Here is a 144,179-nt window from a genome sequence, read left to right as displayed (position 1 = left end):
AAGACAACACACATGGTCCCCTGATGCCTGGCACCAACTAACGCTCCTTAAATGGCAGCCAGTAGCTGTCGTGGTCCCTGCCTGCAGAGACCCCTGTATTAAAGTGGCAAATACGACAGCTGGCAGTTTGGCTCACCAGGCAACCGTCTACTCATCAGGCAGACCGGTGTGAAGAAACGAGCCCTTGGCCAGGAGTCCGACTCTGCTTCCCATCATCCCTCTGCCACTAATTAGCAACACCGTCCTGACAGGTCCCTCACTGGCTTTGAGCTCCCAGTTTCTCAGCTGAAAAACAACATCAACGCTGCCTGCCCTGGTGGCTGTGTCACTGGAAGTTGGGAGGAGCATATGAGATAACACATGGGAGCATTGTTTTTAAATGTTTCATGTTTTCTAATAACGTTAAAATCTTTTAAAATGATTCACATGTCATAAAATTCACCTGTTAAAGTACACAATCCAATCATTTTTATTATATTCACAAGATTGTGCAACCATCACCACTAATTCCAGAACATTTCATCGCACCCCTCCTGAAAGAAACCCTGTACGCATTGGCAGTCACTCCTCAGTCTTCCTTCCCCTCATCCCCTGAAAACCACGAATGTATTTGCTGTCTCTGTGGATTTGCCTGTTCTGGACATTTCATATAAATGGAATCATGCAGTATGTGGTCTTTTATGTCTGCTTCTTTCACTCAACATGTTTTCAAGTTTCATCTATGTTGGAGGACGTATCAATACTTCATTCCTTTTCATGGCTGAATAATATTCCTTTGAATGGATGTATCACATATTGTTTACCCATTCACGTAGGATTATTTTTTTAGCTCACACAGGCCCAGGGCTGGGGCTTCCAGTGTTCTCAGAGGGAGGGAGGCCAGTGCGGAACCAGGAGGAGAGGCCATGTCTGGATGGAGAGGTGTGTGCAGCCTGAGCAGATCAGTCTCTGGCCCTATATACTCTTAAAGTGCCTGAAGTCATTCCAGAAATTCCCTGGATTCTGAACATGAAGAATTATTGCTACCCAGGCTCTGAGCTTTCCATCACCTCTGCCTCAAACCCCAGGTTGTTGTGGGCACTACTGGGGACTTCCTGGGGAGGTAGCAGATGCAGTGCTGGACCAGGCACACGGTCAGTGCTCAACAAATACTTGGATGGACGAATGGATGGATAGAGATATATGGATGACTGAATGGAGGGAAGCAAAGGTAGGTGAATAGACAGAAAGATGGATGGATGGAAGGTTGGATTGATAAACAGATTGGTGGGTGGAGCTGGCTCCACATTCTTGCCAAGACCTACTTTATGCAAAGGAGAGAGAGAAACTTTTTACTTGGAGAGACATCCTAGCCCAAGGCATCCTTGACTTAAAGGACCTATCATTCATGTACTAACTCCTATTCAGGAAGGAATCTCAAATCTTTGGAATTTTGAATCAAAATGATCACATAGTAGGTGCTTAATACATGGTGAGTGAGTGGTTGAATGAGTGAATGGCTTAAACAGTTGAGCGACCCTCTTCCCCACCCATTGTATAAAGCAGGACAGTGACACTCATTTATAAACGAGAAAAGTGACACCTAAGGTCACCCAGCAGACCAGGGGCAGAGAGTGGTGTGGAATCCAGGCCAACTGGAAGTCCAGCATTCTTTTCCCCCCCCATACCTGGCAGTTTCCTGGTTCCTGATCCCAGTGGGGCATATCTCATGTAAACCAGACAAGTCATTCCGGGCTTTGGAGTTTGTATTCTCCTACCTGTGACAAGGAGGTCACTGAAATGACCACATGTCTATCTGATGTTTGAGAGTGGGGGGTGTGTGTGCACGTGCACGTGTGTGTGTGTGTGCAGACTCAAGAATGAAAAGGCAAATACGTCTTGTCAGCAGCTTCCACCTTCCAGCTCTCCAGCTGCAGCACATCAGGTGTATGGGGCGCTCAAGATAAGCTGGCTTTGACACATTGCAGATGCCTTCCTACCTCCCAGGGAGGTTGTGACGGACCCATGTGACAGAGACAATGACATTCAACATCTGGGTAGCAGCTTATATGAGCTAATGATTCTGCCTGGCACGTGGTAAGTGCTTAATGAATGGTGGCTGCTTTCATTAAATAACACTCCGCAGGGCCCGGGCCTTCTTATCAGGTGTCATACTTTTCAGCACCATTGGACTGGGAGTCAGGAGGTCTGGTTCTAACCTCAGCCCTGCTACACGCTCCCTGTGTGATCATGGATGTCTAACCTCCCAGGCCTCAGTCTTCCCATCTGCAGAATGGAGCTAATCATACCTTCCTCTTGGGGCTGCTGGGGAGACAACAAGAGAGACAGGCTGTCAGGGTCCTTTGCATGCTGTAGACTAAGCAAAGGGCAGCAAACTACTAAGGGCCAAATCTGGCCCACCACTTGCTCTTGTAAATAAAGTTTTATTGGAACACAGCCACACTCATTCACAGGTGTATTGTCTGTGGCTTCTTTTACACTACAACAGCAGAGCTGAGTAGTTGCAACAGAGATTGTAAGGTCTACAAAGTCTAAAACATTTATCATGTAATACATTTACAGAAGAGGTGGCTGACTCCTGCCATTGAGCAATTATTCCCAGGTCTTAGCTGCATAGACCCATGCTCCTTTCTTGGGAACTTGTTAAAAGTACCACTCCCAGGCCCACCCCAAGGTTGCAATTCAGTAGGTCTGGGGTCAGGCCTGGGTAACTCCTTTTTGACAAGTGTTCCTGGTGGTTCTGATAAAGGGAGATTCTTAGTCCAGATTTTGAAACAGCCTGGGATAGATAGAGCTGGGATCAAATCCCTACTTCTCTACATACTATCTGTGTGACTGCAGACAAATTACTTAACCTCTCTGAGTCTCAGCTTCCTCGTCTACAAAATGGGGACAACAATGCCTGTCCCTTAGGGCTACTGGGAAGGTTAAATGTGAATCTCTATAAAGTGCTCAGCTGGGTCTGGGTCCTCAGTAACTGACAGTTATCTTTCCTACCTGCATCCCTATACGTTCTCTTTTAGCACCTGGGTAAGCTTCTTCTCAGTTCTCCCAGGACCCTCCTAGTTGCTCCCCTCAGCCCCACTGCAGCTTCTTGGGGGGACCCACCCCCTATCTTTTCTGACATGTCTTACCTCCCCAGCATTTGCTAAGAGGCAACATCAGGGGGCCGGCCTGCTAGAGTCTGGAGTCCTCGGCCTATTTCTGACACTGAAACTGTTGCCAGCTCCATGTTTACACATTTACTCTCATAATATTTGCTTTCCGTGACCATTATTTGCCTGAAGTCAGATGAAGACGATCCACTCCCTACGAGGCTTTCAAAAAGCAAGGTCAGCACCTCCCCATCCCCCCTGCACTGTCCCATCCCTTCTCTCCTTGTCTGAGTTTTCTAAACTAACCACACTCCAGGCAGCAAGTAACTTAGCAAAACGTGTTGGCATGAGACCAGGAGAACAGGTGGATTCTGGTCCCAACCTGTCACTGACCTTGGGCTGCCTTGGGCAAGTCTGGGTCTCTCCCTGGGCTTCAGTGCCTCATCTCTGCCCTGAGAAGTCTAGCTTACCTGGTCTCTCAGGCTCCTCCCAGGACCACGATTCCATGACTCTGGGACCCTAAGAACCCTCCAGCTTGGAAGATGCCAGAGTTCACCTGGCTCTGCCCTCCACACTTCTCAAGTCGATGGAAGGATAGGAAGAAAGAGAACAGAAATTGTGAAAACGGAGTCACAGTTCTATATATCTACAACCATGCAAATAGCACAATCTTTCTCTCATCAAGACAGAAAATAAAAACTGAGAAAAACTACAAGCCCTTCTATTAGACCATCTCCTGGAGGCATGTTCTTCCACCACAGCAAATACCCTGCAACCCAAACATCTCGGGGAGACTGGGGATGGGCCATAAGGTGAGCTTCTTCCACCCATCTGCCACTTACTCATGCTGAGAGCTTGGTCAAGTTGCAGGTGAAGACACCTGCTCCCCGCCACCCCCCCAGGGCCAGCCCGGCTTCCCAGGGAGGAAGGAAGAGTCATGCACAAGTCCAAGGGAAGAGACAACTGCAAAATCAATTCAGGGTCCCTGACCCCACTGACATAGTGTTTCATGGGAAAGCCATGAGGAGGGGAGCACACACCTCCAAAGGACAGATAGAGGGCCATCATCTGAAACCTCAGCCGGAGGCACTTTAAGAAGACGTGCGGAACCCCGTCCTGCTGGGCACGAGGCAGGTGGGGTCGGGCAGTGCTTGAAGCTGGATAGACCTGCATTTGAGTTCCACTAAGGAGTCACTAAGGCCACCCCATGCAAGCTATGTTACCCCTCTGGGCCTGGGCTTTGCCAGCTGTGAAATAGAGAGGATTATAATTCGTCCCTCATGGGGCCGTTGTGAGAATTTAAGGGAGGTAGTCTAGGGGAAGGGCCCAAGCCAGTTCTAAGTTCATATAGGCCTTATTAAACGTTATTCTCCTCCCGTGAGAAGTGTTGTTGAACGATTTTTTGAGGGTAATAATGATAGATATTTACTCAGGCATAGAGAACATCCGAGTTCTGGGAAGCGCTCACACGTGCTCTCTCATCACAGCATGTCTTACAACAGGCCCATAAGGCAGACATCATTGTCCCCATTTTACAGCTGCTGAAACGGAGGCTCAAAGAGGTGAAGCAATTTGTGCAGAGCTCACCGTGAGTCAGCAGCCCAGGACCTGGTCAGTGCTCTGGCACATCCTCTCACAGGGCAGGTCCTACCAGCCCCATGTGACCTGAGTGGGCCCAGCTGTGCTCAGAGGGCCCCCAAGTACTAGCCCCAGGCCTCCCAAGTTCTCTCCAACCTCAAGTGGACCTTCTGGGCCATCGGAGGGAAGCTCATAGAGAACTGTGAGGACACAGCGCCCTCCAGTGGCTTCTGCGCAGCAGTGAGGGAAGCTGAAGTCAGGGAACCTCAATTTCACAAGGGCTGCAGCCCAGATCAGGGGCACAGTCCCATGCCTGCCCTCACCTGCCCAGTTGAGTGCCAGGGTCACTGGCTTCTTGACACCCAATATTCCCTCTGTCCCAAGGCTCTTAGAATTCCATCATTTTAATCTGGAAGAAACTTAAACACCACCTAAATGAACCCTTTCTTTGCACAGAGGAAATTATTGAACCCAGAGTGGAGACAGCACATCCAAGTTCACACAGGGAGTTGGGGCAGAGTGGAGACCAGAGCTTGGATCGCCTGTCCTCTCCTCCAGCCCCAGCAGGAAGCTCAGGGAGGCTGGATCCACCAACCCTGCACCTGCCCCCGCCCACCTCCTTTCTCCCCTTTGTCCGCCCAACCCCCCCAGGGCTGCCAGACACACCAGGTAGAATGGGACAGGTTGAAGAGGCAGAGTGCCAGCAATGAGCACTCAAACTCTTGATGGCTGTGTGACCTTGTGCAGGTTACTTAACCTCTCTGTGCCCCAGTTTCCTCCTCTGTGAAATGAGGAAATAATGGCACCTATGTCACAGGGTTACTGTGAGGAACAAATAAGGTGTCAAGTAGAAAAGGTCTGTGGCACAATACCTGGTAAGTAGTAATCAGCCCCAAACATGTAACCCCTGCTACAATTTTTATTATTATTTATCTGGTGCCCTTAACACACTGGCTCACTGCTGAGAGGCTACAAGCTCTCCCAAGCACATCTTTCTTCCTCCCTTCTCTCATCCATTTCTTCTCACCAAACCCCAAAGTGGCAAAGGAATCCCCAGTACCTCATGTCTCTCCCATGTGAGGCCCTACAGAGGAGGTGGCCTGGTCAGGAACTGGGGAGTGGGCACCCTGGACGCTGCCCCTAGCGGGTCAGCAGGCCACTCTGGCCTAGGATGAGCCTGGCTGAGTCTCAGAGAGGGGCTGAAACCCCAGAGGGTTTCTCTGGGGCCAAGAGGAGAACAGGTTAAGGAGCCCGAGCAATACCTTCCAGGGCTTCTGGAATGATTCTGAGGGCCCAGCTCTAACAATTGGACACCAGCAGGCTCCGGTTTCATGATGGAGCCTTGAAAATCCCTCCCCAATTTTTCCTTCCCAACGGACTTGGAGCCAGGCAGATGGGCATTCAAATCCCGGCCCTGCCACTCACGAGCTGTGTGATGTTGGGAAGAGACTTGACATCTCTGAGCCTCAGTTTCCTCATCTGTAAAGTGGGGATGATGACAGGATTGTACAGAGTTGTTTGGATTTGGAATAAAGTGCACAGTGCAGTACATGGAATGTGGTACTTCAACTTGCTTATTGAACAGCGACTTAGAATAAATTCATAATTCCCCCCACCCCCAAGTCTGCTCTTCCTCTTGGATTCCCTGTCCTGGGAGGTGGCAGCATCCACCCAGCGATCCAGGGAGATGGGGCCCATGTCCTCCTACTCTGTGTCAGCTCATCACGCCTTCCTTGCCGGGCTGACCCTGTCCACCCTCTTCGGCCACTGCTCTTGATCCAGGATTAGGTTATGGTCGTTCTTCCTTCCACCTCCTGCACTGCCGCCATGGTGGTTACATCGCCTCCTCTCCATTCCCACGCTCACTCTGTAACCCACATGCCCCTGCAGCGTGGAGTCCCCGCTCAGCAGAGCCGGGACACCCGAGGCCCCCCAGGATCGGAGAGGCCCCTACCCAGCTCCCCAACATCATTCCTCCCACCCACCCCCCACTCCCTTGCTCCAGCCATCCCAAAGCACTCAGGTCCCCTGAAAACATCCTGCTACTTTGTGCCTCTAAGCCTCTGCCCACTGCCCCAACCACGCAGAGCATCTCCCTCTAAAACCTCCTCTGCAAGCCCTCCAACTGCCCCCACCTCCCCAACTCTCCCCTCATGGACTTGAGCACTCCCTCCTCTGGGCCCCCCTTCCCTCTCTCAGACCTCTGTGATGGCCTTTCTCACCCGACCAGTCAATCCCAGAACACAGGAGAGAACACTGGTTGAGACCAAGGCCTCTAGGGTCATGTCATTTGACCTGGGCTTAAGTCCTGGGTCTTCGTGAGTCTTCACTGAAAGGATGGGTGTAAAGCCCTCCCATAGTGTCTGCTGCATAGTAGCTACTCAAGAAATGGAAGTGATTCCTTTTAATACCACCCCCAACAAGATGCAAGTTCCTAGAGGCCAAGACTCATGTCTTACTTATCTTTGTATCCCCAGCAACTAGCATGGGATCTGGCCCGTAGCAGAAGTTCAATAGATTTTTTTTAAATGGAAGGATGAATGGATGTGACTGAAAAAGGAGGAAAAAATATGTAAGAGCTGCCATTTATCTGGTAATTAGGCGGTGACAGAAACAGGCAGAGCACTTTAAAAAGTGATGTCATTTAATCCTCAACCCAACCATGGAGAGAGATTCTGTCTCTGCAGTTCATAGGAGGGGAAGATGGCTTAGAGAGGTAAAGACACATTCTGATGCTGGTGACATAGGCGATATTCCGAGTCACTTCTCTCTGGCTACAGACCCCATGCAATTTCCACTTCTCCACAATGCTTCCTAAAAGGGGGCAGGTCAGAATAACAGCCAGCACCCGAAGGAAATAATAACTGCATTTATTTAGAGTTTGCTAAAGTTGTCAGGTGCTTCAGTTATTATCTCATTTAATCCTCACAAGCAAGGAGGGAGGCTGCTATCTATCATTCCCATTATATAGATGAGGAAACTGAGGCATAGGGAGTTTGGGTAACTACCAGCAGATGTCCGGGTCTTTACTACTTCATGAGCCATTCTGTCCCCCAGATGCTGGTAGTACCTAATGCAGCCCAGATGGACAAACCCAAAAGGGGGAAACTTGGGTCTGAAAGTTGAAAGCAATAGAAGCAAGGAGGCACAAATGCCTCCAGGCGTTCAGAACCAGGGTATTAGGGTGCCCAGGAAATGTTGCTGTTATTACTGTTATTAATAACATACTCTATTATTATTAATGCTATGTAAGAATATACTATAAAATTACTTATATTGTCCTGCCATGTTACAGTTTTCAGAGCCCTTTTGCATGCACAACCAATTTTTCCTCACCAAAGTCCTTCAAGATATGAAAGGCAGGGGTTATTATCACAACCTTACAAAGCAAATAGCTTCGGAGGAGTTAGGCGAATACCCCCAAGGTCACACAGCTAGGAAGTGGTCCTGGGTCCCAACCTACCTTTTTCTGACTCCTGATCTGTGCTGTTTCTCACGTACCTGCAGCCTCTCTGAGACCCTGTGTTGTGTTGCAGGAGTATTGTTTAGTAGGTTGATGGGAGTGTCGGCAGAGGAGGTTGGGAGGAGAGAAAGTAGGATGATTAGGGAACTCAGAAGGGAGGCTCTGTCCTGCTCTGTGGCAACAGGACAAGACAGAACAGGACGAGACAGTCCAGGCCCCTCTGGGCCCCTCCCCGTGTCCCAGCCTCTGCTCAGAGCTGCATGCTAGGCTGGCAATCCAGATGTTGGCACAAGATGGCGCCCTTGGCTAGGGAGCTGACTGGCGTGGTGGCGGGGGCGGGGTGGGGGGCAGGCTGGGGACCGGCAGGACAGCAGACAAGGTGACGGGCAGTTTCCACCCAGCCTCTGGTGAGGAAGGGCTGTCTTTCAGAGAGGCTCTTCCAAGTCTCCTCTACTGAAATCTTAGGAAAGTCCACTCAAATCCACAGACAATCGTGCCACATGCTTGATCAGGGGTGCACACTTACGAGCAGTCCAGTGCATCCAAACATGGGTGAATGCAGATTCTAACCACAGCCCAGGCCTCCTAAATGAGGCCCCAGAAGTCCGAGGCAGTGGGTTTCAGCAGAGATCTTTTTAAAGTATACTGAGCACTTCCAAAGGGACAGGCACGACGCTAAGTGCTTCCTCTGCGCGTAAGGTTGTCAGATAAAATACAGGACACCCAGTTAAATTTGAATTCCAGATAAACAAGGAATAATTTATTAGGATAAGTATCTCCAATTTACTGTATGGGGCATACTTATACTAAAAAATTACTCCTTGCTTTCCTGGAATTCTGATTTAATTGAGCATCCTGTATTTCTATTTGTCAAATCTGGCAACCTAATCTGTATTATTTCATCCTTACAGCCCCTGAGGAGGAAGATTCTGCAACCATCTTCACTTTGACCTGCATTGTAACCAAGGTTCCAAGAGGTGAAGGAACTTGCCCACGTTGCACAGTAGGTGAGCAGTGGGGCTGTAATTCCAATCCAGCTTCTGCCCAGCGCCTGGATCTGCACCCTCACCAGTTTCCTCTCTAATCAACACAAGGGGCAGAGGAAAAAAAAGACTGAATTCCTCTGTTCTATCAGGGAAGTGGCCAGTTAAAATGGTCTCTAAGACGGGAATAAAGACACAGACCTACTAGAGAATGGACTTGAGGATATGGGGAGGGGGAAGGGTAAGCTGTGACAAAGTGAGAGAGTGGCATGGACATATATACACTACCAAACGTAAAATAGATAGCTAGTGGGAAGCAGCCGCATAGCACAGGGAGATCAGCTTGGTGGTTTGTGACCACCTAGAAGGGTGGGATAGGGAGGGTGGGAGGGAGGGAGATGCAAGAGGGAAGAGATATGGGAACATATGTATATGTATAACTGATTCACTTTGTTATACAGCAGAAACTAACACACCATTGTAAAGCAATTATACTCCAATAAAGATGTTAAAAAAAAAAAAAAAAACTACAAAAAAAAAAAAGGTCTCTGAAGGCACCAAATGTAAATATCCTCAATGTGAGAATAATAGAGGTTCCATTGTAAAAACGAGAAAGGGTCTAATAAATCATTCACCTGAGAGGCAGTTGAGCTTTGGGGCTAAAGTGTGTTCTTTGGAAACACACTGTTGGGTAAAAGCCCAGCTCCATTCGTCACTAGCTGGAAGACTTTGGGAAAATGATTTTTTTAAAAATAGATTTATTTATTTATTTATTTATTTTTGGCTGCATTTGGTCTTTGTTGCTGCGCGCGGGCTTTCTCTAGTTGCAGCGAGGGGGGGCTACTCTTTGTTGTGGTGCGCGGGCTTCTCATTGCAGTGGCTTCTCTTGTTGCAGAGCACAGGCTCTAGGCACGTGGGCTCCAATAGTTGTGGCACGTGGGCTCAGTAGTTGTGGCCCGCAGGGTCTAGAGTGTAGGCTCAGTAGTTGCAGCGCATGGGCTTACTTGCTCTGCAGCATGTGGGATCTTCCCTGACCAGGGCTTGAACCCGTGTTCCCTGCATTGGCAGGTGGATTCTTAACCACTGCGCTGCCAGCAAAGTCCCCACGGGTAAGTGATTTAACTTTTCTTTGCTTCGGTTTCCTCATTAAGAATATGAGGAAATACTAGGGTTGTTATAAGGATTAAATGAGGTAATACACGTACAGCACTTAGAACAGTGCCGGGCACTTGCAAGCAGCCAAAAAATATATATATCAGCTCTGTGTATGTAGTCCGCCCACTTTACTTCATGAAGGACACCACCAAAGCCCAGAGAGGAAGATCCCTTGCTCAGGGCCACACAGCAGGTGAGTGGCCAAGCTGAGCCTCAATGCCAGGTCTCCACACTGAAGGTGGTGATGTCTGCCTCAAAAGAAGGAAAGAGAGGAATCGGCATCAGGTGGTGGGGAAGAGCCCAGTTCTAGATCTTCCGATCCTAGTTTCTCCCATGACGGTCGGTACAAAGGAATCCTACTGCTTCTGAGGTCATTCACACAATTTAAATCTTCTGGTTCTTTTTCTCCAATACAATAGTGTAAATGCATTTCATTCCCTCCACAAACATTGACTGAGGGGCTGCCACGTGCCAGTCACTGTGTTAGGCACACAGGATAGAAAAGCAAATAGCTACCAAGAGACGCTGGTGTGATTAGCACCAGGAGTGGGGAGCCCAAGGCCTGTGGAGGCCAGAGGAGGGCCACCTGGCCAGCAGGTGGGAGTGACGGAGAGACAAGTGATAGTTGATCTGGGCCCTTCAGGACAGAGGTGGTTGGCCAGGTAAAGAAGGGGCAGGAAAGGCCTTCCAGGGTGAAGGAACAGCCTATGCCAAAGCCTAGAGGCCAGACCCCAAAACATGCCATCCTCTGCGTGACCCATGACAAGGAGACCGGAGTTAGATCCCAGTGAACCAAGTGCTCCCCACACTGGCCTGACCGGGCAGGGTAACAAGCTCCCTCCACTGGGATGGCTGCTCCGTGGTGAAGAAGCAGCCAAGCCAAAGATGTTCTCAGGTCATAAAGAAACCACTGCCACCCAAACTGCCAAGCAGGACCCAAATCAATGGCACTCAAGGAGAGACTCTGTCTTGGAGATGGGCTTGGGTTTGCCCTTTGTGCTGTTTTGAATATAAATTCATCCCCCCATTGGGTAAATGAACCTGGGATGGAGGCCAGGTATCACATCACATCCAAACAGTCATCAGAATAAAAGCTGGGTGTCAGCTGAAGGCAGATCTTCAGTAAATCTCTATTTGTTTCATCTTGACATGCTTGATGCAGAAGAAATATTCTAATTGCTATCGGGTCAGAGAAGTGGGCAGCTTGGTACTTTGAAGTCGGTGTGGCTACAGCCCCCGGGTCACAGAGTTTCCTCCAAATGGCTTTGTGCTCACTTGGACCTTCCTCTGAATGTCATTACCACCAAGATCATTGGCAGCACAGCATCCCTGAGGGGCCAGGGGTATTTGCTGGTTATTGGATGATATTTCTTCCAGGGTCCTAAGGGAGCCTCAATTGTGTGAATGCCAGGAAGTCTGAAATGCCTGCATTGCTAAAACCATTGACCATAATCTATGCCCAGCAGCTCCTTCCCCTGCAGGTGCTCTCCCCTCTGTTACTGGGGGTCATCCCCACCTCCTCTCCCTAGGAGAAAAGGAGGTGGATTTGAATATGAAATCAGTCTTTACTTAGTCAGTGTCTTCTGGAGTCACCAGGGCGACCCCAACATCATTCCAGTGGGCTTGAGGTTTCATCTGCGGCTGAAGGCGGGTTATAGCCACAAGCTGTAAACGGCACGACAGCCAGCCAGTTGTCCAAGTCAAAACTATGGGGGCCATCTTTGACTCCTACCTGCCCCTCAGCGCCCCCCTGGCCATCAAGTCTTGGAGCTACTTCCCTTTCAAACCTCTCTCTGCCCACTTTCTCCACCACCACTCACTACCACTCTGGTCAAAGCCACCATCGTCCCAAGCCTGTGCACCATCTTAGCCACCTAGCAGCCTGCCCGATGGCCTCCAGTCCTATCGCATAGTGATCTATTTGCAGTTCTACGACTAGAGTGATGATTCTGAAATTAGAATAGCATCCTCCTGCTTAAAACCCTCCCAGTCATTCATTCATTCACTCAGTCAGTTATTCACTTCTTCAGTAAATAATATTTGGTCCACCACATGCCAAACATTATTTATTATATCATTTGGAATGTGTCAAGGCAGACAAAGGCCCTGTCTTCATAGCATTTACCTTCTAGTGCAGTTATACCAAGAAATATACAAGTAAACATGTGATAGACGTCAAGTAGTGGTAAGTGCTAGGAAGAAAAATAAAGCAGAGAAGGAGATAAGAGATTGATGGAGAAAATGGCCATTTTCTCTAGGATGGTCAGGAAGGCATCTCTGAAGGATGTTTGAATAGAGACCTGAATGAAGTAGGGGCTCAGAGCTACATGAGATGTGTCCTGGGTAAAGTCTGGTTAAAAAGTGCAACAACTTGAGTGCAAAATATCATAGTTAATGAAAACAATATCTCATAGGAAAGAGTGTAACATTTTCTGAGTGTATAAAACTTAGCCAAAGAGAGTAGGTGGGTCATCCTTGCAAAAACCTAGGAGATGTTTAGAAAAGTTTTCGCTAGCTATATAACCTTCCTCAACTGACTTAGCCACACTGTTTCTGTTTTATCGTCTATAAAACGGAGATTCTATCATTAATACCTACTCATAAGGTTGTTGTAAAGATGAAATGAGTTAATGCATATAACATGCTTCAGCATGGCCCCTGGTGCATGTCAGCTATGCTTGGGATCATCATATCATCACTTTTTAATGGGGATCAGGATTCCTTTGAGATGGATGAAAATGTGCACATGTACACACACAATTCAGCCCACAATTTTGGATGTTCACAGATTCCCTGAAGCACATCCACAACTCTCCCCAGTGGACAGAGGTCGGAACCCCCAACTCCAGATTCAACTAGAGAAGCTCCATGTTCACCTGTTTTACATATTTGCATATTGTATTTCTACACGTGATTTCATTGGAAGAAAGGAACTTTGCTTTTTTTTTTTTAAATATGAAAAGTGCTCATCCTTCCCCTCTCATTTTGCAGATGAGGAAACTGAAGGTCAGTGAGGGGAAGACACACAGCCCAAGGTCACAGAGTAAATTAGGGGCAGAGTCAGAACTAGAATCTAGATCTCTTGTCTTCCAGGTTAGTGGGAAATATGAAAGGGAAACTGGCAGAGGCCTCATTGGGTAAAAACGGTCCCACTGGACTGGGCACAGTTCAGTGGATGAGAACATGCGTTTGGGAGACAGACGTGGGTATGAATCCTGAATTGATCACTTACTCACCTTGAATAAGTTTCTTAACCTCTCTGACCATCAATTTCCTTGTCTCTAAAATGATGTAAAAAATACTAAGGTGTCTCAAAAGTCCTTTCTCATGAAGGGGCAGTGCTGAGCATGGGATGGAAAAGGGAATTCATATAAACATGTTTGACATCACTTTCAAATATGTCTCCGAGCCCTCCTGACCATGCTTGTCTACGTTTCTTTTGGATAAAATCCTAGAGTGATAAGAGAGTCACTAAATAAATCTGTGAGGTTGAAGGGAACAAGTGCTCGATGTGCAAAGAGCATCAAGGGCCCCAGGGGGACAGGTCAGGGGACCAGAAGGGGGGGGTCTCTGCAGGGGCTCAGCACCTGTTCCTTGTAGTGGTGGCTTGTATGCCACTGTCTGGAAACTTCTACCTGGGGCAAGATAATTCTGTTGTTTCATTTATTGCTCATAAACTGCATGCTTAGGGGAAAGAAATTTTGAGACACACTAATAATATCAACTTCATAGGATTGTTGTGACATTTGAAAAAAATAATGGATGTAACGAAGTTCACTCTGTGCTTGGCATGGAGTAAACTTTTAATAAGTGAATGCTGATTGAGGTCACTGTCATCATTGAAAGCAAAACCCAAAAATGATGGGGCATAGTCTGTGTCTTATGCCACAGAATCCCTCAGCACCTGGCACAGTACCTGGCACATAGTAAGAGCTCAATAAATTTTGGAAGAATGACTATATAGACAGGGTGGAAAAATGAACACCAGAAGGGAAAAATGCTTATTGGATTCATTATAAAAAATATACTGGACTCAATAGGAGCATAATAGAGAAGTTTTTACAAAACTCTTGAGAAAATTCCTCATTTGTGCAGTCAGTGCACAATTAGTGAGGGGTCCCTCTGTTCCAGGCACTGTTCCCGGTGTGGGGTCAGAGCAATGAACAAAGGAGACAGGATCTCCTTTCTCATGGAGCTCACATTCAAGTGTGGGGAGACAGATAATAAATGAATAAACATATAATATGATATAGTGATAAGAGCTATGAAGAAAAATAAAGCAGAAGAAAGAATTTAGGGAGTAATGGAGATGCTGTTATAAATAGTGAAAGCCTCTCCAAAAAATGACATTTGAGCAGACACATGAGTGATGCCATGTGGATATCTGAGGGAAGAGCTTTCCACACTTGGAAATAGTTGAAAAGAGAACAAATGCATTTCATCCAGTACCTAGGCCTCATTTTCAATCTACTGAAACAAAATAAAGACTCTTTGTAGTGCATCGCCTGAAAGTTGAACAGAAATCTACCCCACATGAAAGGCAAACCTTTAGTTAATCTGTTTTCATTGTTATTGAAATCTTAAGTACCTCCGTTATCACAGATGGCTCAAAACTGCAGGGAAATAGATGCTTTAGAAACACAATTCCAAATGAAAAACAAAACAAAAAAACCCCAGCAATGATAATGGCCTCACAAGAAATAACTTGAAATTGTGGGTGTGCTGCTTGATGAGCTTAAACAGTTGGAGGCAAATGATGCAAGCTCCCAAAAGGAAGATATTCATATGAATCATTACACAAATCCCATGTTGTAGCACATCAGACTCAGCAATTTTCTGTTTGGGAAATAGTCATCCATTCACTCAAGAAACATTATGGAACATCCGATTATCTGTAAAACTGAGTGATGGTTTTGTGGCTTGAAAGATTAGTTGAACCCAGATCTAGCTCACGGAGCTTTAATCTTGCCCCAGGTTAGCCCATTTTTATTATTTATTTTCATTTTATTTATTACTATTTTTATTTTTCAATTTAATTTTTTCTTCCATTTCCAGTCCATTCCCATTTCCCCCATAGGCACTGTTCTCAGGTTCTCTGTCCATTTTATTTATACTTATAAATTCATTTATATAAACAAGATATGATATTGCTATGTGTGCATATTTAATGTACATAAGTGATATATTGCTATATATCTCATTATGCTTCTTTGAGATCTATTCATGTTGATTAATGTAGATCTAGTCCTCTACTTTTTGACTGTTGCATTATATTCCATCATTTACACATATTTTATTTAGTAATTCCTTATTTGGGAGTTTGAGATTAACATATAAACATATACACGCTGCTATATTTAACCATCAAGGACCTACGGTATAGCAGGGAACTCTGCTCAGTATTCTGTAATAACCTAAATGGGAAAAGAATTCAAAAAAGAATAGATACATATATATGTATAACTGAATCACTTTGCTGTATGCTTGAAACTAACACAACATTGTTAATCAATAATACTCCAATATAAAATAAAAATTTTTTTAAAGGCAAAAAAAGAAATTTATTTCTAATTCTGTTATTATAGACTAATGCTACAATAAACATCCTCGAACATATATAGCCCTTTGTGCACTTAATCAAGAATTTATCTGGGATTTATACACAGGACAGGATGTGCAGCATAAAGTAATATGCATTTTGTCCATATCACTAAATACCCCCAAATTGCTCTCCTAAATGACTGCACCAATTTTCACTCCCCCAACAATGCATAAAAGTTACATTTTCCCCACATCTTTGGCACTTTGATATTAGCCCATGTTTTTTTTCTTTGGCTGTAAAGTAGAATCTATTTCTAGCTTTATTTTGCATTTCTCTGATCATTAATAAGGTTAAACATCTCTTTATCTGTTTATTAGCCATTCTGTTCTCTGGTTTCCTCTTCTGTGAATTGCTTGCCCATACCCTCTCCTTTTCACATTTTTATATAAAATTCTCCTCCTCCTTTTTTTTCCCCTAGGTTGTACATTTCAGATATTAATGTCAGTCATATATGTTAAAAACATATTCTTCCAGTCTGTTAATTGCATTAACTCAGTCTCTGGTGCTCAACTTTCCTTTCTTAATTTAAACAAACAAACTCTGATTTTAACTGGACACAAGGCTTCCTGGCATAAAGACTACATTTCCCAGAATACCTTGGAGGTGTGGCCATATGACTAAATTCGGCCAATAGGATATAAGAGAAAGTATTATGGGAAATTTGCAGAAAATATTCTTAAAGAGTAAGAGCTTCATTCTTTCTCTTTCTCCTTCTCACCATTTGGAGTATTGGATCATGAGTTGGGAGCCATGTGCTAAGGATGGGAAAACCATGATAGAAGGACTGGGTCCCTGATGCCAGCCCTGGACTTCTTACTTCTAGACTGCTTACTTCTCTCAGAGCTAAACCTAAATCTAACTGATATAAGCAAAAGTCTCATTAGTCAAATCCATCTGTTTTCTCCTTTAAGAAATTCTTGCTGATTCCAAAGTCACAGTGATATTTGCGTACACTTTTCTTCTAATACTTTTTATAGGTTTGCTTTTTCACGTTGTTTTTAATCCACCAGGAGGTATTCTGACTTTTTTTAGGAGGCTACCTTCACTTTCTTTATATTATGAGTCAATTCTCTCACCACCACTTATTAAACAGTAATTCATTCTTTCCTCACTGTGTTGTGATACCATCTCCATTGTACACCAGGTTCCCAGCACTACATTGGACAATAGTGGTATTGGGACATATATGTGTAGTTTCCACATTAACTGCAAATCTATGGGTTTTTTTCATTAAATATAGTGTCTGCTATAAGTTTTTGATAGAGAATTTTTATCAGGTTAAGAAAGCTACTTTAATCACAAATAGATGCTTTTCCTGTATCTATTGAAATATTGATTTTTTTCCTTTAATCTGAAACACCTTGACAGACTCATCTGATGCTAAACCACCTCTACATTCCTAAACTAAATCCTACTTGGGGTTTTTTGAATTAGGAATTTTGCATCTATAATTATAAGTAAAACTGGTCTGTAATTATTTCTTCTCATAGTGTTCATATCTGGTTATAATATCAAGGTTTAACTAGATTCCTTAGCTGGTTGGGCAATTTTCCCTCCCCTCTTCTCTGGGAAAACTTGATATAATATAACTTAGTATAGAAACTAGCTGTTCTCTAAAAGTTTGATAGTATTTACCTGCAAAACCATCCTGGTCTGGTGATTTTTCTTATTGGATGTGGGAATTGGGGTGGGGGAGGGGGAGTGGTAATGGCGCTTACTATCACATTTTTCAACAGTGCCTAGCACTTAATAGGCACTCCATAATTATTAATTGGATAAATGAATATTTTATTTAAATATTTTTCTTCTTCTTATACCATTTTGGGCATTTCTTATTTTTCCAAGAATGAATATATTTCGCTTAGGTTTTCAATTTTTTGGCATAAAGTTGTTCATAAGAAGAGCAGACACTATTGACCACCTCCCCAGTAGTCATTTCCCTACTCCTCCATTTTTCTCCACTTGGTGATATACTTCAGGAAAGTACAGTCCATCTCAGCCTTAGAGAGTGATCTGGACATTGACCCAGGTTTAGCCTATGCCAAACATTGTGGTCCCCTTTTCTTTGTCAGTGATTTGCTTAGATATGAGATTATGATGTAATGGGGCAAAAGAGTACATAGAGGGGATGAAGGGATATGGGGAAATATTTTTTTTCTCTGACAAAATGGGAAGCACAGAAAGAAACATTCTGCCTATGAATGTAGTTGTGACAGTGTGAAGCCTGGAGCTGCTACAGCTGTCTTGTGTCCAGGAAGGGAGCTCATCTATGGATGAGTCTGATGCACTCAGGATGGAAAAGTAGAAAGATAGAAAGAAACTTGACTTTGATGACTTAATGAGGGTGCAGGTAACCCATCCCTGAATTATCCTACTTTGGGGCTTCTTGCTATATAAAGTAATAAATTTCTTATTCTTAAAATCAGTTTAGATAGATTTCTTTTTTATTAATTGCAGCCCAAAGCATCCTGATACAACAAAAATCATCAACAGTTTTTTGGGTAGTTCTTTGGTTTTATTTTAATAGCTTTAAAATTAAAGTTTCCATTGCTGCTGTGGCTATACTAATTTATTTTTTTTATTATGTATTTTGTTCATCTGCTCTGTCTTACCCAAGAATTTGTCTATCCTAGTTTTAGGGTTTTTTTCCCTCAAAAACCAACTTTTGGTTTTGTTAATTGCCCCTGTCCTCCCCTCATCACATTGATATTTGTCCTTATACATACTATTACCTTTATTCTTCAGGGAGATTTACTTTGCTGTTTTCATTTTTCAGCTTCTTTAATATTTACCTCATTTTATTGCACTTTTTTGTTTCCTAAGAAATGTATTCAAAGCTATAATTTTCTCTATAAGAAATGCTTTAGCATCAGCTCACTGATTTTATATATCTTTTTCTTTAATATTAAATATTTCTTAATTTTCCTTGTCATATCATCTTTACCCCAAGGGTTATTCAGAGATATGATTTTTAATTTTCAGAAATATTTCAGTTCTCCCTTTTGTTATTGATTTCTGCTTCTATTACATTTGGTTTAGATAACTGTTCAATATGATGTCCATCCTTAGGAATTTATTAATCATTGTAGCTTAGTATTATATATAATCCATTTTTCCACATTTCATGTGATTTTGAGAATAATTTGTATTCTGGCTTTGTGTGTGTGTGTGTATATATATATGTGTGTGTGTGTATATATATGTATATATATGTGTATATATACATATATATGTATATTAGCTTAAGCTCATTAATTGTTCAAAAGTACGTTTACATGACTCAAACTTGAAATGATGTGTAAAGGTATACAGTGAAAAGTTTTGCTCCTACCCAGTTTCCATCCACTGTATGCCAGTCATCAATTTATCGCCTCCCAGCTCTAAATTCATCCTCTTTATGTTGCTTTGTGATACTGGAACTAGACCCTGTCAACATTTCTCCTTTGACAGATGGTATAATACTAGACCTTGTCAAGTAGAGGGGGCTGAAGGAAGCTGCAAGAGGAAGGGGCTTATCTTCTGATCCTGGTGCTTTTCTTTCTGGCTTCTATAGTGTGGTTGCCAGCAGATGGCTTCTTTGCTAGCAGGTGGCTTCTCTTTCAAAGATGTGCAGGAAACCCAGTGGTACACACATTCCAGCATCCCACGGCCTATAGCCATACCTTCTCCAGTGAAGTGTGAATCTCAGCTTTGGGGTGAGGGACTCTTCAAAGTTTGTTCTTCCTTGAGTATACTTCCTCAGCCTTAGAGGTAGCAGCTACTCCTTACATCTGTGTCCTATGTGGTAGCCACTCTACGAATGAGGCTACTTAGATTCAAATATAAATCAATTAAAATAAAGTCAGTTTTAAAACTCAGTTCCTCAGTCATTCTAGCTACATTTCAAGTGTTCAATAGGCACATGTGGCTAGTGACTACTGCATTGGACAGTGCAGATGTAGAATGTGTCCATCATTGCAGAATGTTCTATTGGACAGTGCTGCTTTAGCAGCCTATTTCTCTTAGGAGTTAGTCTCCTTTATTAGTTAATAATTCTTTACATTGTATAAATTAATATACTAGTTACATTACTAGTTAATAATTCTTTATATTATTTCCTATTCTAATTTCCGTGGTTTCTGTCTCCTGATTGACCTGTGAATGATACACATTCCATTTTTCATATGTATCTTTCCAGTGTTTTTATGCAAGTATAAGCAAATACAAATATATATTCTTATCTCTATCCCCCTGTCCCCGCCACAACACACACACTCATTTACACAAAAATAGCAAACTATGTATACAGAGCAGAAGTTTGACTAACTACTGCTAGCAAGCCAAATCTAGCTAAATCTGTCCACACCCATATGTTGTCTGATTGCTTTCATGCTACAATGGCAAGGTGAAAGTCAGGCAGTTACAACAGAGACTGCATGGCTTGCAAAGCTGAAAATACTTACTGTCTGGTCCTTTACAAAAAAAGATTTGTTAATCCCTGTTTTATATCTTGCCTTTTAAATTTAGCAATATATAGGAGTTCTTTCCCTATAAGAATGTTAGTGCTTCCTCATTCTGCTTTTTTTTTTTTTTGAAGCTGTATAATATTCCATTGAATGGACACATCACAATATACTTAAGTTTGTTCCTTTGGTTTAAATTCCATTCTTTTTTTTCCTATTTCAAGGATTATTTCAGTGAATAACCTTGTATATGTACCATTTTGTATACCTGCAGGTATATATACAAAATAAATACCTGGAAGTGAAATTATTGATCCAAAGGGAAAATGCATTTTTAAATTTTGATAAAAGTTGTTAATCTACATAAGGAATGTACTAATTTACATTCCAATAAGCAATGGAGTGCCTGTTTACCATCTCATTGTCAAACTTCCAAAATTTTTCAAAATTTGATAGGTTGAAAAAATATTTCAGCGTAGTTTTAATTCACACTGCTCATATCATGAATGGATTGAGCATATTTTTGTGTTTATAGGCCATCTTCATGTCTTTTTTTTTTTTTTTAAGTTTCTGGCCACACCCCACGGCATGTGGGATCTTGGTTCCCCAACCAGGTATCGAACCCATGTCTCCTATATTGGAAGGCAGAGTTTTAACCACTGGACCGCCGGGGAAGTCCTTTCATGTCTTTTTATGTGTGTGTGAACTGCCTCTTCGTGTCTTTGCTCTTTTCTCTTTGATTTTCAGAAGACTTTTGGTCTTGTTCTTATTAATTTCTAGAAGCTTTTCATGTATTAGGGAAATTAGTCCTTTGTCTATAATATGTGTGGCAAATAAATCCTCCCAGGTTGCCATTTGTATTTAAACTTTGTTTATGGGTTTTTTTTTTAATATGGTTAAATTGATCAATCTTTTCTTTTTCAGTATTTAGATTTTGAGTCAATTAGAAAGTCCTTCACCACCTCAAGGTTATAAAGAAATTTGCTCATTTTTTCCTAGTACTTTAATGTCTACAATTTTTTAGCTTTAGATCTTTGATCTATTTTTAGTTTATCCCAGCATATCATGTGAGGTATAGATAAAACTCCTTTTTCAAATGATTACCCAGTTATCCCCAAACCATTAATTATAAAGTTTATCTTTACTCTCACACCTTTATAATTTATTAAATTTCTATATGAATTTTGGTCTATTCTTGGACTTTCTATTTTGTTCCATTGGTTTGTCTGTTTATGTGCTAATTACTCACTATTTTAATTTTTGAGGCTTTAGAATACAGTTTAATATCTGATAGGTCTGGTTCTCCATATTCTTTGTTGTTTATTTTTCCATTTGAACTTTACAAATCAGCTTCTCCAGTTGCAGAAAAAATTCTGTTAGTGTGTTTGCTGAGAATTAACATTTTTATGATGTTTAGTCTTCTTGATATTTAAGAAATGATATATCTTTCCACTCAAGTTTTCTGTTGTGTTCTTCACCAATGTTTTAAGTTTATACTTAAAATTTATTGATTATTTTTTGTTGCTATTGTATATATGGTCTCTTCTTCCATTATCTCCTCTACCCAGTTTCTGTATAAAGTTTATACATTGGTGTATTAGTCGAGTTCTCCAGAGAAACAGAACCAAAAGGATACATATAGCTACAAAAGAGAAGGTTTATTATGGGAATTTGTGCTTGCAATTATAGATACAGATCTGCCATGATCTGCCATCTGCAAGCTGAAGAACCAGGAAAGCCGATGGTATAATTCAGTCTGAATCCAAAGGCATGAGAACTGGGGGAGTTGAGTTGGATCTCCCAGCCCAAGGCCTGGGGCCTTTCTATTCTAACTGCTTCCTGTATATTTGTTTAATTCCCTGGCACCACCTTGCTCTACCACCTTCTCCTCCCTCTCCCCACCATCCTTCTCTCTCTTCTTTCTCTCCTAATAGGTTATGCAATCAAATCTTTAGGGTTTTCCAGGTATATAATTCTATTATCTCTCTCTTCTCTTATCTTATTGTGTTGAGTAATATATCTAATTTAATGTTAAAAAAAAATAGTGGTGAAGCGGCCATGATTGTGTTGTTCCTAACTTTTAGAAGGAAGGTATCAGGGTTTCCCTGTTTAATAGATGCACCATGCTAATAGTTTTCCTCTTAAAAACCAATAACTTGGATTTCATAATATTCAAAACTTCTGCTCTTTGAATGACACCACCAAGAAAACAAAAAGGCAAGCCACAGATTGGAATATTCCTAATACATATATCTGATACAGGACTTGTATCCAAAATACATTTAAAATTTTTTATAACTCAATAAGAAGAAGAAAAACAACTCAACCAAAAGCAATGGTAAAATATTTGGAAACTTCTCCCTCTCCCAAAATAATAATGGTCAATAAACATGCAAAGGGATATGCAAAAGAAAATCAAAATAAGATACCACTTCACACTCATTAAAATGACTACATTTAAAATAACTGACAATACCAAATGTTAATGAGAATGTAGAGCAACTAGAACTCTCATTCACTGACGTTGGGAGTGTAAATGGTACAACCACTTGGGAGAATTGTTTGGCAGTTTCTTATAAAGGTAAGTAAATAGCCACCATATGACCCAGCTGTTGCATTCCTAAGAGAAATGAAAGCATATGTCCACACAAAGACTTGCACACAAATATCTATAGCAGCATTATTCTTAATGTCCTAAAACTAAAAATATCCAAATTAACAGGTGAATTAATACACAAATTGTAGTATATCTATAACCGTGGGCCCAGCAATGAAAAGGGATAAAGTACTGATAAATGCAACAACATGGATGAAACTCTACTACATTATGCTAAGTGAAAGAAGCCAGGCACAAAATATCACCTATTACATAATTCCAATATATGAAATTCTAGAACAGATAAAAAGTCATCTATACTGACAGAAAGTAGATCAGTGGTTGCTGGGGGACTGGGAGGGGGAAAAGGGGAGTTGAACTGGGAAGGGGCACAAGGGAACTTTTTCAGGTGATGAACATGTTCTAGAACTTCTGGTTTCTAGTCTGCCACGTAAGAAACTTGGAGGTCACCACTCCATTCTAACAAGAAGTAAAAGGCTGAACAAACTGAAAGATCAATAACTCTTCTTAAATCCATCAGAAAAGTGAGGTCACAGGTCAAACTGCTGCTCCCAAAATTGAAGAGACAGATAGGCTCATCCAGAGAATCACAACTTATCTAAGTAGAAACCCACCAACAGAAACCTCCATGGGAACCAGTACCAGAATAGGAAAACTAAACTGAAATTGATGCATTGCTATAGGTTTAGTGTGGACAAGTCTGAGAGTTAAAAACTCCAGAGGGACCCAGTCATGGGGGGGGGGGGTGGTGAAGGGGGAAACACCACACTTTTGTGAGTTTTATCTCCTGGAACTCTAATAGGTTCTCACAGTGAATAACAGAGAAATAACAGAGAAAAATCCCCTAGTGCCTTGGGCAAGGAGAGGAGGAAAGGAACCTTGAATACTATTCAAGACAATCTATAGGTTCAATGTAACCCCTATAAAATCCCACTGGCATTTTTTTCAGAAACAGAAAAACAATCCTAAAATTCATGTGGAACCACAAAAGTCCTCAAAGACCCAAAGCAATTTTGAGCAAAAAGAACAAAACTGGAGGCATCACACTTCCTGATTTCAAAATATATTACAAAGTTACAGTAATCAAACAGTATGGTACTGGCATAAAAAAAGACATATAGACAAATGAAACAGAATTGAGAGCACAGAAATGAGGGTCTCTTCAATAAATGATTTTGGACAAACTGCATATTCACATGCAAAAGTATGAAATTGAATCCCATCTTACACCATGCACAAAAACCAACTCAAAGTGAATTCAAGACTTACATACAAGACCTGAAACCATGAAACTCCTAGAAAAAAAGAAAAACATAGGGAAAAAATCTACTTGAAATTGGTCTTAGCAATGATTTCTTGGATACAACGCCAAAAGCACAGACTACAAAAGTGAAAGTACACATGTGGGACTGCATCAAACTAAAAAGCTCTGCAGAGCAAAAGAAAAATTAACAGAGTGAAAGACAACCTACAGAATGGGAGAAAACATTTACAAACCATATACCTGATAAAGGGTTAATATCTAAAACATATAAGGAACTCCTACAACTCAATAGCAAAATAATAATAATAATAACCTGATTGTAAAATGAGAAAATATTTGCAAACTATATATCTGATAAGGGCTTAATATCTAAAATATGTAAGGAACTCTTACAACTCAATAGTAAAATAACAACAACAACAATAATAACAATAGTGGTGGTAGTAATAGTCATCATCATCATCTGATTTTAAAATGCACAAAGGAAATGAACAGACATTTCTCAAAAGAAGATATAAAAATGGCCAACTGATTCATGAAAAAGGTGCTCAACTCCACTAATCATAAGGGAAATGAAAATCTAAACCACAATGAAATATCACCTCACACCTCTTGAGATAGCTATTATAAACAAAAAACAAAACAAAACAAAACCAAGAGATAACAAGTGTTGGTAAGGATGTGGAGAAAATGGAACCCCTGTGCATTCTTGGGAGGAATGTAAATTGGTGCAGCCGCTATGGAAAACAGTATGGAGGTTCCTCAAAAAATTAAATAGAACCACCATATGATCCAGTAATCCCACTCTGGGTTTATATCCAAAGGAATTGAAATCAGGATTCTGAAGAGATACCTACATCCCTATGTACATTATATCATTATTCACAATAGCCAAGATGTGGAAGTAGTGCAAATGTCCATAAACAGGTAAATATTTGTATCAAACATTTAACTTGATACAAAATGTGGTATATACATACAATGAAATGTTATTCAGCCTTTAAAAAGAAAGAAATTCTGCCATTTTATTCAACATGGATGAACCTAGAGGATATAAGGTAAGCGAAATAAGCTAGATGCAAAGAGACAAATGACATATGATTGCACTTATATGGGGAATCTAAATAGCCAAACTCAGAAGCAGAGAGTAGAGTGGTGGTTGCCAGGGACTGCAGGAAAAGGAAATAAGGGAGGATTGGTCAAAGGGTACAAAATTTCAGTTAAGCAAGATTAATAAGTCCTAGAGATCTACTGTACAGCATAGTAGTTATACTATAGTTAACAATATTGTATTGTATTCTTAAAAATTCACTAAGAGGATAGCTCTTATGTTAAGTATTCTTATTACAAAATAATAATAACAACAAAAATAATAAAAGAGGGTAGGAGAAAACTTTTGTTAGTGATGAATGTGTGTATGGCATTGACTGTGGTGATGGTTTCACAGCTGTATACTTATCTCCAAACTCATCAAATTGTATACATTAAATATGCACAGTTTTTGTGTCAACCATACCTCAATAAAGTGGTTTTCCTTAAAAACAGATTCTCAGAGTGTATCAAAAGACAAGGCATGATTATGTTGTCTGCAAAAAACCCACTTTAAATACAGACACATATAAATCGAAGTAAGTGGATGGAGGAAGATATACCATGCTAACACTAGTTAAAAGTATGCAGAGGTAGCTATATTAATTTCAGACAAAGTAGACTTCAAAGTCAGGAAAATTATCAGTGAAAAAGAGAGGCATTACATAATGAAAAAAAGGTCAATACTCCAAGAAGACATAATCATCCTTAATGTGTGTGCACCAAACAAGAGAGCATCAAAATATGTAAGGCAAACTGAAAGAAATGCAAAGAGAAATAGATGAATTTATTATTATAGTTGGAGATTTTTAAGCACCCCTCTATCAGAAATGAACAGATCCAGCAGGCAGAAAATCAGTAAGGATATAGTTGAAATCAACAGCACCATCAGTCAACTGGATATAATGGACATCTATAGACTACTTCATCCAACAACAGCAGCTGACACATTCTTCTCAAGTTTACATGGAACATTCACCAAGATAGACCACATTTCTGGGCCATTAAACAGACCTTAACAAACTGAAAAGAATAGAAATCATACAATCTCTGCTCTCAGATAACAATGGAATCAAAAAAGAAATCAATGACAAAAAAAATAGATAGCTGGAGAATCCTCCAATACTAGGAGATTAAACAACACACTTCTAAATAACACATAGGCCAAGGAAGAGATCTCTAGAGAAATGTAAAGACGTTTTAAACGAAATGAAAATGTAAATACAACTTATCAAAAATTTGGGGATGCAGCAAAAGCAGGGCTTAGAAGGAAATTTATAGCATTGAATGCATATATTAGAAAAGAAGAATGAGCTAAAAACCAATAATATAATCTTCCACCTTGGAAAATTAGAAAAAGAAGAATAAATTAATTCCAAAGGAAGCAGAAGAAAAGAAATAATAAAAATTAGAGTAGTAACCAAGGAACCTGAAAAGAGGAAATCAATAGAGGAAATTAACAAAACCAAAAGCTGGTTCTTTGGGAAAAACTTCAATAAAATTGATAAGCTTCGAGCCAGGCTAAGACAGAGAGAGGACACAAATTTCTAATACCAAAAATGAAAGCGATCACTACAGGTCTCACGGACAATAAAAGGATAATAAAGGAATATTATGAACAACTCTATGCACACAAATTTGATAACTTAAGTGAAATGGATCAATTCCTTGAAAGACGCAATCTACCAAAACTCAAACAAGAAAAAATAGACAAAATGAATAGGTCTGTATCTATTAGAGAAATTGAATCAATACTTAGAAACCTTCCAAAACAGAAAGCACCAGACCCAGATGGTTTCACTCATGAATTCTACTGGACATCTAAGGAAGAAATTATACCAAGTATCTACAATCTCTTTCAAAGATAGAAACAGAGGGAATACTCCCTAATTTTTTTCTTTGAGGCCAGCATTACATTAATACCAAAAACAAAGACATTACAAGAAAAGAAAGCTACAGATCAATATCTCTCATGAACATAAATGCAAAAATCCTTACTAAAATATTAGCAAATGAAATCAAACAATGAATAAAAATAATTATACACCATAACCAAGGGGAATTTATCCCAGGTATGCAGGGCTGGTTCAATATTTGAAAATCAATCAATGTAATCCATCACATCAACAGGTTAAAGAAGAAAAATCACATGATCATATCAATAGATGCAGGAGGGCTTCCCTGGTGGCACAGTGGTTAAGAATCCGCCTGCCTATGTAGGGGACACGGGTTCGAGCCCTGGTCCGGGAAGATCCCACATGCTGCGGAGCAACTAAGCCCGTGCGCCACAACTACTGAAGCCCGTGCGCCTAAAGCCCGTGCTCTGCAACAACAGAAGCCACCACAAAGAGAAACCAGTGCACTGCAATGAAGAGTAGCCCCTGCTCGCTGCAACTAGAGAAAGCCCGCACGCAGCAACAAAGACCCAACACAGCCAAAGATAAATAAATTTAAAAAAAAAAGCTTATAAAAATAGATGCAGGAAAAGCATTTGACGAAATCTAACATCCATTTATGATAAAAACTCTCAGCAAACTAGGAACAGAGGGGAACTTCCTCAACTTGATAAAGAACATCAACAAAAATCCGACAGCTAACATCATAATTAATGGTGAGAAACTTGAAGCTTTCCCACTAAGATCAGGAACAAAGCAAGGATTTCCCCTCTCATCAATGCTTTTCAACATCATACTGGAAATTCTAGCTATGCAGTAAGACAAGAAAAGAGCATATAAGGTATAGTGATCAGGAAGGAAGAAATATAGCTGTCTTTGTTTACAGATGGCATGATTGTCTCTTCAGAAACTCTGAAAGAATCAACCAATAAAAACCTCCTAGAACTAATAAGCAATTATATTAAGGTTGCAGGATACAAAATTAATACAAAAATGTCAATACTTTTCAATATGCCATCAATGACAAGTAAATTTTGAAATTAAAAATGCAATATTATTTATCTTAACACCCCACAAAATGAAATACTTAAATATAAACCTAACAGAATATGTACAAGATCTATATGAAGAAAACTACAAGACTCTGGTAAAAGAAATCATAAAACTAAATAAATATAAGATCTTATTTACAAAGCAGAAATAGAGATGCAGATGTAAAGAACAAACGTATGGATATCAAGGGGGAAAGGGAGGGGTGGGATGAATTGGGAGATTGGGATTTACATATATAAACTATTGATACTATGTATAAAATAGATAACTAATGAGAACCTACTGTATAGCACAGGGAACTCTACTCAGTGCTCTATGGTGACCTAAATGGGAAGGAAATCCAAAAAAGAGGGGATATATGTATATGTATAGCTGATTCACTTTGCTATACAGTGGAAACTACACAACACTGTAAAGCAATTATACTCCAATAAAAATTAAAAAAAAATAAACTCACCCACTAATAGTGAATAAAAAAGTAAAAACTAAATAAATGGAGGGATATCCCATGTCCATGGATATGAAGCTTTAATATTGTCAAGATATCAGTTCTTCCCAACTTATCTATAGGTTCTATGCAATCCCAATGAAAATCCCAGCAAATAATTTTGTGGATTTTGACAAACTGATTCTAAAGTTTTTATGGAGAGGCAAAAGACCAAATAGCCAATGCAATATTGAAGGAGAAGAACAAAGTAGGAGGACTGATACTACCCAACTTCAAGACTTACCATAAAGCTACGGTAATTAAGACTATGGTATTGGCAAAAGAATAGATCAATAGAACAGAATAAAGAGCCCAGAAATAAACCCACATAAAGTCAACTGATATTTGACTAAAGTAGCAAAGGCAATACAATGGAGTAAAGATAGCTTCAACAAATAATGCTGGAACAACTGGACATTCACATGCAAATAAATGAATCTAGACACAGACCTTACTCTTCACAAAATTAATTCAAAATGGATCACAGACCCAAATGTAAAATGCAAAACATAGGAGAAAATCTAGATGCCCTTGGGCATGGTGATGAGTTTTTAGATACAACACCAAATGCAGAATCCCTGAAAGAAAGAATCAATAAGCTGGGCTCATTAAAATTAAACTTTTCTGCTCTGCAAAACACAATGTCAAGAGAATGAGAAGACAAGCCACAAACTGGGAGAAAATATTTGCACGAGACATACCTGATAAAGGACTATTATCCAAATTATACAACGAATTCTTAAAACTCAACAATAAGAAAACAACCTGATTTTAAAATGGGCCAAAGACCTTAACAGACACATCACCAAAGAGGATATACAGATGGCAAGTAAGCATACCAAAATATGCTCCACATCATATGTCATCAGGGAAATGCATATTAAAATAATAAGATACTGATATACACCTATTAGAATGGCCAAAATCCAGAACACTGGCAACACCAAATGCTGGTGAGGATGTGAAGCCACAGGAACTCTCTTGTGTTGCTGCTGGGAATGCAAAATGGTACAGCTACTTTGGAAAACAGTTTAGCAGTTTCTTACAAAACTAAACATACTCTTACCATATGCTCTAATAATTGTGCTCCTTGGTATTTACCCAAACAAATTGAAAAGCTATGCCTACACAAAAGCCTGCATACAGATGTTTATAACACCTCTATTCATAATTGCCAAAACTTGGAAGCAACTAAGATGTTTTTCAGTAAGTGAATGGATGAATAAACTGTGTATATTCAGAGGACGGAATATTATTCAGTGCTAAAAAGAAATGAGCTACCAAGCCATGAAAAGACAGGGAAGAAATAAATGCATGTTACTAAGTGAAATAAGCCAATCTCAAAAGGCTACATATTGTATGACTCCAACTATGTGACATTCTGGAAAAGGCAAAACTATGGAGACAGTCAAAAGGTCAGTGACCTCCAGAGATCTGGGTGTAGGGAAGATGAATAGGCAGAACACAGAGGATTTTTATGTATTTATTTTTTCAAGTGATTTTTTTTAGCTTTAATTTTAAATTATAAACATAGCATGTGAACACATTTGTTAGAAAAATTCAAACTTCACCAAATATATAGCAGAAAAGTGAACAGCCATCCCCAAATCTCATTCTCTGCCTTATATATAGCATTATTAAGCAGTTTGATGGGTTTATAATTTTTCATTTTTACAATAACTTTTGAATAGGAAATATATGCAAATAGTTCAAAGTTCAAAAGTTACCAAGTAGTTTATAGGAAAAATTGTCTCTTTCCTTCCCTGTTTCCAGCAATTAAATTCCCTTCCCTTGAAGAAAATCCTATTAACAGTACATATATTTGTGGGTTTTTAAACTTTTTATTTTACATTGGCGTATAGGTGATTAACAATGTTGTGTTAGTTTCAGGTGTACAGCAAAGGATTTTTAGAGCAGCGAAACTACTTTGTATAATGCTATAGTGGTGGATACATGTTACACATTTGACCAAACCCACAGAATATACAACACCAAGAGTGAACTCTAATATAAACTATGGACTTTGGGTGATAAGGATCTGTGAATGTAGGTATATCAATTGTAACAAATGTACCATTCTGGTGGGGACTGCTGGGGCAGGGGAACACAGGAAATCTATGTACCTTCCTCTCAATTTTGCTGTGAACCTAAAACTGCTCTAAAAAGTAAAAATATTCTGTATCTTGTTATAGTGGTGGTTACATGCGTGTATGTATTTGCCAAAATGCACTTTAAATGAGTACATTTTCTTTTATGTAAATTATATTTAATAAAGTTGATTCTAAACGAGATGAAAGATTACACTGGCCTGCTGTCTGCAGAACAAAGTAAAGGATAATAAAAGAGACTGCAGGAGGAGGATATACAGTAGGTGAGGGATAAAAGTCATTTGGACTTTGGCCGTGGAAATAGAGAGAGTCTATTTAGAGGTAAAATCAACAAGACTTGGTGACTAGTCGAGGGCAAGTGACAGAGTGTCAAGGACAACTCCCAGCTGTCTAACTGCAGCAATCAGGCAGAGTGGTGGGTGGGCTGTCCTCTCTGAACTGAGGAGCTGGAGGGGAGAAGCAGGTTTGGCTGGAAAATTACAGCTTCTGTTTTGGATTAGATGGATATGATGGGCTGTGAGCCATCTCCAAAGATGTTGATTTTGTCATTCTGAATGCAGCAGAGCCTTTTGTCTCAGGGGAAATTGGGGCAAGAGATTCATTCACAATACGAGATATTGGTAGGACCAGACCCCACGGAAGTACCCTAGACTCTCATTGGCTGGGAGCCCCTTTGGAACGAGGCAGTCTCTCCCTTCTCCTGGTCTTTTGCCATCTCAGATGGATGAGCAAGCTGACCTTTCTGAGTCTTTTGGCAAATTCCAACAGCATCCTCATCTGAGACTCTCTGGCCTCCACTGGGCAAGATCTGAAGACCAAACTTCATTTGGATTGGAGAAAAAGGTAGTGAAAGTCTAACACTTAGAAAGCTAGGAAAAAGAATGCTAAGGCCCAGATACCTACTCTAGCAGATGAAAAGCATATGCTGAGCCTCTAGCAAACTTCACTTCTACAAATAACACCACCGCCTTGGGGAACAGCAGAGACATTTGACCAGGCAGCAGCTGTGCAGAGAGTGCTATTTAAAGACTCAGCTTTTGCAGCCCAAGGACTCCAGGCTTAGGATTTGATTGGAAGGCACAGTGAAGACAGCAAAGACTGAGGAAAGAACCAGATTTGCGGAAAAACATCACCAGGTTGTTGGTCGCTGATATGAACACTGAATATGTTAAATGAGTTCATTTTAATAAAATTATGTCTAACCATCTCTCTCTGAGTAAATTAAATGTGTTAATTCATGGAAAGCGCTTGGAACGGTGTCCAGCTCATAGTGCTTACTGAAGGGAAACTGTCATTATTACCATCATTATCTCCCAATCTACCTACCTACATATATTTGCCCAGAGATGGAGAAATGCTCATCTATAATGATATGTTACTGCTAAGTGGTCGGATTTATAGTGAGTATGTTTTTAACTCTCTTCTTTGTATTTTTCTGTAATCCTTGAATTCTTTATAATGAACACAAATATTTTGTAAAAACCACAAGTCATTATTCTGGGGGGAAAAAATGAAGGCTCTGGAGTCAGACTTCCTAAGTTTCAACCCCAGCTCCACTGATTAATAGCTGTGTGACCCTGAGCAAATTATTTACCTCCTCTCAGTCTGTTTTCTCCTGTATAGAAAGGGATAATAATGTTACTTACCTCATTTGGTCGTTATGGGAATTAAATGAGATAATCTAGGTAGAGCTTGGCATGGTACCTGGCAGAGAGTAAGAGTGAGATAAATAATGACTGTTACTACTAGCAGTAGAAGTAGTCCTGGCTGTGTTATTTCCTTCTTGGGCAAGGATCACGTTCTATTTACTTCAGTGTTCTTGGCATGTAGTAGTCACTCTGGAAACAGTTGGTAGTTTAGTTGGGGCCACCTCAGGCATCAGCTTGGGAACATTCTTTGTCAAGGTAGAAAAAAGAGTGAAAAGACCTCAAGCACCTTCCCCCTCATGGTCAAGGGCTGGGTCCTTTTGGTGATTGGGAAGCACAAGTTATTTCTCCAAAACTCTTGAGACTCTCCCAAGAGATGAGGTCCTTAGAGAGTCCATCATTGGTTTCTTTTTTTTTTTAAACATCTTTATTGGAGTATAATTGCTTTACAATGGTGTGTTAGTTTCTGCTTTATAACAAAGTGAATCAGCTATACAAATATATATATCCCCATATCTCCTCCCTCTTGCATCTCACCATTGGTTTCTTACTCTTCCGTATGATGGCTAGCCAGAAGCCAGGGCCATTGCTCTCCATCACCTTATGCTGTTCTTCATGGACTGTAAGCAAGTCATTTCCATGAGAATTTCTAATAATGTAAAACCTCAGGTGAACAATTATAGGGGAACTGCAGCCATTTTCCACTGACTGTGTGTGAGTGTGTTGGGGAATGGCATTCTTTGTTATGTCTAAAACAATCCTTCAACATACAGATGACTAATAGGCGCATGAGAAGATGCTTGCTCATCATTGCTAATTATTAGAGAAAGGCAAATCAAAACTATAATGAGGTATCACCTCACACTGGTCAGAATGGCCATCATTAAAAAGTCTACAAATAATAAATGCTGGAGAGGGTGTGGAGAAAAGGGGACCCTCCTATACTGTTGGTGGGAATGTATTGAATAAATTGGTGCAGCCACTATGGAAAACAGTATGGAGATTCCTCAAAAAACTAAAAATAGAGTTGCCATATAATCCAGCAATCCCACTTATGGGCATATATCTGGAAAAAGCAATAATTTGAAAAGATACATGCACCCTTATGTTCATAGCAGCACTATTTACAATAGCCAGGACATGGAAGTAACCTAACTGTCCATCGACAGATGAATGGATAAAGAAGATGTGGCATGTATATATATATATATATGTGTATATATATATATATATATATATATATATATATATATATATATATATATATATAATGGAATACTACTCAGCCATAAAAAAGAATGAAATAATGCCATTTGCAGCAACATGGATGGACCTAGAGATTACCACACTAAGTGGAGTAAGTCAGAAAGAGAAAGACAAATACCATATGATATCACTTATATGTGGAATCTAAAATATGACACAAATGAAATTACGTACAAAACAGAAACAGACTCGCAGATGTAGAGAACAGATATGTGGTTGCCAAGGGGTAGGGTGGGGGTAGGGGAGGGACGGATTGGGAGGTTGGGATTAGCAGATGCAAACTATTATGTGTAGAATGGATAAACAACAAGGTCCTACTGTATAGCACAGGGAACTATATTCAATATTCTGTAGTAAACCATAATGGAAAAGAATATGAAAAAAATATATATATAACTGAATCTCTTTGCTGTACAGCAGAAATTAACACAACATTGTAAACCAACTATACTTCAATAAAATTTAAAAAAAAATAAAAACAATCCTTTAGAAGGAAAGAGTCCTTCCTATATTTTCTAAATACAACAAACATATATTCCTTTTAAAGTAAGAAATGAAAACTTTAAAAAACCATCCAATTCTTTATAACCATGGTCCCAGGAATTCAGCATATCCACATTTCGCCTGCTTTCTCCTTCTTGTCCCTATAAGATGCAGAGTCTTGTTAAGTTAAATAGGGAGGACAGATTGTGTCTGCACTTATTCCTGTTGTTTGAGAATGATAAGCATCAAGCCATCCACATTCCCATACAGTACATTGGCAATAATACTGCTTTTCAAAAATCCACTGATTGGATAAATATTTCCTGAGCACCTACTACATACCAAGCACCATTCTCTGTGTTTGTTTGTTTGTTAAATCTGACAAGCCGGTACTGAGGGCTCCCACTAAAGGAGAATGCAGAGATGGTGGAAATGAGTGATTAGGACACACAATAGCTGTAGGTGTGACTCTAGTGACTACATAAGTTACTGTTACCGACAGTAAATTTGACCCTGAATGTGACAGTGACATGTGAGTATAATAGTGAAAATGACTAAATGGTCAGTAACAAGGACAGCTGTTTACCCTGTTAGGGTCTACTAACATTGACTTGATTTTGTGGCAGTGAAAGTAGTTGAGTGATAATGATGGTGAAAGCAACTGAAAGGGTGACAGCTGTGCACACATTCCAACTGCTATATTGTACAGAACTGTTTGAAGTTTGTGGTTATAGAGAGGGGTCGCATACTGGACAGTGACAGTAAAAAAAAAAAATGATGAACTGGATGACAGCAACAATGCAAATGAGTTTTGCCCAGTAGATTGAATTTGTGATTAAAACGGTGATGGGAGTCAGTCCAACAATGACATCCCTCAGAACGACACAATATCGACCCTGTGGATGCAACAGCTGTAACCAAAGAGGGAACTTCGTTTTGTACTGAGACAACTGGATTTGGGCGGCATGACTGTCAGTGACAGAAAAATTGCGTGTCAGGGACAGACAGACATTGTGAGCCTCAGTGGGCCAGAGCCGATGTGACTTAATTTGTCTGATACTGTATGGATATGACTTCATTTGTTTGGCTGTGTGAAGGTCGCAAGAGGAATTCCAACACGGAACGCATAAGGTGCGACGGTGCGTAACACGAAAAAAGAGCACAAGCAAAACTAACGCTTCTACCCGCAAGCCTCTACATCCCAAAATGGGGAGGAAGGAAAGGCGTGACCAAAATGCCTTCAAGACGCCACAATTGGTTGATACGGGTCTGTTAGCCTATTACGTCCAAGCCAAGCCTCTCCACCAATGAGAATGCGTCTGGGGCGCGGCTCACGTCACGTCTCCGCCTTGCACGTGAACTTGTTTTGGAAAAATGGAAAGAAATCTTTTGTGCCTAATTCTCTGCCGTTGTTTGAGATAAGATCTCAACTTTAGTGCTGCCCGGGCGAGGGAAGGTAGAAACCCATTAGAACTTTCCTAAGGGAGTGTGGGGAGGGGAAGGACTGGTCAAGGGTCAGAGGTCAGAGCAGCGGCTAGCAACGGGTTTGTCCCAGCGTGCTAGCATTGGTGGAGAGCGCGCGCCCCGCCCCCGTGAGGCCCGCCCCCAGCACGTGACTGTGGCGCGCGGGGCAGGCCGGGCCGCCCCCTCCTTGCTTATACCCCTTCCGCGCCGGCCTTAAAATGGCCGCTTGCTGGCGTCTCTGGCGCTGTTGAATGGAGAAAGCTTTATTGTTCCCTTCGGGCAGGAGTGTTCGTGTCCTTTATGGCGCTGTCAATAAAGAACCGCAGTTTGAATCGGTGCTGAACAGGTAACCATAGAAACGGGGCTGGGACTCAGCGTGGAGACCCCTTTTGCAGCTGTGGCCTAAGAGGCGCCCCGAATGAGGGGCGAACAGAGACCCCCTCGGCGTGGCGAAGTCCGCTGCGCTCTGCCAAGTCCCGGCCGTCTCTCCCCGCCCCGGGACGTGGAGCCCTGGGGCGGCCCGCACCCCGAGCGCAGGCTCCGCTGTCGTCTGTGGCGGGGAGAGGCCTCGGGGTCCCGGCCAGGACACTCGGCCGGGCCTAGTCCCCGCTTGGGGCCTGTTCTCCGCCTGGGACCTGCCCTCAACCCTCGTCGCCTGCTACTCGGCGCGATCGGAGGCCACTCCTCGCAGCTGCTTCTCGCACTTTCACCCCTCCTCCCCTCCCGCCAAATCCCGACCCCGGGACCCTGGCAAGTTAGGGTCTTGGGCCAAATCCGCCCCTCACCCCTCCCCCGTTTTTGTCAGCCGGGAGCTAAGAAGGTTTTACATTTTTTTTAATGGCTGTGAAGAATATTTCACATAATTTGTGACAGTTGTATGAAATCAGATTCTGATGTACGTAAATGAAGTTTTATTGGAACACAGCCGTGTTCATGGTTTATGTATTGCCTATGGCTGCTTTCCTTCTACAAGAGCAAAGTTGAGTAGTTGCAACAGATATCTGATGGCTTTGATCCCTTGGCGCACGAAGCCGAAAATGTTTTTGGCCTTTCACAGAAAAACTGTGGCGGCCCCAGCTCTAGACACAAGTACACTGGGTTGGTGTTGTCCTCCAGGGATTCCTCAGGTCCCTTCTCACGGAGTGGGAAACTCTAGTTACAACTGCCCTATGCACCCAGAGCTCTTTATTTGACCAACCACTCTGGCTTCCATTACCTTTTCTGGTCTTATTGGTGTATTATTCAAAATGGAATTGTTTCTCCTACTTTGAATAACAATAATACCATTCTACCGAGCGCCTACGGTAAGCCAGTTGCTTATTTATATTCATACACAGCTTTTTTGTACCAACAACTTTTTAGAAGTGTCCGTGTCTGTTTTGCGTAAGAGGAGGAAGCCCAGGTTCTGAGAGGTTAAGCTGTTTAAGAGTGTAATAGATTATAGGTCTGGCAAATTGAGCTCTTCCCTGGGAGCGCCCTGCCTGGGGACCCATGTCGTTCTGCTTGGACTTCATTCTTTCACATCTCTCAAACTGGGACTATTGGTTCTTCCTTGGAATCGAATCCAAATCTTTGTAGGCTTGTGGAGATTTAATTACAGCCTCAACTGAAAATTTTCTCTACTTGGCTAAATCATCAAACTTCTGCCACACCCCACTTCCTAATTTAGACGTTGTTTTTATTTTTATTTTTTATTTTTAACATCTTCATTGGAGTATAATTGCTTTACAATGGTGTGTTAGTTTCTGCTGTATCACAAAGTGAAGCAGTTGTACGTATACATATATCCCCATATCCCCTCCCTCTTGCGTCTCCCTCCCTCCCTCTCTATCCCACCCCTCTAGGTGGTCACAAAGCACGTAGCTGATCTCCCTGTGCTATGCGGCTGCTTCCCACTAGCTATCTGTTTTACATTTGGTAGTGTATATATGTCCATGCCACTCTCTCACTTCTTCCCAGCTTACCCTTCCCCCTCTCCGTGTTCTCAAGTCAGTTCTCTACGTCTGCATCTTTATTCCTGTCCTGCCCCTAGGTTCTTCAGAACCATTTTTTTTTTTTTAGATTCCATATATATGTGTTAGCATACGGTATTTGTTTTTCTCTTTCTGACTTACTTCACTCTGTATGAGAGACTCTAGGTCCATCCACCTCACTACAGATAGTTCAATTTCGTTTCTTTTTATGGCTGAGTAATATTCCATTGTATATATGTGCCATATCTTTTTTATCCATTCATCTGTCTATGGACACTTAGATTGCTTCCATGTCCTGGCTATTGTAAATAGTGCTGCAATGAACATTGTGGTACATGACTCTTTTTGAATTATGGTTTTCTCTGGGTATATGCCCAGTAGTGGGATTGCTGGGTCATATGGTAGTTCTGTTTTTAGTTTTTTAAGAAACCTCCATACTGTTCTCCATAGTGGCTGTATCAATTTACATTCCTACCAACAGTGTAAGAGGGTTTCCTTTTCTGCACACCCTCTCCAGCATTTATTTTGTAGACTTTTTGATGATGGCCATTCTGACCGGTGTGAGGTGATACCTCATTGTAGTTTTGACTTGTATATCTCTGATGATTAATGATGTTGAGCATCCTTTCATGTGTTTGTTGGCAATCTGTATATCTTCTTTGGAGACATGTCTATTTAGTAGGCGTTGTTCTTTTATAAGAGTTGTTCCCAAACCTAACTATTCATCACTAATTTAACTAACAAATAGATTCAGAACACCCATGCTTGCATGCATACATTTGTTGAATCATTCAGTATTTGTCGAGCACCTAGAATATACTAGCGATGATTCAAATCCCTGAAAATACAGTGGTGAACAAGATCAATGTAATCTCTGCCCTTCCATGGAATTTAAATTCTGTAGGGGCTTGGACAGGTGGCATATAGGTAAACAAAGATAATTTCATATATAGCTGTCATTGCATCATAATAATAAAATTAGTAGTTAATATTTATTGAGTGATTCCTGTGTGCCAAGGACTTCACTGTGTGCTTTATTTCCATGGCTTATCTTTTAATCCTCACACCAACACCATGACATAGTATTAATATTCCCATTTTAAAGATGAGGAAACAGAGTCAGGAGACATGACCAAGGTTACATAGCTAATGCATAAGGGAGCTGGGATCTGAACCTAAACTGATCACACTAACCACCCTGAATTATTCCATCTGTTTGTTACCTTTCCTACTAACTTGGGAGGTCTTGAAGGGCAGGGACCACACTTCACCTCTTCTTGTATCAGCTGCTAGCCAGTGCCCACAACCTGGTATTTGGTAAATAGTAAATAAATCCAGGCCATTCACTGAACAAATATTTGAGCGTCTGCTATTTACCAGGCACCACTGTGGCTATGATTATCAGGGTGAAACATGGACCCAAAACCGAGTGTCTTAACACAGTGAAGAGGTAACAAAGTTACTCCAGATTGTGGCAACAGCTATAAAGCAAATGAAACAGTGTTGACCTGGGAGACCACCTATTAGTACCAGGATAGTCCCCAAAGACCTCTCTTCTGGGTAGTTTAAGCTGAAACTTGTTGAGTGACCAGGATCCAGTCCAAAGGAAGGGAAAGGGGAGAGAATTGGAGAGGAAGAACTTTTCGGTAGGTTCAGAGACTGTGAGCTGGCAAGAACTTGGAGAGTTACAGAACTGAAAGAAGCCAGTGAATGTGTTGTGTTTCACAGTCTTGTGCTCTGAGTCCCGGCCCTGTACCCAGCTTTACTGCTGATAGAGCTGCGTGCTCTTGGGCCAGTTACAGGTTATTGTCTAATTTGTCAAATGTGGATAATGGTACCTTCTCAAAGGATTGTTGTGTGTTTTCTTTTTGTTACTCACATATTGCTGAATTCCAATTAGAGAAAACTAACCAAATTTGACCCCAAATGGAAACTTACTTAAAGTGATAAATAATAACAAAAATTCAGAAGTATGTTACAGATGAGGGTGTGTGTGTGGGGGGGGGTGTGCATGGGTATATGTGTGTGTGTTTCTATCTTTGGGGGGAGGAGAACAGATCTTATTTTTTTCTTAATGTTTTGTTAAGAGAGGAGCTTTTCCAAATAGGATTTAATTTTTTAAACAAAATTATACAACTGTCTATGGAGAGCGTTTTTCATCATTTTAGTGTTTTAAGCTTGAAACTATTTGTGTTCCTTCATTCTAAGAAAATGATAGGCTTCTTCTAGTTGGTAGTAATTTTAGAATTTGTTTGCAAATGATTTGGGGTTTCCTCTAAAAGTTTTGAAAATAATGTTGCATACTTTAAGCAGAATGTTGCATGCTTTAAAGCAGGTAGACTTTTTGAATAGGTAGAAATAAATGATGATGTTTGGGCTCACGACCGTACAAAATTACAGAGGCAGTAATAAATTGAGCAAACCATATAGGAAGGTCAGCAGTGTCAAGTTTTGTTTTAAACTGTATCCAGTAACCATATTGCACGTGTCATCAGAAGATGTAATTCAGCCCAGCAAATGGAGCAAGGAACTGGACGGAGAGTGGCATGTTAATGCAATGTTAACCAACAAGCCCTGAATTAAATTGCTATTTTAGGTTTGGGTGGGACCTTCACATTTAAAGTATTGCAGTTTTACTCTGAGATTTGGGTCTGTTGGATTCCAGTAAAGAGTAGGTGGTAACACTAGCTTTGAAGGATAATATAAAACTGCAGGAAGAGCCAGGGCATACCAATTTGTTTTTCAATCTATTTTATTTCAGTTCAAAGCATCATTGCAGACAGGCAGCGCAGGGAAACAAGCCACACTTTGGCAATACTCACCTGCTTTTGGAGATTGAGGAAGACTGGGTATAACCAAAGTGTGGCTTATTTTCCTGGACTATCTATCTGCAAAGGTGCTTTGAACTGAAATAAAACAGATTGAAAAACAAATTGGTATGCCCTGTTGCCTCATACTGAGTATTTACATTACCCTTCTGGAGTACTGCCTGTACCAGCACCCTGGGGGGAAGCGGTGACCCTTCAGCCTCTTTCAACTCTTCAAGAGAGTGAGCTCTTTGATTTTCACAAGGAAACTGAATTGGGATATATTGTTTTCTGGATCTCCAATAGCCTGCCTTCTAAAGCCATCATCTTGATAATGTGGAGAAAGCAAGCTATAACCAAATAGAGGAAAGAATTAAATATTAAGGCATTTAAATTCGGAGATGAGGTTGTCACTTTCTTTAAGTCATGCAGAGGGTGCGGTATTTCATTTGCAGAGAGTGTGCAGTTGTAAGACTCCTACAGCCCTCAAGGGAGAGAAAGGTAGGGAAAGAAAGCTATCTTTCCTTACATTTCCCTAATGTTTTTATTTAACTCCATATCCTCAAAATCATGACATCAAGTATTTCATTTCCATAGATAAAGTAAATACGTTATTGCTGATCCACATCAGCTTGTTAGTCTGGGGTAAATGGTCAAGTTGCAAGGGATCCATGAATCCTTTGAATTTGCCTGCAGATTTGTGTGAATGCCATTTTTTTTTCTGGGAAGAGAGCCCATTACAGGCATAGCTTGGAGATATGGCGGGTTCAGTTCCAGACCACTGCAGTAAAGTGAATATTGTAATAAAGCGAGTCACATAGAAAATACTTTATTGCTAAAAAATGCTAACCATCATCTGACAATGCATGGTTGCCACAAACCTTCAATTTGTAAAAATTGTGCACTGTCTTCAAAGCACAATAAAATGGTATTTTATGGTATGCTTGTACTGCAGTCAGGTCTCAGAGGGGTCCTTGACCCTTCAAAAGGTACAGAGCCAACAATGAACATGTAACACCACTGAACTGAAACAGTGAGGAGAATCCCCCTAAAACTAGTACTTTCTATTGCTCTGGGACCTTGACCTCAAAGATGTAAAAGTATCTTTTCTTGCTTTGTTTCCTGTCTAAACTGGTCAAAGATAGTTGAATGTTTGTGTATAATGTAGGCATTCACCCAATGAGGTGCTTCAGGGATACCTTAGAGATCATTGTCGTTATTTTACGTGAGACTGGTGAAATGGAGACATGTTGTCTCGACAACCTGGTTAGCAGATGAACGTATTTGTTTCTTCTGACAGGTGAAAGGAAGAGTAGTAGAAGCCCAGTACTTTGGCTCTAGGCATCAGCTTTTTGCAGGTGGAGTCAGTTCCTCAGGGTTAGGAAAGTAGGGTTAAAAGGGAGAGAGGAGGAGAGGGATAGATTCAAGGAAGCAGAGACAGGAGGCGAGGATGCTTCGCCTGCATTTGTCCTGGAGACCCTCTGTGTCTGTGACAGTAGAGCTGCTATTTTGAAACCAAACTTATCTCAGAACTTGTCTAATATTAGGACCTCTGAAAAAGTCAGTTTGTGATGTAATTTCTGGTTTTATTAGTACCCGAAAGGAAAAAAAAAAAGGAAGGAAATATCTTTTAAATCTTTATGTTAGGATATTTTGTAAAAATGGGATCTCAATAGAAAATGGCTTAGGCCAGAGTTTGGCCCGTGTTGTGTTTACCAATTAGTTGCTTACATTTAAACATGAGAGATTTTACATCTGTCTGACCCCTGAAGGTGTTTGCATGAGTGACTTCTGCTATAAGCTCTAGAATCTGGTTCTGGGACATACAATAGGGCATGTTTTATGAAGGAAAGGGCCCAACTAGGTTGAGGGAGATTAGAAACAAAGGATTATAAGTGTGAATAATAGCTTTTGAGGCTCCAAATACTGGTTACTTGACTTTTTTTTTTTAATATAAAAAACAAAAATGAACAGTATATGATTCTATTTCTGGCTTTGAGAAAATTTTACAAGAGGTAATCTAACTCTGCAGTTTCATCTGTTTTCTCAGCTTTCTAGGACTGTGGCCTGACAGTTGGGTCTTCCTTCTTGACTCCCTTAGCCCCCTGCCCCCACTAGGGGCTCTGGAAGCAGTGAACTTAGCAGTTTTCTTCCATCCGGTACTTCTCTTGGGTTCCTGGTCTCAGGGGATGGCACCACGGAGCTGCCAGAGACAGAAACCTGGGAGTCATCCAGTGTTCTTCCCCTTCTCTCAACTCTCCACCCCCTTCCACTCCCCACCCACAATGGCACACATTTTTTAGACTGCAAGCCTGTTGATGTCCCCTTTCTCTTTTGGCTAAAGCCACTGTAATCTCTTGTCTTGGATTACTGCCGCAGCAGTCTGTAGCTGGCCAGCCAGCTTTCCACCTTTGTTCCGATCCAATCTATTTTGTGCACTGTTGCCAGTGATCTTTATAAAGCACAGATCGGAACACCTTACTCTCCAGGCTAAAACTCCAAGATGGCTTACCTGCCCTCTGTGTGGTTCCTTGGCATGGCTTGGGCTGCGCTCAAGCCCTGGCTGTGCCCACCTCAAGCCTCAACTCTTAGCGCTTTCTCCACTCCCCTCTTACCCTTCTACTTGAGCGTCAGTCATTAACACTCAATGGGCAACATGGAACTTCACCCTTCCTGGACTGTGGGCCATGCTCTGGGGCTTTCGGGCTGTTCCTTCTCTCTGGATTTCCCTGGCCGTGTTATTAACCAGGCAAGTAGCAATGCTGCTGTCTGTCCTGACCATTAGATTACTGAACGTTGTTTTCGTTTTCTATGTGGTTCCTTTTGTCCTTAGGATATATGCTATTTGAGTTGTATAGTCAAACACTGTCCTAAAGTCACTTCATGTAATTATTTTCTCTATGTGGTTATGCCACCAACTTGATAAACAGACCCATTTGTTTTAAAACTTAAGAATTGATTTTAAAAATCTAATTTTGTTTTTTTAACTATGAAAACCATTTACATGTTTCCAAGATCAAAACTATACAACAAGGTATATTCATAGAAGTTTTTATTTCATGCCTGACCCTTCTTTTCTGTTTCTCTTGAGTCTTGCTGCCAGAGTTTTGGGGTTTTGTCAGTTTGTTAGGTAAGAAATAACATTTCAGTATAGTTTAATTTTGTTTTCTCCTTTTGTGAGTTACAGAATATCTGCCCAATGTCTGTGGTATAAGTTATAAAAATATTTTTTCCAGTTTGTCACATGCCTGACTTTACATATGTAGTGTTATTGCTATACAAAAGTTTTACATGTTTACATAGTCATAATGATCAGTCTTACAGTGTATTACTTTAGATTTTGAGTCAGAGTTAGGAAGTTTGTGCCACTCTCAACTTATGAGGAATTCATTAATGTTTTCTTCTAGTACATACATGGTTTCACTTTTTTTTTCTTTTTTCTTTTTTTTTAGTATCTAAGACTGATCCATTTGGAATTTATCTTGGCATTTGGTTTGAGGAAGGATCCAATTTTATCTTTTTTCCAGTGGCCAGCCAGGTGTCCCAGCAGTACTTATTAAAAGCTCTTATCTTTTCTCCACTGATTTGAGATGCTGTCTTTAGCAGATACTAAACTCCTATGTGCATTTGGGTTTCCTACTGGATTTTCTGTTTTGTTCCATTGATTGTCAATTCATATGCCATTACAAAACTATCTTAATTTTAGAGGCTTTGTAATTTGTTTTACTGTCCGGAGGGGCTAGTTTTTTCATATTGCTCCTTTTCAGAGTTTTCCTGGCTGTGTTGCTTGTTTATTCTGCCATATGAGCTGTGTAATAAATTTGCCTAATTTCCAGTGAAACAACTTGATGGTATTTTTACTGAGATTATGTTAAATTTATAAATTAGCTTAGGCAGAACCGACATCTTTATGATGTTGAATATTTCTATCCAAGATCACGGTCTGTCTTTCCATTTGCTCAAGGCTACTTTTGTGATTTTTCAAGAGTATTTTATGTTTTTCCTTATATAAAGTTTGTTTGCTTCTTGCTCAGTTTATTAGACTTTCATTCTTAACTTTTTAAAAAAATAAATAATTCCTTTAAGAATCCCTCCAGAACTTCTCAGAGAAGTTATATACACCCACATACTCAAAAATTTTTGCATATTGTTTCTGGTGGTTCATAGGTACCCTCCTCCAAAAGCCCATCCCATTATATTGTCCCCTCAACACCCCTTCTGTTGTCTGTCTTCCTCTCTTTCCCATTCTCAGTACCTAGCTCTGTGTCCTGCATACTGTAGGCAGTCAGTACATATTTGTTGAATGGAATGAATAAAGCAGTAAGGGGAAAAGCAAAGTGAATAAAAGAGTGAGAAGCCTATAAGAGCTATATTTGGGAAGGTTTTCCTTGCACAGTTGCTCCTAAGTCTGCAGTCTGTAGCCTTAATTCACTGATTCATAGCATTTTGCTCTCCTCCTTATCCCCATCCCAGAACTTAAAAAATACCATGTTGATAATAATAGTTAGCATTTAATGAACACCTAAAAAGTGCCAGGCACTGTACTAAGTGTTTTACACAATTTCTTGTAATCCTCACAGCAACTAAGCAATAGATACTATTATCCCCATTTAAAAAATTGTTATGGAAATTTCAAACATAAAAGTGAGAATAGCATTATGAGCTCCCATATACATGTTCACTCATTTTGCACTTGAGAAAACAGGTTTTGAAAGATTAAGTAACTCAAGGTTACAGAGCTAAAGTCAGGTGTAGAACCCAACTCTTTTTAGCTCCTTATTAAGATTGTTTTTAAAATTTTAAACTCCAGCTGGCCAGGGAAAAGCAGAAGCAAGGGAGATGGTCAAGAGCTACTCTTCTAAACTTTAACTGGTAGTAGTATTATATTAGTCTTCCCTTCTAATTCACATCACAAATATTTCCCTCACTTCTACTGTTTGCAAACAGTAATCCCTCCTCTCTCTCCCTCTTTATTGCTTCTCTTATGTTCTCTGCTTTTGCTCTGCCTTCTCTTTATCTAGTTTTATTAGTGCAATCTGATCTTAGTTCATTTTTAAAGGCCTGTCACTGTTTTGAGTACCCAGCTCCTAGCATGCTGTTGGGAACATAGTAAGAACTTATAAATTTAAACAACAGTGACACTTGCTGCTCTTATTCATTTAGCCCGTAGGTTTGGTACGGTACTATAACTTCTGAATGATGCTCAGAAGCCCTGGCAGTCATTAAATTTGACCACCTAGACACAAGCTGCTCTTATAGCTGGTACTCTGCTGTCAACTGCCCTCAGTTCCGGTCAGATTTAAACCAGAGGGAGACTTTCTAAGGTCAAAGTCCAAGACAGCAGAATAATTGGCCCCTAGAGTTCTGGATTTTTTTTTTCCTGGGCAGCAGAAAATGAAGATTTCCATGTATTTCTTTGAACACTTTTGAGCAAACACTATGGTATCCCATAAGCTCTTTCCAAACGTTAAAGACAATAGAGAAGTTATCCTCTTTTGCTTTTTTTTTTTTTTAATGTTAGTTCCTTAAGTTAACCTTCTTGTCATAATCCCTGGTGATGGATGGGAGAAAGATAGAGATGAAAATAATTCCCACTTCTTCAAAGGCAAGAGAAAAAGCCTACAGTACTAAGGGGAGAGGAGAATGGAGTTCATGTATGAAATATACACAGAAGTGTCCTGAAGGCTGGGTGATTAGGACAGTCACACAGGAAGTTGGGGCTCCATAGACTCTTCAGTGCTTCTGCTGCTTAACCAGAATGTAGAAGAAAGAGAAAAACAAATACAGTATGCTAACACATATATATATGTAATCTAAGGAAAAAAAAAAAAGTCATGAAGAACCTAGTGGTAAGACAGACGGGAATAAAGACACAGACCTACTAGAGAATGGACTTGAGGATATGGGGAGGGGGAAGGGTAAGCTGTGACAAAGTGAGAGAGTGGCATGGACACATATACACTGCCAAACGTAAAATAGATAGCTAGTGGGAAGCAACCGCATAGCACAGGGAGATCAGCTACATGCTTTGTGACCACCTAGAGGGGTGGGAGGGAGACGCAAGAGGGAGGGGATATGGGGATATATGTATACGTACAGCTGATTCACTTTGTTATAAAGCAGAAACTAACACACCATTGTAAAGCAATTATACTCCAATAAAGATGTTAAAAAAAAAAAAAGAAAAGAAGGATTTTAAGCTGAACGTGGTCTCTTCTTCCCAGCTGTGCCATAAACTCCTTGAGAGCAGGGAGTTTGCTGATTTCTTCTCTGTGTAGTTCCAAGCCAGTTAAGGCCATTTGGCTGAGCTCAGTAAAGATCTGCTGGACAGACAAGCACACACTGTCCACTGACTAGGCTGGGAAATGGGTCTTGGAGCTTTGCTGGGACGGCATGGGCTCCACATCCCCCAGTGGCACTGTTACCACCTGTATGGCCTTGGACAAGTCAGGGGGCCAGAGTAATGTGTGTATGGTGCCTCATATAGCGGGGAATAAGTAGGCTCTCAATCAAGGTCATCTGTTCTTCCTTAAAAACTACTTCATTTACCGTGTATCTTTGCACTGCCTCTGAACAGAGAAGTTACCAAAAAAGCAGGAGAATGACTCAAGGATCAGGAGCTTCACTGCTTTTTAAATTCTTAAGCTTGGGCAATATCCAGTGGTAAAGGTTCCGGCTCCAGAGTCAGACAGCATGGGTTCATTTACTGACTGTGCTGCTCACTGGCTTTATGATTTGGGGCAAGTCATTTAATCTCTCTAGGTCTCCACTTTCTCAGTTAAAGTGGAGTTAATAATAGTAACTACCTCCCAGGTTTTGCAAAAATTATATAAGAGCACCCATGCAAAATGCTTGTCACAGTGTCGGGGATATAATAAATCTTCATAAAATGTTAGCTCCCATTGTTAGGTTGCTACCTTAACCCTTCCAAACTATGTCTTTCTTTTCCCCCTTTCCATAATGTCTTCCTCATTGCTTTCCACCTAAAAAATATATATCTGAGTCATAGTTAACAGAAGAGTCTGATTTCTGTTATTAGTGAACTGGAAGATCTTAAAACACTTCTCAGGGCCTCGGTTTCTTCATCTACAAATGAGAGAATTGGAGCAGGTGATTTCAAAAGTTCTTTGTATGTCCTATTGATTTTCAGTGAGTTAAAGGCTTTGTGTGAAATCTCTCACATTGTATAGTCCAGCATGCTGTTATGAGAGGCCTAACCCTCTCCCTTTCCTAGCTTGACTCAGCTGTGAAACTAGCAATGTGATTGTCTATAAATTCTTTTTAAAAAATTATGTAATATTTGACATACAGTATATAGAAGATACATATGTAACTTATATAAGTGATGAGGCAGAGTGATTAAAAACAAGTATATCGGACTTCCCTGGTGGTCAGTGGTTAAGAATCCGCCTGCCAATGCAGGGAACACGGGTTGGATCCCTGATCCGGGAAGATCCCACATGCTGCAGAGCAGCTAAGCCCGTGCGCCACAACTACTGAGCCTGCGCTCTAGAGCCTGCGAGCCACAACTACTGAAGCCCACGCACCTAGAGCCCGTGCTCCACAATGAGAAGCCGCCGCAATGAGAAGCCTGCACACTGCAACAAAAAGTAGTCCCCTCTCGCTGCAACTAGAGAAAGCCTATGTGCAGCAACGAAGACCCAACGCAGCCATAAATAAATAAATATTTAAAAAAACGAAAAACAGTTTAATCTGTGAACTGATCACACAGCCCAAAACTGTGAAAACAAATATTTTGGCAGGTGTATTTTTATGCTTCCTTTTAACATTTAATGAATATTTACAATGTTATAGGAAATGCCCTTCATGTGCATTGACTCACTAACAGAGGCTTATTAATGCTTACAACTACTCCATGAGATAAAGCTAATATTATCCCCATTTTACATATGAGGAAACTGAGGCCCAGAGAGATAAGCAACTTGCCTAAAGTTGTATAGCTGGTAAGAGAGGCAGAGCTGTGATTCACCCGCTGGCGAGCTGTCTCTACAGCCTGTGCCCTAAACCTTTACTGTTAAGCACACAGCCTCCGGAGTCACAAGGCCTGTTTTGGTATTCTTCAGTTTCTTGAGCTCTTTACTTTTACATTAGATGGGTATCTTTGATTTTGGAATTTGCTACTGTGTGGTTGAGATTTATTCCCCCCTGAAGAAAAGTGTATTATAATCAGATTGGTGAAAACTCAGAACTCATCCACATTTTCAGGTCAGGACAGAAGTGTCAGTGATGAAGCCAAGGGTCTTTTGTAACACCTAAGAGGTTGAATGTGAAAGCACTGAAGTGATGATTGCTTGTTGAGAGTCTTGACTGCAGGATGGAAGAGTCGGCATTAGGTGCAATGCAGTCACAATCCCCAGCCACTCATTAGATGAATATGTTGCTCAGGAGATTTTGCAGTTTGGCCTGTGAAGAGTCATCGGTGATGAACTACTGGACCAGAGCAGCATGGCCTGGAAAGGCAGGGGAAAGGCAGATAAGTCTCTCAAAGCCTCCTTCCATTATAATAGCCTTGAAAAATTGCTTGTTTCTATGAATTAGACAAAAGGTAAGAGAACACAAGCAGTTTGTTATGCCAAACAGTTTGATGTTTTGCCTCATTGTTTTGAACACCTCAAAAGAAGAGTTTCATTAGAGATTGAGAGAATCTGGAAAAAGAAATTAGTTGAATGTAATGGTTATTATAGGCTTATCAAGAATCAGATGCTAGCTGCCAGTTTTGAGACGTGAAAAACAACCTTTCTAGTGGTCCTTAATCTCCTGTCTCTACCTCCTTGAGAATATGGTGGTGAGGTGGTGGTAGTGATGATCATGATGACGATGACGCTGACGCTGATGCTGATGCCGGCAGCTAGCAGCTCATCAGTTTATTGAGCACTTGCTGTGTCCCCAGCATATGATACTGGTGCTTTAGCTGTGTTTATTCATTTAATCTTCCAACAACCCAGTGAGAGAGGTACTATTATTACCCCTATTTTGTAGATGAGGAAACTATGCCCCATGGAGTTTAGGCGATTTTCCCAAGGTCACGCTTTGTAATTGGGCATTCAAGCTTCACACTCAGGTAGTCTGGCTCTAGCTCCAGCCTTTAACCACTGAGCTACACTGCTGCTCATGACCTGTCTCCCAGAAAGTGTGCAGTTGAATAACACTGTGTGTCCAGTAACTTAAAGAGCATTATAGATGCCTCTTCCCCTTCCCAGTCCATGGACTTGGGTTCAGACCCCACCATAGGGTTATGTAAATTCCTTGTGGGCAGAGATTATATCTTATTTAACTTTGCTTGGTACATGGTAGGAGCTAAATAAATGTCTAATGAGGGTATAGTATGTTGCAAATGACACTAGCTTTGAAGCCAGACAAACCTACCTGGGTTTTTTAATTTGCAGGTTATAAAAATAATGCATGTTTACTGTAGAAAAAATTTGAAATATATGAAGAAGAAAATAAGTCCCCCATAGTGATACTACCTAGGGATAACCACTATTAGCATTTTAATATATTTTCTGTTTTTTTCAATGTAAATGTATATATGCATGTACATATATTTTTAAACCAAGTTGGAATTATATATACAGTTGCATCCTGTTTTTTTTTCCTTTTAGTATGTTGAGAGCATTTCACCACATTATTAAACATCTTCAAGAGCCTAATTAAAAATTTTTTATTTAGATATAATTCACATACGATACAATTTACTGTTTTAAAGTGTACAATTCAAAGTCTGTGTAACTATCACCACTTTCTAATTCTAGATCATTTTCATCACTCCAAAAAAAAACCCCATACCCATTAGCATTCACTCCCTAATCCTCCTCCCAACATCTAGCAATCACTAATCTTTCTGTCTCTATGGATTTGCCTATTCTAGACATTTTATATAAAGGGGATCATACCCTATGTGGCCTTTTGTGTCTGGCTTCTTTAACTTAGCATGTTTTCAAGGTTTACCCATGTTTGTAGCACTATCATTATTCCATTCCTTTTTATGACTGAATAATATTCCATTGTCTGGATAAACACAATTTTGTTTGTCCATTTATCAGTTGATGGACGCTTGAGTTGTTTCCACTTTTTGGCTGTTATGTATAATGCTGGCAGTGAACATTAATGTACAAGTTTTTGTGTAGACATATGTTTTCATTTCTCTTGGGTCTATACCTAGGAGTGGAATTGCTGGGTCTGTATTTAACTTTTTGAGGAACTGACAAACTATTTTTCACAGTGGGGCTACCATTTTACATTCCCACCAGCGACATATAGGATTTTCAGTTTCTCCACATCCTCAGCAATGCTTGTACTTTTTGTTTGTTTGTTTGATTTATTATAGCATCCTAGTAGGTGTGGAGTGATATCTCATTGTGGTTTTGATCTGCATTTCCCAGTGACTACTGATGTTGAGCATTTTTCATGTGCTTATTTGCCATTTTTTATATCTTCTTTGGAGAGATATCTGTGCAGATCCTTTGCCCATTTTAAAATTGGTATATTTGTCCTTTTATTGTTGAGTTGTAAGAGTTCTGAATACCTTATTCTGATATACTGTGTTTATATATTCTGGATACCAGACCCTTATCAGTTATATGATTTGTGAATATTTGTTCCCATTTTGTGGATTGTCTTTTTACTTTCATGATAGTGTCCTTTGATACACAGAAGTTTTTAAATTTGATGAAGTCCAATTTATTTTTTTTCCTTTGGTTACTTGTGCTGTAGGTACCATATAGAAAGCCTGATTTTTAATGACTACATGATATTCTATAATATGTCTGTATACCATGTTTACTTTAAAAATCTCATACATCTAAGTTTCCAGTTTTTTACCATTAAATCTATTGCTCTGAATACAGTGTGCATAAATATTTTATTATATCTCTAATTATTATTTCTTTATAGATAGATACTTAGAAGTGGGTCTGAAGGAATAAACATTAACAATTTTTTTTCTTCTAATATCATAGGATTCTCATTCTTTTTTTAATCTGTAATTATACAACTGATATATATTACAGATATATTCTGTAAAACACATCCTGGTAAAACATTCAAACAGTGCACGTAAAGTATATCCTCCTCAGTACCCCCAAATTCTCATGTCCCTCTCCAAGGACATTTTTTATACCTCTAGATGAGCAGATTACTTACTAGATTACTTCCCTGAATGATTTTTACCAGTTTACACTCCCATCAGCACTGTGTAGGTACCTCATTGCTCCCTTCCCTGCCTTATTAATGCACATATTATTTTTATCATAATAGCTAACACTTATTGAGCATTTACTGTTGACAGGCACTTTGCTAAAACATTTAAGATGCATTATCTCATTTCATCTTCGCACCAAAACTGTAAAGACGTTAAGGCTCACGGTGATTAAAGTGACCTGCCCAGGGTCACTGAGTAAATGTCCAAGTTAGGCTTCAAACCAAAGTCTGCTAAATCAGAGTCCATGGTCTAAAACCACTGCTTCCCAATGAAATATTGTCATTGAAAACTTCTCCAATTTGCTTGCCCCTAAATAGTATTAATGTTTTAATTTGTATTTCTTTATTCATCAGGGTGAACTTTTTATTGGATTATTGACTGTTTATTTCTTTTATGAATTATCTGTTTTTCTTTGTCCATTAAAAAATTTAAATGTTAATTTTTTTCTTATTTTTGTATCATCTTTCTACTCTAATATTAACTGCTTATTTTTCACTTCATATGACATGAAGTGTTCACTGGTTTATCATTTATCTTTTAATTTTGTTAGTGGTGGTTTTTTGGGAAGTTTTCATTTATATGTAGTCAAATCTATTGATCACTTGTAAATTTATTGTTTCCTTTATGCATAGAAAGGCATTCTCCATCCTGACCTTAGTTAAGTTATTCATGAATATATTATCTTTTAAATATCTTAAATCGTTACTTAAATTGTTTTTTTTTTTTTTTTTGATGTGGACCATTTTTAAAGTCTTTATTGAGTTTGTTACAATATTGCTTCTGTTTTGTGTTTTGGTTTTTTGGCTGGGAGGCATGTGGGATCTTAGCTCCCCAACCAGGGATCAAACCATACCCCCTGCACTGGAAGGCGAAATCTTAACCACTGGGCCGCCAGGGAAGTCCCTTGTTTTTGTTGTTTTTGTTAAGTCACAAACCTCCCTTATAGTTCTACTAATGACAGTGGATTGGGAAATTTGCAATCATATATTCCCTGAGATACTTTTGGGCAGTTTTATGGCTTGAGGATAATTATTTTCTCATTGAAAGATCTATCAATGACTGATATTTAATCAACATTCAAAGAAAAAGATAGTAAACCATATAACACGCCTGGTGCTAGTGGCTGCCAGTCTGTCAGATACATAGGAAGCCCTCCCCACTGAGGGCCTGTTGTATATACTTAGGAGTTTGGTACTTTGGTTCAGGTGCTAGCTTGAAAGACCAGAAACCTGGGTCCTGGGTCTGGCCCTACCATTGCCTAGATACGTGACTTGCCATGTCACTGAATTTCTTTCAGTTTCTTCATCTGGAAAATGAGTGGGCTGAATTACTAGTCTCTACAGATAATTCTAGTTGCAAAATTCTCTGATTTTTATTATCCTTCTGATCAGGAATCATTCATGTTTGTGATTGATAAATAATTTTTTTTTAAAGTTTTAGTGATCTGTGGCAGAGTGGCCTGAAGGAATGCAGAGTAATAGGTGGAAGAAGTGCATGGGAGGAAGGAAGGAGGAGGTGAGCGGACCAAGGGAGAAGGAGTAAGGACTGAATCTGGTACAGTGGTGTCAGGCAGATGACCCAGATGGAAGTTAGAAGGTGGATAAGTTCGGAGTTGAGCGCTTCATTGGGCTTAGGCTCCTTGAAGGAGGAATAGTTCTGATCTGCTGTGGATAGAGGTTTGGAGCACCGGATGAAAAGCCTGAGGGCGGGAGCAACCAGAGGGCACTCCTTACATTCTGAGAGACTGAAAAATTAGCATGTGGTCAGTGCTATTAGTTAGGTGCACAAGGTCACCTCAAAGACAAAGCTAAGTTTAACTGTATCAGAAGAGAGGCTGGAGCCTCAGAAGAGTCCAGGAACTTGGTATTGGAAAGGACAAGACAGAATGTCAGTTGGCAGTGCCCATGCAGTGGACATTGACCCTCAGACTCTACCTGCCCAGTCTGGGGCCCAAGCATTTGCTTCCATGGCAAAGACAGATGCACCAGGCCACCACTGAATGTTGAGAGATGTAGTCTCTTCTGTGATTCCTAAAAGGCTTTCTGATTATACTTGACCTTGCCGCTGGAATTTTTTCACAGATGACTGCAGAGAGTAGGCATATTTTACTAATAAATGAACTAATAAATTGACTTTCTGATTTATATTTCTTCTCTTTTACAATAAGTTTAGACAGTACTATCCAAACTCCCCAAGTCTGATTAATTTTGAGACTTTTACAGGATAGGGTGTTTGTATCTATGAGGTTGATAACCAAACTAGACCTTTGGTAAATTAAGTTCAAGCCGTCGAGGAAAGTCTCTTGCCAGTCCCTTCCTGGCAAGCCAGCTGGCCTGTTCCAATAGCACTGTTTCCCAGATACGCATTTCCATCCATCTTTTAGCAGAGACCAGCAAAAGACATGGCATCTCAAATGCAGGTGATCCTGTCAGGGCATCTAGCCGCACATCTCTGTCTGTGAGAGGAGTTGAGGAATGATAGCACTGAGCCCAGAAATCCTCTCAAGACTAAGGTAGTAATTAAGAACAGGGAGCCAGGTAGATCTGCATTTGAGCTTTGCTCTAACTTAATACCTGTATGGTCTTGGGCAAGTTGCATAACCTTTTTGGACATTAGTTTCCTCATCTGTGTATTAGGGATAATAATGGTGTCTACCTCATAGGGATGTTTGGGGAGTTAAGTGGGAAAATGTATGGACAGAGCTTAGAACAAATGCTGAACATCATTACCATCATAGAGTAGTTAATGACCTTGCCAAAGGCATTCAAGAGATTCAAGGATAGGAAAAAGAGCAGAGATCAGTGGATTGGGCAAAAAACGATGTTTTAATCACCTCCTCTTCACCTCGTTGATGAGGGAGGGATTCCTACCCTAGGGTTGTGGGGATGGCTAAGCACACAACATTGGACACTGGCAGATGAGACTGAAAGCAGTTTATACTCACAGCCCCAGAGGAGGACACAGAGGGTGTACTCAGGAGCAGAGTTAACAACCAGGGGCTGTGGGAGGCAGGCTTGTAGTATGAAGAAGGCGGGTGCTTTCTGGTTTATGCCAGAGGATGTGATTGGCTTGTTTGAATAATTTTGGGGGCTGGCAGGGAACTGAAACCCACTACCCAGGAATAAACAGGAACAGTGCCTGGCCCCTCTGATAAGGAGGATTGTTTGGCTAGGGGACCTTGTCCATGGGAGCAGAATGGGTACTGGAATTTGTGGTAAGGACATTTGAGGCCTTCTTGATTTTACCAGCTGTCAAGGCAGCACATAATATTAAGCCTTAATCTTTAGACTTTATACCACCAAAGAGAAGATAGGCCTTGAAATGCTGTTCGATACAGCTTTTAGGGGATCTGGGTATGGAACGCTATGGAAGACAAGCAGAGTTGTTCTGTTCTGTGGGGGAAGACAGATGGGCGTAGTAGTTAGAATGGAAATGTCACAGTAGGTCATATATGGTGTCATGAGCCCAGATCTCTTCACTGTGTCCAGTTCAGCATACATTTATTGATTGGCTGTACCATCCTAGGACCTGCCAGGGCTTAACCAGGTTCAGTTGACCACTTTAGATCAGGAACAGTTTGACCTCCATTTACTTTGGCAGCAGCCAGGGAAGCTTGTCTAGCCCTGGAAGTCCGGGTTGCTGGAATGCATTCTAAAGGAGTTTTGGTTGGTGCCAGGCCACAGAGCTATTCACCTAAGGCCTGGTTATTAGAATCCTCCGTATTTTGTAGGTTTTATTCTTAAAGCTGTTCTGACTGGAGCAAGGGCAGGTGCAAAAGGGAAGGTTTTGAGGATGACTTGGAACTTTTTAGAGGTGAAGGGTTGCTTAAAACATATTTGATAATAATTAGATGTGAAAAAATGTGATTTGAGAACAGGCAATGTTGTATAGTGCTTTGCTATTCAGAGAGGATTCCTTGGACTATCAACATCTGAGTCAACCCAGAGCTTATTAGAAATGCAGAATTCAGATCCCACTGCAGACCTCCTGGATCAGAATCTTTTCTTTGACAAGATCCCCAGGTGATTCTTATGCACACTAAAGTATGAGAAACTGTTCTAGTGGGTAGAAGAGCATGAGCTTTAAAAGGCTCAGTTAGACTGGATTAAAATCTCAGTTCCTAAAAAAAAAAAAAAAAAACAACTCAGTTCCTCTACTGACTTTGTATGTGATCTTGGGCCTGTTCCTTAACCCCTCCACTGTTGGGACTTAATTATAAATTGGGTTTAACTGTCTTGCTGGGTTATTAGTATTAAAGGGGGTAACATGTAAAATGTGCTTATTAGTAGCTCTTGTGATTATTTGATAAATAATATCTTTGATAGAATATGAAAAGAGAGAGCAGGATACCATTACGGCTAACTCTGTTCACGAGACATGAATTGGTAATTGAGAAAAGTACAGTCTCCTGAGCCGATGGGCCAGTGGATGTGGTTGGCTCACTAAACAGTTCCCCTCAGGGTGAGACTGTAAGTGTACTTGTTAAGTAACCAAGAGTTGACAGCTATACTTCTTAATGGCTACTGGGCTCTTGGGAGGGAGAATAATCTGCAGAAGTGGTAGCCAAGTCTTGGCCTCCAGTGAGGCCTTCACATTATAGAGAAAAGAACTATGGCTTGAGAATTGAGACGTGGGCTCAGTTATGCCCCTCGTTAGCCCTGTGGCCCTTAACAAGCCATTTAACGTCCCTGAGCCTTAGTCTTCATCTGTAAAACAAAGGTAAATGGAAGGATGAGGTGTAAATCCCAGAATATAGCAAGGTATTATCCCTACTTGATATGTACCATAGAGCTCAGTAGGCAGCCTCCCAAATCCCCAAAGGTGACTCTTAGGCCGATTCAGCTGCTTTAGAATCTTCAGTACTGAAATTCTTCAGAGCTGTTCTGGCTACCTGGATTTCCCAATGACCAGACCGTACCTTAGGAAAGCACACAGGCCGTTCAGGTATTGCTACAAATCTCAAAGATTGGAACAGTAGTAGACTAGCATTTGGGATGGAATGATGATGATAGTGATGATAATAATATTAGAAACAACAGTGACAATACCTATAAAAAGGTGCTACCTGAACCCAGGAGCATCAAATACAAAAATCTGCATCCCTTACACTATATATATTGCTGCCTTTCAGGCCCGCAGGGTAAGAGAAGAAACCAAATGACAGCTGCTTTTGAACTTGAGCAATGCGGGCCTGCCAGAAGCTACGGTCACCCTTTTCTAACCTCACCAATCCTCCTTGCATTCTCAGAAATAATTGCTAGTGGTTCTCTTTTAACTTAGCTGATTCCTTAGATACGTTACATTTTAAATCATCTTTTTGTGTGTAGCACATGCCCCATTTCTTGTCTCTGAGTGTGTGATCTTTGCTCTGATTACTTGAGAGTGCCTGTTATTTCACCTGATTCTGGTTGTTTGTGAGATACTAAATAGCCATGGGGTTAAAGCTGACTCGGATCAAAGAGCAACTCAGCCTCTCAGGACCTCAGTTTCCTCTGTTAAAAAGGGGAGGGATTGGACTAAGGTCATTTGGTCATTCGACAAGAGTACAAGAGTACGTGATAGATAAAGTAATGAACTTCTGTTTGCTGAAAGCAATGAATAGGGCTCTCCAAGGTCCCTTCCAGCTCTCTGGTTCCAGCAGAGCCCAGAAATCAAGAGAGAAGTAAAGATTATATTCTGGAGATAGGGATTATCAATAGCAACAGTAAAAACAAAACAAAACAAACTTTAAGCAGATAAGGTTGCATTGAGCCAGGCCATATGAGAGATGTCTCAGACTATGAGATAGATGTGCCCAAAGGAGAGTGCAGAATTGTTAGGAGAACTGGAATGGAGGACCCTTGATCAAGTATTAGGATGGCTTTTCTTTCTTGGGTATTGGGATATAGAAATCTAGGCAGATGTGTGTCCAACTTCTGCTCCTATGGAGCTTTATTTATTATTAGACAATATATATAGGATGCTTGTTCTTCCTTCCCATTGCTAGTCACTTTTCCCTATTAGACCATGCCATCTGTCACTGGAATACCTCTGCTTTAATTGTGCTGTATTTCAGAAGCTCCTCCCTCAAAGCAGGTTAAGTTCCTCTGCTCATTTTCTGGCCTCCCTAACCTAGACAGCCTAGTGTTCCACATTTCCTCTTACATGGGCATTTTTGGAGACCCACCCTAGCCAGCCCAGTGTCCATAATAATGATGGCAGCAACTTACTGGAGGGCTTTCCAGTGCCTTTCCAATGGGTCCAGTGCTAACTGCCTATGCACATACATGATTCCAGAGCACTCTCCCTCCCTTTTCACCCTTACCTGTTGAAATTGTACCTAACTTGCATTTACCAACTCCAGTCCTTCCCTTTTCCTTTCCACTCACTGGGATCAATCTGTTTTTTCCCCTTCTCTCTTCTTCCTTTCCCTCTTCCTGTCTCTTGTGGATTGAGTCCTTTTAAGACTTCTGTTTTCAGTCATTCCAGTTGAAATAAGTTGAGTCAGCTTTATTACAAGCTCTCTGTGAACAAGGACCTTGTTTTATACTTCACTTGGCTCCCACACAGCACCTAGCAGTGGGCTGAGTAATTGGTAGGCAATTGACCCATAAATAGTTGTTAGTTGACATATGTGTATTGCTGGCTGAAGACTTATGGGGAAATAAGTACAGTAAATTGGGGAATGGCAGGTCCAGTTCCTGAGGCCCAGAAAAGAGTCTCTTACCCTTCAGCAGTGGCAGCAAAGTCTTTTGTTTGAGTGTCTTGCTGAGGACATTGCCAGCAGTTGTGGATTTCAGAACATCTATTTAATTAACTGATGTGTATAAGAGACTGTAAGTCTTTAGTGTTACTTTCCTTCTTGTTCATCGAAGGGATTCCATGTTTCTTACCAGCTCTGACTTAAGTTCTCACTTGTGCTTTTTCTGGTTTGGGGGTTTTTTTTTTCCCCTGTGTGTAACTGTTGTTTCTTTGTAACTTAAAGAATCCTCAAACTTTCAGATGCTTTTTGGAAGTAGACAAAATAAAAATTTAAATAAATAAATAAAATCTTTGTGCTTCTTTTAGAACACTGGCCTAGTTTCCACTTTGTGTTGAATTCCCATTTGTGTTTTGGGTCATTATGCAGCACTTGGTTCAGCCAATTAAGTTTTTTCTTTCTAAGTATCTTTATTCTATATCAGTATAGTCTTTTCTTGAGGCTTTAATATTGTTGCTTTGAGGAACATCCATCTTTCTGGTGCTCTTTTGTTGCTTAAATGTTCTTCCCTTGGGACCTTTGACACTTTTCCCAAGCCTAGTGATTTCAGTTAAGTGCTTAATAACATAATTTAGGTTGCCTCTATACAGGAGTCTAGAAGACTTAAAGATTCCAACATGCTGTGTTCCACTGTAGTTTCTTAACTCTGAAAAGCACGCTTTCGTGACATTATATTTAGTGCTATGTTCTCTCCCCTCCATTTAACTTCCTTACAAAGGGAGTTAGGGGGAAACAGTAAAATATATGTTAGAGGCTTTTACATTTTAGTTGTGCGATCAACAAAGTGTAGTTTAGCCTCTATAGTACATTTCAGTAGCCCCCAAATCACTAATGTATCCCTCGTGATTATATATTAGATTTATTTAATAACAGTATTCTGTACCTGAAAGTGATCTACAAAGATTATATAGTTTAACTGTTTATTTACAGGTAGGTACTTTAGCTGTCATGTCAGATGGCTAGTTTCAAAACTACTTAATGAGGAAAATTCAGTCTTTCTTGGTAATAATAATACAGCTAACACATATAGTATTTACTACGTGCTAGGCACTGTTTTAAGTGTAAACACACCTACACGTTAATTCTCTTATAAGTAGCATATGGCTGTTTTTTTTAAGAATCCAATCAGAGAATCTCTGCCATTTAACAGGAAAGTTTAATCTGCTTCTTTATTGTGATTACTAATACATTTGGACTGATTTCTACTGTCTTAAGTTTTTTTCTATTTACCACGCTTTCTTTGCCTTTCTTTTCCCCCTTTTCCACTTGCTATTGTATTAATCACATTTTCTTAATTCCCTTTTATACCTCTTGTTTGCAAATATTTGTTCAGTTTCTGTTCCCTTATATCCTTACCTGTTAACATACATACTTTACTTAGGCTAAAAGCTAAAGTTAATCATTATTTTTGTCATCCCCTTGACTCTTAGAACATCCTAACTCTAGTTCTCCGTCTCTCATCTTCCGTGTTCTTGTTGATTTTTAATTTCAGAGAGGCAGTGGATTTTTAAGAATATAGACCTCAGAGCCAGACTGCCTGAGTTTGGAGCCCAGGTCTGCCACACACTAGTTGTGTGACCTTAGGTAAGTTATATAACCTCTCTGTGCCACATTTTCTTATATGTAAAATGGGGATGAGTACCTACTTCACAGGGCTGTTGAAAAGATTAAATGAGTTAATAGATGCAAAGCATTTAGAACAGTGCCTGGCACATAGTAAGCATTCAATAAGTGGTAGCTACTATGGTTGTCATTATTCTACTTTGTTTTTAACCTCCCCTTCCCATATCCATTTTAAAATAGCCAGTGCATTTTAAAACACATTTCTTAATTTCTTTTTTATTAAGATATAATTAACATACAGTTCAATGAATTCTATTTGAAGAGTTTTGACAAATATCTACTCTTCAACCACCATCCAAAATAAGGTACAGAACATTTCCATTCCCCGAGAAAGTTTCCTTGTGTCTCTTCCTGTTTAATTCCCTTCCCCCACACCACCCCACAACCTCCACAACCACTACAGTATCTGGTTGCTATCACTATAGATTAGTTTTGTCTGTATGTCTCTTTCCTGTAGATTTAGTCATATATATGTACCCTTTTGTGCCTGGCTTCTTTGACCTAACATACTGTTTTTAGGGTTTATCCATGTTGTTGCTTGTATCAACGGTTAATCTTTTATTATAAGAAACCTCCACACAGTTCTTCAAAGTAGTTGTACCATTTTGCACTTTCAGCAGTAATGTATGCAAGCTCTAGTCATTCCACATCCTCACCAGCATTTGGTATTATCAGTTTTTCTGATTTTAACTTTTCTAGTGGATACGTTTAGCAGTTTCTTTGCTTGCTACTTGCTATTTTTTCTTACATTCTATCCTTTCTTTCTGGTTCAAGTTCCTTCTTATAGTAATTCTTTCAGTGACAGTCTCTGAGCCTCTTATCTTTGTTTGAAGGTGATTTTATTTCAACTTGTATATAGATACATGGTTGATTGTTATTTTCCTTAATATTTGAAAACTGTTACTCCATTTTCTTCTGACATCTATTGTTATTAATGAGAAGTCTGTACCAGTCAAACCGTCTTCTTTGATTAAGTAATAATCTTTTCTTTTGGTTTGCTTACAATTTCTTTTTCTCAGTGTTGTTGATACTTCCAAGTTTTTATTCTGAAGACTCATGTCTGACTTTAATCCTAGAACATTCTCAGATATTATATCTTCAAATTGCTTCTCCCACATGTTCTTCATTACCTCTATCCGGAACACCTATTTAGATGCATGTGAAACCTTCATATTCTGTTTTCCATGTCCTTTAACCTCTCTTTCATATTTCTGTTGTGGTTTTTTTTTTTTTTTTTACCTCTCTGCTACCTTCTGAGTAATTTTCTCAGACTTCTTTTCCTAATCACTCATTTTCTCTTTAGCTGTATCTAATCTGTTTAATTCATTGTTAGATGAATTTCAGTGACTTAACTTTTATTCCTAGAAGTTCTTTTGGTTCTTTTTCACATCTGCCTATTCTTTTTTCATATTATCTTTTTCTTTCATTATGGCTTTCCTTCATTTTGCCTGTTTACTAAAATGAAACAATTAATTTGTAGCATTTTTCATAGTATTCTATAATTTTTAGGGTTTTCAATTCTTGGAGATGCTATTTGTGCTCTTTCTTGCATCTTATGTCTTTCCATTGTGGTGATTCATTTCCTCATGTGACTTTTTGTTTTTACTGTTTGCCTTTTGGGGGTGGCACAGGAATCCTCCTCATCTGAGACACTCTAGCATCTATCTTGGCAAGGCCCTTCTCGTTTGATTTTTTTTCCTCCTTCACCTCCGACCCCTATTCCTATTTCCCTCCCCTTTATAGCACTTACTCTAATGTATTTGATAAAATGTCTTTTGCTACAATGTAGCTTTACCTTATTGTTATTCATTGTTTTGTTTTTCTGTTTTTAACTTACGTAAATGGCATTATGCTCTAGATCTCATTCTGGTTGTTATTGTTTCACTCAACTGGGTATTTAAGATCTGTCCATGTTTCTGTCTGAATAGTCAGTTGTTACTTCTTTCTAATGCACTATATTCCATAGTATACATTCTGCATATTTACTTAAATTCTTTTTGTGATGGACATCTAAATTACCTCTCATTTCCCTGCTACCAAAAACAATGGCCCAGTGATCTTTCTGGCCATGTGTCCTTATGAACCTATGTGAGAACTTTTCTGGGAAATGTACGCAGAAATATGATTCTTGGGCCACAAGGCATATATGCACAGAAAATTTCACTAAATATTACCAGAGTGTTTTTCCAGAATAGCTATATCAATTTATATACCACCAGTTTTACTCTAGATTCAAATTTATATTCTACCACATGTTACTGTAAGACCTTAGAGAAATTACTTAACCTCTCTGGGCCTTAGTCTCCCCATCAGTAAAAGGGAATAATAACAGCATCTGCATCATCAGGTTGTTAAGAGAATGAAATGAGTTAATATATGTAAAGCATATTCCTGAATGTAATAAGCACTTCCTGAATATATAATAAATGTCATCTGCTTTTACTGCTATTGTAACAACTACTCTTACTTGTTAGCCAGTTAAGTGAGCTTCTCCTTCTCTGAATTGCCTAGTTATGTCATTTGCCCATTTTTCTCCCCATTGGATTTTTTTCCCTAAGGTTTCCAGGAATTTCTTATGTATTCTAGATATTAACTCCTTGTTTTCTTTAAACTTTACAGATATCTCCTGGTTCTACCATTTGTCCATTGTCTGTTAATCATGCCTATAGACTAAAGAGTTCTTTGACAGAAACCTTTAATATCAGTATAATCATATTCATCATTTTTTTTAAGCTTTTGGGGCAGTGTTTAAGAAGTTTCCCAACCCCTGCTTCAAAGATACCCTCTGACATTTTCTACTGTTAGCTTTTATAAATTTACCTTTCACATTCAGGTCTTCCTCATATGGTTTGTAATAGTGAGCTCATTTCTTTCTATGTTTTTCTTTTTTCCCGTGAGAGTCTCTGTGCCTTGGGTTTTGAAAGTATTCTGGTTTTTTCTCCTGCATGTCAAAGACCAATTTTTATGTTAATTTCTCAGCCCAAGATTCTTATATGATATAATATATAAATTTGGATCCTTCACCTCTGTATGTCATAGGCCTACATTTTAGATTTCTTGTGGGTGCCTTTTCTTCTACTCAAGGCCCAGATAATTAGCAACTTTTATTCTGTTTCCCTGAGCCAGTGAGCAGAGATTTTTCAGACTGCATATAAAGGAGGGATAGGTGTTTGAGGCTCTGGGTTTTGTGCAAGGGTCTCAGTTCCAACTCCCCCACCTTCTACCTGCCTGAAGCTATATTTCCAGTCTCCATGTGAGCATTAATGCTTTCTCCTCCAAGCCTAGGGCCTGTATTGGAGTTTGAGACCCCTGTGGGCCATCATGGTCTCAACTCCCACTTTACTGTTTCAGCTTTGATTTTCATGTCACTTCCATTTCAGGTACCTGGGATTTCCTTTTTTTTTTTTTTTTGCTTTACTATATATATATATATATTTTTTTTTTTTAATTTATTTTATTTTATTTATTTTTGGCTGCGTTAGGTCTTTGTTGCTGCCTGCGGGCTTTCTCTAGTTCCGGCGAGCGACTCTTCGTTGTGGTGCGCGGGCTTCTCATTGCGGTGGCTTCTCTTGTTGCAGAGCATAGGCTCTAGGCACGTGGGCTTCAGTAGTTGTGGCTCACGGGCTCTAGAGCACAGGCTCAGTAGTTGTGGCGCACGGGCTTAGTTGCTCCGCAGCATGTGGGATCTTCCCAGACCAGGGCTCGAACCCATGTCCCTTGCACTGGCAGGCGGATTCTTAACCACTGTGCCACCAGGGAATCCCTAGCTTGACTATATATTTTTAAAACATTTTTGTTACATTTTATCCAGCATTTCTGTGTGTGAAGTGGGAGGAAAAGGTCCATTTACATCAGCTCAGTGTGCCATTTTGCCAAAAGTCTTTCCTTTAATTAGTATTCCTACTAATCTCAGTAAAATTTCAACTTTCAACTTTACCAGCTTACATTCATTAAGTAACCTTTGAATTTATTCTGCCTTAACTATCCCCATTCTCCTTTTATTGCTCAAGTTTATAATCATGTTTTTAGTATCTATATATTGGTAAACCACATAATTTTGTTCAGTTTTTTTTAACCTTGCTCAGTTGCTTATTCTGTTACAATTATTCTATTATTTTCTTATCTAATTTAGTTGTCAACAAAAATATGAAATAGCTCTGACCACAATCCTGTAGTTAATGCTCAAAATATGTCCCTCTGGATCATTGGTGGCTCTTCATATTTTTTAACCTGATGAAAGACTGACCAAAAATGACCAGAAAAATGACCCCAAAGCAACATTTTAAGTAAGTTTTAGTTTGTCCTAAAAATATAATCCCGATAATGTGTTCCTTATTATTAGGATTGTTTGAAAAGATTTATGTCCAGATAAGTCTTTTGATTTACTGTAATCCATAGAGCCTATGTCTTGTCTTAAGAAGAAAATCATATTCTCCTGATATCATTTGTTCTTTAGAAAAACCACATCAGTGCCTGTTCAGTAGTTTTGTGTTATTTGCAAATTGAATTCTTGTTCTGATTTTTTTCTCAGATATTAAAATAAGTTAATTTACAAATTTTCAGACTTACCTCCTTTTTTTCTAAAGAGAGCTCCTACTTTTGCCTGTTCTAAATCTTACAGAACTTTTTTTCCTGTTTTCCACAAGAACCGGGAGATATTCCATTCCTGCTCCTGTTGCTACTACTATTTCAACTACAAGTCAGTTAGCTCCTAGGCCACAGTTTATCTTTAAAAAGTATGCATTTTTATAACACAGATATTAAAACAAGCTATAGTCAAACAGTAAGGTTAGATGTTCTCAAAGCTACTCTTTGAGTAAACTTTAAAAAAATTATATGAATTCGTGAGTGTTCTACAATCTACACCTGGTATAGATAGGGTTTGGGGTGATTAGTACTGACAATTTACATTCCTAAAAGGAAAATTTTTTTAATAGATGAACTTTATTTTTTAGAGCAGTTTTAGGTTCACTGCAAAATTGAGAGTAAAGTGCAGAGTTCCCATATAATCCTGTCCCCACACAACCTCTCCCACTGTCCCACAACACAGTGATACATTTGTTACAATCAGTGAACCTACATGGATACATAATTATCACCCAAAGTCCATAGTTTTCATTAGGGTACACTTTTGGTTTCATACATTCTCTGGAATTTGACATGTATATGATACATGAATTCACCATTGTAGTTTTATACACAGTAATTTCACTGCCCTCAAGATCCTCCATGTTTCACCTATTCATCCCTCCCTACTCCCAACCACTGGCAACCACTGATCTTTTGACTATCTCCATCGTTTTGCCTTTTCCAGAATGTCATATGGTTGTATTTGTATAATATAGAGACTTTTTATATTGGATTCTTTCACTTACTAATATGCATTTAAGTGTCCTCCATGTCTTCCCATTGCTTGATAGCTCATTTCTTTTTGCACTAATATTCCATTGTCTGGATGTACCACAGTTTGTTTATCCATTTTTCTGGTGAAAGACATTTTGGCAATGATGAATAGAGCTGCTATAAACATCTGCATGTAGGTTCTTGTGTGGACGTAAGTTTTCAGTTTTTTTAGGTAAATATCAAGGAGCACAATTGCAGGATCGTATGATAAGGATATGCTTAGTTTTATAAGAAACTCCTAATCTGTCTTACAAAGTGCTGTACCATTTTGCATTCTCACCAGCAATGAATAGCAGTTCCTGTTGCTATACATCCTCACCTGCATTTGGTGTTGTTAGTGATTTGGGTTTTGTCATTTCTAATAGGTTTTATTTGCAATTCCCTTATGACATATGATGTTGAACATCTTTTTGTATGCTTACTTGCTATCTGCATCTCTTCCTTGGTGGGATGTCTGTTAAGGTCTTTGGTCCATTTTTTAATCAGGTTGTTTTCTTATTGTTGAGTTTTAAGAATTCCTTGTATATTTTGGATAATAGTCATTTAACAGATATGTCTCTTGCAAATATTTTCTCCCAGTCTATGACTTGTCTTCTCAGTCTCTTGACATTATCATTCATAGAGCAGAAGTTCTTTAAGTTTAATGAAGTCCAGCTTATCCATTATTTCTTTCAAGGATCATGCCTTTGGAGGTGTATCTAAAAAGTCATTGCCACACCCAAGGTCACCTAGGTTTTCGTCTATGTTATTTTCTAGAGGTTTTATAGTGTTGTGTTCTTACATTTAAGTCTGTGATCCAATTTGAGCTAAATTTGTGAAGGCTATGAGGTCTGCATCTAGATTCATTTTTCTACATGTGGATGTTCAGTTGTTCCAGCACCATTTGTTGAAAATACTGTCCTTGCTCCATTATCGAAGATCAGTTGACTGTACTTTTGTGGGTCTATTTATCTATTCTTTCACCAGTACCACATAGTTTTGGTTACTGTAGCTTTGTAGGTAAGTATTGAAGTTGAGCATTGAGTAGTGTCAGTCTTCCTACTTCGTTCCTCTACCCTGATATTGAGTTGCCTATTCTGGATCTTTTGCCTCTCCATATAAACTTTAGAATCAGTTTGTCAGTATCCACAAAATAACTTGCTGGGATTTTGATTAGGATTGTGTTGAATTTATAGATCAATTTGGGAAGAACTGAAATTTTGACACTACTGAGTCTTCCTATCCATGAACATGGAATATCCCTCCATTTACTTAGTTTTTCTTTGATATCTTTCATTAGAGTTTTGTAGTTTTTCTCATATACATCTTGTATGTATTTTGTTAGACTTATCCTCAAGTATTTTCACATTTTTAATTTCTCTTTTGGGGGTGCCAATTAAACGGTAATGTTTTCATATCAAATTCGACTTGTTCATTGCTGATAGACAGGAGAGCAATTAAGTTTTTTATATTTACCTTGTATCCTGCAACCTTGCTGCTATTGCTTGTTATTATTATTATTAAATTTTTTGTCAGTTCTTTTGGATTTTCTACATATCTCATCACAGTCATATCATCTGTGAACAAAGACTGTTTTGCACCTTCCTTCCCAGTCTGTATACCTTTTAGCTAGGAATTCCAGAATGATATTGAAAAGCAGTGGTGAAATGAGACATCTCTGCCTTGTTCCTGATCTTAGGCAGAAAGCTTCGACTCTAATGTTAGCTGTTGGTTTTCGTAGCTGTTCTTTATCAAGTTGAGGAGGTTCCCCTCTATTCCTATTTAGCTGAGAGTTTTTATCATGAATTTTGTGGTTTTTGTCAAATGCTTTTTCTGCCTCTATTGATATGAACATGAGATTTTTCTTTTTTAGCCTGTTGTTATAATGGATTACATTTACTGATTTTCAAAGGTTGAACCAGCCTTGAATACCTGGGATAAATCCCACTTGGTCATGGTGTTAAATTCTTTTTATTATTGTTGAATTTGATTTGCTAATATTTTGTTGAAGATTTTTGTATTTTGGTCTGTGTTTTTCTTATATGTCTTTGTCTGGTTTTGCTGTTAGTGTAATGCTAGGCTCATAGAATGAGTTAAGAAGTATTCCCTCTGCTTCTATTTTCTGGAAGAGATTGTGGATATTTGGTATAATTTCTTCCTAAACTGTTTTGTAGAATTTACCAGTGAACCCATCTGGGCCTGCTGCTTCAAGTGTTGGAAAGTTATTAATTATTGACTCAGTATCTTTGATAGATTAGGCCTATTCAGATGTCTAGTTCTCTTTGTGTGAGTTTTGGCAGATTGTGTCTTTCAAGTAATTGATCCATTTCATTAAAGTTACCAAATTTGTGGGCATATTATTATATTATTCCTTTTTTATCCTTTTATTGTACATGGGATCTGTACTGATGTCCCCTCTTTCATTTCTGATATTAGGAATCGGTGTTCTCTCCTTTTTCTTAGGTAGCCTGGTAGAGGCTTATTGATTTTGTTGACCTTTTCAAAGAACCAGCTTTTAAGTTTGTTTTTTTTTTTCTTCTCTTGATTTCCTTTTCTCAGTTTCATTTATTTGTCCTCTATTTTCTTTTTCTCCTGCTTACTTTGGATTTACTTTGTTCTTCTTGTTTTAGTATCCCAAAGTGGAGGCTTAAATTATTGGTTTTAGATCTTTCTTCTTTTCTACTGTATGCATTCAGTGCTATAAATTTCTAAGCACTGCTTTTGCTGCATCCCATAAATTTTGATAAGTTGTATTTACGTTTTCATTTAGTTTAGAATATTTTTGAATTTGTCTTAAGATTTCTTCTTATGTGTTATTTAGAAGTGTGTTGTTTAATCTCCAAGTATTTGGAAATTTTTCCAGCTATCTTTTTGTCATTGATTTCTAGTTTAATTCCATCATGGTCTGAGAACAGAGTGTATGGTTTCTATTCTTTTCAATTTGTGAAGGGTAACTTACGGCCCAGAATGTGGTCTATCTTGTTGAATGTTCCATGTGATATTAAGAAGAATATGTAATCTGCTATAGATGAAGTAGTCTATAGTCAATTGATTGATGGTGCTATTAACTTCACTGATGTCCTTACTGATTTTCTGCCTTTAGGTTCTATCCATTTCCGATAGAGAGGTGTTTAAAGTCTCCAACTATAATAGTGATGCACCTATTTCTCTTTGTATTTCTTTCAGTTTGCCTTACATGTTTTGATGCTCTGTTGTTAGTTGCCTACACAATAAGGATTATTATGTCTTGTTAGAGTATTGACCCCTTTTTCATTAAGTAACTCCCCTTTATCCCTAATATTTTTCCTTACTTAAAGTCTGCTCTGTCTGAAATTAATATAGCTCCCCTGCTTTCTTTTGATTACTGTTAACATGGTATATCATTCTCCATGCATTTACTTTCAATCTATATGCATCTTTAAGTGGGTTTCTTGTAAACAACATCAGAGTGGGTCTTGTCTTTTGATCCACTCTGACAATCTGTCTTTTAATTAGTATATTTAGAGCATTGATCTACCATATTTGTTAATGTTTTCTATATGTTGCCCTTGTTCTTTGTTCCTACTTTTTCATTCTTTTGTAGTTTTAATTGAGCATTTGGCGTGATTCCATTTTCACTCCTTTTTACCATATCAGTTATACTTCTTTTTAAAACTTATTTTAGTGGTGTCCTATAGTTTGCAATAGATTTACAACTAATCTAGATCCACTTTCAAATGACACTGTACCACTTCACGTGTATTATAAGTACCTTATAATAATAATAACATAATCTTAATCCTTCCCTTCTCTCCCTTGTATTATTGCTGTCATTCATTTCATTTATACATAAGCATATAGAATTGACCCTTGAAAAATGCAGGGGTTAGGGACACTGACCCCTGGCACAGGCAAAAATCTGCGTATAACTTTGTAGTGAGCCCTCTGTATCTGTGGATTCAACCAACTGCAGATTACGTGGTACTGTAGTATTTAGTGTTGAAAAAATCCACATGTAAGTGGGTCTTCACAGCTCAAACCTGTGTTGTTCAAGGGTTACCTGTATAAACATAAGCATACATAATCAAATACATTGTTGCTGTTATTATTTTGAACAAACTGCTATCTATGTCAGTTAAGAATAAAAAATAAAACTGCTATCTATGTCAATTTTTGTTTTACCTTCACCTATTCATTCTTCAGTGCTATTCATTAGTTTACGTGGATCCATATTTCTGTACTTTATCATTTCCTTCTCTCTGAATAACTTCTTTAACATTACTTGGAAGGCAGGTCTACTGGCAACCAAGTCCCTCAATCTTGCTGGTCTGAGAAAGTCTTTATTTTACATTCACTGTTAAAGGAAAAAATTTCAGGGTAGAATTCTAGGTTGGTAGTTTGTTTGTTTTCTTTTCTCAACATTTTAAATATTTCACTCCACTCTTCTCTTGCCTGCATGGTTTCTGAGGAGAAATTAGATGTAATTCCTATCTGCTTCTCTGTAGGAAAGGTGCTTTTTCCTCTGGCTTTTTTCAAGATTTGTTTTTTAAACTTTGATTTTTCTATAGTTTGAATATGATATGCTTAAGTATAGTTACTAAGAGCATTTATTCTGCTTGGGGTTCTGAGCTTCTTAGACCTGTGGTTTGGTGTCTAACATTAATTTGGGGAAATTCTTAGTCATTATTGCTTCAAATATTGCTTCTGTTTCTTTTTCTCTTCTCCTTCAGATATTCCCATTGCACATATGTTTTACCTTTTGTGGTTGTCTCACAGTTCTTGGATATTTGATTCTGTTTTTTTCAGACCTTTTTCACTTTGCTTTTCAGTTTTGGAAGTTTCTTATTGTTATATCCTCAAGGTCAGAGATTCTTTACTCAACCATATCTAGTCTACTAGTAAGTGCATCAAAGGCATTCTTTATTTCTGTTACAGTGTTTTTAACCTCTAGCTTTTCTTTTTCATTCTTTCTTAGCATTTCCATCTCTCTGCTTACATTGCCATCTGTTCTTGCATGTTGTCTACTTTTTCCTTTAAATCCCTTATCTTATTAATCTTTTTTTTTTTTTTAATTCCTTGTCTGATAATTCCTGACATATCTGACTGTGGTTCTGATGCTTGTTCAGTCTCTTTGAAGTGTGCTTTTTGCCTTTTAGTATGCCTTGTAATTTTTTCTTGAAAGGTAGACATAAAGTACTGGGTAAAAGGAACTGTGGTAAATATGCCTATAGTGATGGGGTGGTAAGATGTGAAGGGAGGAAGTGTGTTTTATAGACCCATTATTAGGTCTCAGTCTTTTGGTAAGTCTGTGCCCCTGGACTGTGAACTTCGCTGATACTTTTCAGTCTCCCCCTCCCCACCTCCTTAAGTGGTACAGGATGGCTAGAGTGGGCTGAAGTTGGGTATTTCCTTTCCTCCAGTTAGGTTAGACTCTGGTAAAATAGTTTCTTCTGATTCTAGGCCTTGTTGAGAAGAACAGAATGCTCTGTCATATTTTAAAATGGTTACTTTCTCCTTCTTCCTGCCAGAAGCAGAAGGGAATTTTCCCCCAGTATTCACTGTGAGTACCCAGTAGAGCTCCTGGAGTTAAAACTCACAAAATTATGACTTTGTCCCTCTGGAGTTTTTAACTCTCAGACTTGTCCACCCTGAGCCTCCATCAATTCGTTAACTTAGGTTTAGTGTACCTGTTCTGGCACTGCTTCCCATGGATTTCTCTTGGTGGGTTTCTGCTCTGAGAAGTTGTGATTCTCTGCCTGTCTCTCCAATTTTGGGAGCAGTAGTTTTGCCCTGTGACCTCACTTCTCTGACAGAGCTAAGAAGAGTTGTTGATTTTTCCATCTGTTTACCTTTTTACTTGTCAAGTTAGAATGGTGACTTTTAAGCTCCTTCCATGCCAGACCACAAACCTGGAAACCAGAACTAGGAAATATTTTTATTTTTATTTTTATTTTTATTTGTCAGTTTCAAATGTGGGAAAATAAGGAATAGTGGTGGAGTGGAAAGGTAACAAAGGCAACCAATGTTATTTTGACAAATGTCAAAGACCATGTGACTTTCCTGCTTAAAGCCCCTCAAACCCTTCATTGACTCGTCATTGTGTTTAGGATAAATCCAAGCTCCTAAGCATGGCCCATGTATCTTTCTGTGGCCAGAACCTCTGCCTGCCTCTCCAGATTCATCTCCTGATACTCCCTGTCCTTTTCTATATGTTCCAGTATCACTGAACTCCTTATAATCCCCCCTCCTAAACCTCCTTCCTGCCATGTGATGTTTTCTTATCTGTGTGCCTCACGCAGGCTTCCCTGCTTGGAGTGCCTTTTTCTCCCACTCTTTTCACCTCATCAGTGCCTGCTCATTTATTAAGGCAGGTTAGCTGTTAGCTCCTCCACAAAAACCTTACTCTAACTCTTGGATATCCCTATTCCCCAAACTGGGCTTCTAAGTACAAATCTCTATCATTACATTTCCTGCCATTCATTTATTCATTCCACCAACTAGCCAACAATGTTTGTGTTAGGCAGAATTTTAAGCACTGGGATGCAGCAGATGATGAAAAAAAAAAGTTCCTTCCCTAATGGAGTTTATATTCTAGTGAAGGGGGGTACATAATAAGTAAGTAAAAATATGTGTCAGTAGGCTATGATAAAAAATAGAGTAAGAGGGATGGAATGTTCTGAGGTTGGAGAGGAGGTTGCTATTTAAAGAACATGGTCAGATTTGATTAAATGTTCTAAATCATTAAAAAATAAATAAATAAATAAAATAAAGAACGTGGTCAGGGAAGACCTCGTTGATCATGTGGCCGTTGAGCAGAGTCCTGATGGGAGTGAGAGAGTGAGCCGTGCACACATGTGAAGAAACCTATGGGTGAATATGCTTAGTGTGTTCCACAATCAGCAAGGAAGGCGTGGTGCTTACAGCAGAATGGGTGAGGGGCAGCGAGGCAGAAGATGAGGTTTTAGAGCTAATGACAGCCAGAGTAAGAATTTTGGCTTTTGGCTTTCACTCTGAGACCAGGAACCATGGAGGCTTTTGTGCAAAGTGACATATATGGCTATGTGCTAAAAAGATCACTCTGACTACTGGGTTGAAGATAGAGTAGGGTAGGGGTAGGGCTAGGAAGGGGTGGAGGCATGGGGGACCAATTAGGACATTGTTGCAATATCCAAATAAAAGGTGATGGTGGCTTGGGCTGACCAGAGTAGAACCAGTGGAGGTAGTAATAAGTGATTGGATTTTGGATATATTCTGAAGGTAGAGCCAACAGGATTTATAAAGGATTGGGTAAGGGATATGAGAAAAAACAGGAGTCAAGGATGATTTCTAGGTTTTTGGTCTGAACAGCTAGAAGGGACAGAATTGCTGTGAAGTGGGGAAGATGGCAGGGGAGTTTGGATTTAAGTTTAAGAAATCTAACAGGCCTCCAATTGGAGATGTTCAGTAGGTAGTTGGAAGTGTGCGTCTGCAGTTCAGAGGAAAGGGCTGAGCTGGAAATATAAATCTGAAAGCTCTCAACATTTAGATATTTCAAAGGTGTGGAATCAGATGAGAGAGAAGTAGTGAGATGACAGTCCTGGAGCACAGCAAACTTTAGAGGCCAAAGTGATGCAGAGGACCCAGCAAAGGAACCAGAGAGCGCAGGATCAAGTGAAAAATGCATTTTAAAGGGGAGGGAATGACAACCTGTATTCAGTGCTGTAGATAGGTCAAGTAATATGAGGACATTGTATTATAAATCTGTTTATATATATATATGTCTCCTTCATTTGGCTGAGAACTTGAGAGCAGAATGCATTGTAGTTACTTACAGCTTTGAAATCAGTGAGACATGGGCATGCCACTTAATGGCTATTTTTCCTTAAGCTGGTTCTCTCAGTCTCTTTGAGCTTCAGTCTCATCTATAAAATGGGGAGGATACAGTACTTTTCTAGTGAGTTTTTGTGAGGATCAAATGAGATCATCCAGATGACACACTAAGCATAGTCCTGTTTATGCAGTTAAACCCATGCCAGTTATTATCATGATTAATTCAGTATACCTGGCACAGTACCCCTTCCTATTCAGCAGCATTTGCTGAATGAACCAGTGAATTGCCTGTTCATTTTAATAATTCATTCAGGGCATTTCCCTGTGTGCTTATGAAGTATTAACATGGCATTTTTGGGGTTTCTCCAGGGTCTAGTGCTGATCCTCACAAAGTGATTCTGGAAGAAGAGAGGAAAGGAAGTCCTCAGGCAGAGCTGATGCGATGGAGCTCCCCAACTATAGCCGGCAGCTGCTGCAGCAGCTCTACACGCTGTGCAAGGAGCAGCAGTTCTGTGACTGCACCATTTCCATTGGTACCATTTACTTCAGGGCCCACAAACTTGTCCTGGCTGCTGCCAGCCTCCTGTTCAAAACCCTGCTGGACAACACAGACACCATCTCCATCGATGCATCTGTCGTGAGCCCTGAGGAGTTTGCCCTCTTGTTAGAAATGATGTACACTGGCAGACTACCTGTGGGCAAGCACAACTTCTCCAAAATCATCTCCTTAGCCGACAGCCTACAGATGTTTGATGTGGCTGTTAGTTGTAAAAACCTTCTAACTAGCCTTGTAAACTGCTCTGTTCAGGGTCAGGTGGTGAGGGATGTCTCCACACCATCCTCAGAGTCATCCAGGAAGGAGTTGGAGAAGCCTGAAGTAGAAATCCTTTCCTCCGAGGGTGCTGGAGAGCTTCATTCTTCCCCGGAGGTTTCCACCCCTCCAGGGGGCCCTGTGAAAGCCGAGATGGGGGAAGTGATCCAAACAGTTGTGCAAGAGATGAGTGTGGATCCTTGTGCTGCCCAAGGGATTCAGGGGAATGCAGACACCCCAGTGGAGACTCCTCTGACAGCTGAAGTTTTTTCCCCTTCTCCTGTTGTACAAACCTTTAGTGAGGCAAAGGAAGCAAGCCCAGAACCAGGTAATATTCATTTAATAGTTGTTTTGTAATCTGTCCTTCTGTTGTCAATTACTAGATTCAGTGATCTTTATGAGTTTTTTGTTTGTTTGTTTCATTGATAAATTTATCAAAGACCACTGTTAGATTGGAAACCAAAATCCAATGCAATACTTGTACTGGGACATTCTTCTTTTAAAAGTGTCTGTGGTTTTGAGTGTTGCAAGCCTGAAGATGAACCACAGAGCAGAAAAACAGTATTGAAATAACCATGTACCATTTTTGATTCTTACCCATTATTTTAACTAGGATGATGATGGCACAAAGGAGGAAGCTATTAGAGATGCTGTTTGCTATTACTCATAACTGATACATTAGCTGTTATTTACAAAAGCAGTACATGACCTAAAGGTTCTCAGACAGCTTAAACTTTTAAAAATCATTTCAAGTAATCAATCACCGATTTTTAAAATTTTGTTTTGTTTTACATTCAGAGTATGAGGGGAAACATTACCAGCTGAATTTTCTTCTAGAAAATGAAAAAATCTTCTCAGATGCACTCTTGATTACCCAGGATGTTTTAAAAAGACTAGAAGAATGTTCAGAAATTAAAGGTGCACAGAAGGAGGTAGGTGCCGTGAGTTTTATTTGTTTGCTGGTTTAGTGTTCTCAGGATAGCAGATCAGTTATCAGGGTCTCAATTTTTTTCAAACTTTAAATTTTTTTTTTTTTTTTGACATTTATCCCCTAAAGGAAAGTTGTGCAAAAGTGTTAGGCAAGATACTTTCAAAACGAGTTATATTTTGATCACTAGGTGGATCCCAGGGTTTTGATCCAGGATATTTAACTGAGCTTACCATTTCCTAATCAGGAATAAAATGGGGCAGAAGGTAGTCATGGATAACCCCAAATCAGAGATCAGGTAATAAAAACAAAAAACCGAACAACAATAAATACTCAAAGCATGGTACGAAAAGGATTTAATATGGACTTACACAGTAAATTGCATTGTGTTTAGGAATACAGTGGTCATTTTCAGACATAAAAACAATAATGGTGAACATTTATTGAATACTTACTTTGATACACTTGGTATCAATACATATGTTGTCTCATTTAATCCTCACAAAAATCATTGAGGTGGATATTATTATTTTTTATCACTGTTTTATGGATGAGAAAAACTGTCTCAAAGAGGTGATGTAACTTGGCCAAGGTTGCAGAGCTCATAAAACTAAACTCTGAGCAAGAATTCAAACCTAAGCATTCTGACTTTAGAGCTCTTCTCTTACACATTGAGTTACCTCCTAAAGGGGTAAAAATGATGCGTGTATGTCATGTATGTATAAACGTACATAGGCATCACCTGACAGAAAACTGTCAAATGGTTATCATGCTCTATTTCTTAGTTGACGTTTTCTGTTTTTTCCATTATCTCAGTGAGGTGCATCCCCGCCTGTGGGCTCCCTCACTACCCAGTTCCTCACACCTGACGCTGCAGGGTTGACTGCACTGCCACTTTAGGACTCCCTTGCTTCCCCTTTCTCCCGGCCATGCCTCCCATTCTGAGAGGTGCTGGCAGAGTGAGCGGGCACTGCCCCTGTAGGCTTGCTCATCTGACTGAGGGGGTAGCGTGGGGAGGCCTCCCATGTTGCTGTAGACAATTTAGTGTCTGTTAGTTACTATTAATCCAAGCAATAAATGCCTTCTACTATTTAAATAGTTCCCTGATTGATATCAAGTTACTTTTTAAAAAAACAAATTCAAGGTCAAGTATTTACTTTAACCATGGTTTATGGACAGTTGGCTATAAATTGTTTTTTTGAGAGATAAGCTGTTTACAAGACTGGGCTGACCCTGATGACTCTCTCAGGGGAGGTTTCAAGTGGTAAATCCTTGGTACTCTTTGTACTGATTATGCTGAAGGACATTATGGTTTTATATTTTTGCACTTGGATGTTCTCTTAACTGTTCAATCCATCATTTTGTCACTAGTTTGTTACCTCGATAGCTTATAGACACACCTCTTCATTTTCTCTCTTAAGACTTCCTCTCCACTTAACTTTGGTTACAGAGGAGCAACATCATTCCTTAGATCAGCAATACTCAAATTATTAGTGTCACCTCTGTACTAACTTAAACTGTGTCTTATGCATTTTTTTCCTAACACTGGTACCTAAAAGTGTCTGGCACATAACAGGTGTTCAAGAAATGTTTGCTGTACAGGGATTCATTCAGCATTTCCCCCCCACTGCTTGTCCTAATCATTTGATGGCAATAACGTTAATAGTACTTTGCAATAACACTGATTCACTGTTGGTGATCATTACAGGCTTATGTTATTTCTTCCTCGGTTTTAGAGGTCAGAGTAAGAGCACTACAAATCACTTGGTAGCTATATTTAAAACTGATTCTGTTTTATTCTATAATAAATTGTTCAGCTACAGAAAGAAAAAGGGAAAAATACTTTAAGAACGTAAGATTAAATTAAATATAGAGTTGGGGAGGTACTGCTTTGTATGTAGGCCCCGTACTTCTCTCTTTCTCTCTCACTTTATTTTAGACAGCTTGAGGTATGATTGATGTACAGCAAACTGTACACCTTTAAAGGTTATAGTTTGCTAAGTTTTGAAACCCGAAATCATCATCACAATCAAGATAGTGAACATATCCATCACCCCTAAAAATGTTTTCACATCCCTTTGTAATCCCTCCATCCTGCCCCTTTCCACTTGCTCTTCCCCAGGTAACACTGGTCTGCTTTCTCTCTCTCTAGATGAATGTGCATTTTCTAGAGTATTTTATAAATGGAATCATATAATCTGTATTCCTTTTGGTCTGGCTTCTTGCATTCAGCATAACTATTTTGAGGTTCACCCAAGTTGTTGCATGTTCATTCCTTTTTATTGCTGAGCAGGGTTCCATTGTATGGATATACCATTCATTTATCCAGCTCTACCATTTACTAGTATTGTTAGCTTCAACAGCTTAATCTCTGAAAGCCTTAATTTCCTAATTTGTAAAATTTGGGAGTGTTATCACCTACATCATAGGGTCATTGTGAAATTAATTAAGATTTATGTAAAACTCATACTAAAATGCCAGGCACATAGAAGGAGCTCAGTAGGTGACAACTGCTATTGTTTGCTGATACATTAACTCAGTATTTTTATTTTTTTAAAATTTTTATGTATTTATTTATTTTTAACATCTTTATTGGAGTATAATTGCTTTACAATGGTGTGTTAGTTTCTGCTGTATAACAAAGTGAATCAGCTATATGTATACATATATCCCCATATCCCATCCCTCTTGTGTCTCCCTCCTACCCTCCCTATCCCACCCCTCTAGGTGGTCACAGAGCACTGAGCTGATCTCCCTGTGCTATGTGGCTGCTTCCCACTAGCTATCTATTTTACATTTGATAGTGTATATATGTCCATGCCACTCTCTTACTTCATCCCAGCCTACCCTTCCCCCTCCCTGTGTCCTCAAGTCCATTCTCTATGTCTGCATCTTTATTCCTGTCCTTCCCGTAGGTTCTTCAGAACCATTTGTTTTTTAGATTCCATATCTATGTGTTATCATATGGTATTTGTTTTTCTCTTTCTGACTTAATTCACTCTGTATGACAGTCTCTAAGTCCATCCACCTCACTACAAATAACTCAATTTTGTTTCTTTTTATAGCTGAGTAATATTCCATTGTATATATGTGCCATATCTTCGTTATCCATTCATCTGTTGATGGACATTTAGGTTGCTTCCATGTGCTGACTATTGTAAATAGAGTTGCAATGAACATTGTGGTACATGTCTCTTTTTGAATTATGGTTTTCTCAGGGTATATGCTCAGTAGTGGGATTGCTGGGTTGTATGGTAGTTCTGATTTTAGTTTTTTAAGGAACCTCCATACTGTTCTCCACAGTGGCTGTATCAATTTACATTCCCACCAACAGTGCAAGAGGGTTTCCTTTTCTCCACACCCTCTCCAGCATTTATTTTTTGTAGATGTTTTGATGATGACCATTCTGACCGGTGTGAGGTGATACCTCATTGCAGTTTTGATTTGCATTTCTCTAATGATTAGTGATGTTGAGCATCCTATCATGTGTTTGTTGGCAATCTGTATATCTCCTTTGGAGAAATGTCTATTTAGGTCTTCTGCACATTTTTGGATTGGGTTATTTGTTTCTTTGATATTGAGCTGCATGAGCTGCTTGTATATTGAGGAGATTAATCCTTTGTCAGTTGCTTCATTGGCAAATATTTTCTCCCATTCTGAGGGTTGTCTTTTCGTCTTGTTTATGGTTTCCTTTGCTGTGCAAAAGCTTTGAAGTTTCATTAGGTCCCATTTGTTTATTTTTGTTTTTATTTCCGTTACTCTAGGAGGTGGATCAAAAAGGATCTTGCTGTGATTTATGTCATAGAGTGTTTGGCCTATGTTTTCCTCTAAGAGTTTTATAGTGTCTGGTCTTACATTTAGGTCTTTAATCCATTTTGAGTTTATTTTTGTGTATGGTGTTAGGAAGTGTTCTAATTTCATTCTTTTACATGTAGCTGTCCAGTTTTCCCAGCACCATTTATTGAAAGGCTGTCTTTTCTCCATTGTATATTCTTGCCTCCTTTATCAAAGATAAGGTGACCATACGTGTGTGGGTTTATCTCTGGGCTTTCTGTCCTGTTCCATTGATCTATATTTCTGTTTTTGTGCCAGTACCATACTGTCTTGATTACTGTAGCTTTGTAGTATAGTCTGAAGTCAGGGAGCCTGATTCCTCCAGCTCCGTTTTTCTTTCTCAAGGTTGCTTTGGCTATTTGGGGTCTTTTGTGTTTCCATACAAATTGTGAAATTTTTTGTTCTAGTTCTGTGAAAAATGCCACTGGTAGTTTGATAAGGATTGCATTGAATCTGTAGATTGCTTTGGGTAGTAGAGTCATTTTCACAATGTTGATTCTTCCAATCCAGGAACATGGTATATCTCTCCATCTGTTTGTATCATCTTTAATTTCTTTCGTCAGTGTCTTACACTTTTCTGCATATAGGTCTTTTGTCTCCTTAGGTAGATTTATTCCTAGGTATTTTATTCTTTTTGTTGCAGTGGTAAATGGGAGTGTTTCCTTAATTTCTCTTTCATATTTTTCATCATTAGTGTATAGGAATGCAAGAGATTTCTGTGCATTAATTTTGTATCCTGCTACTTTACCAAATTCATTGATTAGCTCTAGTAGTTCTCTGGTAGCATCTTTAGGATTCTCTATGTATAGTATCATGTCATCTACAAACAATGACAGCTTTACTTCTTCTTTTCCAATTTGGATTCCTTTTATTTCTTTTTCTTCTCTGATTGCTGTGGCTAAAACTTCCAAAACTATGTTGAATAATAGTGGTGAGAGTGGACAACCCTGTCTTGTTCCTGATCTTCATGGAAATGGTTTCAGGTTTTCATCATTGAGAATGATGCTGGCTGTGTGTTTCTCATATATGGCCTTTATTATGTTGATGTAAGTTCCCTCTATGCCTACTTTCTGGAGAGTTTTTATCATAAATGGGTGTTGAATTTTGTCGAAAGCTTTTTCTGCATCTATTGAGATGATCATATGATTTTTATCCTTCAGTTTATTAATATGGCTTATCACATGATTGATTTGCGTATGTTGAAGAATCCTTGCATTCCTGAGATAAACCCCACTTGATCATGGTGTATGATCCTTTTAATGTGCTGTTGGATTCTATTTGCTAGTATTTTGTTGAGGATTTTTGCATCTTTGTTCATCAGTGATATTGGCCTATAGTTTTCTTTTTTTGTGACATCTTTGTCTGGTTTTGGTATCAGGGTGATGGTGGCCTCGTAGAATGAGTTTGGGAGTGTTCCTCACTCTGCTCTATTTTGGAAGAGTTTGAGAAGGATAGGTGTTAGCTGTTCTCTAAATGTTTGATAGAATTCACCTGTGAAGCCATCTGGTCCTGGGCTTTTGTTTTTTGGAAGATTTTTAATCACAGTTTCAATTTCAGTGCTTGTGATTGGTCTGTTTGTATTTTCTGTTTCTTCCTGATTCAGTCTTGGAAGGTTGTGCTTTTTTAAGAATTTGTCCATTTCTTCCAGGTTGTCCATTTTATTGGTATATAGTTGCTTGTAGTAATCTCTCATGATCCTTTGTATTTCTGCAGTGTCAGTTGTTACTTCTCCTTTTTCATTTCTAATTCTGTTGATTTGAGACTTCTCTCTTTTTTCTTTCTTTTTTTTTTTTTTTTAAACATCTTTATTGAAGTATAATTGCCTTACAATGGTGTGTTAGCTTCTGCTTTATAACAAAGTGAATCAGTTATACATATACAATATGTTCCCATTTCTCTTCCCTCTTGCATCTCCCTCCCTCCCACCCTCCCCATCCCACCCCTCTAGGTGGTCACAAAGCACCGAGCTGATCTCCCTGTGCTATGTGGCTACTTCCCACTAGCTATCTATTTTACATTTGGTAGTGTATATATGTCCATGACACTCTCTCACCCTGTCACATCTCACCCCACCCCCTCCCCATATCCTCAAGTCCATTCTCTAGTAGGTCTGTGTCTTTATTCCCGTCTTGCCACTAGGTTCTTCATGGCTTTTTTTTTTTTTCCCCTTAGATTCCGTATATATGTGTTAGCATACTGTATTTGTTTTTCTCTTTCTGACTTACTTCACTCTGTATGACAGACTCTAACTCCATCCACCTCATTACAAATACCTCCATTTCATTTCTTTTTATGGCTGAGTAATATTCCATTGTATATATGTGCCACATCTTCTTTATCCATTCATCTGTCGATGGACATTTAGGTTGCTTCCATGTCCTGGCTATTGTAAATAGAGCTGCAATGAACATTTTGGTACATGACTCTTTTTGAACTATGGTTTTCTCAGGGTATATGCCCAGTAGTGGGATTGCTGGGTCGTATGGTAGTTCTATTTGTAGTTTTTTAAGGAACCTCCATACTGTTCTCCATAGTGGCTGTATCAATTTACATTCCCACCAACAGTGCAAGAGTGTTCCCTTTCCTCCACACCCTCTCCAGCATTTATTGTTTCTAGATTTTTTGATGATGGCCATTCTGATCGGTGTGAGATGATATCTCATTGTAGTTTTGATTTGCATTTCTCTAATGATTAATGATGTTGAGCATTCTTTCATGTGTCTGTTGGCAATCTGTATATCTTCTTTGGAGAAATGTCTATTTAGGTCTTCTGCCCATTTTTGGATTGGGTTGTTCGTTTTTTTGTTATTGAGCTGCATGAGCTGCTTGTAAATCTTGGAGATTAATCCTTTGTCAGTTGCTTCATTTGCAAATATTTTCTCCCATTCTGAGGGTTGTCTTTTGGTCTTGTTTATGGTTTCCTTTGCTGTGCAAAAGCTTTTAAGTTTCATTAGGTCCCATTTGTTTATTTGTGTTCTTATTTCCATTTCTCTGGGAGCTGGGTCAAAAAGAATCTTGCTGTGATGTATGTCATAGAGTGTTCTGCCTATGTTTTCCTCTAAGAGTTTGATAGTGTCTGGCCTTACATTTAGGTCTTTAATCCATTTTGAGTTTATTTTTGTGCATGGTGTCAGGGAGTGTTCTAATTTCATACTTTTACATGTATCTGTCCAATTTTCCCAGCACCACTTATTGAAGAGGCTGTCTTTTCTCCACTGTATATTCTTGCCTCCTTTATCAAAGATAAGGTGACCATATGTGTGTGGGTTTATCTCTGGGCTTTCTATCCTGTTCCATTGATCTATATTTCTGTTTTTGTGCCAGTACCAAACTGTCTTGATTACTGTAGCTTTGTAATATAGTCTGAAGTCAGGGAGCCTGATTCCTCCAGCTCCGTTTTTCTTTCTCAAGGTTGCTTTGGCTATTCGGGGTCTTTTGTGTTTCCATACAAATTGTGAAATTTTTTGTTCTAGTTCTGTGAAAAATGCCAGTGGTAGTTTGATAGGGATTGCATTGAATCTGTAGATTGCTTTGGGTAGTAGAGTCATTTTCACAATGTTGATTCTTCCAATCCAGGAACATGGTATATCTCTCCATCTATTTGTATCATCTTTAATTTCTTTCATCAGTGTCTTATAATTTTCTGCATACAGGTCTTTTGTCTCCTTAGGTAGGTTTATTCCTAGATATTTTATTCTTTATATTGCAATGGTAAACGGGAGTGTTTTCTTAATTTCACTTTCAGATTTTTCATCATTAGTGTATAGAAATGCAAGAGATTTCTGTGCATTAATTTTGTATCCTGCTACTTTACCAAATTCATTGATTAGCTCTAGGAGTTTTCTGGTAGCATCTTTAGGATTCTCTATGTATAGTATCATGTCATCTGCAAATAGTGACAGCTTTACTTCTTCTTTTCTGATTTGGATTCCTTTTATTTCTTTGTCTTCTCTGATTGCTGTGGCTAACACTTCCAAAACTATGTTGAATAATAGTGGTGAGAGTGGGCAACCTTGTCTTGTTCCTGATCTTAGTGGGAATGGTTTCAGTTTTTCACCATTGAGGACAATGTTGGCTGTGGGTTTGTCATATATGGCCTTTATTATGTTGAGGAAAGTTCCCTCTATGCCTACTTTCTGCAGGGCTTTTATCATAAATGGGCGTTGAATTTTGTCAAAAGCTTTCTCTGCATCTATTGAGATGATCATATGGTTTTTCTCCTTCAATTTGTTAATATGGTGTATCACATTGATTGATTTGCGTATATTGAAGAATCCTTGCATTCCTGGAATAAACCCCACTTGATCATGGTGTATGATCCTTTTAATGTGCTGTTGGATTCTGTTTGCTAGTATTTTGTTGAGGATTTTTGCATCTATGTTCATCAGTGATATTGGCCTGTAGTTTTCTTTCTTTGTGACATCTTTGTCTGGTTTTGGTATCAGGGTGATGGTGGCCTCGTAGAATGAGTTTGGGAGTGTTCCTCCCTCTGCAATATTTTGGAAGAGTTTGAGAAGGATAGGTGTTAGCTCTTCTCTAAATGTTTGATAGAATTCACCTGTGAAGCCATCTGGTCCTGGGCTTTTGTTTGTTGGAAGGTTTTTAATCACAGTTTCAATTTCAGTGCTTGTGATTGGTCTGTTCATATTTTCTATTTCTTCCTGGTTCATTCTTGGCAGGTTGTGCATTTCTAAGAATTTGTCCATTTCTTCCAGGTTGTCCATTTTATTGGCATAGAGTTGCTTGTAGTAATCTCTCATGATCTTTTGTATTTCTGCAGTGTCAGTGGTTACTTCTCCTTTTTCATTTCTTATTCTATTGATTTGAGTCTTCTCCCTTTTTCTCTTGATTAGTCTGGCTAATGGTTTATCAATTTTGTTTATCTTCTCAAAGAACCAGCTTTTAGTTTTATTGATCTTTGCTATCATTTCCTTCATTTCTTTTTAATTTATTTCTGATCTGATCTTTATGATTTCTTTCCTTCTGCTAACTTTGGGGGTTTTTTTGTTCTTTCTCTAATTGCTTTAGGTGTAAGGTTAGGTTGTTTATTTGAGATGTTTCTTGTTTCTTGAGGTAGGATTGTATTGCTATAAATTTCCCTCTTAGAACTGCTTTTGCTGCATCCCATAGGTTTGGGGTCGTCATGTTTTCATTGTCATTTGTTTCTAGGTATTTTTTGATTTCCTCTTTGATTTCTTCAGTGATCTCTTGGTTATTTAGTAGTGTACTGTTTAGCCTCCATGTGTTTGTATTTTTTACAGATTTTTCCCTGTAATTGATATCTAGTCTCATAGAGTTGTGGTCGGAAAAGATACTTGATACGATTTCAATTTTCTTAATTTTACCAAGGCTTGATTTGTGACCCAAGATATGATCTATCCTGGAGAATGTTCCATGAGCACTTGAGAAGAAAGAGTATTCTGTTGTTTTTGGCTGGAATGTCCTATAAATATCAATTAAGTCCATCTTGTTGAATGTGTCATTTAAAGCTTGTGTTTCCTTATTTATTTTCATTTTGGATGATCTGTCCATTGGTGAAAGTGGGGTGTTACTATTATTGTGTTACTGTCGATTTCCCCTTTTATGGCTGTTAGCATTTGCCTTATGTATTGAGGTGCTCCTATGTTGGGTGCATAAATGTTTACAATTGTTGTATCTTCATCTTGGATTGATCCCTTGATCATTATGTGTGTCCTTCTTTGTCTCTTGTAATGGTCTTTGTTTTAAAGTCTATTTTGTCTGATAAGAGGATTGCTACTCCAGCTTTCTTTTGATTACCATTTGCATGGAATATCTTTTTCCATCCCCTCACTTTCAGTCTGTATGTGTCCCTAGGCCTGAAGTGGGTCTCTTGTAGACAACATATGTACAGGTCTTGTTTTTGTATCCATTCAGCCAGTCTGTGTCTTTTGGTTGGAGCATTTAATCCATTTAAGGTAATTATTGATATGTATGTTCCTATTACCATTTTCTTAAATTTTTGGGTTTGTTATTGTAGGTCTTTTCCTTCTCTTGTGTTTCCTGCCTAGAGAAGTTCCTTTAGCATTTGTTGCAAAGCTGGTTTGGTGGTGCTAAATTCTCTTAGTTTTTGCTTGTCTTTAAAGGTTTTAATTTCTCCGTCAAATCTGAATGAGATCCTTGCTGGGTAGAGTAATCTTGGTTGTAGGTTTTTCCCTTTCATCACTTTAAATATGTCTTGCCACTCCCTTCTGGCTTGCAGAGTTTCTGCTGAAAGATCAGCTGTTAACCTTATGGGGATTCCCTTGTATGTTATTTGTTGCTTTTCCCTTGCTGCTTTTAATATTTTTTCTTTGTATTTAATTTTTGATAGTTTGATGAATATGTGTCTTGGCGTGTTTCTCCTTGGATTTATCCTGTATGGGACTCTCTATGCTTCCTGGACTTGATTGACTATTTCCTTTCCCATATTAGGGAAGTTTTCAACTATAATCTTGTCAAATATTTTCTCAGTTCCTTTCTTTTTCTCTTCTTCTTCTGGGACCCCTATAATTCGAATGTTGGTGCATTTAATGTTGCCCTAGAGGTCTCTGAGACTGTCCTCAATTCTTTTCATTCTTTTTTCTTTATTCTGCTCTGTGTTAGTTATTTCCACTATTTTATCTTCCATGTCACCTATCTTTTCTTCTGCCTCAGTTATTCTGCTATTGATTCCTTCTAGAGAATTTTAAATTTCATTTATTGTGTTGTTCATCATTGTTTGATGCTCTTTAGTTCTTCTAGGTCCTTGTTAAACGTTTCTTGTATTTTATTTCCAAGATTTTGGATCATCTTTACTATCATTACTCTGAATTCTTTTTCAGGTAGACTGCCTACTTCCTCTTCATTTGTTTGGTCTGGTGGGTTTTTACCTTGCTCCTTCATCTGCTGTGTGTTTCTCTGTCTTCTCATTTTGATTAACATACTGTGTTTGGGGTCTCCTTGTCGCAGGCTGCAGGTTCATAGTTCCCGTTGTTTTTGGTGTCTGCCCCCAGTGGCTAAGGTTGGTTCAGTGGGTTGTGTAGGCTTCCTGGTGACGGGGACTAGTACCTGTGTTCTGGTGGATGAAGCTGGATCTTTCTGGTGGGCAGGACCATGTCCGGTGGTGTGTTTTGGGGTGTCTGTGACCGTATTATGATTTTAGGTAGCCTCCCTGCTAATGGGTGGGATTGTGTTCCTGTCTTGCTAGTTGTTTGGCATAGGGTGTCCAGCACTGTAGCTTGCTGGTCGTTGAGTGGAGCTGGGTCTTAGTGTTGAGATGGAGATCTCTGGGGGAGCTTTCACCATTTGCTATTATGTGGGGCCGGGAGGTCTCTGGTGGCCCAATATCCTGAACTCAGCTCTCCCACCTAAGAAGCTCAGGCCTGACACCCAACTGGAGCACCAAGACCCTGTCAGCCACAGGGCTCAGAAGAAAAGGGAGAAAAAAAAGAAATAAATAAAAAAATAATAAAATAAAGTGATTAAAAATTTAAAAATATTATTTAAAATTAAAAAGTCATTTAAAAAAAGTCATTTTTAGACTCAGTCTTGAAACGCCTTTTTCACGTAATGCCTTATAATATCCTAGTGCCGTGGTCACTTACTCTGACATGAGATGGTTTGCTGTTGATGTTTAAGCTTAATTTGCAAGTCATGCTTTCAAATAGGTACCATTACCCTTGGAAGTAGCTTCCTGAACTGCAGGTGTAGTGTCTCGTACAAAGCCATCAGTCTCTAGAACAGCAGTTCAGTATATATAAAAATGATGCACTTGTTAAAATGGTGGACTTGTTAAAATGTACACCTCCAGCCGCATTTCCAGAGTCTGATTCTTACGTTGTGGTAGAGCTTGGGAATCTCCATCTTTAACAAGTTCCCCATGGACTGCTTTTTTGGTATCTCTAGACTACATTTTGAGAAGTTTTGATGGAGAAGTTAATGGCTTAACAAAATTCTTAATGTATGATGGCAGATGTCACAGTGTCTATGCTGACAGCTCTCAGTGTTTTGAGTAGCTGCTGAATACCCATTTCCCAAGTGTTATTCTTTGCTTTCTCCTTGATACAGCAGATATTTACTGAGCAACTGGTATGTGCCAGGCATTGAGCTGGTTGCTAGGAAAATAAACATAAATAAGACTGGATCCCTATCCTTATAGAATGTCTTGACAACAAAGAAATCCTGCCACGTATGTAATTTTTTGGGAAGTGTATACAGAAGTCACCCAACTACAGGAATCCCCAAAATACTTCAGTGTCGAATGTATTTATTAGAACTGTTCACTTGGAACATCATTCTGCATTTCAGCTACAGTTGTAAAGGTTGTTTGGGGGTTTTGTTTGTCACTGTTCTGTTTATACATCTTTAGCTCCCAGAGAGCTTTGAATGTTTTTTGTTGTTGTTGGCTGTTATTTGGTTCATCATCATAAATTAAAAAGATGGCTCAATGTTAACTATAATCTACACTTAGGTGTGTAATTTTGAGGCCTGTTAAAGGCTTGTGAGTGATGTTCTGATTGAGATGGACCAGCCTGTTCCTTTTCTTAAAAACAGATATGAGGTATGTACCTGGCCTGGATTGTGTTAAGGGAGGACATCATGAACCAGTGTCCTGATTATTTTCTTTCCTGAGATAAATGATGAAAGGTGGCAAAGCCATTCTCTGAGCAGTGATTGCAGCAATATGAGAAGAACCTGGGCAGCTCGAATTGTGTGAAACCAAAGCCAAAACTGATTAAGGAGAAATCTCTTGGGTGCCGGAATGGGAAAGTGGCTTCCCCTTGTCTTTATCTCAGTGTAGTATCTCTTACCATTAGAAAAAGCTGATACTGACCTAAGAGGCTTTCCGGCTGAGCTGAGTAAAACCTGTATTTAAAGGCAAACTTATACTTTTTTTCACCTTTTATGCTAGAACTTTTAATTGTCTACTTGCTTTGTTCCTAGCCGTGTCCCTGCTTTTAATTAATTGTGTAGATAGCAAGGTGAGTGTTTAACTAGAATAAGGAGATAACTTTTTCTACTATTGATTTCCTTGCTGTTTGATCCACTTTTCACCTAAAGTTCTAGAAAGACTCCCAAAGCTGAAGACCTGGTAGCATCCTTTTTTCCTTCAACTTTGTTTCAAAGGCAAACAACAGTGAAGGCTCTTATGTGAATCTGATGTTTTCATCCGTGTTACTACTTCAGAGGTTTGCCAAGACCTGTAGGGCAGTGTTTTGTGGACTGTGTTCACTGACACACTATAGGGTAACCTTCTTGAGAAGTGAGTGGATAGGGTTCACTTTACAGGTCTATGAGAGATGAACTTAAGTTGTTTTTTTCAGATCTCCTCTCTCCTAATTATTAAATCTAAGATATGCAGCTGTAGCTAGAAGGGCTAGTGGTCTTATGGGAAGGGAATTTCATTCAGTTAAACAAACATTTATTGAGCACCTATTGTATACCAGTCTCTTCACTAATCAGTGAGACCAGGAGGAATGGTACAGATTGTCTAGATGCTACCCAGTGTTCAAGTGATGTTGATTCTAGTAAGTCCAATAAAATCCAGTGAAATGGATTTGGTTACACTCAAAGTTTGGGAGATGGAACTGGGTGAAAGGGGTGCCAGGTCATTGGAATGAGCTCAGTTTTTCATCCGGGTACTCTGCTCACTAGCCATGCAAACTTGGGCAAGTTACTTCACCTCTCTGACTCTCCTTTAAGTGGTCGTAGTAATGCCTCCAGGATCTGATGTAAGGAGTAAAGCAGATGGCAAGTATGCACGGTATCTGGGATGGTATTATTACCATTGCCTGGCCCTCAGCATTCGGGAAGGCATGAGCGAACAAGAATATAGTATAACAGTGACAAATCCGCAGGCAGTAGGCAAGTGGTTGGGAAAATAAGTAAATTCAATTAAAAGATCTGAGTGTAAGGGAAAGATTAAATGGTTTTTTCACATATAACAGGGGGAAAGAAAACTGTCCCATCTTTAAATATATTGACCTATATTTCACTCATAGATAAAAGTACTTTGAGTACTTCTGTGACCATGAATTGATACAAATTTATTGAAGTACCTTTAACTCTAAGAATCAAAGGAGTTCCAAATGTCTGGTTAAAGAATAAAACTCTGTTTTGGTCCATTTCTTAGAGTTCTGTTACATGATAGCAATCAGTGAATTCCAGCCTGTTGCAATATGTGACACCCTTCTGTTTAGTCAGATCCCCTATTTCAGAAAAGGGCTCACTCCACTGTGGAGCCCCAGGCAGCTTAGGGGGCTGGTGGAGTAAGCTACAGCACTGGCTCTGGTGCAGGTCCCCAGTAGGTGCTGGAAGAAAGAGCAGAGAGCAGGGCTTTCCAGGCAGCTGACTGCTCCCTCCTGGCCCTTTCATCAGCCTACCCCTGCTTCTCTTCCCAGATGGTCACCCTGGTGTCACTGCTGAGCAATGAAGTTAACAAATGTTTTAATTTCACTGCTGAGCAGTTCTGCAGAGGAGGAAACAGCAGAGAGGATAATGAGAAGCGCATCAGATGCCACCATTGATGAAAGCTTCTCTTCCCCACTGGCTCAAATGATAATGCCAGACAAATTGGATACTGAGAGAGGTGGATCTGGGGTATTCGGAGAGCTTCGGGGGGAAGAAAACTGGCCTAGGATAGAATGAGATAGCTGTATGCTGTTATCAGTTAAGTGCACAAGAGGGAGGGAGGGAGGGAGGATAGAAATGGAAAATAAAGAGGAAGAAACAGGTTTAAAACTAAGGGCATTAGCAATAGTGGGTCTTTATAAGATACCTATTCCTGTGTTGAACAAATTAGTCTTAAAATTTAGCAGCTTAAAAGAACAAACGTTTATGACCTCACGGTTTCTGTGGGTCAGAAATCCAGGCATAGCTTATCTGAGTCCCTGGCTCAGGGTCCCTCACAGGGCTGCACTCAGGGTGTCAGCCTGGGCTGCAGACATGTCGAGGCTCAGCTGGGGAATGTCTCTTTCTAAGCTCACTCACTGACTGTTGACCGGGGATGTGAGTTCCTTGCCACATGGGCCTCTCTATAGGGTACCTCTCAACATGGCAGCTTGCATCCCATGGAGGAAAGACACTGAGGGAGTCCACACATGGGCAAACGGAAGTCACAGTAACCTAGCCTCACAAGTGGTGTCCCATTACTTTTGCCATATTCTTTTCCTTAGAAGCAAGTCATTAGGTTCAGCTCAAGGGCATGAAAACCTGGAGGCATACTGGGAACCTGAGGCTGCCTACCTCAGGTCCCTACTGCTGTCAGGGAAGAGGCATTCTAAAGAGATTTTAGGCCAACTAATAAAAGCAAGAAAGGATGAATAAATGTGACCAAAGAGAATTAAACATTCAACTTACATTTTTATCTCATTTGTTTATTATTTTTAAAATAGAGACAAAATGAGTTTATCTTATGTTCATGGAAGTTACTTATTCCAGTAAAAACTTAATAAGGATTATTAAATTGTGTTTTATATATGTTTACTTTTGGAGATGACCAAAATTCATAGGAACCTTTTTTTAAGTTTAACTTAGCTCTCTGATCAGGAAACAAGCTAGAACAAACTCAAGAAACACAAAGTCTAACTCATTTATAATCCTGTTTATTTGGGAGGAGAGAAGAAGATAAAGTCCCTCTAAACAACAATTTTAAACATATAATTACTGTCAGAATATATAATAACTGTCTAGGTGAACTTTGCCAGTATACATATTCAAGAGATCCTTTTGTGTTGTGTATGTGGCTGTGTGTGCATGTGTGTGTCTAGAAAACCTTTTTGCTCTCTAAAGACTCTCATGAGAAAACTATTTTCTTTTATAGTATCGACACTAAAAAACATCAGAGGTAAGTTGTAGTTTTGCCAAGTAGAAATATAAAGATTATACATAAGACTATACTCATGAAATTTTCGATTACCAGATTTTTCATTATTGCTGAAATAGAAATATTAATTCTGCCTTCCAGTTGGCATTCCTCCCATTTGTGTGAGAGATGCTTTGTCAGACCGAAGAAAGGAATGCTAATGTTGTTTATTTTACCCCTGGAGTTGTTGATATTTTAATGCTCTAGGTTTTGAAAAGTCATGAAGGGAGTTGGGTTTTAGGCATATGGTGCTGAGACCCCTGGAGGATAAGGCACATCTAACAGACACTGTGGCTCTGGATTGAGACAGAGTTCAGGATTAGTGCACTGGTTTTCAGCGTTGTCTTCATAAAGGTGATAGTTAAAGCTATATGTCTGAGAGCTTTTCAAAAGGAGAGTATATAAAGTGAGAAAAAATAAAGAGTTGAAACCAGTCTTAGGTACTGCTTTTGCTTATGGATTTGGAAGAAGAGCCAGTGAGGAAGGCAGAAAAAGAGTGGTCAGAAAGGCGAGTTCTTACCCAAAATGCTTCAGCGTCAAGAAGTCAGAGGAGAATTGTGCTGCAGAGGTGATAGTACCGTCAAATGCCATAGAAAGGTCAAGTAGGCGGGGATCAAACTGTTGAGGGCCCACTTGCCAAATCCAAGGAGCATGGAGTTCTTATGGCTGGCTAATCTGTCTTTCTGGGCACTTGTGTTCTACAGACCATAATGGGATGTCTTGTGGGTGAAGAAGGACAGTCAGCATTCCAGAGAATCCTGGATAAAGTAAGAAGTGAGAGCCTGGATGTTCAGACTGTCGTGTGCCTGTTGAGGCTGTTCCAAGATTCTAATCCTGCAGTGAAGACAGCACTGTTAGACGGACAGCCAGAGGCTGTAGAAGCAGTGCAGCCAAAAGGTACGAGAAACCTTATCCACCTGAGTGACTGAATTTTATTCTGGGAAGATGCTGTAAAGCTTGCTCCAGTGATACATTTCTTCAGTGGCTTAGTTATTGTTAAAGTGATTTTCACATAAATTCTACCTGTAGTTCCAGAGACTGCATGTTAATATATGCAAACTGAATTTGAGTCTTCATTTCTACCCCCTAGTTAACTAATCTGACATCTTGGAGTTGGAGAATACCATCAGTGTTCTCCTGCCCTTCAGAAAGCCACACATCCAAATCAGTGTTTTGAGTGCCCATGGTGAACTGGTTTGCTGACAGCACTTAAAGCCTGAAGTTTCTCTCATTTGGGTTAGATACAAAGCAGTGGCCTTGCCAGCCAGAGGTTAACCTCTGGCTGGCTCTACAGCTTTGTGTTTCGACAGATACATGAAACATTTTTCCTTTCATAGAGTTTAAACAGAATAATAAAGTATTTTCCTCTCCAAAAAGAGATTCTGCATTCGGGTGCTCAAAATTGGCTGAGAATCACTTTACTATTCTGTTAGATCTCTCTTGACAAACCATGCTGTCATTTTCTTCAAATTGACGAGCTTCTCTTGTTCGTCTCTAGCTCTTTCTCCCCCAGGGAGCACAGAAGAGGGAAAGACCTTGTCTGTTCTGTTACTAGAACACAAAGAGGACCTGATCCGGTGTGTCACACAGCTGAGACCTATTTTGGAGTTCCTGGAAACAGGCGAGGAGGAATTCTTGACTGGCTCTGAGAAAAGGGTAACTGTCGAGTATCTCTTCCTCCTTTCTGCAGCACTCTGTTTTAAACCTCTTTTGTGACACAGAGCACTTTTTACCTTGCAGTATTTCTTCACATACTACATAGTAAGCACCTTGAAGCTCAGGTTCTTGCTTCATACCTCCGTGTATCCCCTGCACCAGCTTGCTGAGTGCCTTGCGTACTGTAGTCAGACATTACATCTTTAGATGCATGGATGGATGGCTATTCCTGCTCTGACTCCGTGGGATTTTGATATAAAACATTTGCCCCAAGAGTTGAAGTGTTTAGGCACATTTCTAATTGTTATGACACTTTTTTACAGAAATGATACACTGTTCATCTTCAGAAAATTGGGAAAACAAGCAGAAAGAAAAAAGTCCAAATCTTCCACCATCTCACCACCCAGAGATGATCACTACTAACATTTTGGAACATGTGCTCCCACTTTTTCTCATTTGAATCATCCTGGGATGGGATTATCATATAGCTTTGTAACTTTATTTTTTAATTGAATATACTGTGAATATATTTCCATACCTACATACGGATTTTGGTAGCTGCATTGTATTGTCTAATGGATATACCATAATTCATTAATTATTTTGGGGCATTTGTTTCTTAGTTTTTGCTATTCAGTATTTTGCTATTATAAATAATGTTACAGGGGAACATTTTACACACAAATCGTTGCATAATTCTCAGATTATTTTCTCAGGATAATTTCTAAGAAGTGAGATTTTGGAATAGAGAGTAAAATTTTTCAAGTGTTTGATATATATTGCCAAATTGCCCTTCAGGAAGGTTGTACCAATTTACACTCCCACCAGCCAGCTGCTAAAATCCTCATAAAACTGCTGGCATGACTTCTCAAGTCAACTAGATAACTGTATTTGTTGGTGTTATTGATTTCAACTTTGTGCTAAAAATATTTTTATATCTGGAAGGAAGGAATAGGGACAGAGAACTTTTGTGGCGTCAAACTGTGGGAAGTGGCTTAAATGTTCAGGAGAGAAAATGTTTAGAAACCACTGGTGTGATGGCTGAGTACTGGATTGATAGTGAGGACTGGATCCTAGATTTTCTTCTTCTCGATCTTATATTGCTCTTTCTTTCATATAAAATGGGAAAACCTTTAATCTCAAAATTATATTTTGCAAATTATGTTTTTAAAAGTTTAACTCCTTTGCACTTCTTGAGAAAGATAATATACGAACAGAGTAAGATTAAACCCCTGTTTTCTCCTTAGACTTCAGATTAAGTTTAATTTCAGGCACTCAGTTTAAGTAAGTTGCTTATAGCTCTAGAAATATCTCATTCCTTGTTTAGCGATTTCATTCAATTACTCATTCAGACTTCTTCCTTATTAGCTGGATTGACTGTGTCCTTTGAACTGTGTCATTATCTTGATAAAGTAGCCTTTACAGGTGGAGCCCAAACTCGGCCCCATTCCCTGCAGCCAGGCAGGCCGTGCTGTCATTTTCTTCGGTCACTTTCAGTTTCCTTGACAGAAAGGGCTGAAGCAGAAGAACTTAAATTAGTTGTAAATCACAAAAACACTTCTTAGGATTGAGGTTCCACCAGAGCTTCATTAGGCTACTCTTTCTCATGAAAACTGAAGCAAAATAATAAAGCAGGAGTGTAGAGGTGAATGTTGATCGCATAGGCACGGTGTTTTTACACCATGTGGAACATGTTCTCAGGCCTTTTGGAACTTTTTCTCTCTTATGGAATGATGCTAATCGTAGGTACCATGGCCCTTCTGTAAACATACCTTGGGTTCTGGGGGTAAATAGGCATTTTTTCACTTCAGGATTGAAAACAGGTACAAAAATAGTAATTACTGTAGCTGCCATTTATTTATTGTTTACTGTGTGCCAAGCAGCGTGCTGAGGACCTTTAAAGCATTACTAAATTCTACCCTCGCAGCAACTTTATGAAGTTATGGTTAATACCCTAACTTTAAAGATGAAGAAACAGAAGCTAAGAATGGTAAGCAGCGTACCCAAAGGCGCAGCTGCTTGGGGCCAGCACCGGAACCCAGACTTCTAAACAAAGCACATCTCTTAACCACTGTGCATCCTGCTTCCGAGTGATATCCATAACCACTGTCATTTATTAACAATCACATGTGTCCTAGGAGTTATGCTCGGCTCTACAAATGGCAGCTTCATTTTAGAGAATTGTCATACTGACAGTGCAAGAGTTGGTATTGTTATCTTCTTTTGCAGATGAGAAGAATAAGGTTTAAAGACTTAAGTAACTTGCCCAAGGTCACACAGGCCGTACATTTTAGAACTGGGTTTCAAACTAGGCCTGTCTGGCTTTAAAGTTCATATCCACTCCTAACAGTATCTGGCTGCCTCATTTTGTATCAGGTTATTGTTTACGAGCTAAGAGATAGCACAGAAATCAGTACAGTTTTTAGATACAAGCCCTTAAGTTTTAAATTATGGCTCATTTAGTAGAAATCTGATATATATTAGACCTTCAACAAAGAGAATGACTATATTCTGTATGGACAAGGTATGTGACAACTTAACTTATAATATACACATGCCTTTCATATATGTACTATAGATATTTCTTTTACATATATAAAACCAATTTGGTTTTATAGCTAAATTTATTATTTTAAAACAGAAGTAATTTGATAATAGCGTCCTCTGGCATGCTACCATGACCATCTGCTTGACTCTTTCTCCTGAGAGCTGGCATTTTCCCAAAGGAAAGTTCAAAATTCAGTCACTGTGAACCTGTAGATTACATGTATTGAAATAACCCCCTGTATCATCCACAAGAGCCGAGTTATACATATTTAGTTGCAGTCCATTAAGAGCTAGTTCTATTGTAATTGGAAAATACCTTTAAAATAACTGTCAGGTGTTTGATTTTTCAACCTTTTGCTGGAGGCCTGTGCCCTCTTGACTCAGAAAACCCTCTAGCATACCAGGGAAGAACAAGTGGGTAGAACTGTGGGATGATGACTTGAGCTGGTGCATGTGGTCGCTGGGGAGGAGGGGGATAGATAATGAGAAATCCGCTAGAAAAATGATCCTGAAGTGCACTTGAAATCTATTATTTTGGAGGCCACAGACAAATGTATGAAGTATCCGGGTATTCAAATTGCAACGCAAATAAAGTAAAAGGAAGTAAAATAATAGAATTGCTCTGAACTTGCAGCCTCTGCCACTGTCATGTACTTTACTGAACAAAGATGAAAAACACTGTAACTGTATTTATTAATTGCCAGTCAGTTTTGCAATCTTAGTGTCTGAACAAACTCAATCTAAAGCTTAGATGTAAGCTGCTTGCTAGCGTAAGAATATTTTCACAAAATGCAAACTGTCAGAGGCAAAGAATATGCACAGACCCGCAACTGAAAAAGAAAGATTTTCATGGAGCTGTTTGTTTGGAGAATGTTTTGGATTTTTATTGAAACAGAATAAGGAAGAGACTATGACAAAACTAGTGCTAGAGACAAGCAGAAGAGGACCTGGAGTCGGGGCGGCTTGTAATGCTGTCTTGCTGGTCTTTCCAGTGGTGTGTCAAATGCATTTAGAATTGCCAGTAACTGGTGTCGGGTTGATTGCTTGCCACTGCAGGTGATTCTGAATTGCTGTGAGGGTGGAACACCCAAGGAGACAATAGAAAATTTGTTGCACAGAATGGCTGAAGAGAAGACCCTGAGCGCTGAGAGTTTGGTAAAACTCCTTCAGGCTGTGAAGATGACGTTCCCAAACTTGGGCCTTCTGCTGGAGAATTTGCAGAAATTAGCTGCTTTGCCGAGCACCACAGGTATTAGTTAATTATTGACTCTCTGGACTGGAACCACTCCTACAGAAAATTATAGCTTAAAACACCCTTTTGGCTCCTTGCTGGGGAGATAAGACAATGTTAAGAAAGGCCATTGTGAAAGAGAAACTAGCTGTCACAAATCAGTGATTCTCGATATCTCTGGAGTTAGGATCGGAAATCTAAGGATTTCTTCTCCATTAAGCTCCCCCGCGATGGTCCCGTGGTTCAGGGTTTACAAGTGTGGCTTCCCCGGGGCTGTCACGTGCCACCTGTAAACGCCTGTGGAGCAGATGGACTGACAGCACTCACACGTGTGAGCAGCAGGAACTCAGGTCCTGATGTCGCCACTCCCCCGGGAGTGCTGTTTGCTTCCAGCAGTGCCCAGAATTAACCACCCCTCGTGTCCAGCCGGTCTGGGGACTATCCCTTAGAAAAACAGCCCAACTCTAGCCAATCATCCCCCGTCCCAGAACGTTTGAGAATGAAGTGGTTTTCAGAAGAAGGCTATTTGGGAAATGAGAGAACTTTCTAACTAGCTTATAAGAATAATATATACTTATACAAACTTGAACAGTTTAAAAAATAAAGAAGAAAACCTCAAATCCCACCACTTGATTATTTCATTGTTAACACATTGACATATTTTATCTATCACATTATTTTTACAATGTTGAGATGCTCTACCCTATTTTACCGTTTCCCCCACTTATCAATATAACATAAACGTTCTCCTCCACACTTCAGAACACTCCCTAGAATTCTATTTTTTTAAGGCTATGTAGTTGCTATCATAAGTATACTTATGCTGTCTTACTCATGCCCTTGTCTAGGGGCACACGTAGCATAATGGTTAAGACTATCAAGATTACTGGGATTTGCATCCTGACTTCTTTGGTAGCTCTGTGACCCTGAGTAAGCGACTTAACCCTTCTGAACCTCGGTCTCTCCTCTGTGAGATGGTGGTAAGAATGGCACCTTCCACCTTCATTTCTGTGGCTACTGTGAGGTAATGTATGTAAACACGGAGCACGGTGCTCAGCACATAATACGCACTCGGTAAATATTAGTTGTTATCTTCATCATCGTCGTCACAGGCTTCTCAGTGGCAAATATCTTTGTACACAGAATTTTTTGGCCTTCAGATCATTTCTTAAGGCTAGATTCCCAGAATTGGAGTTACTGGGCCAGAGAGGAAAATAAATTTTTAAATATCTACAAAGCTGAGGGGAATGCCTGATAGTTTTGATTTTTCTTTACTTTCAAATAAATATCACCTCTTAAAAGAGAGTAACTAACAGATTGGCTCAGAGGGCATATAAACAGGAGAACAGTGGGTCAGCTTTGCTACCGCCGTCCGGACTCGTGCCTGCCTGTACTTTGGATCGCCGCATGGATCCTTTACCTCAGACCTGGTGGGTAACATCCTTTGAATCTCTACATCTGCACCTCTTACAAGTGCAGCCTTCTAATTACCCCCTGGTTGAGCAATCACTAGCTTCTACCACTGGGCGCTAACTTTCAAAGTGTTGGTGGTTTTGTGACCCTGCAACACTGAGTGATTAAGTGTAGACCAGAGGAGACGTGAGCACACATGTGTGAGGCCCCAAGCCACGAGCTGCACTTGTGCTCCAGAGGAGACAGAGCTCCTGTGCTGATCTGTTCTTCTGCCCGCATTTGTAACTCCCCTCGTGTCGTGTAGAAAAGGCCTTAAGGAGGTTTTGTTGTTGTTGTTTTGCTAATATCCTTACAGTCCAAGCAAGCCCTGATGATTATGGGATTGAACTATTGAGGCGGTATCACGAAAACCTCTCAGAGATTTTCACAGACAACCAGATGTTACAAAAAATGATCCCACATGTGAAGAGTTTAGCCCCTGGAGAAAGAGAGGTAAGAGAGAGAGGGAGGAAGGGTGGGCAAAATTGAGGGAGAAGGAAAAAAGATTAACATATATATTTTTTAAATATATTTTTATTTTATATAAACATACACACACACAGCCATGTTGAGAAATGCTAAGGGGTCAGCAGAGAAGGAGATAGTAGGTGATTCAATTTCTAAGGCAGAGTGACAAGTAGGATAGTTGTAATTTCTGCAGTGATAAGGAAAAGCATTCAAAAGGAGGAATGAAGAAGCTTCTCGTGTATAAACACCTCTCAGGTTGAAAGAAGTGAAGGATGTTGAAAAACTCCGCCCCAGAAATACGTTCACTACGACCCAGTGCTCAGACTTGCAGCTCTGCAGCTGGGCCAGTGGCTAGAAAGTCCCTTACGTGTATGTTTGTGCCGCATCTTGAAGGTCATGGAGAAGCTTGTGAAACGTGACTCTGGTTCAGGTGGTTTCAGTGCTCTGATGTCAGCAGTTCTAGAAGAGCAGACTCTCTCTGCAGCAGCCATTTGGCAACTGCTGCTGGTGGCTCAGGAGACAAAGGCCTGCCCATTGAACCTGCTCACGGAGGAAATACGAAGGGAGCCTGGCGCAGACGCTTTCTTCCGGGCAGGTAGGTTGCCTGGCCTCTGTGCTGGCTTTGCCCCCACCAGAGGTTACTGTCAGTCTTTGCAGAAAATAGAGCTCTCTTACGGTAGTCTTCCACATCCTGACCGGTAGAAGTAAGGACTGGCAATTTTGTTCAAGGACATGGGAGTTTGTAAACCTTTCAAAGTAAAATGTGCAGCAATTCTTCTAAGCTTATATTAATTCTACTCTGATTACAGTGATGTTTGCCATCTTCTTCACTCCCAACTCCAGGTGGGAGATAGATGAAGTATATTCTCGTTATGAAGAACTGAGTTGAGAAAAGATGAAAGGGAAAAATGGTGCTCATAGTTTTACTAATGAGTTTTCAATCCCTCTTTGTTCAGTGATGACCCCAGAAAGTGCCGCCTTCGAAACCATCCTGAGGCATCGCAGGTTGATCCTAGAGGCCATCCAGCAAAGGGCTGAACTCAAGTGCTTGGCCTCAGAGGAAGAGCGCCTGGCGGAGACTGTGAAAGAGGTGTGGTGGGGATAACAACACAGTGTTTGGGGGAGTTTTACAGCGTTGATGCCCGGGACTGTCTTCACTCCTGAGGGAGGAACCAGCTCCTTGGAGCACCTGCTGCGGGCAGGCCCAGGCTAACCAACACTTGTCGTGCTTTTGCTCTTATAATCCTCCCAACTCTGGGTGACAGGTGATGCCACCCACATTTTACAGATAAGGGAGCTCGGGCTCTGAGGGGTCAGTGATGTATCTAGGATGTACCAGCTAGTCAGAGAAGCAGCCAGGACTGGAACTCAGGTTCAGGTGACTCAAACCCAGATCTATTCCATTTGTTTAAACCTAGGAAAACTCAAAGGGAACCATGATACTGGTCTCTCACATGTTCTAAGAAGCAACTTTTTTCAGAGGAAGAAAAGTAAAATTGGTCTTATTACATGCTCTATTCTGGCTTCTAGAAAGAGCCAAAATAAACATAGAAAGAACAAAGCTTTTGCCCATATGGGATAACAAATAGTGCCAACTCATTTTCTGTAAGGCTTCTCACAGTGTGGCCAGCATCCCAGAAAAACCAGGTGGGGATTGCAGGGGGAATTCACGGATGTTCATCCCAGGATCATGTGCGTCTTGAGTGGGAAAGAATGATAAAGGAACATAAAATTAAACTACAGATTCACCTGTTGTGCTTTTTGATCCAAGTAGGCATGGATGGTGTGTAGACAGGCTGTCCTAACTCTGTCCACACGGGTGACAGCCCCACCTTGGTCTGGCTCTCAGATGGGCAGAAGATGGCACCCATTGCTGTGGGGCTTCAGAGGAGAGACTCATCCGCTAGACACTCCCCAGCACGTCGTGCACTTCAGAGACGGGGCTTCTGCCGTTGACCGGTTTTAGCCTCGCTAATTAGTCTCAAGCCTGCCTCCAGGGACATCAGCTTTATTTAGATAGACTTGAAAAGAGCAGAAATAGAATATCTTCCAAAATGAAAATTCCATTTGGCCATCTGTGGATGGTTTAGCTTTATTTTCTCAGTGTACTGACTCTTTTCTGCTGATAGCTCTAACATTCTGAGAGGATGGCTTTGAAATAATATTCTTGGCCTCTTTAAAGCCCCTATATGAACCTTCCTTAAAAACCTGAGTTTCTTTATGAAAGAAAATGATGTTTAAAAGGGTACATATAAGTATCTAAAAACGTGAAGCCACTGATCATGCAGAATTACTTCCCAACATTCAGACAGTTACATATTATGAAAAATTATCATGATCATCAAGACAGAAATGCCAACAACCAAGTCCTATAGCTTTCCAAGCGTATAATACTAAGATCTAGAAAAGTTCTTTGGGAGACTCCTGGTTTCTGAGAAGATACTTCTCACCAGAAGATCCTCGGTGCTTCCTTGCTTGCACCTTTGTATTTGCACATTTGTCTTCATCTGTGCCTCCTTGTTAAAATTGTGTTAATTTCCCTGTTCTTGGAGAAAGAGGGCTCTCCACTATATTTATGGCACGAAATGTATACTTGTTACAGATGGAGCAATGCCTCCCTGAAATTAGCTTTGTTTTTTCTAAGTTGAAAACCATGGAGAAAATCTGCTGATATTAACCACAAACCTTTGTCTCATGGTATTCATTTAGATTCTGAGCATTTCCTCTGAGACAGCCAGCCCTGAAGCTTCCCTGAGAGCATTGCTGAGCAGAGCCATGGAAAAATCCATCTCGGCCATTGAAATATGTCAGCTCCTGTGCGGCATCCACAGATCTTTCCCAGGCCTGCAGCCTGTCATGCAGGAGTTGGCGTATGCCGGTAAGAAACAGGGTGGGTGGGGTCCTGTTACGCCCCCGGGTTGTTTCCTTATTGGAGAGAAGAGGCAGCAGTTCATTTAAGAGTTCACCCATCGCGGCTTTATTTTATATGCTCTCAAATACTTAGAAAAGTCATAGACATAGATGTAAAATGATGCTATCTGTGTTTATCAGAGAATAAAGATGAACAGTCCCAAGTAGTCTCCATTCTCCCCTAAGGAGGAAAGTTAGAAAGCAAAGTAGAAACATAGGAAATTCCCAGAGCCATGAGATCTCTCTCCTGTGCAGGTTTCCTTACTCAGGAAAAGGGAGAGAAGGAAAGGTGGATGGTGAGTAATAAATTTCACCTTGAAGCCAAGGACAAAGCAGATGAAAAGGCAGCTGAGCCAGCTGAAGAAAACTGCCAGCCTGGGAAACAGGACGGTCAAGGAGAGACTGGTTCCTTGCCAGAACAACAAGAGAAAGATACTTCTGCCTCCCCAGACTCTGCCAAGAAGAGCTTCGTCTGTAAGGCCTGCAACAAGAGCTTCCATTTCTACTGCCGCCTCAAGGTGCACATGAAGCGCTGTCGGGTGGCCAAGAGCAAACAGGTGCAGTGTAAGGAGTGTAACGAGACCAAAGACTCTAAGAAGGAGCTGGAGAAACATCAGCTGGAGGCGCATGGTACAGGTGGAGAGCCTGACGTCCCCAAGAAGAAGAAGAAGAGGCTTCCAGTGACGTGTGACCTCTGTGGGAGAGAATTTGCTCATGCCTCAGGTACATTCAAGAAGGCGAAGTAATAGAGGATGATAATTCAGATATTGTAGTTTGGATTCCAGGCCTTGCCTCCAGTACGCAATAAGGGCTGTGGAAAGGCTTAGAAAATAGAGCAGAGGCAGGGTAATGTTTTGAGAAGAGCATGAGCTTTGGAATCAGCTCCCTGAGCTTTAATTTCCCCCTGTTAAATAGGCACCCTGATACCACCTACTTTTTTGAATTGCTATGAAGATTTAAGATAATATAGCTGAACACCTAGCACAGTGCCTTCAATAGAGTTAGTACTCAGTAAATTGTGGCTATTATTATTCATAATAATAACCAGCTATTTCACACCTGACTCTTAGGTTTCCATGTATCACTTGTTTCTTGATAGTAAACAAGAGTCCTAGAAACCAGGGGATGTAGAATTTGAATTGTTTTCCCTTGCCCCAAACCTAATGAAACAGAAAAGTGAGTTTTGTTTCACTCTTTCTGGGTGACTGGGTCCTATTTAAGAGAGAGAGAGGAGAGAGAAAAGATGAACCCGGGACACTTGATGCCTGACCCAGCCAGGAAGGGACCAAGGTGGCTTGGAGCGCTGGGTGGTGGGCTGATGAGCAGCGTGGCCTGGCGTCCTGTGGTTCACGCTGTGCTTCCTCTTGAGGCCTGGCCTGAGACAGTGCTCGGGTGTATCCTCCTGCTGAATTCATAACATTGATCACTAGCATCTCTGGTCCCTGGCATGGCTTCCCTAGGCATGCAGTACCACAAACTGACGGAGCATTTTGACGAGAAGCCGTTCTCCTGTGAAGAGTGTGGGGCAAAGTTTGCGGCCAATTCTACCCTGAAGAACCACCTTCGCCTTCACACTGGGGACCGTCCGTTCATGTGCAAGCACTGCCTCATGACCTTCACCCAGGCCTCTGCCCTGGCCTACCACACCAAGAAGAAGCACTCAGAAGGTAAGGCGTGGAGAACTTCTTCATTTTTCCTGCAAACTTTAACACTGTGAGCTGCCTAAAAACCCATTTGGGCTTAGGCGTGATAAGTATCTCAGAGAGATCAAAAACAGGAATAGACGTGGACTCTCTAGGTACACAGATGCTGGCAATATGTGCACAGACATGTAAAATGCTTTTGGTGAGAGTTTCTGAAGAGAGGCTGGCTAACATAATATTATGGCTTTCTAGTTATAGAATTTACATAAAGCCAGGAATTCTTTGGGCTTTGAGGTGGAGTTCAAGCATAAGAAAACCCTTGGTTGAGCACCTGCTGTGGATCAGGCAATGGCAGGCACTAAGTGACTTACCTGGAATACCTGGGATCACAGAGCTGACGGTCCAGCGTGTCTCTAGTATAGAGACAGTTACCGTGCAGGGTCAGGGTCACCCATCAGAGGTGCGATATGGAATAATAGCATTACAGGGAGATACGGAAGAATGAAGCAGGGGTTTCTAGTCCAGGCGGAGGGGGGGCGGTGGGTTGTCAGGGAAGGCTTCTCGGAGGATTCTGGACATCGTTTGGAGCATTTGTGTGTGAGTACAAATGCCACCATCATCTCGCCTGGATTGTGGTAGCCTCCTAACTGGTCTCCTCCCCTCACCCTTTCTCTGGACAGTGTTCTCAGTACACAGGCCCAAGTGATCCTTCTAAAGCTAAGCCATGTTAGGTCGCTTCTCTGCTCAAAACCCTGCAAAAGCTTTTCCCCTCATTCATTGTAAAATCTGAAGGGTAGCCTGCCAGGCCCCGCATGATCAAGTCCCCGATGCCTCTCCAACCTTATCTCTTACTGCTCTCCCCCTCACTTGCCCTGTTCTACCCATTGCAGCCTCCTTGCAAGCCCTCTGACCTGCAGGGCACCTGCTGCAGGACCTGTGTTCCTGCTGTTCCTCTGCTTGGAATGCTTTCCCTTCAGACATCTCCAGGCTTCACTTCCTCACCGCCTTCAAGTCTTTACACACACCTCACGTTCTCCGTTAGACCTCTCCTGACCACCCTGTGTAAAATCTCAGTGCCCCAGCCCCAGTTCCCCTGCATTATTTTTCTCCCTCTCACTTATCATAGGATCTATCATCTACGTATTAATTTATTTTGTTTACAGTTAGTCTCCCCCTGTTAGAATACAAGCTCCATGAGGGTAAACCTCTTAGTCTTTTTTTTTCCTTCCCTCTGCTGTATCTGTGGAACTTAGAATAGTACTTAGCAATAGGAGGTCCTCAATAAACATTTACTGAGTGAATGAATTTCTTGAGCATTATTCCAGGCACTAGGGATAGTGTAACTATACCCAAGCCCGTGGAGCTAACACTCCAGTGGGTACAACAGACCATATATAAATGTGTAATATAAATTCAGATAGTAGTCATTGCAATGAGGAAAGATAAAGCAGAATAAGCAGCAGGGGTGGGGATTGGGAACTATTTATTAATATTTGTATCATCAGAGAAAGCAGAGGAGATTTGAATAGAAACCTGAACGCAGTGAGAGACAGAACCAATGGAAGATCTAGGAGAAGAACATCACGAGTGCAGAGCACCCCCTCTCCAAGTGAGGACGAATGAGACACCTGTTTGAGGGACCGAAGAAAACTAGAAGGGGCTAAAGCACAGTATATGAGGGAAAAGTGTTGAGAGATAAGGTCAGAGAGGTCACCAAAGGGCAGATCTTGGGACTCTGGTGGCGCAGTGGTTAAGAATCCGCCTGCCAATGCAGGGGACACGGGTTCGAGCCCTGGTCCGGGAAGATCCCACACGCCGCGGGGCAACTAAGCCCGTGTGCCACAACTACTGAGCTTGCGCTCTAGAGCCCGCAAATCACAACTACTGAGCCCACGTGCCACAACTACTGAAGCCCACGTGCCTAGAGCCCATGCTCTTCAACAAGAGAAGTCATCTGCAGCAAGAGACGCCACCGCAATGAGAAGCCCGTGCACCACAATGAAGAGTAGCCCCCACTCGCCGCAACTAGAGGAAGCCCGCGCTCAGCAACAAAGACCCAAAAATAAATAAATAAATAAAAATAAATTTATTTTAAAAAGAACAACAACAAAAGGCCAGATCTTATAGGCTCTTCTAAGCCAAGATAAGGACTTTGGTTTTTATGTGAGGTGTGTTCGCTTCTATTGCTGCTGTAAAAAATTACCAGGAACAGTGGCTTAAAACAACGCAAATGTATAGTCTCACCACTTTGGAGGTTAAAAATCCAGAATGGGTCTTACGAAGCTGTGTTGGAGGGGTTGTAAAAAAATGTTCAAGTTTGGGGATATGTTGTTGACAGTGGAAGTGACAGGACTGATAATGGATTAGATGTGGGATATGAGGGAAAGAGAGGAATTAAGGATGGCTTTGGGGGTTTTGGCATGAGCAGCCAGGTAAATGATGCTGCCATTTACTGAAACGGGGGGAAACTGGAGTTTCCAGTGTGTGTATGTAGGTGGGTGGGTTGCGGGGGTGGTGGTGGTGGAGACTGAGGAACTCTGTTTTGGCATGGTGATAAATTTGAGCTACTCTTGGACCTCCAGCTGGAGAACTAGACTGATAGGCAGTGGATATAAGTCTGAAGTTCTAGGGACAGCTGGGAGATAGAGATATAAATGTGGGAGCTAGAGAGAATGTGGGAGCTAGCCATGTACAGGTGGAATGTAAGGCTCTGAGATAAGATCATCTAGAAAGTAGAGACAGAGAAGAAGGCCAAAGGCTGAGTCCTGGGCTTCTCAATAATTTCAACTCTTGATTCAAGAAACCCTTTTTTTCTTTTTTCTTTTTTTTTTCCCTGCTGTACTGCTACTTTATTTATTTTTTACATCTTGATTAGAGTATAATTGCTTTACAATATTGTGTTAGTTTCTGCTGTATAACAAAGCAAATCAGCTATACGTATACATATATCCCCATATCCCCTGCCTCTTGCGTCTCTCTCCCTCCCACCCTCCCTTTCCCACCCCTCTAGGTGGTCACAGAGCACCGAGCTGATCTCCCTGTGCTATGTGGCTGCTTCCCACTAGCTATCTATTTTACATTTGGTAGTGTATATATGTCCATTGCCACTCTCTCACTTCGTCCCAGCTTCCCCTCCCTGCCCCCTGGTGTCCTCAAGTCCATTCTCTACGTCTGTGTCTTTATTCCTGTCCTGCACCTAGGTTCATCAGAACTATTTTTTTTTAGATTCCATATATGTGTGTTACCATATGGTATTTGTTTTCTCCTTCTGACTTATTTCACTCTGTATGACAGACTCTAGGCCCATCCACCTCACTACAATTAACTCAGTTTTGTTTCTTTTTATGGCTGAGTAATATTCCATTGTATATACGTGCCACGTCTTCTTTATCCATTTGTCTGTTGATGGACACTTAGGTTGCTTCCATGTCCTGGCTATTGTAAATAGTGCTGCAATGAACATTGTGGGACATGACTCTTTTTGAACTATGGTTTTCTCAGGGTATATGCCCAATAGTGGGATTGCTGGGTCATATGGTAGTTCTGTTTTTAGTTTTTTAAGAAACCTCCATACTGTTCTCCATAGTGGCTGTATCAATTTGCATTCCCACCAACAGTGCAAGAGGGTTTCCTTTTCTCCACACCCTCTCCAGCATTTATTGTTTGTAGATGTTTTGATGATGGCCATTCTGACTGGTGTGAGGTGATACCTCGTTGTGGATTTGATTTGCATTTCTTTAATGATTAGTGATGTTGAGCATCCTTTCATATGTTTGTTGGCAATCTGTATATCTTCTTTGGAGAAATGTCTATTTAGGTCTTCTGCCTGTTTTTGGATTGGGTTTTTGTTTTTTTGATACTGAGCTGCATGAGCTGCTTGTGTATTTGGGAGATTAATCCTTTGTCAGTTGCTTCGTTTGCAAATATTTTCTCCCATTCTGAGGGTTGTCTTTTCGTCTTGTTTGTGGTTTCCTTTGCTGTGCAAAAGCTTTTAAGTTTCATTAGGTCCCATTTGTTTATTTTTGTTTTTATTTCCGTTACTCTAGAAGGTGGGTCAAAAAGGATCTTGCTGTGATTTATGTCATAGAGTGTTTGGCCTATGTTTTCCTCTAAGAGTTTTATAGTGTCTGGCCTTACATTTAGGTCTTTAATCCATTTTGAGTTTATTTTTGTGTATGGTGTTAGGAAGTGTTCTAATTTCATTCTTTAACATGTTGCTGTCCAGTTTTCCCAGCACCACTTATGGAAGAGGCTGTCTTTTCTCCTTTGTGTATTCTTGCCTCCTTTATCAAAGCTAAGGTGGCCATATGTGCGTGGGTTTATCTCTGGGCTTTCTGTCCTGTTCCATTGATCTATGTTTCTGTTTTTGTGCCAGTACCATACTGTCTTGATTACTGTAGCTTTGTAGTATAGTCTGAAGTCAGGGAGCCTGATTCCTCCAGCTCCATTTTTCTTTCTCAGGGCTGCTTTGGCTATTTGGGGTCTTTTGTGTTTCCATACAAATTGTAAAATTTTTTGTTCTAGTTCTGTGAGAAATGCCATTGGTAGTTTGATAGGGATTGCACTGAATCTGTAGATTGCTTTGGGTAGTATAGTCATTTTCACAATGTTGATTCTTCTAATCCAAGAACATGGTATATCTCTCCATCTGTTTGTATCATCTTTGATTTCGTTCATCAGTTTCTTATAGTTTTCTGAATACAGATCTTTTGTCTCCTTAGGTAGGTTTATTCCTAGGTATTTTATTCTCTTTGTTGCAATGGTAAATGGGATTGTTTCCTTAATTTCTCTTTCAGATATTTCGTTGTTAGTGTATAGGAATGCAAGAGATTTCTGTGCATTAATTTTGTATCCTGCTACTTTACCAAGTTCATTGACTAGCTCTAGTAGTTTTCTGGTAGCATCTTTAGGATTCTCTATGTATCGTATCATGTCATCTGCAAACAGTGAAAGTTCTACTTCTTTTCCAATTTGGATTCCTTATTTCGTTTTCTTCTCTGATTGCCATGGCTAAAACTTTCAAAACTATGTTGAATAATAGTGGTGAGAGTGGGCACCCTTGTCTTGTTCTGATCTTCTAGGAAATGGTAAGAAACCCTTTTTTTCTTAACAAAATCTTATTCCAAAGTGTAACATATAAAAAATGAAAATGAGGTGGATTGCCCTAGTTGAGGTCGGCCCTAGGATCTGGGCTGTCTGGACCCTCACCTTATTGATTTTCCCATTTCTCTATTGGCCCATAAGGGAGATTGAAGGTACATTTGGTCTAGCATTTTTTTTACAAATGCCAATTTTCCAGACTTGCTCTTTACCGGTATTTTCTAATACTCTCTGGCAGTCTGGTCATTGTATTTTCATTAGTGCATGAGAAAATAGAGAAGCCAAGAGAATCTTTATAGCAAGTCGCTGGCAGAAAGCTTTCATTCTTTTCTGAATCCATGTCTGTCATTTTTATGTGCAGTTGCATTTCTGCCCTGTATGTTTTTCAAGGGATCCAGACTCACGTATTTCTGGGCTCAAGGATATATCTGTTTCCTGGGAATGGAATGAGCTCTTGCATACTTGTAGTGGCCAGATTAACAGATGGGTAGTCTTGTGTGATGAGAACTCTGTCCTTATCCCTCAGGGTAGGGAGACACTGATACCCTCTCTGTGTGATCAACTGTGTTTGTGAGGTGCCATCTGATAGGATGGCTCAGACCTCTCACCCAGTGTATTACAAATTGCCTCATGTTTTACTGTCATCTCCCAGATTATATTTCCCTGCTGTGTGCCTTAGAATGTGATTTTGTTTTTATGAATGTTTAGTGCTGCCTCTAATAAACTCATGTATATTTCCAGGAAAAATGTATGCGTGCCAGTACTGTGACGCTGTGTTTGCCCAGTCCATTGAGCTGTCCCGCCACGTGAGGACCCACACCGGGGACAAGCCATATGTCTGCAGAGATTGCGGCAAGGGCTTCCGGCAAGCCAATGGCCTCTCCATCCACCTGCACACCTTTCACAGTATGTACTGAGATTGTGGCTATTAGGCACTCAGCACCAGGCCTGGCGCTGGGAAGGCACGCAGCAGTCATAACAGAAGTCATCACTCCACCAGAGCTGGGCCCCGTTCAGTGCCTTCCCCTCTCCTATTCTCCTGCAAAAGCCAGAGTCCCTGATTCCTATTTCAAGAAGAATCGCATTTTAACGTGTCATTGTGTGATTCTCTGTCCAGGCTGTTTCCTTGTCTTCCGTTTTAGCCCACCTGGCTCTTTTTGGCTGACAGAAGGCCCATTATGTTTGAAGGAAAGAGCCTCTATAACAGACAGGCTCGCAGAGCACCAGAATATTTCCATTTGTCCGCTGAGCTTCTTTTTCCTACTCCCACCCCACCTCTCCCACTCTCATCTTATGGTCATAACCTGCCTTTCCCCATAGGAGCAGCCTGGACACTTTCTGAGTTAATGTGTACCACTGTGAGTGGTCCCTAGTCATGCTCCCTTAAAAGCCTTCTGCCCAGCATTCTCTTCCAAATGCCTTGTATTCACCCAGTTAGTAGGGTCTGCCCCCATCTTTGTCCCCTTCTACTAGAACTGATACAGACAAAAACACACTTCCATTCAACACACACAGGGGAGGAAGAGGAGATTTTGCGATTCCTCATCACATCATCAGGAAATCGCCAAGGAGGCGTCCGCTGGTCACGTCACATCATCTTCAGCTGCTCTTGTTGTAGCAGTCGTGTGATCAGCAGAGCCCAGCAGGGTGGTTAAGAGCTTGGGCTCTGAAATCACACGGGTCTGGGCTTGAACCTTGACTAGTCTGCCATTTACTTCTTTGAGGCCTTAGACAAATTTCTTTACCTTTTTAAGCCTCTTATGCCCCTTCTGTAAGGTAGAGAAAATAGTAATACTACCACATTGGGCTGTTGTGAGAATAAAAGAGATATCACACGTAAAGCATGAAGCTGCATGCCCGCCACATAGAAAATGCTCAATAAATGCCAGAGAGTATTGGTGACAAGAGCAGCCTTCTCCAGTGCCATCTGTCACCATAAGAGCCTGCCCTTTTTTTTCATGCCATGCACCTTGCATACCCTTCTTCCCTTTTCCCCTCCCTACCTCTGTTCCCCACACACCAGTTTCTAGCTGTTGGCAAATACAGTATCTCACAAACATGTGCTTTCTGTCAACACATTCAAGCCTGTTGTCAGCCAGCCAACAAGGCACTTGGCCAGAGCTTGTATGTGCCCAGCATGTGGCTGGGCACTGGGCAATACAGGAAAACATAAAGTGCTGCCCCCCACTTCCCCCAAGGAGTTTACAAGGTTGTCCAGCAGATCCAGTTGCAGTAGACTTCCAGGTGCGTGGGATTTGGCTTGGATCCAATGCCACAACTTTGAAGTCCTCTCAATCTCTTTAAATGACATTCCACTTTAGTCTCCTTTTCCCAATAGCATCACATGAAGTCAGGAAAGGGGAAGACATTATCAATTTTCAGAATAGAGAAGACCCGAAATACTTTGCCATGACTTGGAGCAGATCACCCAAAGCAGGCCCAGCATCCAGGCCCCTCTCTCATTGACTGTTCCTTGCCTGTTTCATAGGATCACATCATTGCTTACGGAGAATTCCTTCAGGGTATCTTAAAAGATAGTGTGAAACTGAGATCTCAAGCGCTCACGTCCACAGGGAAACTAGTTAATGATGCCGAGTGCTGCTGCGTGTCAGAATCCCTGAATTAACCTGGATCAGCGCGCACAAGATTGGCTGATGGGCTGGGCCTTTCTGTGGGCAAAGGATTTTATTATTCAAACATTTTACTTTCTGTTACTTTCAGAAAAAGACTGACGTTTCCTGCCACAGGGATGGCAAATGTATTCTTGTCCAATGGCCTTGGGACAATACCTTGTCCAATGGCCTTGGGAGTGAAAGCTGGGATTGTTACCCAGCTCAGCAATATCATACTTGTGCCCTTGGGTACTCTCTAAACCTTGATTTTCCTAATCTATAAAATAGGACTGGTAGTAGAACCTACACATAGGGTTATTGGAAGGATTAAGTGATTTAATATATGTAGACACTTAAAACACGCATGTCATATAGCACTCAATAAACATTACTTATGAAAATGTTTTTGTTGTTGAATCTAAAGTGGGGATCAAGGAAGCATTCATCCTCTGCATTGTACTACTGACAAAAAAGGAAATAGTGATGCTTTGGGGAGTATGTGGGAAATCTCTATAGAGAATTAGAAAACCCCAAAACACCCACTGCAGGCAGGGGAAGAGCAAAGGTGATACTCCCTGGAAAGTAGTAAGATGGAATTTAACTTGTAAGATATAAGATGAGGAATTGAGGTAAACTAATGCTCAGAGGTGGTTAATCCAGAAGCCTCAGAGGAACCCCACCTCCCAGGATGAAGGTAGGCAGTAGTTAGGTGATGGATGCAGTGATTTCTGGTCCTTCGAGTCTGTCACCCTGCATGACCTCTAAACAGTCTTGCTTCTGGAGCTGCACACAGAAAACCACTTGTCACTGATTGTTGCCTGTGGTGTCCCCCTCCCTCTCCTCATGGAACCAGACATAGAAGATCCGTATGACTGCAAGAAATGCAGGATGAGCTTCCCGACTCTGCAGGATCACCGAAAGCACATCCACGAGGTGCACTCCAAGGAGTACCACCCCTGCCCCACGTGTGGGAAGATCTTCAGCGCCCCTTCGATGCTGGAGCGGCACATGGTGACCCACGTCGGAGGGAAGCCCTTCAGCTGTGGGATCTGCAACAAGGCCTACCAGGTGAGCTCAGCTTCTGCGGGCACCTTTCCTGGGCCCTCACCCACTCTCCCTTTGGTCTCCCTCGGCCCCCGTGTTTGTGGCTTGCAGAACACCTCTTGTCTCCAGGATATGACCATTTGGCTGGTTCTCATGAAGAATGCAGCTGATAGGTTATTCAGACCCTCTGTGGTGACCTGGTCAGAGTGGGGTCAGTGGGGGAGCTTTAATTGGAGCCAAGAGTTCTTGCACTTCTTCTCTTAGATTTCAGCCTTGTCCTGAACTGAATCCTGCTTTTTCCCTGGATATTTACATTCTTTAGAACCTATTGATCCCGTGTGTTGAGGGATGTGAGAATGACACTGGGGTGTGTAACACTACCTGGAATTATCTTATTTAGCACAATTATTGGTGTTTTGTGGGGTTTTTTTTAACTCCTGGGGAAGAGCTCTGCTTTTTTACCTTAGAGTTTGCTATGTAATTAAAGGGAAACCCCATACACATCTGAAAAGAAACCACTTCTTTGAGAAACTCTTAAGACCACAGAGAAAAGAATGGCCCTTGCTGGCATCTATAGCATTTGGGTACAGAGTGGGAAACCCAGCAGCTAATTTCAGCTCAACAAAAATTGAGAGCTAACTTTGTTCCAAGCCTTGTGCTGTGACATTAGGGTTACAGAGCTGGGTAAAACCTGGGCTTGGTCTCTAGGAAACCATGGAATTGTACGGAGAGCGTCGCAGCGCTGCTCTGGAACCCGGGAAGAAGGGGGCACTGGCTTACGGAGTAGGGACAGCACCTGCCCCTCTCCAGCAGGTTTCCCTGCTGCGCCCTGGGCCTCTGACAGGCAGCAAGACAGCTCAGTGGTGAAGCACAGATTCTCCATTCAGAAGGCCAGGGTGTGAATCCTGGTCCTCCTGTTTCCTAATCGTGTGACCTTGGGCAAGTCACTTCACCCCTCTGTGCCTCAGCTTCCACGTCGCTGGAAAGAGCCTAACACCTCCCTCCTAAGCTTGTGAGGAATGGGTTTCTGAAGGCCCCGGCCCTGCCCTGTGGTGGCCTCAGTAAATACACAGGTGCCTTGTTCCCATGAGCACCAGCGTCCCCTCGCATGTCAGCACTCACTGTGGTGGGTAAAAGCATGACTGCAGGTCCATAAGCTTCCCTGGGAGCACTTTTCTCTCATGAGGCTTTGTGAACTCTCCAGCTTGCTAGAACATCCAAGACCTAACATTTGCCACGTTCCTTTTAGCAATTGTCTGGTTTGTGGTACCACAATCGGACCCACCACCCTGACGTGTTTGCTGCTCAGAACCATCGATCTTCCAAGTTCTCGTCACTCCAGTGCAGCTCCTGTGACAAAACCTTTCCCAACACCATCGAACACAAGAAGCACATCAAAGCAGAGCACGCAGGTGAATTGGGGTGCCCTGGGCTGGGAGTGGGGGCTGAGGAGTGGAAGGGGCTTGGTGACGTAGCGTCCTGGGTTCCAGCCTTAAATCCCGACTTCTAGTGCTAGAGTGTGGTGTGCTGCAGTGACACCCTCTTCCTCCCCAGCACACCGGCAGTGCCACATCAGTCCGTCAGTAGCACTAGCTTGAGTAGCAGTAGTTCTTGCAGCTGGAGACCTAGAGCAGTGTGACTCCTGCCAGCCTCGGTGGTGATTGGTCATGGCACGTGGGAAGGGTGGCACACAGGCCAGGGTGGGAATCCTAACTCTAGCTGTGTGACCTTGGCAAGTGACTTCTCTTTCTGAACCTGTTTCCTTTTCTTCAGAAAGTCAATTATTCATACCTGTGTTGCAGATAAATGGGGGGATGATCACAGCAGCTCGCAGTTATGAAGTGTTGCCTGAGTGCACGGCACTGTGCTCAGCGCCCATGCGTGTTTCCTCCTCTAATTCTCACAACAACCCTCTTTGCATCCGGGCATTTGGACCCAGATCTGGCGCTCTTTACCACAGATTGCACTAATGTAGCATAGGTATCAGGTTCCTGGCACTTCGTAGATGCTCGCTAAGTGTGAGCCATCACCCCGCCCCCAACCCTGTTACTCCCCAGGCTCAGAGAATCTTCCTTTTGTTCTTTCCCACCACTTCTTTCCTCGTGTGCTTCGCAGATATGAAGTTCCATGAATGTGACCAGTGTAAGGAGCTCTTCCCCACGCCAGCTTTGCTGCAGGTTCACATCAAGTGCCAGCATTCAGGTCAGTGCCCCTTCCAAGATGCTCCTGAGCTACACCGCCCAGGGACGAGTCGCATCTCCACCACCTACAGCTGCGCAACCCAGGCTAAGTGACAACTGACTTGTGCCTCAGTTTCTTCGTCTACAAAACAGGGACGATTGCAGTACCTACTTCATAGGGTAACCGTGAGAATTGAATATGTTAGTACACAGAAAACACTTAGGCCTGGCACCAGTAAGCATCTCGTAAGCGTTACCCATGATTATCACTGTTCCTGCTATATCTTATCAAATCTAAAATGCCAGTTATATAAGAGGCACCATTTTTAATGAACCGTTAAGAAAGAAAAACTGCTGCCAGTTAAACTATGCTTTCTTATCACTTAGAGTTTGCAGGTTATCCTAAGTGCTGCTTTGGACTTAATTTGATGTAGATTTTATGCACTCTTGTATGCATACATAAAAAAAGGAAACGTAAGAAATAAGTTGATTAACCTAAGAGTTCAGCTTCCCAGAGTAGCTCTCAGTTCAGATTGTTGGCGTGAGTGTTATCCCACATGGTGTTGCCCTCCACCATCAAGAGCATTGGTGATGGAGCGCACAGTAAGGTGGTTTTGGTCTCTCGAGCATTAGCAAAACTAGTCTTCTGATTCCTGCTTTGGGAATGTAGCTGAACATCCAACCCTTACCTCCTCCCTCCTAAACCATTTGTTTCCTGTGAGTTTAAAACATGCACTGCTCCTGTTTTAGGACTTTTCTTTCAGACTGTGGACATTCATTCTGCAAGGCTTGATGCTGCGCCTTTAGATGTCCGTGCAAGTGCACTTGTTGACAATTACACCCAACCTCCATGGCCTGTAGCAGTAGTAAGAGGCCATTGATCCCATTTCAGAGACGTTAAAAGGTGCTTCTTAGAATTGACGAAATAAACATTGTCAGCATCATTACAGTTGAATGAATAATGGGCTTTGGCAGAGGCAGATTTAGCCTGAATCTGATGCTAATGAAGCTGTGCCTTGGAGCCTTTCACTTGGCGGGACCCTTCCAAAGATCTGCCCCTAATCCTGTATGTGTAATTTTGTATCAGTTTTCCTAAAGAGGGCTCCCCAAATTGTACAAGCTCCAGGCCTCACAGGAGCTGAAGAGCTGCCTCTGGAGCTGCCTGTGCTCCTCGCCCCGCCGCTTGCTCCTTCCTCTCCCCTCCCTGCTCTCGTTTCCCTCAGCCACTCCCTCTGTCCCCCTCCTCCAGGGTCGCAGCCGTTCCGGTGTCTGTACTGTGCAGCCACTTTCCGCTTTCCCGGGGCGCTGCAGCACCACGTCACCACTGAGCACTTCAAGCAGTCGGAGAGCACCTTCCCCTGTGAGCTCTGCGGGGAGCTCTTCACCTCCCAGGCCCAGCTGGACTGTCACTTGGAGTCTGAACACCCGAAGGTGACGGGCACTGAAAGCCAAGCGGCCGCCTCACAGATGGTGCAGGTGATTCTGGGGCCATCAGATATGAGGGTGCTGACACGGGGTTCCTGAGGCTTCTCTGGAGGCAGCCCCATCACGACACCTAGCCTTTCTCCCCGGGGCTCTCAAAGGGCCCCGTGAGTGATACATTCATGACCAAGAGGATCTTGCAGAAGAGTCTCTCTGGACCTCTTACCAAACAGAACAGAAAACTCTAGCTTCCTGGTGACTACATGTGAAATGGCCCCTGAGTAGAGGGAAGCTGGAACAAGAATTTTCAAAAGCAGAATGACATTGGCCTCTCCACCCAATTCACACCCTCCCTCACCTTCTGCAGAACACCATGGGATGTGGTGAGAGTTGCAGGAAACCTCGGAGGAGGGTAGATGAGCTCTTTGTTGAGACCACCTTCAGCTGAAATGCTTCGGTAGCTCCTCTGGGCTGGGCACAGGGCACATTTGAACGTCTGGGCTTCTCACCTTTACCTGGGTGAAAAGCCCCCCTCTTCTGATATTTCAAGGCTACGCTTGCTCCAGCCCCTCTTTGTGTCTCTAGTTCTATTACTGCTCTTCCTGTCTTCTCCAGAGAGGGTGGGCAGGAAGGGAAAAGAAACTCCATTCTGTTGATTGACAGTAATTTGTGAATGGACGGGAGAGGAACCGTGAGCTGGCTGGGCCGCCCCCCGTCCTGTCCCGTAGAGCAGCCCCTTATAGCCATGTTCTTACAGGCCTCTGTGGGGAGCAGAGGGCAAGGCAGGTGGCCAGGCCTCTGGGTGCCAATCCTGCTGCCATTTCAATGAGAACAGCTCTGCTTTTATCTTTCTTATATATTAGGATTCTTGGTAAGACGTCCTTTGGGGCGAAAAAAAGATTCCATTGCTAAAAGAAAAAGAAAGAAAAACAGTTTGAAAACTGCTATCCTAGATGATTTTTTATTGAACATCACAATTGGTCTCTTCACTCCTACAGCAGAGACATGGCTGAGCTTGGCGTCCCCATTTCTGCCCACTCAGATCTAGTGGAAAGCACTCTCTGCTCTCGGCAGCTCTCAAGAGCCAGGGTTGCTGTGCCCTCTGCGGGCGCTCTGTATTGAAAACATCCAGCTGTTCCGAGCTCCGTGGCTCAGAAACATCAACTCGGAGGTTCAGGCAGGAACTGGGTGTACTTAACCAGACTAGTTCTCCCTGAGATGGGAAAGTCATCTTTAACAGATGCTGCAGATTTGGAAGGGGCGTGTGTGGGCTGTGGAGGAGAGAAGCCAGTGCCCTCCAGGCTGGTGAGCTGCGTGAGGGAGCTGACAGAAGCCACATTTTGTCTACCCGTTCTTCTTCCTGTAGCCATTAGCTCTGTAGCCACGTAGCCTCCAAGTAAGGCTCTTAGCCTGATCAAGGTCCAGACATGCCACCTTTGGCAACCCGAGGCTTCTGGTAAACCATTCCCATTTCCATGGTTCAAGCATGACACAAACCACTTTGATTCAGTAGCATTCCTTTCACACGGCACTTACTTCTGCAGTGTAATCCTCAAGAGAGGAAAACCCAGTGTGAGAAACTGAGCCCGCGTTCACTGGTGTGTAATCATAGAGTCCAGGCACCCTGAGGTGGCACACTGAGCTACATTATAGCCGTTTGGCACACAGAGTTACTTAAATTGTTTGCCTGCCTTCTCTTTTGCATCACTGGTGTGTTAGACTTGCCCCTTCCCATTAAGCACATGTAACTGCTCTCCTCAGGTGAAAACATGAATATCATCATTACAGCGTGAGATGAAAACCATGTAAATTCTGGGGAGCCAACTGTGGACACTGCCCAGAGCAGCCTCACGGTCTTTCCCTTTCAGGTGATCCAAACCCCAGAGCCGGTGGCCCAGACGGAGCAGGTGATCACTTTGGAGGAGACCCAGCTTGCTGGTTCGCAGGTGTTTGTGACATTGCCAGATTCACAGACATCCCAGACCAGCTCTGAGCTCGTGGCAGTGACCGTGGAGGACTTGCTAGACGGTACCGTGACCCTAATCTGTGGGGAGGCCAAGTGAGTGGCTGCTCACCGTGGAGGGTCCTCCGTTTGCAGTAGAGAGGATGCCCCCCACTTGCCTTTTGCCCTTCCTCCCTCGATGTCCTGAGTACTGAGCATCTTAGCTTAGCGCCAACCTAAGTGGTCTCACTTGGGAAATGGACAGAAGCATCATGGTTCTCATAAAACCAAGTCTGAGTCATCAACACCAACACGACCGCCCTCCGTAGCAGGCAGGCCTGTTCCTCACAGGCCTGCTGCTGTGGCCTCTCTGACACTGTCCATCCCCAAGCAGAGTATAGCTTCTGAAATAGAGCCTGAAAGGGCAGTGGGATAAGAGCTGGTGACCAGAGCAACCAGAGCGGTGTGACGTGCTGGCAGCCCTCAGTGTGCAGAGCGGCAGTTCAGTGCAGGGCAGTGGCGCACAGAGTGGGGCTGCGGGCGCCGCCAGTGCCTTCTGGCCATTTAAAACTGAGAGAAGAGCGCCATCAGACCATCTGGGGACTCCCAGCCGTGAGCACACTCAGCCCCTTCCTCACGTCTGTCGTCCTTCCAGCCCCCCTCATGGTGGCAGTAGGACAGGTAACAGCATGCTGACGCAGGACGGCTTCATTTCCATGCTGAGTCCCACCTCGTCAGTACAGTCAGCCATTCCCAAAACGAAGCCTTTGGCGTGTTTCTTCTGGGAGTGTTCAGTGAGGCCATCTAGCTGCAAACCGTCTCTGCCTTTCCAGGAGACTCTTCATGGTGTTCTGCACCTGAGGCTGGTTCCCACAGCTTTTCTGTGGTGTCCTCAATCCCCTTTCCCTAATCAAAGCCTAAAGCTTCTACCCAACCTGGAGGCCTCGTCCCCTCCCTGAGGAGCACGTGATACGTGTAACGTAGCAGTGAACCTGCGCCAGGTGGAGTAGCGCCGTGGTGGCCCCTGAGTCTTCCTCCTGCCAGGGTCTTCCCTGCCTGTGAGTAGCCTGTTGTCTGAGCTCTTTCCAGCTGCCACTATGACTGCAGGTCAGTGATCCTTTGGAGTCTGAATTTTACAAAGCTTTTTCATCTTCAGTTCCTAAAATATAATCTGGTAATTAATGGTTTATGGAATCCATTATGAAGTGCAATTAGATGGAGGGAATGACTAGCATTTATCTTCCTTTCCTTGATGGCAGAAGGTTGACGTCTGCTAGGGCAGTGTTTACACACCCAGCGCGGCTCCCTGCCACCTTGTGTGGTTGACCCCCTGCAGAAGGTACTGCCCAGTTTGATCACTCACCCTCAAAATACAGGCTGGCAGAAGACAAGGCCACCCCTTCTTTCTAAGCACATTTCACATCACCAGGTACCAGCAGGGGAGGGGTCGATCTGGGTCATGGTCGGTACTTCTGTCGCCATCACACGTTGCTGGAAGGGCAGAAGGTGGGACCTCAACACTGGCCAGTGTGTCTGCTGGCCTCCATCCTGCTCTGTGCAGGCAGCTGGGCCAGCTCACCCCGCCTCCAGTTGTGTGCTCATTTCATGTGCAAATCACTTGAGCTTGTCAGCTCAGGGATCGTCCCATTCTGAAGTAAATGAAGTTTTCAAAGGCCAATAACTGACCAGAAGATGGTGCTCAAACCTCTAAGACTTTGCCTCCCTGTGAGGCCCTCACTGCTTCTGCCAAGGCCGTCTCTGTCTTCTTAAGGTTTTTCAGTTCTGTGAGCTGTCAGACCGGGATTGCTCTTGATCAGCAAGTGATGAGATGGCACCGAATCTCCCCTTGGCACCAGATAAAACCCATTGAAAGAGTGGAGCAGCCCTGCTTACAGGGCATGGAGGCCGAGCCCGGCACATAAGAATGCAGGGGTGGGTGGGAAGCGCAGCGTCATCAAAACTTCTTCCAGCCAAAAAAACAAAATAAATTTAAAAATTAATTGCTGAGGACCTGTAGGGGAAAGTGATTTTTCTTTTTAAAAAGTCTTCTGAATAAAGAAAGCTATAAGCTTTAAACCCAACTTCCAGATCTTTTCAAGTACTGAGGCACCCTTTCTCAGGTTTCTGGTGGAGACCCAGACCGTGGCAGGACACTGGTTTTCTTCAGAATCACCAGACTCACAACTCACTTTGCCAAGAGCAGACAGAGCAGTGGGATATGCTGCCAGCTGCACTCTCACCCCGCGGCACAGCCAGCAGGAGCACGAGGCCTGGGCTGGTTCTGGTCAACATGAGGGAAAGGCCCGTCCTGACTTTCGTCTCTGCTCCGAGTGGACCTCGGAAGCTGCTGCATCAACAGCGATTTCACAGTGCTGCGCCCTAGAGACGCCCGAGCATGGATTTTGTTGTAGGAAGACTTTTTCTAGCCCTACTTGGCCATTTTATTCTTTTCTCCCACTTCTGCCCAAGAGACCTTCTGAATTGCTGCCACGGAGGACATGTTATCGGGGTCCCCTTGTCCACATCACTTGCTCTCGTGTGGCAGTGGTGGTCTCTGCCTTGTTGCTGTGGTGCTGCCCTTGTGGCCTCAGGGCTGAACCCTGGGGGCACTGGCAGTGGTGTAGAGGAGTCTGTGGACTTCTGGGAACGCATATTTATTCAGTAAGACCCCAACTCTTCTCTGCTCCCGGAGCTTGTAAAACACCTGGTGAGGAGGAAAGGGCAGACAGATTCCAAGCTGGAGTCTGATTCCGTGGGGCTCACTTACGGAACGGCATTTGCCCATGCCCGGTGAGTGAGACAGACAGCAAGTAGATGGCTCAAGAGCGAGGATCGCCCTGGGAAGAGGGGACTGTGCAAGTGTGTGAGCAGAGCCTGAGGGGCAGCAAAGGGCCAGAGACTTGTTTATTTTATAAAGCCTGAGTCCAGCAAGTGCCACAGTCTACAGTGTGAATGCCAGGTTCCCTGGTCATTCAAGTCCTCTCTGAGGAAGCTGTCTGACTCTCCCCTCCCACCAGCCATGGAATGTATTTCAGCTTCATCCCCCAGGGAAGAGCCCTGAGAGTCGAGGACTGAGGGTGAAATAGATCCAGTCAAACAGGGGTAAATGGGGAGACAAGGGCCCTGTTCTCTGCTCATGGTGTAAATCGAGGAGAAAGATGAGATGGGCCCAAAGAGTTTCTCTACCCCAGGTGATGTTGCGGTCACCATAGGCTGATTACTTATTAATAGTATGGGGTGGGGGATTTAACTCTCATGTGCCTGAGATCTACGAATTGACTAAGGGTTGGAGGAACTGCCAGCCTTACCTAGCATGGTTCTAGGGGACAAGCAATATTTCTATTAAATTGGGACTAGGAAGTTGGACAGTGGTGGAGAAAATCACAGGATGCTTTAATCAGTCCTCCCAAAGGAAGACTTCAGCAGCCCCTGCCCTGCTCCGCTTGGCCTAGTGTATTGCAGGGATACTTGGGAAATAGGGAGAAAGTGGGAGTGAAAGAAAAATTAGGGGTTGAAGGGAGTATTTTGTTGCCATGGAAAACCTTGGGGCTGGTAGGACTTGGGCCAAAAGCTCAGAAGCACAGCCAGAACTCAGAAACTTGCTACACCTATGACTTGGCCTGTAAGGAAGGGAGAAGTTGCTGTGCTTCGGGGATTACATTGTTGAAAAAAAAAAAAAAAATTATCCCATCGGCTAATTTAGATTGCTTCCAAGTCATGGAAATGTTGCATCATTTCCCTTACGAAGGCCAGTCACACCTGCTACCACCCACGGTCAGGACAGGGTGCACATGTCAGGCCAGGTCAGCCAGCACACGATGGCTGTTTCAATTGGATTACAAACCATTATTCGTGTTCAACTTGCACTACTCTATGTAAATAAAATATGTACTTTGAAAAAAGTTATGCTGCATGAGTTTCAGATGGGCTGTGATGCCATAAACCTGTTTTCTCTTTGGTTCTGGGCAGCTGTCAGATGGGACCAGGCTTGATAGGCCTGGTTTCCGAGGGGCTATCGTGTACCTGCGGGCCATGTTAGCATGGCCTGGGAAGGACAAAAAACTCTCCTGTCGTGTGGAGTCTCATTTTTCTAAACCCTCGTTCCCAGGGAGCAAGTGTGGTGCAGGGTTTCAGAGACAGGCTTTGGTGTCCAACCTGGGTACATCCCAGCTATGCCACTTTATGACTGTGTGACCTCGGTGAGATACTTATCCTCTCTGAGCTCCCTCCTTCCAGCTCCTGTTCACAAATGGAGGAAATTATTGTATTTACCCCACAGAATTGTAGTACTAATTAAAAGGCTAGATTTAATGTTTGGTGTTTGAAATTTGGTGTTGAAAATTTCAGTTGTAATTAATAAAGTCCTTCACATACAGGTCAGCCATTCCCTACATTTTCTAGCACTGGGAAGATTGTTCATTCCTGCACCTTTACGTGTCTCTCATCTTCCTCTCTCTGTCTGCATCCTTAGGGATCTTTATAACAGCACTTTTCATTTATCTCTTGAATCTCAACTGCCCCCAAAGTACAAAGTGCTCAGCAGATAACTATAAAATAAGCAGAAACTTTTCATGGTGAACAGCTGAAAATGTCATGTTGCTGACGGCCAACAAGGAGACAAGAGAGGCAGACACACGGATAGGATGTACATAATTTCTGCAGTAAGAGTCCTGCAGGTAAGGCCGGGGCGGGGGCGTCATATCCTGCAACCCCCTAAGCTCAGGTCCGCCCTGAGGCAGGGCTGGGGGTGATTCTGCTCACTTCTCCTGGGACAGTCCTGACCCTTGCCCAGAGCCCACAGGGCCTTTAGGAAGTATACCTTTCTGCCTAAGTGGTGTCTTTGGAGAGAGGGGCTGGAGCTGTCGTATCTGGAGCAATAATCCTGAGAGTGTCCCAGGCAGCTGAGCTCCGGCCATGAAAGTGCGTGTGTACAGAGGTGAAGTGCTGCTGTGGGTCAGGAGTGATTGAGCAGAGGTAGGAAATGGGCCGAGCGATTCCCTGGTGGTGTAGTTATCTTAAGCCTGGGCCAGGGGGCTGGCTGCAAAAGGCAGAGCAGCGCGGTGCAAAGTGCACGGGCTGGGGAGCTTCCCAGCCCCACCTCTAAACAGACTATGACCTTGGGCTAGTCGTCCCTAATGATGACTGTGAGGAGGATAGTCAACATTTGTAAAATGGCTAACAGTATAGATGCTTCATAGATGATGTCTGTTAATGTTTCGAATACTTTAAAAGAACCTGAGGGAAGAGGGCAGAGAAGGGCAGGAAAGGAGGATGCCTGATGTATCCTAAGATAGAGGACCTGGGGTGGAGGCTAGGGGAGCCCCAGACCAAGGTCAGATGGAGCTCTCTGGGCTGCATTATATATAATAACCCAGAGCCTCTGTCCCAGGCCAGGGTGGATGGTGCTAAGAGGGGGACAGGACCTCCTGGATTGGAGCCGGACTCTCAGAGCTCCTTGGTGCCACAGCTGAGGGGTCATGTCTGAGGAAAGACACAGACTGGATGTCAGGCGGGAGCACATCCAGTGAGAGCGAGGGAAATGGAAGCACTACGTTTGTGATGATTTCCGGCCTTCCTACCTTGCCTCTGGAGCTTTCAGATTCATTGTTTATCTTCCCCTCCACGAGCTGGTACTCGGGCATGTGTTTGGGTGAAAAAAGAGAAATAGCTTATGGCTCAATGTGGACTCGTCCTAGACCTTTGTTGGGAAACACTCCAGGCCTCAAGGTTTCACTGAGAAGAGAGGATCTAGGACATGGGCTTGGAAGCTGAGCTCACCTTCTGGTGGATGTTCTCCAGGCTTTTCCTCGTGCATCGGTCCCATCCTCCGCTCTGTCACACAGTGCTACCAGAGCAGAGGTCCCACGTCCACTAGACGCTTGTCTCCCTGACGTGCACCAGACAGTGAGCCTGGGGAGCCCGGTCGATGTTGCTGCCGTTCGGCCAGGAGCGAGCAGTGCTCCTCCCAGCAGCCCTCATGCGCTTAGGCAGAGCCCAGCCTCCACCTCTCACCCTGGCCGGCGAGCAGGTTCCCCAGGTTACCTGTGGGCTGGTCCATCAGAACATCCTCCTTTCTTTGTCCTCTGAGGAGAGCGTAGCAGAAGGCTAACAGCAGCTAGCTGGGCCCAGAGCTTCCCAGCTTTTCTGATCAAACACCACTCCTGCCGGCTCTTCTTGCACTCGTTCCCCCAGCGCAGACTAGAAACAGCTGATCAAACACATCAGTCCAGGGACTCACAGCCCTCTCCAGGGGAGATTTCATAGACCTGCCATCAGGAGGGTCTGATAAAAATGGGCAGGGGGTGGGGAAGGGGACCCATGAGGCTGGCACGGGGCCAAACGGCTTTTCACTCCATTTAAGGTTGAAACCTCTGTGCTCCACGCACGGTCCAGACCAAAGCTAGCATTTCCAGCGAGGCCAGGGCTAGAGCTGCCTGTGAGCCCAGGGAACTGAGGGGAAATGTGCATGCATGCATGACTGTGGGGGCGGTGAGAGAGATGTCAGGTAAGAGTGCGTGTGGGTTTGGGAGCATGGGATTATTAGATTGTCACAGGATGATTTAAGATCCTCCCTCGCTAAACTGTGACCCTTTCAAGGGCAAGAACTGTGCGTTATCCTTTTAGTTAACACACACACACACACACACACACACACAACCTGGCACAGCAGGTGTCTTTTAGTCCTAAAGTTCTGGAGTCTCTGAGGTCCTATTATGTGCATGGACCCATGCCCAATGCTGTAGAGGTTGGGGCCATATCAGGCTAAAATAGTGTGTGATGTCTGCTTCTAGGGGACTGTTAACCTGGTTGGCCAGGCAAGGATTGTGTATATGAGAAACAAGTACCAAAAACACTATTCCTGGGACTTACCTGGTGGCACAATGGATAAGACTCCGTGCTCCCAATGCAGGGGGCCCAGGTTCAATCCTAGTCAGGGAACTAGATCCCACATGCAAGCCACAACTAAGAGTTCGCATGCCACAACTAAGGAGCCCGTGTGCCACAACTAAGGAGCTGGTGAGCCGCAACTAAGGAGCCCGCCTAACGCAACTGAGACCCGGCACAACCAAATAAATAAATATTAAAAAAAAAAAAAACACCATGCCAGTCCAAACGCATGACCTAAATACCTATAAATGCTATGTTTCTGTTTTATTTTTGTCTTTTTCTTTGGGGGGAAGATTAATATTTTTGAGAAATATTCTCATAATAACTGTTATTAGGTGCTTACTACGTGTTGGATACTGGACAAAGAGCTTTATGTAATTTTTATTTCACCAGCACCATGATGTAGGTACTGTTGTTACCCCACGTTACAGGCAAGGAAACCTACACCAGAAAAGCCACTTGACAGTTAAGTGGCCAGTGAGCTGCACAGCTGGGATGTGATCCAGGCTGCCTGCCTCCAGAGCTTGCTCTTCTTAAGCACCAAGCCCCATTTAAGCATTTCTTGCTTAATACCCAGGTAGCCAGAAAATAACTAGCAGCCATACTTCCCAGTCCTTCAGCCATGGGTCTGTGCCACCTGGACTGTTGTCGTGGGCCTACCATGTCTCCCAACCTCCTCTCTCCTTCCTCTTCCCCTCTATCCATCCCGCCCGAGACAGCCCGCCAGGCCTGAAACTCTGCTTTTCTCAGCTGGAAATGTGTCCAGTAGCAGCAAGAGTCGTGTTCTTCGCCTTGTTTGGGGACTGGATTGTTTGTGGCCTAGGAACTGTCACTTTTTGGGGCCCCACGGCCCCTCACAGTGTCACCCATCCTCAGTCGACCCTTGACGGCTCAGGCGGGGCTCTTCCTTAGAGTCAGAGGACAGCTACAGGTCCTGCCTCGGCTCCCACTGAGCCCAGCACTGGGCCTGGCCCAAGTGGGTGAGGGTGATTCCCCACCAGGCAGCTCAGGGAAGCATCTTGGCCTCTCTGCCTTCCCCATCTCTCCTCTTATCCTGGGCTTCTGAAGGAAAAAATGTTTTCTAGAACAGCAATCATTTCATTGGAGAATACAGGATCAGAAGACAATGTAAAATGCAGTGGTTCAGGGTACTGTTTTAGAGTATTCAGATCTGAGTTCAAATCCTTGCTCTGTCCCTTGTTAGATGTGTGCTTTGGGCATGTTAACTTTTCTTTACCTTGATATTTTTTTTCTTATCTGTAAATTGGAGGTAATAAACACTCTTAAGAATTGTGGAGATTAAAAGGAACATGTGTAAGCCTCTGGTGTAGATCATAGCATGTAGGAAGTGCTCAATAAAAATGATACCACTCGTGTTATCAAGGGACCCAAAGCCTCGGGTGGTCCCTGTCCCAGTGTAGAGACCCCACTGGATGCTTCTGAAGCTCAGGTAGGGTGGACTTCTGTGAGGTAGTGGAAGATGAAAAAGAGGGCCAGCCGGACAGGGTCCCTGGAGGGCAGGGCCCGGGATTAGCCATCTCTCCATCCCCCATTTCCTTGGTGTCTGGCACCTGTCTGGTGTCCAGGGAACACCTGCTGTGTGACTGCTGAGCAGCAAACCCAGGAGCAGCGCTGGGGTCTGGGTGCCTGGGGCCGTGCTGCTTCTGCGGCTCCCTGCTGCACCTCGAGGCGCCTGGAGCGAGATCACGGTGAGAGCCCAAGGGACATGTCACAGATGTACGCAGACTTCCTAGATGTGACCTGGCCGTGTGGCCCAAGCGGGCTCGGTGTCTTGTTCTGGCATCAGCGGAACAGGCTGTCTTGACCCATTTGGTGCCCCCATTTCTGTCCCAACCTGGTCTCTTGGCTTGGAGCAGGAGAGGTTTCACCTGGTGGGAGCAGGGCTCTCAGGCAGGTGGAGCACAGAAAGGAGTGGAGGTGGCAGATGCTTGGCTCAGCTGGGCCCCCCTCGTTTTGTACAGGAGCAGCGGTCCCATAATGCCTTGCTCTTGAGTAGCACTCTGCTGCTTTCAGATCCATCTCTGATCCTCACGGTAACGTGAAAGTTTACAGTATCTTCACTGTTACCCTTTTACAGTGAAGGAATTTAGACGCGGCCTCCTCTGAGGACTTAAGGGTCCTCAGCTAGTGATAAGTGGGATTGCAATCCGGTTTTGACACCAGATGGAGGCTTTCCCCATCTCACTGTGCTGTCCCTGCGACTCTATAGCCCCCACATTTCAGAGCACTTGCAATCATTTACTTGCTTGACTGGCAACGTTGCTCTGAGGCTGGAGGGGCATGAATTATTAGTTTGCAAATGAAGAAATTGAAGTTCCAGGAGGTGACATCACTTGGTCACATGGTAAGTCAGTAGCAGAAATGCAGTCAGAGCAGCTGGGCCCGGCATTACATCCATGCTGCAGGAAAGAGCACAGCTGAGGCCAGGTGAGTGAGGAGACTCGGGGCTCAGCCAGAGTGCTCGCAGCAGGGACGGGCTGAGCGCCCCTTGTTGCCCTCTGCCCTGCCAGGCCACGTGTGCAGCATGCCCCGAGCAGGCGCCACGTCCACATTCAGGGCACAGGTGAGCGCTGTCCAAGAGGACTCCCTGTGATGAGGGAAGCGGTCTACTCTGCACCGTGCCATGTGGGAACCACTAGTCACATGTGGCTTTGAGCACTTCAAACATGGCCAGTGTGACTGAGAAGCCGAATTTTACATTTTAATTTAAATAGTCATGTGCGGCTAGTGGGTATCGTCTGGATGGCACAGAACTAGTTGGAGGCCCAGGGATGAGCGTCATATGGGAAGTGGCGGAGCCTAGATTCAAACCCAGGTCTGTCAGACTCCGACACCCATGACCTTTCCCCCGGTGCCGTGTCAGGAGGGAGGTGCACGTGAGTGAGTGGTAGACATTGGCTGCAGGGCTCAGAACACTTAGTTTCGTTCAGTAAGGCTGTCCCTTGCTTTACACTCGTATGGTTAGTGCCATCGCTGCTCTGTGCCCCCCCAACTTCATCCTCGTCGTTGTCTACACCGTTTATTGTACCAGGGGCTCTACCTCCATCGTGACTGATCCTGCTAATTCCTCCCCAGTGACGTTACTGTTATCCCGTTTCACAGACGAGCACGTTGATGCTCAAAAGGGTTGAGAAACTTGTCCAAGCTGGGTAACGTCTTGCTGGAAGAGTCACGCTGGTATAAACACAAAATGCCCAGTTCTTGCTCCTGTTTCTCTCCAGCTCTAGACCAGAGCTAAACTGAAGTTAGAAGGTGGCATGGAGGCAGCCAGGAAGCCCTCTCCCTGTCCTGTCCTTGAGAAGACATTGCACTGAGCACGCCGCCTGGGCACCAGCCACTGCCCACACAGGAGGGAGGCGGCAGGGGCCAAGCATGCTTTGGGGGGACAGGCTCACCTTTGTGTGTCTGTGGCTTTCTGACAACTATTGTAGTAGAAGGCACTGGGCTCAAACACATTTTTTAAAAAGCCTACCACAATCTTAAATGCAAGTTTTGTTTATCTTGGACCTAATAAGATATGTGGCAACATGCCAGCACGTTTATAATGAGGGTCATGGGAAAACTAAATTCCTTGTCACTCACGAGCTGCGTGACCTTGGACAGGTCTCTTCAGCCCCACCCCAGCGAGTGGATTAGATGACCTCTAAGGGCCCTTCTCCAGTGTTCTATGATTCCTTATATAGCACAAGTAGTAGAGAAATCAGGATCTGGGCCTGACCCTGCTGCTTTCACATTGTGTGACTTACCTCTGAACCTCTGGTTCCTCACCTGTCCTGGTGCTGCCCGCACAGAGCTGTGAGGCCTGAGCTGGGCAAGGGGCTGCCATGTGGCGAGTGCTCAGGGAAGGCCCTGATGGGCTTCGGGGCTGCACGCACAGCACCCAGCGGTACCTTGTCACCCTGCTCTCAAGGAAGAGAAGTTGGAAGAAGGGGAACGTGTCCTCTTTGGGCCAAGACGCTGGCGCAGGTGCCAAGAGCTATGCCAAAGAGAGCCTCCTGTGGCGCCGTCCAGCTGGTACAGCCCTGCCTCTCCTCACCGTAGGAGGGGCTGCGCCCACCGCCGGCACAACGGGGAGGAGCTGGCAGGGACAGGCGACAAAAGCATCTAGGCCTGGGAGAGAGAAGCTTCCTGGAGCTTGTGGGGAGGAGCTGCCCCAGGATTAGAGGGCCATCAGCACAGTGGCCCTGCGAGCCCTGGTCTGAAGCAAGCCTAGGGCCTGGGGTAGCCCAAGGGCTGAGAGTCAGGGCTGTGGAGTCACGTGGTCTAACGTCAGCCCTGCCACTGCCCAGCTCTCTGGCTCTGGGCAAAGCAGTTAACCTCTCTGAGCCTTACTGTCCTTATCTATGAAATGGGAAGGATAATAGTCCTTGCCTGCCTCTTAGGATTATAAAATTACACCCGTGAAGGCCCTTACGTGCCAGGCAGAGAAGGGACTCCATAAGTGGTTATTATTAGCTTCCCTGGACCTGACCCCAGAAAGGCCAGCTGTTGCCGGAGGAGACTGTGCTTCACAGCCTGGACTCTGATGCCCACAGGGTAACAGCAGGAGGCAATCCTGCTCGGAGTTCCACCCCTGACCTCAGTTAGGCTGTGGCCTTAGCGCTAACAGGGAGGGGCCCGGCTGGCTGGCTGGGCAATCGAGACCAGAACCCCAGGTTTACGGGGGGTTCCTCAACCCACCCCTAAGGAGGCCTGAGGAGCTAGGATCCCCTGGATTCCACAGGTTGCCCCCATCTTCTGGTCAGAAGCTTCCCCACAAGCCTTCCTGGGGGCTCATGCGCAGGCTGCCAGGTGGAAGGGAGAAGTGACAGGGATTCAACATTCCCAGCGTGGAGCCCTGTGTACCCCAGCCGCGCATACACACTCAGGGGCAAGCTTACCTCCAGGCCTTGGCCCAAGCCGTCCCCATCACCCACCCATGCCCTCTGCCAGCCTTTCCCACCCAGCTTTTCCCTGTCCTTCAAGGCCCAGCCCAAATGTCTTTCACTCCAGGAAGTTTCCTTCAGTTACCTCAGCCAAAATTGTCTTCCCCTGGACTTTTCTGATACCCTGTATGACCCACAATATTTATCATATGGTAATTTGTGTTCATGTCTTTTTTTTTTTTTTTTTTTTACTGGGGAGTGACAGATCAGACCTGGGGTTTTTTGTATTTGTTTATTTTATTTTTTTATTTATGGCTGTGTTGGGTCTTCGTTTCTGTGCGAGGGCTCTCTCCAGTTGTGGCAAGCGGGGGCCACTCTTCATCGCGGTGCGCGGGCCTCTCACTATCGCGGCCTCTCCTGTTGCGGAGCACAGGCTCCAGACGCGCAGGCTCAGTAATTGTGGCCCACGGGCCCAGCTGCTCCGCGGCATGTGGGATCTTCCCGGACCAGGGCTCGAACCCGTGTCCCCTGCATTGGCAGGCAGATTCTCAACCACTGCGCCACCAGGGAAGCCCCCATGTCTTTTTTTTTTTAACTTTTTTTTCGTGGCAAAATATACATAACACTTACCATTTTAGCCATTTTTAAGTGTAAAGTTCAGTGTGAACTACATTCACATTGTTGTGCAACCATCACCACTGTCCATCTCCAGAACTTTCTCATCATTTCCTACTGAAGCTGTGTCCCCACTGAACATTTTCATCAGCCCTGAAGTAAGCCCCATTCCCGTTAGCATCAGCCCCCATTCCCCACTCCTCCTGGAAGCCACCATTCTATTCTGCTTCCTGTCTCTGACTTTGGCTAGTCTAAGTTTCTCATAGAAGTGGAATTATGCAGTACCTGTCTGTGTTCATGTCTTAACCCTCCATAGAGCCCTGTGCCTCTACTGAGCGACTGAGTAAAAGCGGCAAATGAAGGAGCAAAAGAACAAAGGTGATGCCTAAGGCTTCCTGAGACAGGCCTGGTCCCCTGCCACGCCCCTCACATCACTGACCTCCTAGAATTCATTCATGTGACGACAGGCATCCATTAAGCACTCACTGTGGCTGAGACAGGGTTCTAGGTGCTGGAGACACCACAGTGAACAGAACAGAGTAAAATCCCTGCTCTTGTGGAGCTCATATTTTAGTAGAAGAGACAGACAATAAATGAGTATATATATAGTCTGCTGGGTATTACTGAGCATCAAAGAGAAAAATTAAATTGGCAGGGGGGCAGGAGGCATGGGTTAAGGTTAAGGGGGATGATAATTGGCAACTGGAGAGTGAAAAAAATCTTACTCTTTTTATGTATAAAGTGCAGATATGTGAAAAGTACATACACAAATATACAGTGTATCTATGGTATTAAAATTTCATGAGCATGGAGATTAGGGGAGAGGATGTCTTAAAAGGCTCCTTGGGGAGCAATAATGAAAAAAAGAGTGAGGGGAGGTCCCTGGCGGCTCAGTAGTTAGGACAGGGCGCTTTCACTGCCATGGCCTGGGTTCAATCCCCAGTCAGGGAACTAAGGTCCCACAAGCCGCATGGCACAGCCAAAAGAGAAGCAGCGGTTAAGAGAGGGAGGGAGGGAGGGTCAGGGCCTGGAGCACACACTCATTTGGCCACACAATAACAGGGCTCAGTCCTGGTGCTGGGGACAGAGGTGACCAAGCTCAGAGACACTGCCCTTAAGCTACAATCTAGTGTGGGACAGGCAAGAAACTAGGCAATCATTATACCCAATGACAAGTGCCGTGCTGGGGCCAGGGGTAGGAGTAGGGGATGGGGCTCTAGCATCAGAAAGGCTCCAAAGACAGGGCTGGACAGGTGACTGGGTAGCTCTGGGCAAGGGCAGCCTGCTGGATCCCAGCTCCCCGTCCAGGGGCCGAGTGAGCAGATGCCTACATAGAGTGATTCCTTTGGGTAAACGGGGTGAAGAGTGGGTTGAGGGGAGGCTGAGAATTTCCTTCTTTCAGACCCTCAGCTCAAAAATAACATCACCACTGGAAGATGCCTGGAATCCTCCCATTAGAGCTCTATCCCTCAACTTGAAATATTGCTCTTGATGGCAAGCAGATATGGTGGAAAGAATTCCAGACCAGGTGCCAAAATACCTGACTCTTGGTCCCAGCAGTGCCCCAGTGTACTGAGTCAGCATTCTGTATCTCTAAAACGGGAGATAAGTACAATCTCTTCCCCCACCTACTTCACAAGGGCGATGGATATGGGAAGACACATAGGAGCCACCAGTCTCAGCCTACAGACACATGAGCTCATCTACTCACACACACCCCCATGATGAGGAGATTCCTTCCCATTTTATAGGTGTGGCTCACTGTTGGATTCCCAGCGCCTACGACAGGGCAGGAGCCCAGAAAACACTTGCTGAACGAATGAATACTTCCCATGCCCACCTGCCCAGGGGGCCTGAGCCCTTCACATCTGTCACCCACCCATCCTCCCAGCAATCCTTGAAGTTGGGAGGTAGGCATATTTTTTTCAGAGAGGAAATGGGGCCTCAGAGTCGTTAAGTAGGGATTTGCTCAGGGCCTCTGATAGGTAGCCAGTGTCCAGGTCCATCAGATTCCAAAGCCTGCACTCTCAGACACTAGGCCAGAAACGAGGAAGCTGGCACCAGAGAGGCTAACGGACTGGCCCCGGTCTCCTGCCTGAAGACCCTGGCTTTGTTCTCTGCACAGCCCTCTGCTGGGTCCCTGAGGGCCTGAGGCCCAGAGCAGGTCCTATTTGCAGTACTTCCACTCTGCCTTTTATTAAGCACGTAAGGACTGCAGCCTTCACAATTGCCCAGAGTTCAGCTTTGCCTTTTTTTCCCCCTCTTTAAATGAGCACACCCTTCAGTGGCTGTGGCATCATTAATTCTCTGGTCCCCATCCTTGGTGAGAGCCTCAGGTCAAGATCTTCTGATGGCCGTAGCAGGAGCATTTTCAAGCTCCTAATCCACCTCGCAGTCGTTAGAACTCTCCGAAATTTTGCCCTCTCATCCCGTCCAGTGGCCCAGGTAACACCAGAGGAGACTAGTGTTTGTCTTCCCAATTCTGTCCCTGAGACCTAAGTTCCATCTTCTGGACACTCCTTTCTGGCTGTGTGACCTGGAGCAAGTCCCTTCCCTTTTAGGATGTCTAATAGTTCTTCCAGCTCAGATGTTCTGAAACCAATAGAAATACGATACAAGCCACAAGTGTCATTTTAAATTTTCTATCAGCCATGTGAAAAGGGTAAGAAAAAAACAGGTGAAATTAATTTAACAATATATTTTATTTAACCCAACACATCCAAATTATTTTCATCTTAATGTGTAATCAATATAAAAATACTAATGAGATATCTGACTTTTTTTTCGTACTAAATCATCTCAGTTCAGACTACCTACTTTTCAAGTGCTCAATAGCCACGTGGGACTAGTGGCTGCCATATTGGATGGTGCTAGGCTGGAGTTTTCACCTTGTCTTGACCCCCAGACCCCCAGCCTCTGCTCTCACGCATCCAGGAGAACTGTGGCCCCTGCCTGGGCCTGTGGACTGCCCTCTCTCCCCATCCCTCCCCACCTGCTGAGAGCCAGGCTGGACAGCAGCTATAGGGCCTGTGACACCAAGAGCTCCCTCTGAGGCTGGGGGAGTCCTACGAGGGCTTGAAGGTACATGCAGCCCTGTAAGGCTTCTCTCTGCCCAGCATGGGAAGAGAGGACAGAGGGGAGAAGGGCACTGCCTTCCTCGTCCCCAGGAGGGGGTGAGGTCATGGGGAAAATAGATCTCAGGACCCGGGTTCCATTTTTGAGTGTGTGTCCCTTCAATTGAGCCAGGTGCTGGGCTAAACCCTTTACATGAATCATCGCATTTACCCTCCCAAGAGCCCAATGGGATGTGTGATATTCCAATCCTGATTTCCCCCAGAGGAGGAAACTGAGGCTCAGAGAGATGAAGTGACTCTTTTCCTTGCTCCTTGAACCCTCTCTCATTCTGCCTCTCCCTTTCCCTCTCCTTCCTGGCCATCATGCGTATGTGCGAGTTTGTGTTTGTTGGGGTAGGGGGGACTACAATCTCCCTGGGACACACACACTGCCTTGGGATTAGGCATTACCATTCCTGCTTGCAAGCTGCCCCTTTGCTGGGGGTCGGGGCAGTGCAGGGAGGACGGGTTCACAGCAGTAATCTGGCATCGGGAGACACAGAACTTAGCTCCCTCACCTCAGCTAAGGTGTGAGGGGAAGGGAAGCTTGGAGCAGAACTTTCTTCTCCTGCCGCACCCAGTGCCCTGAGCTACACCCCCTCCCCACACCCCGGGATCCGGCACCCCACGTGTTCGCTGGGACCCCAGCGCCCCGGGCCTGGCCCTGAGCGCTTCGTGAACGAGCATCTTCCCAGCGTTCTCATCTGTCTGTTCATCCTCCCCTCCCTGTCTCTTTCCTGCCCTCCCCTGTCCTTGCATCTCTCTCTCCACCTCCGTCCTTGGGCTTCGTGTGAGGCTCTCTCGCTGGCTCCCTCAGCCTGTCTCTCTGCCCCTTTCTGACTCTCTCCTTCTCTCGCCTTGTTCCCTCTGGGTCTTATTCTCTTTCCCCTCCTTTCAGGGTTGATCTCTGGGGCTCCATCTCTCCCGAGATCTCTAACCTCACCCGCATCCTCTCCAGCCTCCTCCTCCTCTTCCTCTTCCTCCTTCTCCTCCCCCTTCACTGTTCCTCTGTGTCTGCTCTCGCTGCCCCCTTCCCCTCTCTCCCTGTCACTTGTTTAGTCTTCTCCTCCCTGAGCTTCAGTGGAGCCCCGGCTCCTCTCAACCTCCTGTTTCTCCTCCCCGGGAATGTGGGTGGCGGCAGCGGCAGCCAGCGAGAGGCCCCGCTGGATGACAGCCGAGCCCAAGCCTCCCTCGGAGCTGTCACCAAGGAAATCACACACCAGCGCCTGAAATTCAAATTAGAGTTTTGCTGAAGCTGCTAAAACACATCAAATACTATCTTTGAAGTCCCCTAGCAAGCTGGTCATTGCTCTTAAACGAGTCTCTGTTGGAAATGAGTGTTGGGCAGAGGGTTTGGGCAGGGCCACCATCCCCGGGCCTGGAGTGGGGTCCCCTCCCTGCCAGGCCACCCCCAGACATGCCCTGTCACATGGTCCCCCCTGGGGGCTCCCTGGGTCAGCCGCCAGCCTCACCAGGCTGAGATCCCGCTGCCCCATAGGCTCCCCACCTCTCCCCAGGGGATCAGCCCGCGTTGGACTTGTGGAGAGGCAGCAAGAAACAGAGGAAGGAGTCCCGGACGGAGAGCCTGAGGCCCTGGGGGGAGGTGTGATGCGGGCTCTGCACAGATTCTTCTCCCAGGGCCCCGTCCCTCTGCTGCTCCCTGGCGGCTGACTCCACCCCTCGGGGCTTCCTCCACGGGCCGGGGTGAGAGTATTTACCCACACGGTGTGGCAAGGGTGAAATGAGCCATCACATGACTAGGGCCAGCACACTGCTCAATAAATAACCACCATCACTTCAACAGTAAGAGCAAAAGCGTGGGTAGTCAACCAGCATCTTCATCAACTTACACACCAGGCCTGCCTCTCAGAGCTGTGTCTACGTCCACTCCTTCCATCCTCAGAACAACCCTGGGAGGAAGCTGCTGGGATTATCCCCATTTTACAGAGTTGTTAAGCAGCTCAGGCTCCTCCCCAGCGGCTCTCCCACAGCCTCCCCTGCTGGCCCTCCTGCCTCCCCAGTCCCAGGGTCTGGAGCTCTGTCCCAAGCCTGCCCTTCGCCGGTGGCCTGCACTTCAGTTTCCCCGGCAGCCTTCCGCCCGCCCTTGTGACAAGGTGTCTGCGGGCCCCTCGCTATTCCTGCTGCCTGCCTGCTTTTCCACCATTGCTGTCCCCCCACCAGCCTGACCTTTCCCACTGCAGATCATCCTTTGAGTTTGGTCTTGTCACAAGCTACCACCGGCGAGGACAGGAAGTTTTCTGCTCAGGAACTTGAAAAGTCCTTGGACTCTTCTTCCCGTTGTCGCTGAAAGATGATCCCTGGAAAGGGCAAAAGTCATGAGACTGAGATGGGAAGATTGAGCCCCGAGGCCCTTGGGAATGTGAGAGGGACCTGCTGTGTTTGGAAAAGGTACCCAGGAGGGCATGGCTGACATTTGGGCACCGGCCCTGTGCCTGGCACTGTAGAAGGACAGTCCCCAGCTGAGTGTGGCTCTGGCACAGGGGTGGAGCCCACTGGGCAAGCAGCCCCGTGAAGGGGTCTTGGCCCCAGAAATGGCCACATGTGGCAGGCCCTCGTCTGCCTGAAGAGCCAGGAGGGCCCTCAAATCATGCAGTGGGAACCAGTGGGGGGACATGAGTGTATGCCAGAACCCCACCAAACCTGAGTTTCCCTTGGAGAGGACACCACCCCAGCTCTCCCAAGTTCAAGGTGGCCGGAGAAGGCGCCCAGCATGGACATGTCACCGAGATGAGTTCTGTGATGGCAGAAGTTCAGGAGGCTGGGCAGCCTGAGGATGCACCCACCCAGGGCGGGGAGCCAGGGAAGGCGTTTTGGACACCTGAAGTTTGAGTAGTTTGAAGTTGCGTTCACCAGGCGAAGGGATAGGGCAAGGGGAAGAGGAGTGTGCCAGCCGAGGGACCGGCGGAGGGGCGCTGGGGAACCACGGCAGACTGCGGAAACTGAAGTTCAGTGTGGTTATTGCTTAGTGTGGGGACGGAGGAGTGGTGAGACCTGCGGCTGAAGAGGTAAGCAAGAGCCAGGCCACAGAACTCTCTCTGTGGGGAATTGACACAGAAGAAGGGATTTCTGAACTCTTCTTGAAAATTCACTCTTACGGGATTTGGTGGCTGAGTTCAGACTAGCCAGACTTTCCTGAGTATCTACTACGTGCCGTGTACTTAGCACTACGTGAACAAAGATGATTGTCCACAGAGGAAACACCCCTCACAGAGCCTCCTCGGCCCTGCGGGCCCTGCAGGCTCTGAGATCCCACAGCCGCCAGGCCATCATCCCTGGCCAGGCTGCAGGGGCCACAGGCCAGCCAGTATTCACCACGTGATTCAGACAAACATCACAGATGCTCCGATGACCAGGGCAGGACAAGGACTTTTCAGATAAGGAAACTGATACCAAAAAGGAGGACGCCTTGGTCATACAAGAAGCCAAGGTCACACAGGAGTTAGTGTCAAGGTCAGAACTCAAGAGCCCAGACTCCCCATCCAGGGCTTTCAACTCAACCAAATGAGCCTCAGACAAAGCGCGAGGGTCTCGGTTAGGAATCTCCCTGATGGCTGCAGCAACTGAATGCATTCAGCCAACACACATCTCCCGGTGCCTGCTGTGTGCCAGGCACTGTGCTGCACATTCGGATGCTGTGCTATGGGACAAGCGGGGGGAGGGGGGAGATATTAGATCACATCTGACCCACAAGAAAGCCGTTTCAGAAGGATACAGGGGATGAGTGAGTGCTATGCAAATATAAAGTGCTATCTGAAAGAGGAAGAGACCGCGAGGGATGCAGACTATGGAAAGATGCCTGGGACCCACCCTGCACTCCTTTCTCCCCATCCTGAGGCCAAGGGCACTGCTGAAACCATCTGCCGGGGTTCCCTATCCTACCCTGCTGGGCTGCTCGCTGAGCCTGTGTGCGTGCACGTGTTTGCACACGTGTGCGTGGCTCGCATGTGCACGTGTGATGAGCAGGCGCTGCTGACAAGTGCCCCAGGTGTATTTCGGGGGCCGTTAAAGCTCTGTGTTTAATGGCCACAGTGGTCACGGCTGTCATTCGGGATTTCACGGGCTCGTTTACATCTTTAGCTTCCTCCTTCGGAGACGACTTCATCATCCCCAGCACCCCAGCCCCTCGGCAGTGGTGGGGAGAGGAGGTGGGGTCAGAGCGCTGAGCTTCCACGTTGGGGTTCAAAGCTCTGGTGGGGGAAACAGGCTGACAGAACAAGCCCAAAGCCCAGACTGAGGGCGGGGCAGGGCCTTGGGTGGGATCCCCAGCTGCTGGCACAGAGCCAGCAGGCTGGAGGTGGGCTGGGCCAGAGGCAGATCTGAATGTGGAGATGGGGATCGGGGACAAGCGGGAGACGAGATCCGATCTGGAAGCCAGGAGGTCACAGCTGGGTGAGGTCAGGAACTCCAGAGTCAGCTGAGGGGTTGACAGAAATGGAGCTGAGAGAGTCCGAGGAGTGGGCTGTGAATTCCTGGCTGCACTGGGAGGGCAGCCCCTTCCTGCCACCAGCTAGAGGCTGCTCGGATCTGTCAGGGCCCCAGAGGCCCCGGGCTGCTGGGAGGGGCGGCCCTGGCTACAGTCTGACTTACCAGGGCTACTTCCAGCTAGAGCTCGGGACCAGCCCCCAGAAGCCGTGATACCAAGGATAGGATGTGAGATAGAACGTAGGTGATCAGGATCCTTGAATTCTTGGCTCACAGCAGCCACTTACCTGCTGGTACCTTTGAGCACATCATTCCCACCTGGAGCCCCCATTTCCTCCTTTATAAAGTGGGTGATCATAAGGCACTCAAGGTAATCATAAGGTGGATGAGACAGACAAACGGGCATTTACCACACTCTGGTGGGTGCCAGGATGGAATGAGGCAACATGGACACAACACTTAGCGCACACCCTGCACACCTTGAGAATTTACCCCAGTGAGCTGTTAGGATGATTAAGGGGTAAGTGCCAGGGACACTGGGAGGGGGGCACCCAACGCAGACTTCTGGGCTTCAGTTCAGAGAAGGCTTCAAGGAGGAGGCGATGTCCAAGCTGAGACCTACTGGAGAAGTAGAATTAGGCCCCCTGGGGAAGTGGCAGGGCGAGGGGTGGGTGTTAGGAGACAGAGGCAAAGGCGTGCAAAGGCCCAGTGCAGATAGGAGAAGAGTGCAGGGTGTGACCACAAAGGGCAGAAGCCAGGCCACAAAGGGCTTTGCTTCTCAGGCCAAGGAGCCAGGGCTTTCTCCTGGGACAGTGGGATGGCTGCAGGTGGTAAGCAGGGGAGTGTCGCGCTTTAGAAAGATTACGCCGCCTGCGGGTGGAAGCGGGATTGGAGGAGTGGCAAGGAGAGAGGGAGGTGATGGGGTTAAAGAGGGGGATGGATTCACTGGGTGGTCCCAAACCAGAGCAGGGATGGTGGCTGGGCGATGCCTTGGGCGTCTGGGGAGGAGGCTCGGAGAGGCTGAGCCCCTGCCCATCGCTGTCTCCAGGCGAGGGGCCAGCCTGCCTCCCCCTCATCAGCACTCCCTCCACAGCCCAGGCCTGTCACCAGCAGCCCCAGGAAATATCCCCCTGGAGAGGCCCTGATGGACCTGTCACCACAGTGCCATCCCGCCCAGCCGGCCCCTCACTGGGTAATCTGCTTTCACCAGGAACGTTGTCCTGCAGCCTCCCCCGGCTCCCAGCTCAGAGCAGGGAGGGCAGGGCGCACAGGGCTGAGAAGCTGTCTTTCTTCCCTGAACAAATGACCTTGGGCCAGGGCCGGGAACAGCTTGGCCGGAATTCAAACAGCCTGGGCCTCCGTCAGCCCTGGGCTCTTACCCCCTCTTCCAGTCACATCCCAGGGAGTAAATCTACATCTGGGATAATTACAAACTAAACTGGACTCTTGGGAGCTCCTTCTAAGTGACCCCAGCCACAGATGGGTCTCCAGCTTCCGAGTTACACTCTGTCTCCTTCCCAAGAACCCCACCCCAGGGAGTCATCTGGCTGAGAGTGACATACACTGGTTTGAGCGTCAGGTATCCTTGGGTTCACATCTCATTTCGGCTACTTCCTGGCTGGGTGACCTTGGACAGCTTGCTCTCCCTCTCTGAGCCTCCAGGGAGCCTAAAGTAAATGGTATGATACCCCTGCAAGCCTGGTGTGGGGTGACTGGAGAGGGGAACTGCAAAGCACCCAGCCCCCAGCTGGCACCTCATAGATGACGACCCCTTCTGGCTGCTCGTCTCCCCTGCCACTGGGAAGCAGCACATAGATCCACCCCACCTCTCCCTGAGGCTGGCATGTGAGCAAGCCCCTGCCTGGTCCCCTCTCCATGTCCTGGCTGCTCTGTGGTGAGATGGCCTCCCGTGAGGGCCATAGCACTGGACAAAGAGCCAGGAGATTGGGTTCTGGTCCCAGATTTGCTGCTGGCTGTGTGACCTTGGGGAAATCATTTGCCTTCTCTGGGCCTGTGACACCTCCCCTCCTCCTCCCCACATGCACACCATTACCGCCCTGTTTAGCTCTCCCTCCTTTGGGCTCTTCAGTATCTTGTCGGTGTTGCCACCATGGCCATGAAAGGATCTATTCTAGGTCTCTCTGTACTGTCAGACAAGCAGTTCCCGCAGCGCCGTTGGTGTGCACCCCCCCTCCAGCCTGCAGCACAGCACCCACTCCCCATCCTAACACTTCTGGGCGTCAGAAAATTGGGTGGAGAGAATGGGATGAAAGTGCAACAGGTTCCTTGCCCGTATGACAGAGGAGCAAACAGGCCCAGGAAGGAAGCCTGGTGCAGCGCTGGGGGACACCCTTTGGTTTGGAGCAGCAGCGACTGAGGCTGCTCGGTGACCAAGCAACGTAGGGCCAGGGCTTCCCCTGTGCTGCGGCAACTGTGGCAATGGCAGTGGTCGTGGCAGCTGGGAAGGTGGCAGCCGTGGTGCGGGTGAGAGTGGCCTCGGTGCTGGTCACGACCCTGGCTCGGGCTCCTGTAATCAGACCTTCCCAGGCAGTGAGGGAGCCCCTGCCCCTCCCGTCACACCCTCTGCCTCAGCGGCCTTAATGAAAATCAGACACAGATCTTTAGAGCTGCTTAGCATTTCAGTACCTTCAATATTGGGTATTACCAAGTCACCCTCCTAAAGCTATTCCCTGCTCTGGAGACATGCCATCACTACCCACCCACCCCTAGCCCCACACTCACACCCACCCCCAGCAAGTCATGTCACCCAGGCACTCTCATTCTCCTACACACACACACACACACACACACACACACACAGGGTCTCTGTGTGTGTGTCTCTGCGTCTCTCTCCCGCCTTCTCTGTCTGACTCTCTCCCGCAAACACCCGCAAACACAGAGAGCTGCTCCCATCTGTCAGAGTGCTGATGTGGGCTCATCTCCTCCCGACAGGCAGAATGATGATAAGGTTATTTTTTAATATCAGGGATATTAATGCTCCTCTTTCTGATAATGAGCCACAGCCCAATCCCTCCTGCTCCCTGAGGAAGGTCCTGGGGCCGGGCGGAGAACAGTGGGTAAAGGGCTGTGATGCATGAGGGCCTCCTGTGTGCCAGGCACCCTTTTAATCACCATACCCCTTAAAGGGCAGGCGGTGGTGTCCCATTTTTCAGACCGGGACCTGAGGCTCAGAGAGGTGAAGTGACCTCCCAAAGACACACAGCTCAGGGAAGGGCCAGCACGCCCCCAGGGATAACCCACAAATGGTTGCCCAGTATGGCATCTGCTCTCCCTCGCTGCCAACCAACCGCGAGTCTGGACCTCCCACTCATCTGAGTACCCCCGCTCTCCCCTGTCCCAGCTGCCTCAAGACGAAGCCCATGGGCTCTGGAGCCACAGATCTGGGTTTGAATCCTGGGTCTGCCGCTTTGTAGCTGGGGCATCGTGGACAAATAATGTCCCCGCCACCCCCACCTGATTCTCCTCATTTATAAAGTGTAGATAATAATAGAACTTATTTCAAGGGCTGTTATTAAGATTAATAAGAATAGCGAATACTCTGCCACATCATCCTAGATGTTGAGAGCCCCTGGAGGCCTCCCCCACGTTGAGCAGCGCCCCAGAGAGGTAACGTCATTTGCCTGGAGTCACACAGGCAGGTAGTGGCAAAGAGAATCCAGCCCCCATTCCAGGTCTGGGCCAGGCCCCCAAAAGGTGCCAGGACCAAGGCAAAAGTCCTTATGGAGGTGGTCACATACAGGATATTGAGGATTTGGAGTCCAGCAGGAGCAGAGGTGGTCCCTGCTCTCACAGGAAGGTGCAGGTGAGTTTCCTAACTGAGCCAGGGTGTGGAGGTTCTGCAAGCGAGCTGACTTGGGCCAGGGCTCAGGAATGGCTTCCCTGAGGACGATCAGGGGGTACTGGAGGTGGGGCGGGGGCCGTCCCAAAGGCAGAGTTGCAGAGGCAAAGGCTGTGCGTGGGAGGGGGCAGCACCACCGCGCATTCGAGAAAGTGCAGACAGGGAGGAGGTGGTGCCTGGAGAGGTGACAGAGTCCAGACCACCTGGACAGGGCCTTGCAGGCATGGTAAGGATTTGCGTCTTTATGTGGGAGAGTAGTGGAAGGCTCTGGAAAGGTTCTAATCAGGGGAGGGGAGGGCATGGGGCAGGGCCCGGCCATGATATTTTGCACTGACCAGTCTTCCTGGCTGCAGTGTGGTGCACGACTGAAGGGGCTTAGAGAGTGTGCAGGGGGGCCAGTGATGTGGGCCCCGCAGTTGTCACGGTTGGAGCTGATGGGGTTCAGGCCTGGCTGCTGGCCATAGTGAGGGGAAGATGGAGTCGAGATACATTTGAGTGGTAAAATCAAAGGACCTGGGGATGTCCTGGGTACACAGCTGCTGGAGAAGGAGGAGGGCGGATAAAGCTCAGGTTCCTGACACTTACAACTGGGTGGATGGTGGTGTCGGACAAGGACCAGGCGTGGGACAGAGAATCACGGAGTGTGCATCTGGGCAGGGTGTGTTTGGGGGACCGTGGAGGTGATAATGGACAAAGAGGAACAGAGAGGAAAAAAATAGAGTCCGTGAGGACAGATGATTCCTTCAAGAAGTTTGCTGGGAAGGGGAGGAGAGAGGGATGGGCGAGGGGGATGAGGGATAAAGGAAGGGTTGGTTCTGTTTTTTCAGGACAGGAAAGACTTGAGCATGAAGGATGGAGCCGCCCAGACCTTTGAGGCCCATCCCAATCTTGTCATCTTTCCGCTCCATTCTGCTGCTGGCCAGTGGTTCCAAACTGTGGAAGTGATTGATTATATGCAAACAGGAGGAAGCAATTAGTCTGTGCATGCCTGGTCATTAATAAGCCTCTTATGTATTTATAACAACACCTCATTTACCCTCCAACCTGAGAACAAACATCCAGAGACCAGCCAGGAATAAGCGGAAGAGACCTCTGAACAGCCACAACCATTGACACCAATCTCATATATTCTTTACTCATGGGAAAGTCCCTCACTTAGAACCCGTTGACTCTTACTTTACATGCAATGCTAATAAACATTCATTTTTTTAAAGTCCACAATAGATTAGAAGCAGCAATTTAGGGGGCAGTTGGGAACTGCCAGAGGTGGGAGCTCTACAGCAGAGAGCAGAGGCAGCTGACAGCCTGAGAGTGAGGGAAGAGACAGAAATGCTATTAAGCAGAGAAGCCCGGGTTCATTTAGTGGACAAGGGAAAATAGGTCCACCCATCTCTGTAGCCCTGAAGGCACCTCTGTCTCCTCCTGTCCCGCAAGCAGTGGCTTGACTAACTCATCTCTAGGTCCTTTTCCACATGAAGATTCAATGATTCTGTGTTCACAGCAATGACTCTAAGCCCCTGAGAAAGGGCTGAATTACATTCGGTATTTTCTGCTTCAAGAGGACTTTTTTTTTGAAATATTTTAAATTGTAAATTTTATTTTAAGCTTTGGTGCCTACAGTTCCTGAAATATTCCCTTATGTGGAGGGGGATTTTGTAATTGCCTATTTAATGATCTGCTTCCCCGTTAGACGGAAACTCTGTGCCGGGGGGGCCCCCCCATCATCTTATTCCCAGCATCTGGCACAGCCCTGCAGGAGGGGCTCAATACATAGCTGTTGAATTACTGAATTGATTAACAAAATTAATATTACATACCGGCAATTGCACTCAACAAATATATTATTACACTTAATTCCACCTATTTTTACTTTTTAACATAGCTACTAGAAAAAAATTAAGTTACATATGTGGCGCACGCTATATTTCTATCTGACAGGGCTGTCTTAGGCACTCCTGCCCTGGCTCTAGAAGTACAAAGTTTAAACACCTTCCCCGTGGTCCGGGTGAATCTCTCCTATGTAATGTAAGCTACTTCCTCACTAGTTCCTGGGGGGCTTCCTCCCCTCCAGCCTGGGAGCACATCACAGGCAGGGTACTATCTTATGACCTGGGAACCCCAGCACCAGCCCAGTGGAGGGTCAGCTCCACGCTCCCTTCATGCCCATTGCAATTCGGGAAAATGGGTACAGCAGGCACATCACAGATGGGAAAACTGAGGCCCTAAGCAGGGAAGCAACATGGGTTTCATGTTAGGAAGCCGGCTAAGATCTCCAATGGCTCGTCCAGGCCTGGGGGAGAAGAAGAAGTTTCTATGCAAATGTGAGGAATGCCCACCCCCTCCGGTCCCCTCACAGAGTGAGCCAGGCGGAGGGTGAGGAGGGGCAGCGGAGTGGGGTTTCTCTGCAGGAGTCTAGGCCCTGAGTGGACAGTTTGAGGCAATAAGACATCCAGGGCAGGGGCTAGGGTGGCTCAAGGATGAGCGGGGTTTAACCGCTGGCCACTGAACCCAACCCCACACACTGACGCACACCCACCTCCCGCCAGACACCTCTTCTACCTGTGCCCGAAGTGGCGCCCTGCAGAGCTCATCCCTCGGGATGCAGAACAGCCCGGCTCCAGGCCCCTCCTTTAAAGTACAGAACGCCTTCCAATCCCAGCTGTCTTTCTAGGTATCCAAGCACGTTTGCACCTGTGAACTCACATGAGTCTCACAGCAACCCTCTGAATTGGTGGCATATCCTCATTATGCATTATTCTCGTTATTCTCACATAGTTGGAGAAACTGAGGCTCAGAAAGGTACAGTGAGAAGAAATACTCTTGGGAGAGTATTTATTCCAGGAAATGGAGAGTGTAATGGGCTTGTCAGACGTTCCTGCAACTCCCCTTCCAACTCCCAGAAGGAAAAGACAAGGGTCGGGGAGGGGCCCTCAGGTGGGAAAGGACTGGCTCAGAGGCCTCCCTGCTTGGTCAAGTCCAGCCCTTTCCGCCCCACCTCCACCTTGCTCCATAGAGTAAGGTCCCAAGGCGCCAGTGTGCCAATGGGAGCGGGTGAGCGCTGTTCAGATTCACCCCCTGGAGAGTTGAGGTCAAGCTCTCGTAGCAGATCCGGCTAGCGCAGCTGTGCAGCAATCCAGAAAGCAAGGTGTCCTGTAACCCAGAAATGGCCTTCCAGAAATGACGGCCTCAAGCACTGGGTCAACAGGGTGTGGGCTTCTGCCCGTCTGCTCATGATTTGCTGGATCATTCAGCTAACGTCCCCAGAGCACCTACTGTGCGCCAGGAGGATGCAACAGGACCCAGCCGGGACCCTGCCGTGGGCTTTCAGAACCCAGTCCGGAGAGGAGACACATTCCACAACCATCACGGATCCCGCTCGTGCACCTCACAGACTTTCCCACTCCGTCAGTCAGCCCTCGCAAACCTCACTCTCCTTGTCTTTAAAATGGGGTGAAAGCCCCAAGTTGCAGGGATTCCATGAGAGAGGGATGCAGAGTCCAGCCTGGGAGGCGCACAGTGAGTGAAGTGAA

At 43.2% G+C, this 144,179-nt stretch overlaps 1 protein-coding gene across 5 annotated transcripts; it reads left to right on the top strand.

Annotated features, from left to right (window-relative positions):
• The first annotated feature begins 35,859 nt into the window (after nucleotides 1–35,859).
• Nucleotides 35,860–121,156, top strand: ZBTB40 (zinc finger and BTB domain containing 40). Of its 5 annotated transcripts, XM_082372563.1 has the most exons (19): nucleotides 35,864–36,036; nucleotides 59,923–60,014; nucleotides 73,593–74,362; nucleotides 74,833–74,966; nucleotides 91,343–91,535; nucleotides 92,137–92,294; nucleotides 95,898–96,090; nucleotides 97,841–97,977; nucleotides 98,386–98,587; nucleotides 98,949–99,082; nucleotides 100,702–100,870; nucleotides 101,158–101,625; nucleotides 102,363–102,569; nucleotides 108,387–108,551; nucleotides 111,111–111,325; nucleotides 112,551–112,713; nucleotides 113,417–113,503; nucleotides 114,731–114,957; nucleotides 116,772–121,156. In XM_082372563.1, exons 3-19 carry the CDS (start codon nucleotides 73,666–73,668, stop codon nucleotides 116,964–116,966), a joined length of 3,744 nt encoding a protein of 1,247 aa, XP_082228689.1. In that variant the 5' UTR covers nucleotides 35,864–36,036; nucleotides 59,923–60,014; nucleotides 73,593–73,665; the 3' UTR covers nucleotides 116,967–121,156. The 5 variants fall into 5 exon arrangements, with proteins under 5 accessions (XP_082228692.1, XP_082228693.1, XP_082228691.1 ...); XM_082372564.1 differs by lacking the exon at nucleotides 59,923–60,014; XM_082372566.1 differs by lacking the exons at nucleotides 101,158–101,625; nucleotides 102,363–102,569 and having other exon boundaries at nucleotides 35,860–36,036.
• Nucleotides 121,157–144,179: the final 23,023 nt, after the last annotated feature.

Source organism: Balaenoptera borealis (genome assembly GCF_965194805.1).
Source record: "Balaenoptera borealis genome assembly, chromosome: 1".
NCBI lineage: Eukaryota > Metazoa > Chordata > Mammalia > Artiodactyla > Balaenopteridae > Balaenoptera > Balaenoptera borealis.
Note: the sequence above shows the minus strand (reverse complement) of the source record. Positions and strands in the feature narration are given on the sequence as shown.

Excerpts from the sequence above, each read along its gene's own strand:
- ZBTB40 (XM_082372564.1), top strand. The coding sequence starts at position 73,666 with ATGGAGCTCCCCAACTATAGCCGGCAGCTGCTGCAGCAGCTCTACACG. Across the intron at positions 97,978-98,385 it reads TAGCCCCTGGAGAAAGAGAG|GTCATGGAGAAGCTTGTGAA; the intron begins GTAAGAGAGAGA and ends CGCATCTTGAAG. Across the intron at positions 114,958-116,771 it reads CCGCCTCACAGATGGTGCAG|GTGATCCAAACCCCAGAGCC; the intron begins GTGATTCTGGGG and ends TTTCCCTTTCAG.